Below are 144,179 nucleotides of genomic sequence, written 5' to 3' on the forward strand. Positions count from 1 at the left end.
GATTCTGAATGTTCTAATAATTCTCTTGAGCAGCAAGCGTATTTTAGACATTACTGAAAAATGCAAAGACTGTTTCTAGTCATTAACAAAAGTTATGTTCGATCAGCCAACAGTTGTGCATTAGTACTCCTCAAGAGGAATGCTGAGTGTATGAGTAGTGTGGTGGAGACCTAGTCTTAGTCTAGAGTGCCAGATGTATTCAGCGATGCATTTGATTTGAAATTGTGGAATAAATATGCCCAGGGAAAGCTTTAGACGTTCTGAATGGTATAGTTCAAAGTAGAAGAAAAACAGTAACATCTGAGGAACCCAAGAGAAGAAGGGAACAGTATAGATTTATTCTGTTCATTTGTAGATTTTTCCTTTTTTAAAAAAAAAATTATTTTGAGAGAGAGAGGGAGAGACAGAATCCCAAGCAGACTCCTGCACTGTCAGTACAGAGCCCAACTCAGGGCTTGATCTCAGAAACCTCAACCTGAGTGGAAATCAGGAGTCAGACACTTAACTGATTGGGCCATCCAGGAACCCTCTCCCCTTTTTTTTTCTTTTTTTTTTTTTTAACATCAGTTGTATACAGAGCATGTCAGAATCAGAAATGTTAAGCCAACTGTAGAACTCTCCTCAAATAATAGCTACAAATTCTCAAAGAAACACCTAGCATATTAATCTGTTCTGTATTCTGAAAATATAATCCTATAAAATTACTATTCCTTTTAAGTCAAGCTTAAAAACTATTAGTTTTCTAATTTACTTATTGTCTATCCATAACTAAATGGACAAGGGTTTTAATAAATTATATTAGTTCAATTTTGGACAGTTTCCTAGAAAAATGTAATCCTTGGAAAATTCTGAAGGAATTAGAGAAGTTGTATTAAGAAAATAGAATGAAGTATCCCAGAATTAACCTGTGAGGGAAGTCATGATAGAGATGGGATTCGCCTTTAAAACTTTTGTGCCCAAGAGGAAAATAAGTTTCTAGGACCCTATGTCACTCACAGCAGAGAACCAAAATCAATGTTACTGGTAAATAAGCAGGAAGTTACTTGTCTTTTAACCTAGCACAAAATAGTTCAAATCATTTTGGTTCACTTTATGGTGAAATAAATGGCAATACACTTAATGTAACACACCATTTAATTTATTTCCCTTAATTCAATGCCAAAAGTCAAAACAGGAAGGGAAAATATTTCATACTTCTTACTGAGGGCTGATCTCTAAATGGAATCTTTTTCACAAAATACTTAACACAGAAGCATGCACACTACCAGTCTACACAATGAATGCTAATCGTTAGAGGTTTTTCTACTTAACAAACATTTATTTAATACCCACTTGACCTTATTTACTTGGCTCAACCAACGTTACTATGGGATTACTATGGGATATATAAATTTCATTCAATTGTTCACTCAATACCATGTCTGGAAGCATCTTCAGTCATTTATGAACTGAGACTCCACATCCCTTCATGGATGTTCTTTTCCTTGTTTTGGTATCCCCTTTCCAGAACTCAGACAGCATAGTATACAAGCCTCTATTTTACATCTATTGTAATTATTATATTTATTATTTATGAAAGCTACCAGTTCACTGTTCCTGATAGGCTGTGCACTCACTGATAGCAGGAATGCCGTTTTATATTCATTTTTGACTAAGTAACACCTAATAAAGTAACTGGCTTATACAGGAGGTCAATAATATTTGGTAAATACAGTAAATAATTCACTAAATGCCTCCCGAAAGCTATGAAAGCTATGACTCAACTGTAAAATACAAGATTCTATTACTGAAGATTGACATATTAATTTAACATTAGGATGGGAGCAAAGTTTAGATGTTTTGCCCTTGGACTCAATAATATATGAAATTTAATAGTGAAATAAGATAAAAGACTTGATTGGAGATGGACGGGGAAGCTCTTCATGTACATCTCAGCTGTATAAGTGTCCATGGTCCCACCTTGATGTTGATGTTCTTCCTCACAAGGATTCAACTTTGTTAGGTAGCATGGCACATGGCTAGCACTAAGAATCAATGCTTCTTGAATCATTGTCATAGTCCAGCTTTATTGCTTAGTTAAATACAAAACGTTTACATTTAGAAAGCAAGGAGGGTCTAGGTGAAGTGGTTACAAAGCCCATCCCTGTGGAAATTTTTCTGTAATATGCATGCCTGTGACTCTTATGTATGGAATCAAATTCTCCAGGGACCTTAAACTCTTCCCTAGATGTAAATCAGTCAACTTTAAAATCTTCTATAGGCCAAGAGAGGTGACTGACTGGCTGACTCCCAGTTGAATCAAGTGCAGTCCAACTCATAGTCAAGAGTTGTTTGTTGTGGTTGTTGTTGTTAACCTACTCTGATTCCAAAATGAGTATTATACATTGGGAATTCTTCCTCACACATATACACCCCAGTAAAATAAATTAAATGCAATATACACCGTGGGAAATAAAATCCTTGAGTAGGTGTCAATGACATGATTATTTTCCAGAATGATTGCACCAACATGCCCTCCTAAGGATTGTCTTCTCTTTATCTGAGATGTATCTGTGCTGGGGCTACCTGTGGATCTTCCTCGCATGGCGTCCTCTTCTGAGTGTAGAGAAAAGGAAGTCTGCTCCATTTCAGTCTTGCTGTCATGGTAACAACCGTCGAAGGCCATGGCTTGAAATGTATCAATATTATACATTCCAGAAATCTGACAAAAAGACTTTTTGTTAGTAAGCCATGAATATGGTTCTATATGTAGGAACTACAGTAAAAGTCTAAACAATCAGATTTTTAAAAGAGTTTCAATAAATGCTAAGAATGTTCTGCTTATTTTATTTTATTTTAGTTTATTTTTTGAGAGAGAAAGAGAGAGTGAGCAGGGAGGGGCAGAGAGAAGGGGGGACATAGGATTGGAAGCAGGCTCTGAGCCAACAGCAGAGAGCCCAATGTGGGGCTTGAACTCATTACCTGTGAGATCATGACCTGAGCCAAAGTTGGACATTTAACCAACTGAAATACCCAGATGCCCCTGTTTTGCTTATTTTAAAGAATAGAATTCTGGTTTTGCTTTTGGTATCTGACTAAAAGTCATTTTAATAATAAACGGAAAACATTATCAAAGAGATCTGTTTTTAATAGGGACTTAGCAAGGTTTATTATTATCTCCATAGAGATAGTTGAACATTATACAAATAAATGTTTCACAATTATAATGTCAGTGTTTTCTAATTTAGTTTTGGCCTGATAGACTTTTACACTCAATGCATGTTTCCCCAGAAGGGAACACTGTTTCAGGTTTCCCTCTTTGTTTCTGCATAGTATGAATTGTTTGACATAAGTTTGAGTTGAAATTGAATATGATTTATCAGCAAAACCAATTGGATTTGCTTTTCAACATATTTTTGTCTTTAGAGAAAACACAGTAATACGCCTGGTCAGTGTAATTTTTTGTCCAAAACCAAAACAATATTATCAGGTGATCAACTTATGCTTAAATTTGGAGTAGGGATAAGAAATGATTTTAGCTACTCTCTTTGAATGCAAATTGGTCAACCCTTCTCATTTTTTGCTGAGAAGTACCTATAAATGATACCAACACAGCCCAATTAAACAACTTGAAATTGGCTTATTTTTCGGAAGGAGAGAATGAATTATCAATGCTTTCTGGCTCCAGTGCCTGATTAAATCTAAACTACCACTTTTCTTTAAGGTTTTACTTTGAGGGAGATGGTGGTTCTCACTGATACAGAACTGTGTGTAGGAAGTAGGTGTTACTAATTGCTTTCTGAGAAAACGAAATCACTTCTTGATCTATAGGGAAGTTAAAAAAATGAGCAAATATGAACAGGCTACCACTGGCTGAAATTATTCAGAATTCAAATTGGAAGCTACAGAATAAAGTCTGCCAAAACATGTATTTGGTTCACAGCAATTAAAAAAAACTAATATTTTGGGGTGCCTGGGTGGCGCAGTCGGTTAAGCGTCCGACTTCAGCCAGGTCACGATCTCGCGGTCCGTGAGTTCGAGCCCCATGTCGGGCTCTGGGCTGATGGCTCAGAGCCTGGAGCCTGTTTCCGATTCTGTCTCCCTCTCTCTCTGACCCTCCCCCGTTCATGCTCTGTCTCTCTCTGTCCCAAAAATAAATAAACGTTGAAAAAAAATTAAAAATAAAAAAAAACTAATATTTTACTGAATTCAAGAGACATAGAGAATATTTTGTGTAGTCAGTAAACTAACCAAGGACCCATACTCAAGTTATGTTGTCCTTTTTTGTTTTAGCCATAGGAACTTTTCATAACAAGATGAAAATGGATGATATGAACATAAAATAAGATCAGGACTCAAAAACTAACCTCAGATAGTAAAAAATAACACTAATAATATATTCAACTCTGGATCTGAGAACAGAATAACTAGTATAATCTCTTTTGCGGTTTTACTATACCCACCCAGAACACTGCTGAGTTATCCCACTGGACACTATGATAATTTAGAACCATTCATATAATTGATTAAATCTTGCAGTATACAATTTACCAGTAGGGTGCTAATTTCCACAATTTCATAAGTTGGTTGTTCTAATAGAAACAGTTTTAGAATGGGGCTTTAATTTTTCACTCCAGCCTACAAATAAGCACATACCTAAGGCATATTATATCTAAAGTATAGATTTGACTGTTTTATGTGGAGTTCTAAGTCCTGGAAGTAGGAAAACATTCAGATGAAGGAATCAGAAAGAAAAGAATTTCCTTTCTCCTTTCTGGGCAAAGGTCAACAGTAGGGACAATTTTCCCATGATCCTTGCTGTTCTCCCAGCTCTTGGCACCTGGGGGAGGTTGGGACAAGGTGTGTGATGGCGGTGGTGGCAGGAAATGAGCTTTGCTTCACTTCGTGATTTCATCGGAAGGAACTCCATAGCCTAAGATTCCCGGTCTTTCTCACTATCCCTGCATTATTCCACTAGAGGTTTCGCAGAAGGAATTAGCATGTGTGGCTCAGCAGCTCCTTTTGAGTCCTCACTTTAGGATCCGCATTGGTACCTAAGTTTGTTCTCTGAAGTGAGGTAAAAGGAGATTATCCTTAGAGGGAGAGTCCTGAATTGTCTAGCTTCACCAGTGACCAGAAGGGGTAAGCACATTCAGTACAGGATGAAGTATTAGTGAGATCTCCTGTTCACATATCTAAGCACTTACTCCAAACTGCTTTATCAACAACAAAGGTGACATCCTCTCATCTGCCTGGTTTTCACATCTTTCTCTAAAACTGGTTTCCCCCTTCAGGCGTAGAGAAAAGAAGTATCACCAATTATCCCCCCAAACCTACAGACATATCCTTCTACCCTGCCCCTCACCAGGGCATCCTACCCCTTTAACAATATCTCATCTCAGACAGCCTGTTCCCACTTTCCTTGTTAAAACCACTATTTGTTCAGAGCACATGAGCTGGGCATTAATCACAATAATAACTCAATATTTGTGTAGCATGTTACAGTTTGCAAAAGTTTCAGACCCACTTATTACATTATTTGCAACAGCCCTATGAGGTAAATAGGGAAGAAATTCCACCATTTTGAAAATGAAGAATGAGATCCAGGAACAAAAAGCTAGAAAGTGGCAGAGTTAGGTTTGGCATCACTACTTCTGACTCCAAATCTGTGTTCTTTTATTTTGCCCCACAAATATATGAATGGTAGGACATTGCTTTGAGATAATTGCACCTTTGAAGGAGGATGCTTAGAATGGTGGTTCCTAGAGGCTGGGGAAAGGGGAGAATGGGAGTTGTTGAATGGGCACAGAGTTTCAGTTCTGTAGGATGAAAAAGTTCTGGAGTTTGCTTGTACAACAATGTGAGTATTCTTAACACTACTGAACTACACACTTAAAAACAGGTTAAGATGGTAAGTTCTATGTTATGTGGATTTTACCACAACTTAAAATTTTTTTTAAATGGATGGTACTTACTAACTTAAAAGATTTTCTTCTTATTGGTACACAAGAAGAGTGTGTATAGCCCCAAGTAGTGAAAACTAAAATTCAGGTAGTGTGAACATATGTGTTGTGTGGCAGGTGGGAGTGGATAGATGTAGACAGTTTGGAACCAAAAGACTGGATAGAGATGGGCCCAAATTCCTACAGTGCCTCTTGCTTGGGTTAACCACTTCCACATAAAAATAGAACAGAACGACAACAACATTCTTTTTCTTATCACACGTCTTTTTTCTCTGTCACCTTTAATTCACAGATTATCTAAATTGTTGCTATTCTCAGTGCAGGCAATGGATCAATGGCATCTGGGACTTGTTAGAAATGCAGACTCCAATCCCACCCCACATCTGCTGAATGAATATCTGAACAAATCCCAGGTGATGTGCACACACCCATCACTGCATACTTGTCCAGAAGCTCCCAGTTCTCTCACATCTGCCTAGAAGTCATATGGGCATGTGTGCGGTGGGGACACATACACAGTGTCAACAAAAGAAACGGAGGCATCAGCAATAAAGCAAAATCAGTTCTTATTACAGCTTTGATTCAAAGGGGATATAATAGAAGAAGGAAGTGGTATTACAGGAGATCTGAATTTCAAATGCATCTCTGTTGGCTGTGAATCTCTTGACATATCACTTCACTAAAACTCTGCCGCTTCATCTCAAAAATAGAGATAATAATCTCTGCAAGGCCTACATTATGGAGCTGAGATGAAGGCTCAATTTGAGAAGAGGATATAAAACACTCTGAAAAGTAAGAAACACTCTCACTAGAGGTATAACAAATATTAAATAATGTTTTGGGTGTACATGAGTATGCATATAAGAATTTCTCAAACCAATGTGAATATATTTCATTAAAATCATGTTCATAGATGCTACACACACACGCACACACACACACACACACACACATATGTATATATACAGCCTTAAGTACAGGCTACCAAACAGATTAATTATGTTTCTTAAGTACAATATCTTATGTCAGTTGTCATAATAACAGGGAACTCGTGCCCTGATCCTTTGTGAAACAAAGCAGGTAGAGATCAATCTGTCCATGTTTACTAAACCCTGGCACAAGAAACATGTGATGACATTTAGAACCCAGAAACCACCTTTTATCCCCAGTATCCTAAGGAGAGAAGAACCTCTCTTTATGCTCTGCCACTCTCCCAAGTAACAAGAAGAGAAACATAAATCCTAGCTCTGGTGGAGAGAAGCACATCATTTATGGATTGAGAGCACAGCCATTGGAGTCAGGGAGACCCAGAAACAAATCCTAATTCCTCTTGTGACCTTGGCCAAGTTACTCCCTAGCTGCTCCTATTTCACCTCTGTAAAATGAGGGTTATACAGTACCTACCTCTCGCGGCTACTCTGAGAATTAAATGACATGCTGTGTCATTAGGTGGTTAGTGCAATACCAATATAGAATAAACACACATTAAATGTTAGCTATCATCATCATCATCTTCTTGAAAGGATGTAGTTTACACCTGAACCCTTTCTTTTCAAAGGATAGAGCCGGTGGAGAGGAGCACACTGAGAGAAATTCCTCACATGAGAAAACCCTCCTGGCAAAGGTGAATGAGGATGCTGAGGAAACCAGTCAGCACAGGCAGAATAAAGTTCAATATTAAATCCTGTGAACTTGCATCTTGCCAAGGCATACAGACTTAATACAAGGGCTTACAACACTGTCAGGAGAGGGTTATAGGTAAGGACAGTCTTTTTCACATTCCAAAAGGGATCAGATAGTTAAAGCCAGGCAATACCTTCCCTGTCTTCTTGAATTGTTTCCACTCTTCCACTGTGGTGAGGTAGTTCACAGCTGCATACTCAATGACTGACAGGAACACAAAGAGGGAGCTGACCCACAGGTACACGTCCACGGCCTTGATGTAGGACACCTGGGGCATGGAGGCACTCATGCCGGAGATGATGGTGGACATGGTCAGCACTGTGGTGATTCCTGCCATTGGAGAACAGTGACAAGCTCAGTGACATAACCACTCTGTTCTAGGATCTGGTGCTGGATTACACCAGGGTATGTTTTTCTGGAACACTTTCAGATGATCAAAGCTGGGAGTGGAGGAGGAATCCCTGCATGTTAACCTAGTACACATCTTGAGCCCAAGCAAGAAGCTCTCCTTGGATTTGTCTATCTCTTTGCCTTGCCCTCACCCCAACTGTCCATAATGTTTCCTTCCCCCCATCTAAAGACTTCACAGACTCAAACATATTTTTAAGGACTCATTCACTCATTTGCCTTCAGTTGGGCCTCTTTAAACCATCCCAGAAAGGTTCAAATGTGTTCAATTTTAAAATTCCTTCTGGAAAAGAAATTCTAAAACCATTCCCACTACCCTTTCCTGTCACTTTGCAATTTACTGTTAAGAAATTGTCTTTGAGTCAATCTTTAATCTTTCATTCACCAGAGAGTGATCTTGTCATTTTCCGTATTTTTCTTTCATATAGAATACTTATGAGCCATTAGTATTGCTATCACTTTGTCCCTTGTTACTGAAACTACAGTTCAATTGAGATTTAGGATGGAAGTGTGATCCTGGAGGCTCAGTTCAGTGTAAATACTTGCTATTTGACCGTGAAATGCCATTTACATTCCCCACCCCTCCCCCTCCCTTTCCTTCCCTTCCTTGTCGGCCAGTCTCTCCCCTTCCCTCTTCTTTTCTTCCTTTCCCTTCTTTATCCTCTGGCATAAGCATCAGAGGTAATGAGATCAAGATTCTGGGGCACAATGGAGAAAGAAGTGACTCGAGATTTCCTTAACAAAATGCTGGCCTCGGGGTGGGCTAGTCTGTGTCTGCACTAATTTCTCAGAGGGACGCAGCGAGAGTGCTGCCTGGAGAAAAAGTACAGTATTGTAAATATTTGAAATGTACACTAGCTGGCACAGTTTTATTTCCTAACTTCCCACCAGGGAGGCACAAATGGAGTCCTTAATGATTTTTATAAGTTGTGAGGACATTTTAATGTCAACAGACAGAGTCCCGAACAGCAGGAAGAGCACCATGATTTACTCCTAAATGTACAGACACAGCATGTGGACAGCTTTCATCACACACTTCCACCCTTCTACAATAATTCTTCAAGGTTCTCATCTGAGGGAGCCCATATCCAAGACAATGACAGATCTACAGAGCTATTCAATTTCAAATTAAGTTTTCCATTTGTATGATCAAGACCAATGACTTGGCATTTTGGCAGTCACCATGGGAGGGCCCTGGAGTCTTACCTTGACACTGATTCAAACTCCAGGATAAGAAACCTAAATGCTATTCTAGCTCTTACCATTAAATACAGGCCACTGTCTCACTGAGTCCCAGATCTCCCCAACAACGGTAGTATGGACCATCTGCGTATCAGTGGATACGCAGTGCAATGCTGTTTGCATTCCTTGCTACATAAATGTGGATATGTGATTTTTTTTTATTCCCATTACAAGTGTATGTGTAGCTGAAGGCAAGATTTTTTTTTAAATGTTTTTATTTATTTTTAAGAGAGAGAGAGCACAAGCAGGGGAGGGGCAGAGAAAGGTGGGGAGGGGCAAGATTATTAAATAAAGCTTGCTTGCCTTTATTGAATGTTTACCCACCACAAACCTAGGTAAGTAAATATTATTAGCCACACATTGCAGAAAAGAAATATGAGCTGAGAGGGGCTAAGTAACCAGCCTGAGTTTGAAAAACTCCTGAGTCAGGAGCAGGGCTACAAATTTTCTGAGTGTGGAACCCATGCTTTTTATATGCAAACCTGCTGCTTCTCATTCCAGAGGGATCTCTTTTTGTTTCTAACATTATAAACCAATCTCTATACATGAAGCATCTCTGAGAGGAAGACACTATAAAGCTGAGAGTAGAATTATGTCAGGAGGTATACTTTGTGCTTTTCAAAAAGCTAAAAGTCCTATTCCTTTCAGGACTTCACTGGTAAAACTGAATGAATCCTGCACTAATATTCATATTTAGTAGTTTACCTTATTCGTTAAAAAAATTTAATGTCTTTTTTTTACTGGTTTTCTACAATATAGAAGATAGAACTTGAGTTTTTTTCAATGAACAGTAACATGGGGCTTAATGGACAAAATAAAGGTTTAGAGCCCATATATGAGTTTCCTACATGCCAGATAGATCTTACTGGGCATTTTAAATAGATGACTAGTGAAAGGCCACTAAATCGATGGCCAGTAAAAGGAAACTGCATTATCTATTTTTTGCCAGAGAGCAATAAACTATCATTTTCCTTAAAAGGATACTTAGTACAGCTAATTTACTATAGCTTTATTTAGTTTTAAACAGGCATTTTAGATTTTCCTTGTTTAAAATGAGCAATAAAAAAAATAGTGAGTAGGGAGGAGAGATTGTTTGAGTCTGCAAGTAAAGGATGAGAAAACTGATATACAAATTCCTAAAGCAATAGAACTTGAGTCAGGAGTGTTACATCTACTGATTAAAACACTTATGTCTTGAGCCACTCCTTTAGAAATGCATTAATCTTGACAAAGTGTATTCCTTCCAAACCCTTTAAAGTTAACATCCCAATAAAGGCACTTTAAATATATGAAGTGACCATTTAGTCAAAGAAAGGTTCTGTTTAGATTAGGACTAGAAAATTATCTTCTCACCTACCAATATTGCTCTGCATGGTCAGGAAAGTGTTAGGAGACAATATTTGGCCTGGCCCATGGGACTGAACTCCCCTGAGCCAGTTATGCCATATTATGCATTATGCCAGTTATGCAGTTATGCCATATTAACTCTTAAGGACACATATAGGGTCCTAAGAACCCTTTGGTCTAGTGAGAGATACTGATCTTTGTGTTTCATTGGCCATTTTTCTTCACATGTGATGGAGAGGTTCATTGACTAGTGTGATGGCAATAGGGCACATAGGCATCACTTATAGAACTATTGAGTCAGTCATGTATTCAGTCGTTGTGCTGTGGACAGGTCTTTTGAAGGCATAGGTATCTACATTTATGTTTAAGTGAATAAAAACATTTTCCCTGTAGGCCTAAGCAGAAAGAAAATATCAAGTGATCTGAGAGAAAAGAAGGTAGGTTGGATAGCCTAACACCACGAGTCTACGGCTAGAAACTAACAACCATTGCCGCACAAAGGTGGTGTCAGAGTCCAGTGCCTAGAAGTTCTGGTAACCTCTATGATGGTTAAATGAATTACTCCTAATTATTTACTTTTTTCAGGCATGTGTCATATCCTCTGTTAGAAGACATTTTTCTTTGTAAGTGTCTACATCCCTGAAAACTTCAGTTGTCTTTCTCTGCCATGTCTGTTCCTGGTAAATGACTCTATTACTTAATATGCAGTATGAATGGCATACCTAGAGGAGCCAAATGAGAAAGATGGAGGCAAGGGAAGAGGAGGGAGATGGAAGGAAGAGATGAAAGTACAGTACTACTCATCCTTCCATGAGGGTTAAAACATCCTTGAACAACTTTATAATAGTCTCATTCCCTCTCCACACCAAATCATATGGAAAGATAGATTAGTATTCTTAACCCATCCCACATTCCAAATTATGGTAGCTATTATCTCTTATGAAAATCGCCTAATCACAATTGATACTTCTATGCTGTTCAGCCTCTATTGTTTTTCATTTGAAACATGACAAATGTGAAAGGATCCTAAGAAGCAAATGATTCATCCTTACTTAGCAAATGAATCCAAATGTGGAAAGGTCTTAGCCAACAATGAATCCTTATTGTTTTCAGTTAGTAACTGAAATACGGTTATTAGAAACATGGTGGGTTAAACATTGGCAATTTAACAACTATGTATTGAGAACAAAATATGTGCAGGATACTGTACTAGTCACTACAGGAACAGAAAAGATGGTAATAACGATTCTCGTCCTTAAGGAATTCACATTCTAATACAGGAGACAGGATAAGCTACCAAGGCACCCCATAGCTATTACAAGATAGAGGAAGTAAGGTAGAAGAGATACCTGAGGGGAGATACAAAGTGCCACGTGGCTCAAATATTGGAGAGACCATGTCTGTCTGCCTGGTGCCATCAGTAGAAGTTTGTGGCCATTGAGAAATGGCAAGACTTTGACAGAGGAAGATAGGTAGAGTAAGAACAAGAATAAAGGTATAGAAGTACTATAGATAAGATAAGCAGTTAGTCATGAGCGACTGTTGAGAACACTGAATATTCAAACTGGTTGAAGCTTAGACAACCACTTGGGGCAGGAGTATGGTTAAAGATGCAGCAGATAAAAATACAGGACACTCAGTAATATCTGAATTTCAAATAAGCAACAAATAATGTGTTAGTATAAGTACATCCCATACAATGTTCAGGATATACTTATACTAACACAGTATTTGGTGCTTATCTAAAACTCAAATTCAACCAAGTGTCTTGTATTTCATCTGGCAACCCTCAAGAGGCACCTTGAATTCCAAGCTGAGAATATTTACTTCAGTGGCATTTGAGATGAGAGTGTTGTGATCACAGTTGAGTTTAGAAATATTACTCTGGTAGTAGGGTTGGATTGTGGCAAGAAGAATAGGAAGTGAAATAAGCAAGTACAAGGCCTATACAAGCCCATACTACAGCTTTGTGCAAATCAGCAAATGGTGCCCTTTTTCTGAAGGATATCATCCCATACCATGTCCCATAGAGCTTGGGCTAGATTTCTGCTCCTTACCCCCATCTGGATCAGATGTCACAGCCTTGCAAAATGGCCCTGGGCAGGTAGGGATCTGTTAGGGCAATCCAGGAAAAATTAACAAGGGTCCCAGCACTGGTCAAGGCAGGAGGAATGGAAGAGAAAGGATAAGCATATCTGAGGACTTTTTATAGAGAAGGCAAACTCTGAAGATTTAGGTACCTTATAGCCACAGTTCTCAAAGTGTGGTCAGTGGCTCCTTTGGGCTCTCCAAGACATTTTCAGAGGGTCTGTATAGTGAAGATGAATTTCACAATACTAAGACATTGTTTACCTTTTCCCTATGTTGATATTTGCAATGGTGGGAAGCACTGCTGGGAAAAGTTACTGTTGCCTTATCATGAATTCAGGCAGCAACACCCACCTGGTCTAGCAACTGACAATCACTGTATTCTTTAACTGTCAGTATCACAGTAAAAAGAAATCAGTAAAATTTTTTAATTTTATTAAATTACAGCCTTTGTGTATATACCTTTTTAATATTCTGGTTGATGAAATGAGCAGTATATATAAGGCACTTCTCCATACCAAACAGCAATGGCTGTCTTGAGGGAAAATGCTCAGACAGTTGGGTTATGAGCCGAACAGGAGACACTTTTAAAAATGGGACATCACTGGGGCGCCTGGGTGGCGCAGTCGGTTAAGCGTCCGACTTCAGCCAGGTCACGATCTCGCGGTCCGTGAGTTCGAGCCCCGCGTCAGGCTCTGGGCTGATGGCTCGGAGCCTGGAGCCTGTTTCCGATTCTGTGTCTCCCTCTCTCTCTGTCCCTCCCCCGTTCATGCTCTGTCTCTCTCTGTCCCAAAAATAAATAAACGTTGAAAAAAAATAAAATTTAAAAAAAGAAAAATGGGACATCACTGTCACTTAAAAGAACAACTCACAGAGAAACTCTGGTTGTTCAGATTTGGGTATCTTCAGGCACTTTGTCAAAACTGAGTAAAGTAAGCCTATCACTTGAAGTAAAGCAACTAATGATGTTTGTTGCTAAATGATAAAATTTGAGATTTCAAGTCAAAACTAGAATGATGTTAAACTTGTATGTATCACTATGAGCTTGAGAGTTTTTCCATTACTCAGAAACTTTTTGATGAGATTAATAAATGTGAGGTTTTGAATTTATATAATTAATTACATGAACATTGAGAAGATCTGTATAACTCAGTGCACCAGTATTTTTCAAATGGTTGATGCATGGGTGAAAAGATCTAGGCAAAATGCAAGCTAGATCAATGAATTTTAATCTAATAGAGTACAAAAAAATTCGCTGATAGAATATCAGATTCCACATTGTAATTAACCTTTAAGAAACTGTCACTTTCTAAGTTTTGGTGCAATGTCAAGAAAGACTATACACAACACTATTGAAATATGGCTCTTTAACCACATATCTGAACGAGGCAGATTTCTTCCTATATTTCAACTAAAACCTATTACAACAGATTGAATGAGGAAGCAGAGATGGGAATCCAGCTGCCCTCCAGAAGGCCAGATATTAAAGGTTTGCAAAAATGTACAACAATACCACTCTTCTCACTAATATTTTTTGTTTTAGAAAAAAATTATTTGTTTTAGATAAAAGTTATTTTATGGGGCACCTGGGTGGCTCAGTCGGTTAAGCATCCAACTCTTGGTTTCAGCTGAGGTTATGAGTTCACAGTTTCGTGAGTTTGAGCCCCTCATTGGGCTCTGTGCTGACAGTGCAGAGTCTGCTTGGGATGTTCTCTCTCTCTCTCTCTCTCTCTCTCTCTGTCTCTCCTGACTCATAATGTCTCTGTCTCTCTTAAAATAAATAAAAAAAGAAAACTTTAAAAAATGCCTTTAGAGAAGTTATTTTTCATAGAATATGCTAACTTTTAATGAGTTTATTATTGCTAATTTTAAATGGACTAATGCAGATTTTTAAAAATTCTGTTTCAATAGCCAACATGGCTAAATAATGATAGATATAACCCACAAAACAAAACCTCTCTAGGGTTCCTAATAATTTTTAAGGTGTAAATGGGTCCTAAGAACCTAAGAATGACTGCCCAAGACTAAGGAAATTAAGGGTCCAATAAGTGAAAGACTCAACACATTCGGGGCCCTTAGAAGAACAAGAAAAGTCAAGAGAATAAGTGGGATTTGGGTAGGGGTGGCAGAGTTGGGAAGAGTAGTTTGTTGGGTTTTGAACATGTGGAGTACCTGTAGTATCTGGAAATGAAGTCCAGGCGGGCAGCTGGGAGTAGTATCTAGAACTTGAGAGAAAGATTTGTGATAAAGACAGGGTTGGGATTTGCTTTCATAGAGACAGTAGTCAGAAGCAAAGGCTTGTTCCGTTTGATGAGAGAATCAAAAGCGAGCAAAACCTTGGAAGGTAATTACCCAGATTACCTACTCAGGGAGTAGAAGGAAGACAAAGTAGGAGTACAAATGAAAGAAAAGTCTAAAAAAGGAGAAAACCTAGACTAGTACAGAGTACCGAAAACAAACTTATTGTTTGTTTAGTCTCATCAAACACTATGGGCCAGGCACAGCCTAGGCAGTTGACATAAATGCTCCCATTTATTTCATACAGTGACCTTGGAAGGCTGTATTAATCATCTCATTTTGCAGATGAGGAAGATGAGGCTGGGCTCTTGACCACTACACCTGATTCTGAATTTGGAGAGGATGCTTAATAGTGTCAAATACTTCAGAGCTTCAGATGATGGAGGGGGAACAACCGAGAAAAGGCAAGAGTAAGATAGAAAGATAGAAGGACCTTCTGGAGAATCAGGTAGCCCAGTAGTATTTGTGAACAGCCAGTAAAGCAGAGCCCAAAATACCTTTGAAAAAACTTGAGGGTGTTAGGAAGCAAAAACCTGAGAAGATAGCAGTGGTATAGGAATACTACAGTTCCCTTTATTAAGAGTAGAGGGGAAAGGGACACTTCTGATTTGTATATTATTTTATACAAATCTGCATAGCAATTTTCCAACCCTGCAGGGACCCAATGTAGATGCAAGAAGCATAGAATTTCAGGGGTTACTTAAATGCATTTCAGTGTTTTCCATTCACCCCAACCCACCCTGGAACCAGCTTTGATTACTTGTCATTTTCAAAGCGTAAGAGCTAAGTAGTTGGCTTCAGGAATCTGAAAATCATGTTTATAAACCTTTAGAGACTGAATGTCTTTCTCATTCTGTCTTGAGGGCTGGTAATGTGCCTTTAGCCTCCTGTTCAATTCTACCCTGTCCCACTGCTGCACTGAGGTCAGGGCATGACTGTTCTGATGTGAAGGAACAGCCACAATACTTTAATTACTTATTCAGATGGTATTTTTTCCCATGAAGATATTCAAGCCTCAAATGCTTGTAGATTGAAGCTTTTAATAGGGGAAAGAGGTGAACAAATTATTAATATTAATGACAATTTATGTCTTTTCAAACGGTCTTTTGAAGTATGCATATAATTTGCGAACATTAACTTAGAAATCACCCTTTCTGGAATGAATTGTGTGATAATTACAATGATTGTGAAGCACTTATAACAATCTTCTCTCTAGATAGAGCATTACAGGTGAAAACAAAATCAGCTGAAATGAAGGGAGCTCTGCCCTGAACCAGCCAAGAAGGCAAGTGGAATTGACTCTTGAGTTCTCATTAAGTAACGTGTTACCTAAGTGCTTAGCCAGGCATCCTGCACTTAGTAAGAACATAGTAACTGCTAAGTGGGTCTGAAATGGTTCCCATAAATCAGTATGTGTGACAGTGGCATATAACATGCTAGGTGGAGTAGATAATCACACCTGTGTGGTGACTTCATGAAGCTGGCAATGTCTCTCCACTTGAAATCGCTTGCCAACTAAAGTACCACAATAACTGAAATTTCACTGCAGTTGATTCTGATTTTGGTGTTTAGGTTAAGGCCTGATTTCTAATTGGCATTGCCCCCTATCTCAAGAAGTAATTTATTAGGACACCCAGTAGTATAGTGGATTGAAGGTTCTTTTTTCTATGATGCAAAGGTTTGTCATGCATAGCAAAATGGGTTTGGGCAAGGGATGGGGAGGTTTCCTGAAAGTGAGGAGATAGGTTTGTAAAGTGAGGCTGTTTATGCTTCATAATTTCATAATTTATCCTTATTAGTCAGCATTTGGTCAGCTGGTGCAGGCTTCATACCTAATGTCTCAGTTTCCAAGGAAAGAGTCCAATTACAGTTTGCCGCTGAGGCTGTTGAGATCAATGTTATAACCTGAGTGTAAGTCTCTAACTATCCCTACTAAACCATCACTCCTTTCTCTCTACTTATCATCCCTTTTTATTTACCTTCATTGAACTTTCTCTGATATTAGCATTTCACAAAGATTCAGAAAAACCTTACCCAGGGAAACTCTTGCAGGAACAGCTCTTCGGTCAATCCAAAATGAAACCCATGAAAGCATCACCATCAACATTGCTGGGAAATAGGTTTGTAACACGAAGAAGAAGATATGCCTCCTTAGCACAAAATTGATGAAAAGCCTATTGTACCAACCTATGAGAAAAAGCCAGAGTTTTCCTTAGAACAGGCTTCCACATGAAAACATCACACTTCATGAAATGACCTGCCACTTTAAACTCTAAGCTCTTAGAGAACATGGAACAGAACACACTCACCCTTGTTTACCTAGCACAAGGACAGGGTCTGGGCCTGGCATTCCATCAATGTCTGTTGAACTGAAGTCTGTAAGTGATCTGAAGTCTGTTTAATTATGTGATTCAAAGATTCCCCTTAAATTTCATAGCTGCTATTCAGGAATGAATGGTAATCATATTTTGTGAAATGGCCTTTAAAGACCTTTTTTCCAAAATATATTGTGTTCACATCATTTCTACAAGTGAGCCAGTCTTCAATACATGACTAATAACTGCATGCAATAGCCAATAAACCATTTATTAGCTATAACAAATGAAAGAGAACATCTTATGTGAAGGAAAAGGTTCACAGTAGCTACTGAGTCATTGGATTCCAAGTTGGAACCCAGACAGTGAGGCTTTCATAAAGGGAGTGGGTGAAAGGAATACCTGTAAACTGTATTATTTCAAAGTCTGGTGGGTACCATTAATTTATGTAAGGTAAATCTACAAAAAAGTAACCAAATGATGATGTTTCTTTGCTTCTGACTGGAATTAAATAGATTCATGTTGCTAATATTGATTAATTCATGCTGATCAGAAGTAAGACTTGTGGTCACATCCATATAATTTTGTTCAGGTTTCCCTTTTCACATTGGCTGCAAGGAAGTTTAAAGCCAAAAAACAAGGGACTATTAGGTGAAAAATTATAAAACAAAGTCATAAGTATTGCAAAGTTAGAGAACCCTTCTTCTAGTCTCAGTATTAATTTCTTAGGAAACTCAAGATGGCAAACCTATTACACAGAACAGGTCAATATTTAGGAATTCAGCCTAAAACATATACCTAGCAAACCCACCTTGAATTGGCATACTATTCTCTCAGTATTCTCTTCTCAATTATGTGCTGATGACCCTTCTTGTCCCCACCTGTTCTGAGGTTCTCATCATCAGTTGATATATGTTTCAGGAATATCAAACAATTTCATTACCAAGGTTAACAATAGATACATTACATAGTGCATTCTAAAGTCAGAATATACATTATTTTTTAAGCTACTCATTTTGTCTTGTATTACCCATGCCACAGCCCTGCTTGATTTTTGTGTGCAGTTGAGAGTTCTTATTATAGCTGCATAGTGGAATAGCAGTCTCTCTGATGTTACAGCTTCATACAATTATTTTGAGATTAAAAGAGATGAGTAAAAGCTGTGAAAGAACTTCATAAAGAAACACTTAGGGTATGTGGTTTTAGCTATGACTTAAATTTTGGTAACATGTCCTTTCTTTATTGGTAATTTTCTGAAGAATAAATTTGTTTTTGGCAACCAATCAGGAGAAATGCTACTATGTTGTGTGGCTTTTCAGGGCAGGGGAGACTAGGGGTACTATTGTGGTTGAAGCTGCAGGCCAGAAAGAGCTCCCTCCACCACCAAGAAATGTGGTGCTGCCTTGGAAAGATGGTGGAACCCTCAGCCTGGGTAGTGTAATAAAGAGTCTGACTCCACTTCCGATACTTGACTCCTCATAGCTCCCAAACCCCACTGGTCCTTCTCCTTCTGTCTCACACCTGGGCAAGCTAATAGGAAAGCTGGGTGCTCCCTATTTTGGCACCCATGGGAAATTCAAGTCATGCAAGGGAGTCATTCCCCCCAGTCCCACCCTTTAACCCCCATAAAACTCTAAGCCAGTTGCCCTTCTCTGATTTCTCAGGCCATTTTCAGACCTACTTGGGAGCTTACTCCGCTCTCTCTGGAAAACTTCATTACATGCATAATAAATCTCTTTATAACCTTTTGCTTTGTGTGCGGCATCATCAGTTTTGACAGCTGAACCACATTCTGGGTGGAAGGTCTGTCAGCCTCCATCAGGTTGCCGCACAGTAGAAAGAAGGGGAGTTTATGAAAGAAGGAGAGGGCTGGAGAGTTGGCAGCAGGAAAATGCAAGAGAGGGGAAGTGACTGAGGAGTCAGTCAGGTTCAAGGAGTCAGGTTCAAGAAGAGTTTTACACCTGAGACTGTCACCTTCAACGGGTGGTTGATGCTAAAGGCTTCAATCTGTGTCAAAAGGATCAAGATGATGTTTATGAAAATAGTGATGATGAGAGTTACTAGTTAATATTTACTGGTTACTCACCATATGATAGACAGTATTCTCAGTTATTGATGGCAGACTTTATTCTAAATTATTTAAATGCATTAAATCATGTATCCTCACAACCTTCTGAGGTAGAGAGTGTTACAAAAGATGAAGACATTGAGGCTTAGAGAGATAAGGCAACCTGTCCACATTTCTAATAAGCAGTTGAGCCAGGATTTGAACTCATGCAGCCTGTCTCCAAAACTTATACCTGTAGCCACGACATGATGCTGCAATAAAGAATAATTGTCAATGCATTCTTTAGGGGCAGGAGTCATTTTTTTTTCCTTCATAAATCTACAGTGCATGATTGTGAGGGGCACTGAAAGGCATGAGGGGGCAGAAGCCCTCAACTGCTTGTTACTATTGCCAGGGAGTGGTGAAGACGGAGCCAAGGGAAAAACTTGAGGACATGATGGTGCAGCTATCAAATAGAAACTAAAGTTACATAATTCGAACTCTACTTCTGGCTCTCCAAACCAGAGATGCAAGTACAGATTTTACTGTATAGCTGATTTGGCAGTGCAGGTTACGGTGGTTGTTATAATGACAGGAACGAAGACAAAATAAACATAAAAAAATTATTTTTGATTAAGCTAATATGTTTAAACAGGATACTAATTGGAGAAAAACACTTGAGTTTAGCTCTCAGGAGACCACATTTAATATTCCATGGATTATGTGAGACAGAAGTATCACATGCTTGTAAATTAAAATAAATTTCTAAATGCTGATCTTTCTGAAACCGAAGAATGGTTGAATAAACCCAGATATGATTAATAACTGGATTAATAGCCAATGGAATGGTGTATTGATGAAGTAAGAATTTGGAAATCAAATTTAACCTTTTATTTTTAAGAGGATAGTTGGGTGTATATTCATGGATACTTGGGCTTCAAAATCTGAAGAAATGTCATTGCTATGATTATATATGTAGCATACATTCTGTGCAGGGAACAATACTCTTAGATTTCTATGCTTCGTATATATGAAATTTTTAAAATGCTTATTAATTTTTGAGAGACACAGCATGAGTGGGGGAGAGGCAGAGAGAGAGAAACACACACAGAATCTGAAGCAGGCTCCAGGCTCTGAGCTGTCAACACAGGGCCCGACACAGGGCTGGAATCCATGAACGATGAGATCATGACCTGAGCCAAGGTTGATGCTCAACCTACTGAGCCACCCAGGCACCCCTCTGACATTTTAATTGCTTCAAACATTGCAAAGACCTATTTACAATTTATCATATGCCAAAGTTATTTCATCATAACAACAGCAAAATGAAAACAGTTATAAATTACACTTTGACATGCATCATTGTTTACCACATGCATTCCTTTGTTTAAATATTAATTAAATTTAGGACTATGAACATTAAAATCCTGATAAAAACATACTTATACAGTTGGCCATTGAACAGTGTAGGGGTTTGGGGTACGGGCCCTGGTGCAGTGGAAAATCTGCATATAAATTTCTAGTCCCCCAAACCTAACTACTAACAGCCTAAAGCTGCCTGGAAGCCTCACTATAATGGAACAGTGGATTAAGACACATTTTGCATGTTATCTGTATTATACACTGTATTCTTACAATAAATTAAGGTAGGGAAAAGAAAATGTTAAAAAATCATAAGGGAGAGAAAATGCATGTGTATTACCTTAGTGTATGTATTGAAAAATTCACATGTAAGTGGACTGTGCGGTTCAAAATCGTGTTGTTCAAGGGTTGAGTATTTACTTATGCAGAGTAAGACAGGAAGACAGAGAAAAGAAAAAGAAGGAGAAAAAACTATATAAAAACAATAATATGGTTTATCTTTATGAGGTTGGATTACAAAGGCTTTTTCTTTAAATTTCTCTGAATTTTTTTTCAAGTTATCTGCCATTTATTCACTTGTTCAACAATTACCTATGGAGCATTTAGTATGTGCCAGGGATATACCAATGGTCGAAACAAATAATATGTATTATTTATATAATCAGAAAAGTCCATAAGCGTTATTACAGTTAATAGCATTATCTGCTGAATCCTGAGCAATGTAGACAAATAATGAAGTGAAATAGAGCATTTCTCCTGGATCTAAATAGCTGTGGGTTCTAGAAAGTCCCTCAGCTTCTCTGTGATGTAAATTTTGATTTCTCTCTTATGATTCAGGCTTTTATTTTTTTTAATGCTTATTTATTTATTGTTGAGAAACAGAACAAGCTAGCACATGAGCGGGGGAGGGGCAGAGAGAGAGGTAGACAAAGAATCTGAACAGGCTCCATGCTGTGAGCACAGAGCCCCACATGGGGCTTGAACTCATGAACTGTGAGATCATATCTGAGCCAAAGTCTGAGGCTTAACCAACTGAGCCACCCAGGCCCAATGATTCTGGCTTTTAGATAACAACTTGATAACTCCTCTCTGGAGTCTAAGGGCAAGAGTAGAGAACCCTCTAGGGAGAAAAGTCAGTAGGTAAAAGGATTCCAGGCACTCAGGGCAGCATACATTTTCCAGCCTATGCATGACTTAAAAAATCTAAAATGGCATTTTATATGGATTCTTCCTGAAATGACCTAGAATGCTAATAACCAGGGAAGAGGGAGTTACTTTTAACTTTAATCAACAGGAAGCAAGTATAATTTATTTATTTTTTGTTTATTTTTTTAAATGGGACCACATATAATTTAAAAAGTGCCTTGGAGACATGTTACCAAATGAAAAATATATCTGTCATAGTAAAGAGTATACAATATAGGCCCAATATTGAATAGGTTTTCTCTTCTGAGCAATGATGCCCTTTACTGACTGATTCCTTCAGCGATACTTATTGTGTATATGTGCTGCCGAAGTGAGCACAGTGATATTTATTGAGTATCTATCATGTACCATGCCCATTCCAGATGCTGGGGAAGAAATGGTGAACAAGGCAGACAGATTTCTTGCACTCTTTCTAGTCAGGCACTCTGGCGATAAAGCAGTCACATAGAGATGTATTTCAGGAAGTGTTAAGTGCTATGAAGACGAATAACAGATAGGGAATGGTGAGGAAGGAGGCCTCGTTTAGACGGGATGGTTGAGGAAGCACTCTCTGAGGAGGTGATATTTGAACAACACCTGAATGACAGGAAGGAGCCGGTCATGAGAAAGCTGGGGGAAAGCATTGTAGGCAGAGGGAGGAAAAGGCCAAAACAGAAGCCCTGTAGATAGAATGAGACAGGTGTGTTTGAGGACAGGCAGGAAGGCCAGCGTGGGGGGTGTGGGATGTGGTGGAGGGGGGCGGGTGTAGTGGGTGAGGTCAGAGGTAGCTCGTGTAGGCCTTGGAGGTCATTTGAGAAGCTTGAATTTTGTCATAAGTGTGACAGAAAAACCCTGGAGGGTTTTAAGCAGGAAGGAATTGTGGTCTTTACGTTTTCGAAGAGCACTCTCTCTACTGTATTAAGAGTAGACTGCAGAGGCCAGGGGTAGAAGCAAGGCATTTGTCTGCATGAGGACGAATATGGTCATGGACTGGAGGTGGAGGAGACTGCCTGTGAAGGAGGGAGGATGCTGAGACCACACGGGACAGTTGTGTGAATTCAGGTCTCTTCACATGTTTCGCAACGGTAGGTGTCGGTAAGTGCTGATGAACTGTCCCCATAAAACAGCGCACCTGTGCTGCTGTAGAAAGCGAATCCGCTGGATGCACTGAACTCCTCAACAAAGAACTGAGACAGGGAAATATGTTCATCAGTATTTAAGGACTTGTTCCCATGTTTCCAGTACAGCATTAAATCCTCTTCGGTGTAGGCATCTGAAACAAGAGAATAGTTTCCCATCACTGGCTCTTGTGAGTTCCACAAGGTATTCACCATGTTTTACACAGTTCTATATCTCCAGTGCCTGGTCCAATGACATGTATATATTGGGTACTGAAAAATGTGTTTGCCGATAGACTGATAATACCCATACCTACCAAAGGAAAAATAATCTCCAAAACTTAGACCCTAATTACTGGCATAGTGTGGAGGCTTTTCTGGTGCCCACGTGAGGACTGAAAACTCTCCAAATAGCTGCTCCCATACCTGCGTGCACTGAGTGATGTCATAGCACTGCGTGTCCCCCATCACAGGTCCCACCCTAGGTCTTCTGGCCCCATTAGTTTTGCGGCTCTCTTGCATGAAATTACAAAATGAGCTGTGCTCAGTAAAGAATTTTCTCCTGAAATCAACTAGCATTACAGAGAGTTTCTGATGGATTTGGGGAGGAACAACCACTGAAATTCCCAGCATTTTTGCCACATTGTGAAAAACTGCCGTCAGTTTTAAGATGTATCAAAAACAGCTGATGGATCAAAGTGATTGACAAGGAGTTGGCTCGGATGCTCTCTGACAGGGCTTTGATCAGCGAGTGTATGTCTAGAGCTGCATTTTTCTAGGGAACCCAACCAAGTACATTTAATGGAAGATTGTGATTTACATGGGAACATGAATTCCAGAGCTTTCCTAATTTGGGAAGTGTGTCAGTCTGTATAGTTAATAGCATATAGAATATTCCTTTTGAGGGAGCTTGTTCCTTTACAACCCTTGTGGAAACTGCAGAATATGTAATTATGAAAACATTCTTTCCCTGGATGTTCTCTTTTGGCAGGCAATCTGCCATCATCCTTAGTTTTTTAAAAAAAATGTAACTATTTTGAACAAATATATTTAACTTATATCGAGATTTTTAATGCTTGTTAAGAACACGCTTATTTACATGTAAGTAGGTGATGGTGTGTTCAGATCATGAGTGCCTGCTCCATCAGTAAGTAGGACTTACAGCTTTCCAGTTCAAGGGAACAGTTTTGAGTGTCAAGAGGAAACCTGCTGAAATCCATAAAGCACATGGCTGAAACAGTTATCCTGGAAGAGGAAAGAGAAAACAAAAACTGCAGGTCATTTAACCATATGGCTGAATGAACATGCAATATTGAAGCTTCCTGTTTGCTTGTCTTGTGTGCCTTTCAAGAATAATGCAACACAGGGGTGTCTTGGGTGGCTCAGTCGGTTGAGCATCTGACTTCGGCTCGGGTCATGATCTCATGGTTCATGAGTTGGAGCCCCACATTGGGCGCTCCACTGTCAGCACAGAGCCTGCTTGGGATCCTCTGTCCTGCCCTCTCTCTCTCTCTCTCTCTGTCTCCCCCGCTTATGTTCTCTCTCAAAATTAAATAAACATTAAAAAAAAAAAAAGAAGAATGCAAAACAGGCATTACTATCCTCTAGCAAAATAATGTAGAAGGAAGCAAACTCAGGAAGGTGGGTGATTTGCTAAAGACACAGAGTTAATGGGGCGCCTGGGTGGCGCAGTCGGTTAAGCGTCCGACTTCAGCCAGGTCATGATCTCGCGGTCTGTGAGTTCGAGCCCCGCGTCAGGCTCTGGGCTGATGGCTCGGAGCCTGGAGCCTGTTTCCGATTCTGTGTCTCCCTCTCTCTCTGCCCATCCCCTGTTCATGCTCTGTCTCTCTCTGTCCCAAAAATAAATAAACGTTGAAAAAAAAATTAAAAAAAAAAAAGACAGAGTTAATGAGTGAATTCCTGCTCTAACAATTGCTTCTAATCTCACAATTTCCTAGTCAGCTCCCTCTATATTTTTTGGCTGTGATGTCTTTCAGAAAAACATACTTTGGAGGGAGGAGACTTTTTGTTTGTTTGTTTTTTAATGTTTATTTATTTTTGAGAGAGAGAGAGAATGAGTGAGCCAGAGAGAGAGAGAGAGCATGAATGGGATAGGGGCAGAGAGAGAGAAGACAGAATCCTAAGTAGGCTCCAGGCTCTGAGCTGTCAGCACAGAACCTGATGCGGGGCTAGAATTCATGAACCATGAGGTCATGACCTGAGCCAAAGTCAGGTGCTTAACTGACTGAGCTACCCAGGCACCCCCAGAGGGAGAAGATTTTTAAGTGGATTTAAATATCTTCTGGTTTTTGGAAGATCTAAACTTAGTTTCTAGTCATAAAGGGCTGGGATAGTGGTAATAAAAGCCTATGGGTAAAGGTTTCTCTCACAAAGCAAGTTTGCCTGAGAAAATTCTCTTTCCAGGAGCGAGGAGAAAGCCTGGAGCATTTTTAGTTATAGATTTATGGGCACAATGCATAATTCAGGTGCCATTAAACCTTGCATACTGATGAATATTGTTTTTTCAAATTTTATATCCTTCTAGGTTTTCTGGCTTTAGGCAGATGCTGCTATACTATGATCCTGCCTCAAAGTAGAAACTCTGATACCCACAACAGCAGATCAGAGGTTTATAAAAGGCCCCTGAGCAAGTCTGCAAAAAAACACAAAGTCAACAGCTGCTTCTACCCATGGTGCCCCAAGTTAATCAGGAACGATTTTATCTTCCATGGGTTGAATTCTGTTGTCAACAGTCATGCAGCAAAATGCCAAGCCAGGGAGGTTTCTGGATGACTTTGTGTCACAAAACATACTCATTTTACCATATTCCTGGCGCAGTTGACTTTTGAACAATACAGGGTTAGGGAGGCCAACCTCTGTGTAGTTGAAAATCCTGTGTAACTTTTGACTCCCCAAAAACTTAACTGCTAAAAGCCTACTGTTGACAGGAAGCCTTACCAACAACATAGTTAATGCATATTTTGTATATTTATTTGATACCGTATTCTTACAGTAAAGTTAGCTAGAAAAAAGAAAATGTTACTAAGAAAATCATAAGAGAAAATACATTCACAGTACTGTACTATATTTATTGAAAAAATCCACATATAAGTAGATGTGTGCAGTTCAAATCTGTGTTGTTCAAGTGCACTTTAAAGCTGGGAGGGACCTCTGAAGTCTTTGAGTCTACCTCCTTCACAGTATACACATGGATAAATTAGCAACCAAAGTGCTTAGGTGAGTCGTGGTAAAGAAAATATTATTCATGACACTTGGTGTTTTTAAAAAAAAAATTTAGTGTTTATTTATTTTTGAGAGAGAAAGAGAGATGGAGTGCAAGTGGGGGAGGGACATAGAGAGAGGGAGACACAGAATCCGAAGCAGGCTCCAGGCTCTGAGCAGTCAGCACAGAGCCTGATGCGGGGCTCGAACCCATGGACTGCAAGATCATGACCTGAGATGAAGTCAGACACTCAACAACCGACTGAGCCACCCAGGCGCCCTCATGACACTTGTTAAAGAACAGTAAGGAAGATTTTATTTAGGGGGACTACTATACTTTGGTTTATATAGGGAGAGAGTGGGCTCAGGTCCAAATATAACAAGGCAAAGTGGGAATTTATAGCCAAGGAGTAGGGTGGGGGGCAGTGGATGGGAAATTACTCAGAGGAAACATCAGGGGTGAGGGGTGGGTAATTCTGGTTAAAAGAACCTAACAGGATCCTTGCTGAAGGCAGACCAGGGTGATCAGACATCACTTGTGGGTGGTGCAAGATGAGGAATCTTATCAGATTTGAAGGGAGGCAGATATTATGGATGGAGGATTCTGGCTAAATGGACGTAGCAGAGATAAACATGGAAGTTCAAAAGTCAGAGTCTAGGTGAGAAGTAAGTTCAGAGGAGCCTTAGCAGAGTTTGGTCAAAGAGAGAATCTCTGTCAGTAGATAGTGTCAGAACCAAGCCTGGAACCAGGTAACCTGTCTCTGGGCTTTGACTGGCTCTGCTATCAACTGGAATAGCTGTGTGGACAACAATTTTGAGTCTTCCTTTGTTTGGGGATTCCCCAAGACCATCCTCAGGTTCCATGATTCACTACAAGGACTCACAGGACTCATCAAAGTTGTTCCACTGACAGTTATGGTTTATTGTAATGAAAGGACACAGATTAAAATCAGCAATGGAAAGGCACAGAGGGCAGGGTCCAGGCGAGACCAAGAGCAAGTTTCCATCTGTCCTGTTCGAGTGGAGCTATGTGGGCAGTGCTACTGTCCTAACAATGAGTGTGACAACACACATGGAGGACTTCCAACCAGGGGAGCTACCTGAGTCTTGGGGTCCAAGGTATTAACTGAGAGTTGGTCACACAGGTCTGGCTGACCTCGGTCTCCAGCCCCTCCAGGGGTCAAGCTGCTACTGGGTAGCTCAAAGCCTCCTCCATAGATCACATTGTTAGCATAGACTTCTTGGTGTGGCCCAAGGCTTCAGGGGAAACAAAGATCTTCTTAACAGGCAAGATATTTCAAGGGCTTAGAGGTCATCTCCCAGGAGCCAGAAATCATTCTTTGGAATATGTAGGGTACAGACAATCTACTCAACTAATTCTTTCATCAAAATTAATTATTTTGAAAAGTTAATAGTTTTACAAAGTTGGTACCTTGGCCAGATGCTGCCATTCTGCTACTGATTCCTGGTAAGGCCCGACTCTAGTTCTTATTAGAGTCCCATGTTACACCTGACTTAAAATTTCTATTGAAAGTGGTTCTCCTGGGGGGCTCAGTGGGTTAAGCGTCAGACTCTTGATTTCTGCTCAGGTCATGACCTCACAATTCGGTTCATGAGATCAAGCTCTGTGTCAGGCTCCACGCTGAGAGCACTGAGACTGCTTGGGGTCCTCTCTCCCTCTCTCTCTGCACCCCTTCCTGCTCTTGTATGCTCTCTCTCAAAATAAACATTTTTTTAAAGTTCTATTGAAAGTGGTACTTTCCTTTTCATTGCATTTTTATTTTCATTTTTTAAAATAGTTATTTATTTTGAGAGAGATCATGTGCGAGCATGAGTGGGGGAGAGGCAGAGAGAGAGGAAGAGAGAGAATCCCAAGCAGGCCCCACACCCCGCATGGAACCCAACGCGGGGCTTGATCTCAGGACCGTGAGATCATGACTTGAGCCAAAATTAAGAGTTGGAGGCTTAACTGACTGAGTCACCCAGGCAGCCCTCTTTCATTGCATTTTTAAAAACATTGACATCAATATGGCAATAGCACCTTTGCACTAAAGTGAGCAAGGTGTAGAGCAAAAAGAATCTATTATCACTTGGTGGCTTAAAACAACAGAAGTTTCTTCTTTCACAGTTTTGGAGGACAAGTCTGAAATCAGTATCACTGCACTGAAATCAAGGTGTCAGAAAGGTCCTGTTCCCTCCAAAGGCTTTTAGGGAAAATTCATTCCTTGCCTCTTCCAGCTTCTGGCAGCTGCTGGCATTCCTGTACTAGTGGCTGCATCACACTCCACTCTCTGTCTTAATGGTCACATTGTCTTCTACTCTTCTTTGCATGTCAGATCGTACTCTACCTTTCTCTAACAAGGATGCTTATGATGGATAGCACTTAGATCCCAACCAACTGATCAAAGATACTTTTCCTATCTCAAGATCCTTAACTTAATCATATCTGCAAGGATCCTTTTCTTCTTTTCTTTTCTTCTTTCTTTCTTTCTTTCTTTCTTTCTTTCTTTCTTTCTTTCTGCCTTTTTTCTTTCTTTCACCAAATAAGGTAACTTCTGCATGTTTCAAGGACTAGGACATGGATACCTTTCAGGGAGCCATTTTTTCCCCCCACAGTCTTACTATAGAGTTTTCCTAGGATTTTTAAGATATGAAAAAAATGGAATTACTTGGATTTACTACACATTTTAAGAATTACCAATGATAAGCCATCAGTATGTACAGGATTTATTAGGCTAAAAGAATATATAGTGCATTAAAGATGGAGTGCTGTTATAGCATAGTGTCAGAAAAAATGGTGGCTTTTAAAATTTTTTGTTAGTGTTCAGTGGAGAGAGAGAGAGAGAGAGAGAGAGAGAGAGAGAGAGAGAGAGCAAGCACAAGCAGAGGAAGGACAGAGAGAAGAGTAAGACACAGAATCCTAAGCAGGCTCCAGGCTCTGAGTTGTCAGCACAGAGCCCGATGTGGGCTGACCTGAGCCGAAGTTGGACACTCAACTGACTGAGCCACCCAGGCGCCCCAGAAAAAATGTTTTGAATTAAAAAAAATGAAAAGGAAGTGAACAAATTAGCAGTAATTTGAATGATGACTATGCCTTCTTGTGAAAAATGAAGGAGATAATTAAGAAAACTAGTTAATCCAAGATTCTAAGACTGTTTGGTAGTATGTAGTTGGTGAAGAAGAAAAGCAATTTTATGTACCTATAAAACTGTGGGCCAGGCTTTTAGGGATTTCCATAATTCAGCTCCACTCTGTCCCATCTTCTTTTCTATCATTCTCCAACAATACACTGTATAGGTAGAGTTAGACTAGAAAACTATTCTTTAAAATCTGAAGTTAGTAGAAGGAAAAATCATATTTTCTGCTGTCTCAGTCTTCAGGATGACTAAATAGTAATAGTGTGAGCTTAGCCTGAAGTGAGGTGCACTAACTTTAGTGTAGACGACCCTGGCATAGGGAAGCCAAAGACGGTCCATAGCCCTCCTTACCTGAGACTGAAAAGGACATTTCCATCAGGGTATACACGTAGCATGATGTTCTCCACAGTTGTATCATGGATGAATGATCTTTTAGAATGGACAAAAAATATGTCAGGCACCCAAATCTTTTCGATCAATCTATGATCAAAGGTCATGCTTTTGTTTGTTGTGCTAGGAAAGGAGAGCCTCTCATCTTTCCAGTAATGTCTGAGATAAAAAGTCATTGTAAAGTCCTAGGCAGAGAGAAACAGAGACAAGTCAAAGCCAGTAAGAATATAGTTCAGGATGACCAATCAATACCATTAGTCCCAGATTGATTGGCATGGGTGTTAATGACATATAAAATGAATGGCGTATATTGTATTTTCTGGTAGATTTAGGGTAAATCCAGTGAGCTTGAGTTGCAGAACCTCTCCTTCATCTGGAGTCTGGTGAATGTTGAGTTTCTGGGAACCATAGAGAATTCAATTTGGGTAAGGGAAGCCAGGTTATAACTGGGAAACATTTCTGTGTAAGTACTGGTCAATCACCTAAAGAGATCTCAGAAGAAAAGGACTTGAATCCACATGGCCCAATATTTTATTTTGACTTATTTTTTTTATTGCAAATAAATATTCACTCTTATAATGTATCCATAAATTTATATTGTTTTTGTTAAGGAACAAAACTACAGTCCCATAAAACTACAGCCCCTTCCTCCCCATTTGAATAACCTACAGTCCCACAAAAATAGATACAGTATTTATTAGAGCTATTAGTGGTAAGTGTTCTGTCAGAGATCCTGAGATGGAGACAATGATTTTCTTCAGCTTGGGAGACAGAAAGAATACCAATAAATACTGGTTCTCAAATTCTAGTGTGCAAAAGACTTACCTGTGAATTTGTTAAAATGGCATATTCCCCAGAAGCTAGTACCAGTGTGGCTCAGGGAATTGAATTGTTAGTGTATAACCCAGTTGTAAAGAGATAAATATGAGGGGGGGGATTATATTAATGTTATTTTAGAGAAAAAAAAATTGGTTAGTCACTACTTTGAGCTTTGTTTGGCTCTCAGATGCTATGTTTACTATTTTGTTCGTTCAAACAGAAACTCCCCTAGCTACATTCAAGTCATTGGGTGTGGACAATGATGATGTGTTTCACCTTTCACAATTGTTTATTTCTTACTATCATTTATTTCCCAGCAATACTCAAATTATTGTCTAACTAGTTACATGTGATAGAACTTTGACATTTATTACATAGGCAAAAGACAAACTTCAGTAAAGTACAAATAAGTCACCAATTAATGATGAACTAGTTTTGGTTTTTTTGTTTGTTTGTTTGTTTTTTGTGTTTTGTTTTTTAGGTTAGGAATAGAGGTACATTGTATTATTGCTCTTTGTTAATCAGGGAGCACCAGCCATGTCTAATTTTGGATTAGGGTGAGCGCAAATAAATAGAATGATTCATCCATTCCCCTAACACTACTCTATAGGGAGTTGTGTGGGTTACTGCATGGACTGCTTTAGTAAGCATATATTTAGAATTAGGTGCTCAGTCTGATCTGAAGGTCACTGGGCGAACACAGAGCCTAGGAAGTGGAATAGCAGACATTGGTACATGTCAGTGATACATCAACATCATCACTAGTGGGCACTATCATGAGAAAGCAGGCGGAAGAGCATGTTGAGAAGAGCGTGGGGTAAAACTCCAAGGAATTGAAAGTGAATTCAGGGTAGGGCAAGTGAATGACAGGGTGGGAAGATGATAAATGAGAAGGAAAAGAAGCCAACACTGGGTGTCACTTATAATTAGAAAGCATTTTCTCATTGGGCATGGAGAACCCAGTCCAGTTTTAGCTGATACTGAATACCAGAGAAGACCTTAATCAGGAGAGAAGGATGAGGTCGGGTTTTAGGGGCAGAGGGTGGAGACAATGAGTCATTCAGGGATAATTTAGAGATTATGCTAGGAAAGAGGAAATGAATGTTTGCTCCTAGAGTACAACAGGCTCAAGAAAATGTCAGTAAAAGCAGATTTTGGTCAGATAAGACCCAAAACCTTCTAAACAAGGCATTTTTTAATAGTGAGTACTATCTGTGCTATTGCCTTTGGAGTAGTGTGGTTAAAATGAAGGAAGTTTCAGAGTGAACTGAAATAAATGTTGAATTTTCTAATGATAAGGACTAGAAGAACATTAATTGAAGATTGAAACAAGATATAATATGTCATAAAAAATTTTGTTTAGAATTTGTTGGAATTTTTATATGTCCTATAACTTTTCATTCAGCTAGCATTTTGATGGCAATAACTAGCTGGAGGAATCACTATAAATAAAAATATTAAGTATACATGTAAAAATATTTCTTGATCTTCCAACTTCATTGATTAATGTTTTCTAGATCTGGCTTCCTTAAGAGATTCCCAACCTTGTTCTCTCTCTCTCTCTCTCTCTCCTTTGTTTTTTTATATATCTTCATTTTTTTCTTTTACATTTTATCTTTAATTGTGGTATTTGCATATTATAAAAGTAATACATACAATCTAAATTTCAAGCAGAAAGAAGTGAATAGAGAGAGCCAAGCAACTTCAACTCTATGACGTAAAATAAGAAAAATATATAATAGTAACATACATAACTAAAATGGTTCATTAAGGCACCAGTGATTTTGACACTATTCTCTAACCTTCCAGGGAAAGACCAATGTCTTGTGGAGAAACTTACCATGTTAACCTCCGAAATGCTGTCAAGGCTTTCAATTTGGACATCTATACCTACTGGTACTGGAGACCCTTAAGAAAGAAGAATGAATGATATACTCAGAAATCATTAAAATTATTTTGGGGGGGGCGCCTGGGTGGCTCAGTCGGTTAAACGTCCGACTTCAGCCAGGTCACGATCTCGCGGTCTGTGAGTTCGAGCCCCGCGTCGGGCTCTGGGCTGATGGCTGGGAGCCTGGAGCCTGTTTCCGATTCTGTGTCTCCCTCTCTCTCTGCCCCTCCCCCGTTCATACTCTGTCTCTCTCTGTCCCAAAAATAAGTAAAGGTTAAAACAAATAATAAAAAAAATTATTTTGGAAACATTCAAAGCAGAGAGAGATCAATGTTGCAAATTAACAAATTTCTCCAGTATCCATCAATATATTATCATACAGTCAATGACAATAAAAGGGCACATGTATAAATAAACGTTATTTCAATAATTATTGTATATTTGCTTATGAATAACTCAATATCTTCCTTCTTATAGTATACTTAGAGTATAGAAATAGTGTTTCAATTTTTTTTTTTTGTTTTAGCTAGTAGTGATTTAAAAAGGAACAACGTTTCAAAAATATGTCTGAGAGTACGTAGAATTATGGGTTCTCTATGGTAAGAGTCATCTTTTATAGTCAGGGAGTGTAGTCATGGAATTCATGACTCTGGGAAGTGTGGAAGCCTTTTCTCTCTTGCCAAAAGCTCAGCCTCTTTCACTTGGGCTGTGCATGGCAGACTGGAGGAACACAGATGATAGTATAGTGCTGTGCAGGGACGTCAAACATTCACAGATGTCCCTTTGCAGAACATCAGTAACCACAACCTGCAGTTCGGATGAAGCAAACATCCTTCAAATGTGTTTGAGGGACATCTGGATGGCTCAGTCGGTTAAGCATCTGACTCTTGATTGGGCTCAGGTCATGATCTCACGGTTTGTGAGTTCAAGCCTTGCATCGGGTTCTACACTGACAGTGCAGAGCCTGGTTGGGATTCTCTCTCACCCTTTTCCCCTCTCTCTCTCTCAAAATAAATAAATACATTTGAAAAAAAAAAGAAATACGTTTGATGAAAATGTATTGAAAGTCAGAACTGGAGAAATCTCAGACAGACTAGTGTTGAGATGTGTTGGCAGTTGGGCCTCAGAGAACCAGGTTGTGACCAATTCTCAATTAAATCTTATTGTCTCTGTATAATTCTGAGTTTTAAAAAATGCTTTCAACTATTTTTGAAAAAATAGAAATCTTGCCTAGATGGATCCCAGGTGGCTGTTTTAGTCAAGATTCTGAGAATGAGAAGGGTCAGGCTAGAAAACTTCCTTACTGAGGCTAATTAATGTCTGGATGTGCTATATGCGACATACATGTGCATACAATTCAACAAAGCACCTAATTATTGTGTTTTAAATGTGCAACTTATTTTAAAACAAGATATGCCTCACCAGTCCCTGTCCGCCATCTTTGACTCCCTTCATTAAGGCTGAAGATCCCTTCCTTTTACAAACACAGATTCCCTTTTATGTTCCATAATATACCCTTATATCATTCCTTATTTACAGAGGTTGTAGCTGGACAGGCCCCGGGTCTGTCACTCAAATATATTTCTGCTCCAGGCTTCAGGAACACCTTACTTTCATCTTAACCACTAATGACTTCCTGCCATATTGGATTAATTACTTTCTACAACATTAATTATGACAATTATATTTAAAAACTGTTTAATGATAATTATGATTATGCATTAACTTGGGGACTATTCAGTATTACTCCATTACTTATTGAGTTCAGCTCTAATGCTTTTGTTTTGTTTACTCTTTTTCCTTAATTAGTATAGATATCAAAATAAAACTTCATGGCCTTTCAGGATGGCTTCAGGATGAGTACATCTTTCCATTAACTCCAATACTCCAAGGGACTGAAAGGCTTGCCAAGATCTTAGAGAGAGGTAGCAGGAATGTCCTGGTTAAAATTCCGGTGTTAGAGTCACAGACTAGAGTTTGAACCTAACTCGACCACTTATATGTGATCTAGGGTAAGTAACATTTCTAAGCTTAGTTTCCTCACCTTTAAAATCTCACCTTGGAGACTTATTTGAGGACTAGAAACAATGCGCAGCTAGTATACTTAATTGGTGCTCAATAAACGGCACTAAATAAATGTTATTGCTACTGCAATTCAGCAAAAATGTGAACCTGCTCCGAGGAATGCAAGCTACTATTCCCAATCCGACACTCAAACATTTAGTTAATCCATCCACCTCTGACTAGAAAATGATACAGTGCTTCTCATAGAGTTCTTATTTCATGACAAAACCTGAGAACAATTTGCATTTGGGATCGTGTGACTTGTAACCAGATCCCAGTTGCTAATGACTATTTCTGCAAGGCTGGGGCAGTCTTATAAAGCCACCATCCAAGGATGTAGTTATGCCACCACTGGGTGAGCAACAGATCCTCAGGGTTGTTTGAAGGCTGTTCTGAGAGTGGGGTAGAAATATGGCGAGGAATGGACTCCTAGAAACATTCTACATTTCTTTTTTTTCCTTTTGATTTATTCTATTCTTGTGGGGATGAGCTCTGCCATTTTGAAGAAAAATGTTTGTCCTCAGATGCCATCTGACCTCATTTTTAGCTCCTTTGAACTTCATGCTCAAGTGTACCTTGTCTGGGGTCTGGGAATCTACACATTCATGAAAACCGTGTGGAGAGTGAGGGGCATATAAAGGCAAGATACAAAATCACAGAATTGTGGAGATACATATAAGTGCCAAAAATTCTTTTTACAGATAAGGAGCTGAGTCTCAGAGAAAGGGTAATAATAAAGCAGATACATTAAAAATCACAGAATTTCTAGCCACTAAACCTGAACTGAAGCCAAACTTCCGTAAATCCCTTAATTCCTCTGAGCTTAGTTTGCTTATCTGTAAAATAGTGGGAAAAATTCTGTGGTACTTCCCTAATAGCATCGCTGTGAGACTAAGCAAAACAATGCATGCCAAGACCTTGACCTAACCCCATTCAAATGGCTTAACAACCAACTTGTTCAGCATCTACTGGATCAGTCATACATATAACAACATGAATGATAACAATTTCACAAATACTTTCATTAATGCTATATATAAAGCATCTGGAATACAGTAAAAATAAATAAATATTAACCATTATCATGTGTTGATTTCCCAGGATCATTGTCTAGGTAGTAGTACACACATTTATAGTCTTTTTTTTACATACATAGATTGCCAGTCTATTTTTTACATCGGCTGGGGTAAGAGTTAAATAACAGTTACACATCTTATGTGGATAGTGCATTTAAAATACATTATACAATATTTTATCCCATATTGTCATTATAGCCGTTTGTTAGGTAGGTTGAGCCAATGTTAGATGCAATTGACATATGACCTAACTCATTCAGAGATACTGGAGAGCTTGCCTGAAACCTAAAGCTAGTTAATGCAGGAATACGGCCAGGTCCCTCTGGCTCTCAGTCTAGTCCTTTTGTTTGACAAGCATGGATTATACAAGCGGCTCTCACAACGTTAGCTTTTGACTGGACCCAGTAGCCAGTATCTAGATGCTAAATTGATTTCACTTTAAAGAACCAAAGAAATCATCATCTCTAGGACTGAATCAAAAAAGCCCTTAGTGATGAGAGATGTAAAGGGTGGGGAAAACATAAAGAAAATGAGCTGCAATTTACAACCCAAGTTAAACAAAAAGCTCCCCTAAATTTATATCCTCCTGTTTCCACATAATGAGTCAATTAATCTTCTAATGCTTTATAAAAGTAAAAAACACTGCGGTAGCAGCTGGTTTTAATGTTAAAGCTAATTAGGAAAACACATTAAGGCAAGAGAAGTGCTGAAGTTACATTTAGCTCAAGAGGAAAGAGGTATGTGCGTGTGTTTATGTTGTGGACAAGTATAAAGAAAGAGAAGATAAATTAAAGCTTGTCATTTATATCCTGCAGCCTGATTTCCTCAGGAAGGCAGCCTTGAGAGAACAGAGAAATGGGTCACCAGTAGGAAGAACTGTTCTGACCAAGACAAGAGAAGGTTAAGGACTGTATTTCACAGAGCTACCAGTGTGACACTTTGGACCGAATTTATGGATTTTTCTGCCTGAAATGACTGAACATGTAAGACATTTGGACACCATTTAGCCCCAGTCCACGATTGTCAGAAAAATTTCCTCATCGTGGGATGATTTGCCACCTGCCACTAAGTAGCGTTTCAATTGCATTTTTAATAACCCCACAAAGTAGCCTCAGGAAAAATAAAATTGTTTAAAAAAATCATTCCCACTCAAAATCTCTAACAGATCAAAACAAGTGGAAATGTAAGGTCAATTCTATGTTTTTGTTGGGGATGGGGATGATACACGGAAGGGAGAATGAAGATTTAAGTGTTTTAAGAACAGAGGGTCCTCACCTGGCAATCTACAGTCGTGTTTCTCAAATTGTAAAGTGTGTTCAAATCACCTGGGGATTTTATTAAAATGTGGATTTTGATTCAGAAAGCCTGAGCAAGGAGCCTGAGCTTCTGCATTTCTAACTAACTTCCAGGTGATTCTGCTGCTGGCCCTTGAACCATTTTGAGCGATAAAGCTTTCCAGAGTGCGTGTTTCAAGGTCCAAATAAAGGACATTTTTCTCTTAATCTTTCTGGGTTTCAATGGTTCAAAATAGACTCATAGAAACCCTTTTATCTAAGATAGGAATTCATTTAATTGAGGAACCTAAACTGACATGAATTAGGGCAGCGTTTTGAATTGGTGTTGAAGAGCATACATCATTTTGGGGTTCTAATTGCTGTTCAGGAGACGCCAGTTCCAAGCCATTCCTGTGAGACTGGCGCCCTCTAGTGTCTAAAAAGGCCCGCAGCAGGGCAAATTTCTCTTCATAACATTTTCTCCAACTAAACGGTGATGGAGGAGAATTTAGAAGTTTTGTATAGAATCATGGAGACCAAGGTACAGAATGATTGCATGATAGTTGTAGAGAATATTATCAAAACTTTGGGCAAACTTTGGTTGGGGGAAAGAAACGGTCTGTTGGGAATGGAAATTGAGGGCTCAGGCATCTTTAGGAGAATTGCAGTAAGGAACACATTTAAGGAACAGTGATGTGAAGAAAACAAGATAAAGAAGCGGCCTTGGAAGTGAAACACGGACATACTTTAACTTGATTAATTTAGAGGCATCTAAAACCTTAAATTCAGTTCAGTAAGTGTGAGAAATTCTCTGGAAAAACCAAAAATGAAACTCACCAAGATCTACTCTGATGCTGATAATCAAATTCAGCAATTATCAAGTGTGATTCTCAGACCGGGTTCATCAGCATCACCTAGGAATTTATTAGAAATGCAAATAGTTGGCCCCACCCAGACCTAGGGAATTAAAACCTGGGTGCGGGGGCTCAGTAATTCCTTGTGAAGAATCCCCCAGGTGGCTTTGATTCCTGCTAATGATTTAGTCAAGAATGTAATAAAATCAAAGCTAGACACTCAGAATTGCAATCCAATGGATTCCATGAAATTAAACAACAACAAATATCCTTCAACATAAAAACTACCTGACATACTGTTTTATTTTACCTGCTAACAAGTGAGTTCTCTGAGGTACCAACAAGCTTCCTTTGGTCATAACCACGATATAGCAAGTGTCACGTTTCCCCCACCCCATGCCAAAAATCAAAGTATTCGTTATTTTTGAAAAAGCTGCACCTGTTCTACAGCTGAGGGCTCCTGTCTTCTCAGCCTCACATTCACTTCTGTCACATCCACATCTCTAGTATTCTGAAAAGTTGTCAGCTCGGGAATGGTAGGAATGGGGAATTTAGGTCAATGATAGAAGAATCAGGATGGATTTAGCAGTAAGGCAGAGAGTTCACATTAACCGCTTGATTTTACCACATTCTGTGTGTCTCTGGAAAACTTGGTACCCTCTGTGATGCAACTGTATGCTCATTAAACAATCTGAGGAAAGACAGTGTTCCAAGTATGTCCTTACATGGCTTTCTTCTGTCCTCCTTATTTGCCCTTGCATCTTGGTTCTCCCACATACTGCTTTTTTCATGGCTTTGAGCAAATCTAACCTCTCTACACCCCAGTCTCCACACTGGAAAAACAGGGATCACGATAGTGCCTACTTCTTAGGAGGGTGGAATAAGCTAGTGCATTAACAGCCTCAGCCCAGTGCTTGGCACGCCAACATTCTGATCAACTTCAGTTGCTGGAAGTGATTGAAGGAGAAACCTGAACAGAGTCGTTCCATAGGGAGCCATGGCATTTGGTGTGTTAGTCCTTCCACCAAAGCTGGGCACTCCAGCTTATAAGGTTATTCAACAAGATTTCATGAATATCATTACATAATACCATTTACAGGTTTTAGTTGAAAGAATAAGCTGCTGTATAGGCAGTATATATCCATTCATTATTTATTGAACACATATTATTTACAATTAGTAAACAGTATGAATATTTACTAAAGATATTTATCTTGTGATTAATTTAAAATTTATCAATTGTTCTCATTCAAGAGAGTATCATTGTAAACATTTTTTTTAATAGATGGTCTTTGCTTGTGTTTTGGTCTTAATTGCTTCAAATTTTCAGCTTAATTTTGATAGTGCAATGGATTGTGACATAAGAGTTTCATTTTTTTAATTTTTAATAAAAAAAATTTAAACATTTATTTATTTTTGAGAGACAGAGAGAGATAGAGCACAAGCAGGGGAGGAGCAGAGAGAGAGAGGGAGACACAGAATCCAAAGCAGGCTCCAGGCCCTGGGCTGTCAGCACAGAGCCCTACGCGGGGCCCAAACCCACAGACCGCGAGATCATGACCTGAGCTGAAGTCAGCTGCTTAACCAACTGAGCCACCCAGGCACCCTAGACATAAGAGTTTTAGAAAGATAATACTCACCTCCAAATCCAGGTCTCATTGCAAAATCATGGTCCTCTATATGGAGAAGTTGTTTGTATTTCAGGAGCCATGCTTTGGTGCTGTCATTGTTTCTCATTCTGGTTTCTTGTTTGCTCTCCCTCCAAAGGGGAAAAAATAGTTTTAAGATACATATACTTCTGGGTGTTTTGATTTAGGTTAGCCTTCTGTATTCAACATGGTATCCTCTGAAATATATACATAGAAGCTCATTTTCTTAGCTTGTATTACACTTAGCTAAAGATCTGCCAACATTTACTCTTCATTATATAAAGGTGGGGCAGGTAAGGGAACCCAAAATTTGGAGCAACTTATATAAAAAACTAAGTTTGGATGTAAGGCACTGTTACATAATGCAGGCAGTATTTCTCCAAATATGGTTTTGAGACCAGGAAAACCTTATCGCTACCACCTTACCCCAGATCACCTAAACCAAAGCCTGAGGAAACAAGGCCTAGGAATCTACATTAAACGAGTTACCTAAGTTATTCTTGGGGTCACTGAAGTCAAAGTACTTCTGCACCAAGACAGTAAAACAAAACAAAACCAAACCAAAACAAAATCACTGCAGAATTGTAAACTGATGAAAATAGTTTTACAAAGACAAAAGGAGCAGAAAGTATGGGTACAAGTTGAGATTTGAGTAGAATGTCTGCAGTAGGTTCTAGGACCTGAGGGATGGCAATGGGAATGGAGAAGGATCCAAAGGAAAAATGGATGGATTTGACAATTGATTGGATTTGATGTCTGGTACAGTTGTGAAATAAGCAATTTTCACCTACAGTTATCCAGGATGTAGGCAAAGTGGGGAGTGGCCTCTCAGGTGTTCCCAGAGTCTGATGTGGGGGTTTACTCTGTTACTCCCTGGGTCTGTGAACTCGGGAAAGTTGCTGGATCTCCCTGACTCATTTTCTGTCCTGTGATACACACTTCGAGTGATTTGCTAAGTGTGGAAGCAGAATGTCTGTGGAAGCCCAGCTCCTCTGGAACTAGAGCAGCTCTCTTATTCTGGGTGCTAGAGACTTTGCTCAGCTCCTTCCAGAGAAACATGCCTGCCATCTTCACTGTCATCAGCAGCAACAGCAGCAATAACAACACCAGGCATTGAAGGGGCTACTAAGTGAATTCTAGTTACTCTGAATTCCTGATATGCTTTTGCATTAATAAATGTCTTCTCCAGAAAAGAGATGTGAACTTTAACATAAGACTTGTGGATACGATTTCTTAGCTTAATAAAGTGACTTTGATGGTGAGAATTTCACATCCCGAAGCAGCTGATTCAAGAAATATGTCCAGGCTTAAAGGCACCTATCACCATCCATATGGTTTTTCAATAGGGAAGTTTCTGGTTGAGACCCTCAGAGGTTTATGCATGTATTTTTGCCATTGAGAGAAATGGGGAAGTTGGAAGAAGAAATCTGCCTTGGGTAGAAGACAATGAGTTTGATTTTAAACTTGTTAAGTCATTGTATTCTACAAATAAGTGAACATATAGAACTATTTCTTCCAAGGATCTCAAATTAACTAGAACCTTTCTTTTAAGGAGCTAGAGTGAACTATTTATTGACAAAGTAATAGTAGCTAATGTGTTTATTAGATGCCTATTATGTTCAAGGTCTCATGTCAGGATGTTTTATAAATATTAAGTATTATCTTCTTTGGCATGTGTCTGAATCACCTGGCTTGCTGGGACCTATTCCCAGAACTTCTGATTCAAGAGGCTGGGGATGTGAGAGTTTGCATTTATAACAACAGTTTCTTAGGAGAACCATCGGTCTGGAAAACAGTTGACATTTAATAAAAGCTAGCTAATTGTTATCATTTTAGGAAAACTCAAGTGTAGCTTTGGGTGGAAACTCATGAAAATTTGTGAATTCCTTTGGTAATATAATATAACAAAATGGCCGTTACTTGTCTTTTTGGAAGCATACATTTTCAGAAGCATCATGTGATTGAAAAGGATAAATCTTAATTAAGATTCCCAAGAACACTGAACACAGAGCCTATGTGAAGTGCACTCTTGGCAGGTAGTGAAAGCACACACACTATTTTTATCTTGAGGGCTCTTCTGATGCACAGTGAGATGTCCCATACTTATTTATTTTTTACTTTATTTATACCTCATCTATTTTCACAAAGGATTATGTGGCTTACATACCCTCTAAAAGAATTTGAAAATCTATGTACTCACACATTTAAATAGATGTCAACAATTTTCTCATTATAAACTTTAAAATTACTTAAATATTGAAAATTTAGAAGAAAACCCATATCCTTCCTCTTAATGTATTCAATGAATCTAAATACCCACACTATGCAATTTAAAATATGTGAATAAACTCCCCCTTTAAAAAGAAGAATAAACTCCCCTTTATATCATTCCTTGTTTTCTTTGAACTTGTATTTCCATTTTATTACCTTCATAGAATTTTATCACCTCACCATATTTCTTTGCAAGAATATATGTATACACATTAACTATTGTGTATTATGTATACACATTAGCATCTATGACTATTACAATTGGAGCAAAACATAACTCATATAAATGTTGATAGATACTTATTAAAATTTTATTGGCAATGGATTTCTTAATGAAGTGATTATACATCTTCCCCAATTACATCATGTACATGGATAGTACTCATTGCTAGGATGAAAACAATTCTAGCATCATTCTATTCTAGCATAAATGCTATTCCTGTTCTTTACTTTTATAGATGAAAGTATTAAAAAACTTTCACATACATAAAATTTGAAGAAATTTTGTGTTAGCATTGTTTTAGCAACGTAACTTGATTTTTTTTTTCAAAGTTTATTTATTTTTTTGGGGGGGGACAGAGAGAGACAGAGCATGAACGGGGGAGGGGCAGAGAGAGAGGGAGACACAGAATTGGAAACAGGCTCCGGGCTCTGAGCCATCAGCCCAGAGCCTGACGCGGGGCTCGAACTCACGGACCGCGAGATCGTGACCTGGCTGAAGTCGGACGCTCAACCGACTGCGCCACCCAGGCGCCCCTTTTTTTTAATTTTTTTTTTCAAAGTTTATTTATTTTTTGGGGGAGGACAGAGAGAGACAGAGCATGAATGGGGGAGGGGCAGAGAGAGAGGGAGACACAGAGTAACTTGATTTTTTAAATTCTTTCTTAGTTTCCAAAATTCACATCGTGATCTATCATCAGTAATTATTTCTAATGATTTGTAACCTGACAAATTAATTAGGTTCTTCTTTTAATTTTGTTCAAAGCAAAGAAACAACAACCTAGTTTGGAAAACAATCTGTTATTTACTCTAGAGTCATCCACTACTCAACAACAATATTTATAATGATCTCTTTGTACCTAGGAGGATTTTATACACTGGGGCAATACATAAAGTGATATTCAGGAAGAGGGAGATGTATGCCTTTTTTCTGCCAAATGAGACAGAGCAATAATTTAATTAAAGGGATGCTCTAAAGGAGACTGAAGACATGCTTTCAGGTAGATCAATTCTAAGAAAGAGGTCAAAGGAAGTCAAAGATCCAGAAATTGATTGTTTTAAAACTATCCGTGGCCACATGCCTCTCTGATAGTTTGAATGTACCCTGAGGGGTACATTATACTTCAGGAGTATAGGTTTCCTAGCTTGAAGACCCTGGCTTATGCAACAACAAAAAAAGATATATGTAAAGGTTAATAAAGTGAGGACTGAAATAGAACAAAGGCAAGAGAAGCAAATATGCTTAATAAGGGGACATTCAATATATGATGGAACATCAGACATAGCTCAGAGCTTTCTGGTCTAATTCAATATATATATACCATTTTAAACCACTTTGTGTCTTCTGCCCTCTCCCTTCTTCTAGAAAAAAAAAAAAAAAGCTTCATTTTTAGTAGCTCCTGAAAGAAAGCTTTTGGATAACTTCTGTCTGAGGAGAGGGCCTTCTAAAAGGCTGAGTCCTGATGGGATAAAGCAAAGAAATCTCAATTTGTGAAAGAGGCTTACCTGAGCGTTCTTAATCTTTGTCTTTTCTTTCCCACAAAGAATAACAAACACTGTTTAAGAAATTGTAGGTGTATGTCTTGGTAATAGTTATCAATTTTTGCTTTGAGTTAGAAACTTTTCCTTCCTGGATGAAACAAAGGAAAACTATTTCCATGTTCCCCTTCTCCTCAGTATCAGAAACTCTACTATAGGGGCACCTGGGTGGCTCAGTCAGTTGAGGATCTGGCTTCAGCTCAGGTCATATTCTCACCTTCTGTGAGTTCGAGCCCTGTGTCGGGCTCTGCGCTGACAGCTCAGAGCCTGGACCCTGCTTTGGATTTGTGTCTCCTTCTCTCTGTCCTTCCTCTGTTCCCTCTCTATCTCTGTCTCTCTCTAAAAAATAAATAAACATTAAAAAAAGAAAGAAAGTTGGGCACCTGGGTGGCTCAGTCGGTTGAGCATCCAACTTCGGCCCAGGTAATGATCTCACGGTTCATGAGTTCGAGCCCCTCATCGGGCTCTGTGCTGACATCTCAGAGCCTGGAGCCTGCTTCGGATTCTGTGTCTCCCTCTCTCTCTCTCTCTACCCCTCCTCAACTCGTGCTCTGTCTCTCTCTCTCTCTCTCTCTCAAAAGTAAATAAACATTAAAAAAAAAAAGAAAGAAATTCTATAATTTTGTGACTAAGAAAGTGGGGGAAGAAAAGGCTGGATTTTGAGTGGTTTCAGGGAGATTAAGAGTCTTTGAGGAGGACATATCAGGCAAAGAATGAAAAAGTACTAGAGCCAGATAAGGAAAAGCAAAAAAATATATATATACATATAAGTCATTCTGATGCATTAGAGTTAAATTAATGGAATGACAAAAACTCATTTTAATTGAGTCACTAACACTCAGCAGGTTACTTTACAAAACTGTTTTCTGAAGGGCATATATACTTGATTAGTTTGCTAGGATGAAACTAGTTGAAAACAAGTAGGTTGACATGAATAAACTACTTACCCAAGGAAGGACATAATTAACAAGCATTTTGAAAAACATTTAATCTAAGAGAGTTAACAGTGAAATACCAATGAAGACCATAACTACCATTTTATACCTATTAAATGAGCCCCAAACACAAAATCTTAGTAGCCAACCATGTTAAAAGGATATGATGAAATGGAAACATTTATACTTTGTATATGGCAGCATAAATATTGGCAAAACCTTTTTAGAAATCAATTTCAAGAGCTATGAAGATAATTCCTATGCTTTGATTCATAATTCATTTCCATCCATATTATAGTTTTATTGCTACAGGGAAAATTACATGCATAAAAATATTTACTGCTGTGATTCACAACAGTGCAAATTTGAAAATAAGTGTTCAATAATAAAGTAGGTAATTTTGGTCCTTTAATTCAAAGTAATAATATGGAGTGATTAAAAATACCAACCATTATAATGTCTGTGAAGCAATGTAGAAAATAATTAGTTAATAAAATACAAAATGGTTTCTATACTATAATTTCAAACATGAAAAATCATGGAGCTATATGAATAAGGATTAGAACTTGGAAAAGGGAAAGCATAATTGAGATTCTTTGTATTATTTCCATGTAAAATTCCATTATTGAATTTGTGTAATAAATGCTTCATAAACTATCTAGAACAAGGAGGACTTGCCATCTTGGATCTTTTCCAAATAAAGATCTAGGCATGGCTCTCCACCTTGTTGATGGGGGAGCATAAGGCAAGCTGAGGGCAAAGCACAAGCTAACAACCTACCCCCTTCCAAGGAGGGATTACATTCCCCAGGCACTCCTGGCTGCCCAAGAACAAAGGAAAGGAAAAAAAACCCAAACAAACCAAGGAAAAAAAAAACACAAACCAGTGTTTAACTGATAGAGATCACAGTCATGCAGGACATAAGTCTTTATCAGTTTATAAATGTCTTAGTAAATTACAAGAAAAAGGCAATCTTGTCAATAGCCTACCCTCCTGAAACCCATAGACTCAAGTTTCTTGGAGCCCTAGCATCATCCTCCCCTCCACAGTGATGTTAGGAATAACTGTGAAGAAGATATTGTAAATAACATTAAATTTCTTTATAACCTGTACCCCATTGACAAATACTTGAGGCAATGCAGAGGCTAACCTTTCTCTAGGAACCTCCTACTGTCTTAAGCTTCATGCCTTACTAGATCAAAAACAACCTTAGCTCGACAATAGCAAGGCCCCTGGCATCTTACGAGTCCTCTTCAGCATATGAAAATCCTTCTGGAGGCCTCCCTTTTGCCTTTACCTCCCCCAACTCCACAGTATATAACCAGTCACTTCTCACAACCCCAGTGCAGCTCTTTCTGCCCACAGGTCCTGTCCCCGTGCTTTAATAAAGTCATCTTTTGCACTACAGATGTCTCAAGAATTCTTTTTGCTGGCTCTGGACCCCCCCACCACTCCAAAACTTCATCACTATCATTCCATTCTCCTTGTCATTCTAGAAGCATGTCCTGCTGCTTAACATGGACTTTTTTTTCTCACTGAAGCTCTATTATGAACCAGTACACATAGAGGCCCAGGAGTCTCAAATAATGTATAGGCAACATTTAAAAAACTTTGCATAGGCTTAACTATTTTTCTTTAGAAAAATACAAAATGAAGCAAAAATGATCTGTTAGGCTACATAGATACAAATCCAAGGACGCAATAAAGTAGTAGGAAAATTAGGTGATCCAGGCTTTGATCACTAAGACAACCTTCATACTTCTGGATCCAGTGGTTATATCTAGGTCCCTGACGCTTTTGCTATTTCTTAGGGACAACATGGTGCACTATACAGAGCAAATCTTCTGGCTTTGACTGAACTGCTCCTGAGCTCCTGAATTCTGGACATACATACCTGACTTTAGTCAATAGCCCATCTCTCATAAAGAAAAAAACCTATACAGATGAACATTTCTGTGGAAGAGTCAGCCAGAGAGAAGGCCCCCACTTAAGACACGACAGTTCCTGTGTCTTACTTGGGCCTCTATCTGATCATGAGCTCAGTGGTGAGGTCTCAGTTTCCTTACCTGGGAAATGAGGAAATTGGACCAGATTAGGAGCTAGTCTGCAGATATTTTTTTGACTAGCCCATGTGGTATATGATATTGGAAAATTTCACGTGAAAATCTTAATTTCCTGCTTCTTTTACAACCTCAAAGAATCTAGCAACACTGGGCTCAAGTTTTCTTACAAGAAAAGGCTGGACCTGACCAGCTATTGTGTCCAGAGCAGTGTATCCTCTCTAGTAGTACAACCTCTGCCACTGCCCTCTGTCTTACCTGCAGTAGCACTTGAATTTGCCATCGCTAGGGCCCTCTGGCCTTTCATGTTAGGTTCACAAATGCGCATAAACGTTTAACAAGTTGTTCTCCAGGAGAGAAACAGCCCTATTTGTAGTGTTTGCTGATTTCCATGATGTAAATACTCCCACATGGCTGATTTCAAGGTACTCACCTGATGGAGCTGTAGCCCATGCATGTAGCCATGCATAGCCCATGGTGTAGGGCTGTATAATATAATATAATATAATATAATATAATATAATATAATATAATATGATATAATATAACATAATATGGTGTAGTATGATTTAACATCATTTACTATAATAGGATAGGATAACACAGTATAGCATGGATTTCTACCACATAGATAGATGTAATAACCTAAAGAACAATGGTAACGGTAAAATGTAGTAAAGGAGTTAGAAAGTGGTGAGTCTGAAGTACTTATTACTTCAAAAAAAATTTATTTTGGGGCGCCTGGGTGGCTCAGTCGGTTGAGCGTTCGACTTCGGCTCAGGTCATGATCTCACGGTTCCTGAGTTTGAGTCGCGCGTTGGGCTCTGTGCTGACAGCATAGAGCCTAGAGTCTGCTTCAAATTCTGTGTCTCCCTCTCTCTCTACTCCTCCCCTGCTCATTCTCTCTCTCTCTCTCCTTCAAAAATAAGTAAAAATAACATTTTAAAAAATATTTAATTGTATGTTTATATAATTTAATTTTTAATAATGTTTATTTTTAACAGCTAGCAAATAGATTTCCTGAAAATGTGACAATTATCTCCTGCGAGCCCGTTTAGGCAGAGTCCATACTCTACTCACTCTTCTTAAGACCTGAGACAGCATATTGTTCCCCTGGCATCCATAATCCCTGACCCAGGACTTGGCATATAAAGGGCACCCAAGACAACCATTAGAAGAATGAATAAATATTCAGTGAACCTATATGCCTAATCTTCTTTGTATCACCAGGGAGCCAAACCTCATTCCTAGGCAAAACAGGGACATTTTTCACCTGCCAAAACTTACTTTATTCACCTTTCCCCTTTACCTCCTATTTTGTTTTTAAGAAACAAAGGATATCTTTAGGTAGAAGATTTCAACAATATTTTGATAAAAAAGGGAATCTTTGGGTAAAGAGTATGATTATATTCTGAAAAAAAAAATAATAGCAAAGCATTTAAAGACCCGACTGAATGAAAACTGGCTCAAATTAATGCGCATAAATGCAAAGTAATGTAAATTCCACTTCATAATTTTCAAAGAAAGATCAGGCCTTTCTTCCATGTTCATTCTATTAGTTCTCTTATGTTATGAAAGAATGGATTATTAACTAATTAAATCATTACTTATTTAGTTACTGATAATGAGATTGGGTGTGGGGCAAAGAACCTCACAGTATTTATTCACATACTGAGGTCTGAAGAATCCTGGGCTCCCTACTCTAGAAACTACCATATACAGTAATTTCCGTGTTTTTGTCAAAAATGCCTTCAAATCTGCATGAGAGACTGGCGAGTGACAGCTCAGAAATTGGCTGGCTGGATTACTCTGTTCAGTCAGGGAAAATGACTGGCTTTCATTCTAAGTGGCTACTTTTGAACCAGGGTTGATGGCTTACTCAATCCCTAGTGCCCTAGAGGATTTTTCTTTGAAGAACAAAAGAAAGCAATATAAATTTTAATGAATAATATTCCAGCTTAATGCTGAAAGGGGTACCTCACCTTGGATACAGAGAAGTGAAAACAGACATGCTTGACCCCATGTAGCAGAAACCCTGAGATGCCCTCTTCATTTAAATAGGGTCTAAAAATGAGACCTCTAACATAAGAAATTCCCACCTCACCACAAAGAACTGATGCCCTCCTGCCCCTTAAAGAACACCTGAAAAATACACAAAGAATATTATCCTGCAGCAACTCTATCACTGATAGTGGGCCAGTGTGATGGGTTAGCTCCTATCACAATCCCCCTTTTCCTCAGTCTGGTGTTATAACCCCATGTTTCCCAAATATTGCTTTCTTAATTGCCTTGAATAAGACTCAGAAGGTGGTTAAACTGGATGAAACTTCATATTATCTCAGATCTGAGCATGCAAAAAAAGTGTGGGAGGTGGCCCGTGATTTTTAAGAACAGAGCAGAAATCAGGAAGGAGTCTAGTAAATTTTTCCTCCCAACCTCTCCACACTCCTTTTGTTTCTGATCATTAAATCTGAGGCTTCACAAGGATTTATTAAATTTTTATGTTCTTTTTCCTGATATTATTGTGAGTGCTTCATAAATATTCAAGATGTGAGGGCAATCTGGCTGAAACATCTGTCACCTCATTGATTGCCAAGATTGGCTGAGTGATATTACTCACCTTCATTCCTCAATTTCCCCTACTGGGTATTTTTGAAAATCTTGTGCGTGGTGAAAGGGAACAAGAGGTCACTTTTTGCTTATTAAAGATACTGGAGTATTAGGGTGAGTCGTCATTCCTGTCTGCTTGGGACAGAGGGGATTCATAGGACACTTAGTGCTAAAACCCGGGGAGTTTCTGGCAAAGCAGGATGAGCTAGTCACTCTACTAGATTGCTCCTCCACTGGCATTTGCAAATATGCTCTCAATTATCGATGATAAGATAGTAATAATGATGTATTGACATTCAGGATAATATTTCAAAGGTATGGAAACTCGTCTTGAAAGGTAACAAATGGTCTGATGCTTTTCATTACTGTATTACCAATTTATGGAACTATATACTCTCTAAGTGCTTGACATTAGAAGTTGTTGCTTAGACTAATTTCTACTCAAAAAAACTTGACAAAACTTTAAACATGTGTCATTAATAGTAATAGATACATTATTTATTGAAAAAATACATTCCCTGAAAGAAGATCCCTACCTGAGCCCGTAATTGTATTCTCCAAAAATAAGCATACAATTGCCAGCAGAACCCAAGATTTATTAGCATCTTGCTAACCAGAAGTGCCTAATTTTGATGGGTGATCGCTAGTTCCAGAGACAATCACCACCACAAATACAATGGAGATTGGTTTCCAGGTTTCCCACAGGTGTGAGGCAGCTGGTGAGGGAAAGTGGGCAATGACTTCAGAGACTAGACTCTGACTATCTTACCGGGCTCTCTTCACTGAAGCGGAGCACCGCTGGTAGGACTTCTTGATTTCGGAAGCAGCAAAAACATCTGGCGTCAGTGTGATCCAGATACAGGTGAGGAAGACCAACTGGGAAGCCAGGATCATCTCTTCCAAAAGAAAGGAATGTAGATGGACGCAACCAATATTATTATCAGTATTGTTTCCTCATGTGGCTCTTTAAAAGTAAACAGAGTGCCACGTAGAAGGTTTCAAGGAAAAAAGAGAGGCATTGCCCTCAATATGTTGTGGTTTGTTTAGTAGATTAAATAGGTTCACATCACTTACAGGCAAACATCTGTCTGGCTCATCAGCAGTTTAAGGAAAACAAAGCAGATCTTTTCATTTTCAGTTTCCATCCTTTAGTCCCTCTTTCCTGGGAAGGTGCTTAGTGAGATGCTTGATCCCCTACTCAATAAACTCTCAGCTGCAGTCTGGTCCCCGGCCGACAAAGAAGTGAGGTTAGGCATTAAATCCCCTTAATCCAACACAATATCATTTGAATATATTTAATGATTCAGCAAAATAATATGCTTAAAGAGAACAGAGATGATTAATTTAATTTTAATTATGCATTGGAAGACCTTTTTAACCAGAAATGAATCTTTCTCTTCCTATATACATACAGATTGCCATAGTACATAGAAAAACATTAACTTATTATTTTTGTTGAACAAATACTCGTATTTTAAAATGATGGTGTATTCCATTGAAAGCAAAAGTGGTTCAATTTAAGATTTAATATGGTAAACAGCCTGATAAATAAAAACAAAATTAGCCTTGGGCAGTGGGAAAGAAACACACTGTCACTGATAAATTATGGCCACAAGCATTCCTAAAAGTTCTTTGCACCTATAGAGTAGAAATATCCCCAGGAAACACTCCCTCTAAGTCTGTAAAGTTCCAAAGAATGAGAATGTCAGTGAAATTAAATTTCTCCAGCTGGAATATCACAAGGTGATCAACATAGCAACAGTTGACCTGTTTACCAGGACTTAAGAAAAATACCATTTTCTTCTCAGAAACAGAATGTGAAGGAAATTCTTAAATTTTCCCGGAATTGATTTGTCTCCTTGACACCTTGTATCTTGGGTTATTGCTTTACCACATTAATTTATTTCGACTTAGGTTACATCTTCTCTTAGCCAATGTATTAAAACCTTCTTGTATGCTTCTTAGGCATGCCTTTCCTCTTTAAAATATATGCTTAATATAAAATATTACAAATATACAGAAAGATGTAATAAATTCTTACCTCTCCCCTTATCCTCTAGTGTTTATCATCATATAAAGTTACACTATTACATGTATATATTCATAAATAACATACAACCTTTTTGCATGTTTCAAAAGCTATAAAAATTGTGTCATACTTTAACTTCTGCAATCGGCTTTTTCTCTTAGCTTTATGCTGAGAGATTTATTATGTTGATAGATGTAGCTCTAGTTTTAATTCGTTTTTAACTGCTATGTGGCATTTCAATGCGTGGATGACTAACATTTAATTTATTTATTCTTTTGTTGATGGACATTATGTCTTATTTTTCTGTCATAAACAATCTATTATAAACAATTCTGCAGTGAATGTTTGTAAATATATCCTTGTGCACAACTGTACGGCTAGAAGTAAAACTGCTAGGCTGAACAATTTTCACATCTTCAAATTTACTGGATAATACTATATTGCTCATAAAAGTGAGTATACCAATTTACAACCCCACTGCTAGAAAACGAGAGCCCTCATTTTAAAAAATCTTTTAAAAAATTTGTATTAACAGGTTTCTAAATATTACCTAATCCAATGGCTGTTGTAGTTTTAATTTTAATTTCCCTATTGGCTCGAGAAGTGTCAACTTTAAAACTGTCAGTTATCTTACCAGCAGAAACAGGTTCATTAAAGAATAGTAGAGAATTGCAATCTGCGCCAAGCAAGCTACTGCAAGACAGAGGCAAATCCACAGAACAAAGGAGAGGAAATCTTTAGGGAGGAAGAGGAAAGGTTGGGAGGGGCTGTTATAAACAAAAAGTCCATTGGAATAAACAGAGTTGGAAGTGTAGTGGCTTCTCATTGGCTGAGTTGTGACAGTCTCTCATTGGCTGGGCTGTAAGAAAGTCTTTCTTCCTCCTGCTGGGATATTTAAAAACGAGTATTGTCTGGCATGGTCTGTCTCTTCCTGTTGGGTCCACAATTGACAAGGACTGGTAGGGTGTGAGGGCTCCCCCTGCTGACCTCCGGATTTCATCCTGAACAAGGTTTCCTTTGATTAATTTTCACAGATGTTGGAGCACTTTTTTTTTTTTTTCCATGTATTTCTGGGTCAGTAAGCTTTCCTCTTCTACAAAGAGCCAATCAATAGAAGACATGTAAGCAGAGTTGTTGGTCTTAAACTACTGTCACTTTGGCTGCTGGAGGATTTCCTTGTGATACAGTTTGTTTTCCACCTCAGTGCTCTCATGAGACACAGGGCCTGACCCCTTGATCCGACCATTCCAGGCTACCAAGGTCTATTCTCTTCACTTAGTACCATTATCTACACCAACATTTCCCAAAGTAGTTTGTGGCTACACTGGAGATATTTTGTAAAAAAGTGCTCTGTGCTAAGTGAGTTTGGGACATGGCATTTTACAACCCTGTCAGGGATTTACGGTCCACATTACATGGAACAGTGGAATTACTCTTGTCTTGCAGCAACTTGAAGGATGCTTGCTCAATGGTCTAGTCTCAGTCTTTATCATGCTTGGTCTACTAGAAGTGTTGACACACCTGATCTCCCTCGTATTTGAAACATTTTCTTCACCTGCTTTCTGGGACCCCATACTCTCCTGTTTTCCTCTTACCTCTCTGGTCATTCTTTCTTAGTCCTGTTATCTGATTCTCCCTTCTCTGTCAGATTGCATAATATTGGAGTGGCCCTACCTGTGGTACCTTGGTACTTTAGCACTGGTCTTTCCTTTCAACTCACTTATATGGCACTTACCGTGTTTTATATAATTTACTTATTATGTTTATCACTCATTTTCTGTCCAATCTTGCTAGAATGTAAGCTGTACAAGAGAGCAATCTTTGTCTTATTCCTTGGAGTATTCCAAACATATAACCATTTTTGGCATATAGTTTGTGTTTAATAAATATTTGTTGAATGATTAATACATCAGAAGCCTCAGTAAAAAAAAAAAAAAAAAAAAAAAAGCTTGTTTAGTTCCACTGGATTCTGTTTCCCAAAGTTGATTGACCTCAGATCTCTTATTGATTAATTGATTGATTGATTTTAGAAAGAGAGAGAGAGAGAGAGAGAGAGAGAGAGAGAGAGACGGCAAGCAGGGGAGAAGGGCAGAGGAAGAGAAAGAGAGAATTCCAAGCAGACTCCATGCTCAGTGCAGAGCCCAGTGACTGTGTGATCATGACCTGAGCAGAAATCAAGAGTCGGAGGCTCAACCAATTGAGCCACTCAGGTGCCCCTCAGATCTTCTTTTAAAAAAATCTGCAATATTTGCATTAATGTTCCTCAAAAAAAAGTGCTCCTCCAGAACATCCATTGGGAAATTCTGATTTATAGGTAAATCTGTGCTTTATCCATCCTCCCTATCAAATGCTATGTCTTATCATCTTGAGACTACTTTTGATGACTGCTAATCTTTAAAAAAATTTTTTTTTTTTACTTTTTATTTATTTTTGATAGAGAGAAACAGAGTGTGAACAGGGGAGGGGCAGAGAGAGACGGAGACACAGAATTTGAAGCAGGCTCCAGGCTCTGAGCTGTCAGCACAGAGCCCTACGTGGGGCTCAAACCCACAAACCTGGAGATCATGACCTGAGCCAGATGCTTAACCGACTGAGCCACCCAGGTGCCCAGACTGCTAAACTTTTAAATTCACAATGTAATAGTGATGGCTGATAAAAACCAGACAAGACTTTGGGAGGGGATTTCGAAGCAATATTCTGAGCCGAAGGAATGACACACAAAAACAAAAGTTGTCCACTTTTTAGGCCAGCAGTGGAGCTACTTTGGAGCATGTGTTTTTCAAATGTACCTGGCAGATCATATGCCTTCCTTCACCACTTAAATCACATCAGGGTGCCCCTCTCCACACTGTAGGGATGACTCAATGGTGAAAGTCCTTCTCACTTTACTGAATAATCTTAGCTAGACTAACTACTCATATCAATATTAAGATTAAGGGAGGAATAAAAGTCGTTTATATGTTGTCAATTATGAATTTTAAGTGGAAATGGTTTGCGTAAAAATGAAAATAAGGCAATGACCTAGCCTACAAAGAGCTGGCCCATGGAAGGTCTTAGGGTTTCAGTTCAATTACAATAAGGCATCTGTCTCTGTGATGCTGAATCGGTTCCTTAACCTTATCCCTTTAGTACTTTCTGTGGAAGCCCAGTAAGCTTCTTAAGAGAAAAGCAGAAAACCACATCTGTCAAAATTAGAAAGTGGTAACTACAAGGAAACAAAATAAATCACAGGGTCACTGGAGAATTTTGTAATGACTTAAGTCCCCGTTGAATAAATTGCCTCTTCTTCACTCTTCTTCCACCCTGATGATGTCAGCCAGCTTTGATTCCTTTGATACGGAGCCAAAAAGAAAATTCAGCTAGGCTGGCTGTGTCCTCAATATATTCATCATGGACCATGTAGCTATTACTTTGCCTACAAAGAGAGAAAAGGAAAGTGAAGGTCTTATTTAGACTGGATCAAGAACATCTGACAAAAACGGTAAAATCCAAGCCTCCAGAAATTTCTCAAAGTATCTGCAATGATGTCACATAGACAAAATACTTTGAGATGAAAATTGTGGAGTTGTGGAACTTTGATATGAAAAACTTTGGAGATCGCTTAGACTACCCCCTCGTCTTTTTAATATATGAAGACACTAAGATTGGAGAGATTATATACAATTCATTTGCGTTTGCTTTCTTGTTTATTTTGCTTTACTCTCTTGGAAATAGAATATAACCTGGCCATGCCAAGATCAGCCAGTAGGGGGCATTCACTCCCCTCCACAGAATCTTTGTTCTCATTCAGAGATGGTGTTTTCTCTTCCGTTTCTCGAAATTACCAGAGCTCTAGTAAAGCTTCTTTCCTTTTCACCACTTTTTTTAATTCCCCTCTCAGTTCAGTTCCGAGATACAGAATGCGTTGTGGTAGGAGAGGGGACTGGAGAATCTTGCTCTGCTTTAGAAGAAAGTGGGCGGCACTAAAACCGAGAAATCTTCATCACGGTGCAATAGTACAATACGACCACTAGATGACAGCACAGACTACACATACCCAGCCGGACCACACTAATACGTGTCCTCTTCCTGTCAAAGGAAAATCACAACGATTTGCACTTAACAGTACAGGCACTATTAAAGGAAAAGATTAATGATATAATGCCAAATGACTCAGGGGGAAAAAGTTCCTGCTATCGAGGAAAATGCAATTATTTATGTCGAATGTAGATTGACTAATGATGTTGGTTTCTCTGAATACTGAGCATATTTTTAAGGTTTCATCTCTTACCTACATGTAAAAATTTTATCTCTGGGAATGCTAGGAGGTACAAGTGAACACTATAGAAACAGAAACTTTCTATAGTGCATTTTGCACAATGAAAATACAACAATCACCTCAATTAATGTTAGCTGCCAACCTTACTCCTCTCTATTAATATAGTCTTTGTATTTCCAACATCATGATTTTGATCATGATTCCCACCATTCTTCCAGTCTCCCAGTCTCAAAAATTTGAAGTCATCTTTGATCCTTCCATTTTCAAGATTTGATTTTTTCTTTCTTTCTTTCTTTCTTTCTTCCTTTCTTTCTTTCTTTCTCTCTTTTTTTTCTTACAATTTATGTGTTGAGGGGCATCTAGGTGGCTCAGTCAGTTAGGCGCTGGACTCTTGATCTCAGCTCAGGTCCTGATCTCAGGTGGTGAGTTCAAATTGGGCATGGAGCCCACTTAAAAAAATTGTGTTTTCCTTCAAAACTTCTTTTGCAGTTCCTTTGTATTCCCATTGCCACCTTTTGCCTTAATATAAATATATATCTAAATCAGCCTCCTTGCCTCAAGTCTTCCTAGTTTACTCTCTTCTATATGTAGTTTTGCTAATACACGTTAATCATACTTCTTTTTCTAATATCTTTTCTCTGGCAAAAGTGTTTTCCCATTGCCTATAGGAGAAATTCTATTCTGTTATGATGGTCTTATGTTAAATATCTAAATCAGCCTCCTTGCCTCAAGTCTTCCTAGTTTACTCTCTTCTATATGTAGTTTTGCTAATACACGTTAATCATACTTCTTTTTCTAATATCTTTTCTCTGGCAAAAGTGTTTTCCCATTGCCTATAGGAGAAATTCTATTCTGTTATGATGGTCTTATGTTATTATTCCTTTGCTAATACCACACTGCCTTGATCATTGTAGCTTCATAGTAAATAAATTTTAAAATCCTTCAACTTTATTCTTCTTTTTCAAAGCTGTTTTAATTAGTCTAGTTCTTTTGTCCTTGTGTACAAGTTTTCAAGTCAGCTTTTCTACATCTACAAAACAATTCTGCTACGATTTTGATTGACACTGCATTAAATCTGTAGGTCAAAGTGGTGATAATTAACATCTTATTGTGTTGAACTATCCAATCAATGAGCATGGTATGCCTCTACCTGGGTCTTTTGTGATTTCTTTTATCAGTGTTTATAGTTTTCAGCATACAGATCTAATATGTATTTTGTTAGATTTATACCTAAGTGGTTTATGTTTTTGGAATTCTTATAAATGTCATTGATTTAAAAAGTGTTGGCTTCCAATTGTACGTTGTTAGTATATAGAAATATGATTGATTTTTTATTCAATTTTTAAAATTGTGAAAAACACATAGCATGAAATTTATCATTTTAACTATGCTTTGGTGTACAGCACAGAATTATTAAGTATATTCAAATTATTGTGCAACCATCATCACTATTCATTTCCAGATCTTTTTTTTTTTTTAATTAAGACATTTTTTTTTTTTTTTTTACAGAAGCTTAAGGTTCACAGCAAAATTGAGAGGGGGGTATGGAGACTTTCTACATAGCCACTTTCTCTACTCATGTATATCCTCCCCTATTATCAACATCTTCAAACAGAAGATGTACATTTGTTACAATTGATAGACCTACATAGATACATGATAGTCACCCAACGTCCATAGCTTATATTATACTTCACTCTTAATGTTCTTTCTATGGATTTGGACACATGAATAATGACATGTACCCATCATTATAGTATTATATGCAGTATTTTCACTGACCTAAAAAGCCTCTGTGCCTCACCTATTTATCTCTTTCCCTTCAACCCCTGGCAACCACTGGTCTTTTTACTGTCTCAGTAGTTTTGCTTTTTCCTCAATATTATATATCAGAACCATACAGTATGTAGCATTTTCAGTTGACTTCCTTCACTTAGTAATATGCATTTAAGTTTCCTCCATGTCTTTCCATGGCTTGATAGTTCGTTTCTGTTTAGCACTGAATAATAGTTTATTGTCTGTATGTACCACAGTTGATTTATCCATTCACCAACAATATGGGTTGTTTTCTAGTCTTTGCAATTATGAATAAAGCTTCTGTAAAAATCCACATGCAGGTTTTTGTGCGGGCATACATTTTCAACTTCTTTGGGTAAATGCCAACAAGTGGAACTGCTGGATTATACGGTAAGAGTACATTCAGTTTGTAAGAGACCACCACACTGTCTTTAAGAATGGCTGGACCATTTTGTACACCCACCAGCAATGAACCAAACTTCTTGTTGGTCCACATCCTTGCCAGCATATGGTGTTGTCTCTGTTCCAGGTTTTGACCATTCTAATACATGTGCGGTGGTAGCTCATGGTTTTTTAAATTTATATTTCCCTGGTAACATATGATGTGTAGCATCTTTTTATATTCTTATTTGCCATTTGTATATCTTCTTTAGTGCCATGTCTGTCAAGGTGTTTGGCCCATTTTTAATTGGCTTGTTTATTTTCCTTATTGCTGAGGTTTAAGAACTCTTTGTTCATCTTAGATAACTATCTTTTATCAGATGTGTCTTTTGTAAATAATTTTTCCCAATCTGTGGCTTGTTTACTTGTTCTCTTGACATTACCTTTTGCAGAGCAGAAGTTTTTAATTTTAATAAAGTCCAGCTCATCCATTTTTTTTTTCATGGATCATGTCTTTGGTGTTGTATCTAAAAAGGCATCACCATACCTAAGGTCACCTAGCTTTTCTCTTATGTTATCTTCCAGGAGATTTATAGTTTTGCCTTTAACGTTTGCATCTGTAGTCCATTTTGAGTTAATTTTGTGAAGGGTTCATTTTTTTGCGAGTGGATATACAATTGTTCCAACACCATTTGGTGAAGAGACTATCTGCGCTCCATTGTATTGCCTTTGCTCCTTTATCAAAGATTAGTTGACTTTATTTATATGGGTCTATTTTTGGTTCTTTGTCCTGCTCACTGACCTGTTTGTCTATTCTTTCACCAATACTATACTATCTTGGTTACTGTCATTTAAATATTAAGCAATAAGTACAGTAAGTGGCTTATTAGGTACATCAGTTCTCCAACTTTACTCTCCTTTAATATTGTATTGGCTATAGTGGGTCCTTGTCTCTCCATATAAACTTTAGAATCAGTTTGTAGATATCCGCAAAATAACTTTCTGATATATTGATTGGCATTGCATTAAACCTAAAGATCATATTGGGAAAAACTGACATCTTAATAATTTAAAATTTTTCTTTCCATTAACATGGAATATCTTTCCATTTATTTGGTGCTTTTTTGATTTCATTCATCAGAGTTTTGTAGATTTTCTCATATATACCTTGTACATATTCTGTTAGATTTATATCTGAGTATTTCATTTTTATGTGATAATGTTAAGTGGTACTTTGTTTTTATTTTTAAATTCTACTTGTTCATTCCTGATATATAGGGAAGGACTAACTCTTTTATATTAACCTCATATCCTAAAACCTTACTATAATCCCTTAGTAGTTCTGAGAGTTTTTTGGCCACTTCTTTAAATTTTTTTACATAGATGTCTTCTGTGAATGAAGAAGTTTTATTTCTTTTTTCCCCAATCAGTATATTTTTTTTAAATTTCATTTTCTTATATGATTGCATTACCTAGGACTTCCACTATGATGTTAAAAAATATCAGTGGCTCATTAGGTTGAGCATCTGACTCTTGATTTCAGCTCAGGTCATGATCCCGGGGTTGTGGGATCAAGCCCTATGTCAAGCTCTGTACTGAATGTGAAGCCTACTTAAGATTCTCTCCCACCCCCACCCCCCCCCCCCACCCAACCCTCCCCTGCTCACACTGTCTCTCTAAAATTAAAAAAAAAAATAGTGGTAAAAGGGAACATATTTGACTTGTACCTGGTCTTAGTGGGAAAGCTTCAAGTTTCTCACCATTAAATATGATGTTATCTGTAGGTATTTAGTTGCTCTTCTTTATCAAGTTGGGGGAGTTCCCCTTTATCCCTAGTTTACCAAATTTATATCATGAATAGGTGTTGGATTTGTCAAATGTGTTCTCTGCATTTATTGATATGATCATGTGGTTTTTCTTTTTACCTATTGATGTTATGGATTACAGTAATTGATTTTTTCAGTTTATTTATTTATTTTGAGGGGTGAGGGGTAGAGAGAGAGGGAGAGAATCCCAAGTAGGCTTTGTGCTTAATTTATACAGTTGGAGTGGATAGCCTCTATTTAATATTTACAACTGGCCAGTTAAAAGAAGAGAAACCAATTATACAAAGACTTTCATTTGACATTTTCATTATTTTTTTAATATGAAATTTATTGTCAAATTGGTTTCCATACAACACCCAGTGCTCATCCCAACAGGTGCCCTCCTCAATGCCCATCGCCCACCCTCCCCTCCCTCCCCTCCCTCCCACTCCCCATCAACCCTCGGTTTGTTCTCAGTTTTTAAGAGTCTCTTATGGTTTGGCTCCCTCCCTCCCTAACTCCCCCCCCTTCCCCTCCCCCATGGTCTTCTGTTACGTTTCTCAGGATCCACATAAGAGTGAAAACATTGTCAAGTAGTATTCCATTGTGTATATAAACCACAATTTCTTTATCCATTCATCAGTTGATGGACATTTAGTCTCTTTCCATAATTTGGCTATTGTTGAAAGTGCTGCTATAAACATTGGGGTACAAGTGCCCCTATGCATCAGCACTCCTGTATCCCTTGGGGAAATTCCTAGCAGTGCTACTGCTGGGTCATAGGTTAGATCTATTTTTAATTTTTTGAGGAACCTCCATACTGTTTTCCAGAGCAGCTGCACCAGTTTTATTCCTAGGTATTTTATGATTCTTGGTGCAATTGTGAATGGGATCAGTTTCTTGTCTTTTTGTTACTTCATTATTAGTGTATAGAATGTAACTGATTTCTGTACATTAATTTTGTATCCTGGATTTTACTGAATTCATGTATCAGTTCTAGCAGACTTTTGGGGGAGTCTGTTGGGTTTTCCATGTATAGTATCATGTCATCTGCAAAAAGTGAAAGCTTGACTTCATCTTTGCCAATTTTGATGCCTTTGATTTCCTTTTGTTGTCTGATTGCTGTTGTAGAACTTCCAACACTATGTTAAACAACAGTGGTGAGAGTGGACATCCCTGTCGTGTTCCTGACCTCAGGGGGAAAGCTCTCAGTTTTTCCCCATTGAGGATGATACTAGCTGTGGGCTTTTAATAAATGGCTTTTATGATGTTTCTGTATGATCCTTCTATCTTGACTCTCTCGAGGGTCCTTATTAAGAAAGGATCCTGTATTTTGTCAAATGCTTTTTCTGCATCAATTGACAGGATCATATGGTTCTTATCTTTTCTTTTTTTAACGTGATGCATCACGTTGATTGATTTGCCAATGTTGAACCAGCCCTGCAGCCCAAGAATGAATCCCACTTGCTCATGGTAAATAATTCTTTTTATATGCTGTTGAATTAGATTTGCTAGTCTCTTATTGAGAATTTTTGCATCCACATTCATCAGGGATATTGGCCTGGAGTTGTCTTTTTTTTGCTGGGTCTCTGTCTGGTTTAGGAATCAAAGTAAGGCTGGCTTCATAGAATCAGTCTGAAAGTTTTCCTTCCCTTTCTATTTTTTGGAAAAGCTTGAGAAGGCTAGGTATTATCTCTGCTTTAAATGTCTGGTAGTATTCCCCAGGGAAGCCATCTGGTCCTGGACTCTTATTTGTTGGGAGATTTTTGATAACTGATTCAATTTCTTCACTGGTTATGGGTCTGTTCAAGTTTTCTATTTCTTTCTGTTTCAGTTTTGGAAGTGTGTGGGTGCTTAGGAATTTGTCCATTTCTTCCAGGTTGTCCAGTTTGTTGGTATATAATTTTTTATAGTATTTCCTGATAATTGTTTGTATCTCTGAAGGATTGGTTGTAATAATTCCATTTTCACTCATGATGTTATCTATTTGGGTCCTCTCCCTTTTCTTTTTGAGAAGCCTGGCTAGAGGTTTGTCAATTTTGTTTATTTTTTCAAAAAACCAACTCTTGGTTTCACTGATATGCTCTACAGTTTTTTAGATTCTATATTTATTTCTGCTCTGATATTTATTATTTCTTTTCTTCTGCTGGGTTTGGGGTGTCTTTGCTGCTCTGATTCTAGTTCCTTTAGGTGTGCTGTTAGATTTTGTATTTGGGATTTTTCTTGTTTCTTGAGATAGGCCTGGATTGCAATGTATTTTCCTCTCAGGACTGCCTTCACTGCATCCCAAAGCATTTGGATTGTTATATTTTCATTTTCATTTGTTTCCATATATTTTTTAATTTCTTCTCTAATTGCCTGTTGACCCATTCATTCTTTAGTAGGGTGTTCTTTTTTTTTTAATTTTTTTAACATTTATTTACTTTTTGAGACAGGGAGAGACAAAGCATGAATGGGGGAGGGTCAGAGAGAGGGAGACACAGAATCTGAAATAGGGTCCATTCTCTGAGCTGTCAGCACAGAGCCCGACGTGGGGCTTGAACTCATGGACTGCGAAATAATGACCTGAGCTGAAGTCGGCCGCTTAACCGACTGAGCCACCCAATTGCCCCAGTAGGGTGTTCTTTAACCTCCATGCTTTTGGAGGTTTTCCAGACTTTTCTCTATGGTTGATTTCAAGTTTCATAGCATTGTGGTCTGAAAGTGTGCATGGTATGATCTCAATTCTTGTATACTTATGAAGGGCTGTTTTGTGACCCAGTATGTGATCTATCTTGGAGAATGTTCCATGTGCACTTGAGAAGAAAGTATATTCCATTGCTTTGGGATGCGGAGTTCTAATTATATCTGTCAAGTCCATCTGATCCAATGTATCATTCAGGGCCCTTGTTTCTTTATTGATTCTGTGTCTAGATGATCTGTCCATTGTTGTAAGTGGGGTGTTAAAGTCCCCTGCAATGACCACATTCTTCTTAATAAGGTTGCTTAGGTTTGTGATTAATTGCTTTCTGTATTTGGGGTTTCCGTATTCGGTGCATAAACATTTATAATTGTTAGCTCTTCCTGATGGATAGACCCTATAATTATTATATAATGGCCTTCTTCATCTTCAGCCTTTAATTTAAAGTCTAGCTTGTCTGATATAAGTATGGCTACTCCAGCTTTCTTTTGACTTCCAGTAGCATGATAGATAGTTCTCTATCCCCTGACTTTCAATCTGAAAGTGTCCTCAGGTCTAAAATGAGTCTCTTGTAGACAGAAAATAGACGGATCTTGTTTTTTTATCCATTCTGATACCCTATGTCTTTTGGTTGGAGCATTTAGTCCATTTATATTCAGTGTTATTATAGAAAGATAAGGGTTTAGAGTCATTGTGATGTCTGTAGGTTTTATGCTTGTAGTGATGTCTCTAGTACATTGTGGTCCTTGCAACATTTCACTCACAGAATCCCCCTTAGGATCTCTTGTAGGGCTGGTTTAGGGGTGATAAATTCCTTCAGTTTTGTTTGTTTGGGAAAACCTTTATCTCTCCTTCTATTCTGAATGACAGACTTGCTGGATAAAGGATTCTTCGCTGCATATTTTTTCTGTTCATCACATTGAAGATTTCCTGCCATTCCTTTCTGGCCTGCCAAATTTCAGTAGATAGGTCTGACATTAGTCTTATGGGTCTCCCTTTGTAAGTTAGAGCCTGTTTATCCTTAGCTGCTTTCAGAATTTTCTCTTTATCCTTGTATTTTGCTCGTTTCACTATGATATGTTGTGCAGAAGATCGATTCAAGTTATGTCTGAAGGGAGTTCTCTGTGCCTCTTGGATTTCAATGCCTTTTTCCTTCCCCAGATCAGGGAAGTTCTCAGCTATGATTTAAGTACACCTTCAGCCCCTTTCTCTCTTCTTCTTCTGGAATTCCTATGATATGGATATTGTTCCGTTTGATTGCATCAGTTAGTTCTCTAATTCTCCCCTCATACTCCTGGATTTTTTTATTTCTCTTTTTCTCAGCTTCCTCTTTTTCCATAATTTTATCTTCTAATTCACCTATTCTCTCTTCTGCCTCTTCAATCCTTGCTATGACCACCTCCATTTTATTTTGCACCTCATTTATAGCATTTTTTAGCTCCTCATGACTATTTCCTAGTCCCTTGATCTCTGTAGCAATACATTCTCTGCTGTCCTCTATGCTTTTTTCAAGCCCAGCAATTAATTTTATGACTATTATTCTAAATTCTTGTTCTGTTATATTGCTTAAATCGTTTTTGATCAGTTCGTTAGCTGTCACTACTTCCTGGAGTTTCTTTTGAGGAGAATTCTTCCATTTCGTCATTTTGGATAGTTCCTGGAGTGGTGCGGAACTGCAGGGCTCTTCCCCTGTGGTGTCGGGAGTAACTTGCGTTGGTAGGTGGGGCCGTAGTCAGACTTGATGTCTGCCTCCAGCCCACTGCTGGGGCCACAGTCAGACTGGTGTGTACCTTACCTTCCCCTCTTCCAGGGGCAGGACTCACTGTGGAATGGTGTGGCCCCTGTCTGAGCTACTTGCACACTGCCAGGCTTGTGGTGTTGCTTTGATGGGATCTGGCCAAGGGTGTATTAGCCGGGGTGGATCCACAAGTTGCACAGGGGCAGGAGGGGAAGGCTTAGCTTGCTTTGCAGTTGGTAGTCCCCTGGGGGAGGGGCGCTGCAGCACCAGGAGGGAGGCAGACCCATCGGAGGGATGGATCCACAGAAGCACAGCACTGGGCCTTTGCGCCATGCAAACAAGTTCAGTGACGGGAACTGGTTCCCTTTGGAATTTCATCTGGGGGTGGGAGAGGGGAATGGTGCTTGCCAGGGCCTTTGTTCCCACGCTGAGCTGAGCTCTGTCTTTCAGGGCTCAACAACTCTCCCTCCCAGCGTCCTCTTGCCCTCCCTGCTCTCCGAGAGCAGAGCTGTTGACTTTTAACATTCCAGATGTTAAATCCTGATGGCTATCAGAATTCACGAAGTCCAGCCCCTCCGCTTTTATAAGCCAGACTCAGGGGCTCTGCCTTGCCCAGTGGGCTGCCTCTCCACCACCCCAACTCCCTCCCACCAGTCCGTGTAGTGTGCACTGCCTCTCCGCCCTTCCTACCCTCTTCTGTGGGCCTCTTGTCTATTTTGGCTCTGGAGAATCCATTCTGCTAGCCTTCTGGTGGTTTTCTGGGTTATTTAGGCAGATGTGGGTGGAATCTAAGCAATCAGCAGGACGAGGTGAGCCCAGTTCCTCCTACACTGCCATCTTCCCCTCTGAGTCAACATTTTCATTCTTAAACTTTGTTGTGCACAAGACCACAGGTATTAGATTCAGTAGATCATCGGTGGGCTTGAGGTTCTGCATTATTCAGAGGCATCCCAGCTGATTCTGATGCAGATGTGGTTTGGGTCACATTTTCAATGTTTATTTATTTTTTGGGGGACAGAGAGAGACAGAGCATGAATGGGGGAGGGGCAGAGAGAGAGGGAGACACAGAATCGGAAACAGGCTCCAGGCTCTGAGCCATTAGCCCAGAGCCCGACACGGGGCTCGAACTCACAGACTGCGATATCGTGACCTGGCTGAAGTCGGACGCTTAACCGACTGCACCACCTAGGCGCCCCGGTTTGGGTCACATTTTGAGAGACAAAGCACTAAAAGTGATCAAACATTCATGACCATCACTTTAGATTTTGAATTCTTCTTTTTTCTTAATAGGAAAGCCTACCTTATAAATCAAACAAGAAAAAGAAATAAAAAGCATCCAACTGGGAAAAAGAAGTATAACTATCACTATTTGCAAATGAAATGATACTACATATAGAAAATGCTAAAGATTTTATGAAAAATATTTAGAACTAATAAATGAATTAATTAAGGTTTCAGGATAGAAAATTAATATACAGAAATCTGTTGTATTTCTATGTACTAATAATAAACTATCAGAAAAAGAAATCAAGAGAATACTTCCATTTACATTTATATCAAAGAGAATAAATACCTAGGAATAAATTAACCGAGCAGTTGAAAAACCTGTACTCTGAAAACTAGAAGACATTGATGAAAGAAATTGAAGATGACAAAAATAAATGAAAAGATAAACCATGCTTATGGGTTGAAAGAATTCATGTTGCTAAAATGTCCTTACTAGTCAAAGCAATCTATAGATTCAACGCAATCCCTATCAAAATATGAATGGCATTTTCCACAAAACTAGAACAAATCATCCTAAGATTTGAAATCCTCAGATTTCAAAATATATTATCTACATTCAAACAGTATGGCACTGGCACAAACTACACATATAGATTCATGGAACACAAGGGAGAGCCCAGAAATAAACCCATACTTACACAGTGAACTAATCTACAAAAAGGACCAAGAATATAAAGTGGGGAAAAGACAATCTTTTCAATAAATGGTACTGGGAAAACACGACAGCTACCAGCAAAATAATGGACCTGAACCATTTTCTTATACTATATACAAAAATAAACTCAAAATGGATGAAGGACCTAAATGTAATACCTGAAACCACAAATCTCCTAAGAGAAAACAAGCAGTAAACTGTTGGACATTGGTCTTAGCAATAATTTTTTGGACCTGTTTCCTCAGGCAAATGCAACAAAAGCAAAACATTTGGATCTATGTCAACTTAAAAATCTTTTGCACAGCAAAGGAAACCATCAACAAAACAAAAAGGCAACCTTCTTAGAGGGGGAAGATATTTTCAAATGATATAGCTGATAGGAGTTAAATATTCAAAATATATAAAGAACTCATACAATTCAGCACCAAAAGAAAAAGAAATCAAACAATCTGTTTAAAAAATGGAGAGAGGACCTGAACAGACATATTCCCAAGAAGATATAGAGATGACCAACAGATATATGAAAAAATACTTAACAATGCTAAGCCTTAAGGAAATGCAAATCAAAACCAAAATGAGATATTACCTCACACCTGGCTAATATCAAAAAGACATGAAATAACAAGTGTTGGTGAAGATATGGAGAAAAGGGAACCCTCGTGCTCTGGTGGTGGGAATACTGGTACAGGCACTGTGGAAAACAGTATAGAGTTTCCTCAAAAAATTAAAAATAGGAGTACCATACAATCCAGTAATTCCAATTCTGAATACTTGCTCAAAGAAAATGAAATAATTTCAAAAAGATATATACACCCTTATGTTCAGCATTATTTACAACTGCAAGATATGAAAGCAACTTAAGTGTCCATTAATAGATGAGTGGATAAAGATGTGATATGTGTGTGTGTATTGTGTACACACACACACACACACACACATCAATGGAATATTATTCAACCATAAAATGAATGAAATCTTGCTATTTGCTACAACATGCATGAACCTAGAGGGTATTATGCTAAGTGAAATAAGTAAAAAAGAGAAAGACATATGCTGTATGATTTTACTTTATATGTGAAATCTAAAAAAAAGAAGAAATAAAACAATAACACACTCATAAATACAGAGAGCAAGCTGTTGTTTGCTGGAGGAAAAGGGTTAGGGGGATAGGCGAAATAGGTGGAGATTAAGAGATATAAATTTCCAGCTATAAAATAAGTGAGTTATGGAGATGTAAAGTACAGCATAGGGAATATAGTCAATAATATTGTAGTAACTATACATGATTACAGATGTTAACTAGACCTAACATGGTGATCATTTCATAACTTACATAAATGTCAAATTGGGGCACCTGGGTTGGCTCAGTCAATTAAGCATCCATCTTCAGCTCAGGTCATGATTTCACTGCTCGTGAGTTCGAGCCTTGCATGGGTCTCTGTGCTGACAGCTCAGAGCCTGAAGCCCACTTCAGATTCTGTGACTCCCTCTCTCTCTCTGCCCCTCCCCGCTCACGCTCTGTCTCTCTCCTTCAATAATAAATAAACATTAAAAAAAAGTCGAATCACTTTGTGGTACACCTGAAACTAATATAATATTGTATGCCAACCACACTTAAATAAAAACTGGTTTATGAAAAATTATGTATAGCAGTGCCATAATCTTATTTTTATATGTATATATAAAATGTTTACATTATTATGTAAATATAAATATATGTATTAATTACATATAATAAAGTATACATAAAAATAGCTACATGTATAGATAAATGATGGCAGAAATATATACTAAAAAGTTAACTGTTCTTATCAGTGATTAGCGAATTATAGCAGTTTGTTTTCTTTTTGCTGTTTTACATTTTCAATGTTTTTTCTGCCATTAACCTGTAATGTTTTTGTTTGCAGAAGAAAGAAAGAAGCTATAAAAAGAACAGTCACAAAAGTCTATGTTAGAAGTGATTTGTTGATTATGCCTATAATGCCCAGTAGGTTGACTTCATTCTACAGGGAATCTTTTGGTGCCATTGAGGGAATTTCAATACTATGTTCACAAACAGGTTTGAAGATGGGAAGAAATAAATATCTTCCCTTCCAAACAGTATTTTTCAAAGAAAAATAACATGAAACAAATAGTTGTCTTTGACATTTTTTTCTTGTATCTTAAGAGCTCTTCATGAAAATTTATATTTTATGGCATCTCTGCATCTTCTTATAAGCATTAGGTGAGAATACAGTACTTTATTTTATTGTAAATTATTCTTTCCAAGCAAACTATTAGAAAATTCCATTTCAGTACCAAGAGTTTTTCATGAGCTATCAAAATTCGTGAAAAATATTTTTCAGATGATTTAGTTTCCAAATGGAACATCCTGAATTGAATAGCTAAGTAAACATTATGTGTATTTCCTCCGAAAACTTTTAGACATCAAGCTATGTCTTTGTAGAATGAAGAAGTGAACTCAGGCAATTCAGTTACGGCATTGTGTGCTTTACTATCATGCTTATGCTACCTACTAAAGAGCAGCGGGGGGTCAGTGTCACACAGACTGTAGGTGGAAATGTACCTTAGAAAATCTGGTGCTTTAGATGAGAACCTCAAAACAAGGGTCATAAAGCTCATAATTACTTGCCAATTCAGACGTGGAATAGAGATTCAAAGCCTCCGAAATATTGTTACATTATTGTTAATTGGGGGGGGCAGTATAATGAATTATAAAACACATTTAATATTTTTTGTGTCTTTGAAAATTAAAATTCATTCTGGCATTTCATTTACATGGAAACACAAACAGAACGAGGAAGATTTCTGACTGTTAAGAATCATAGAGTTACGGGTTTTTTTTTAAAGGAGTGTATGATTTCCCCTTCAACTTGGATCTTTTTTAAGATGATACTTTGCTGGAAACATGCACGCACACACAAAAGAGTTCGCCACAACTATTAAGAGCCACAACTTGTTATATTCTGTGAAGAGCGGAAAATAAGGATAATCGGGTGTTTGTAGCGATTTGACAGCAGCGTGCTTATTTGATGATTACTGCTGATACTAACAGGGTCTCTGTTTCTTAATGTCTAATGTAAATCTCAAACATGTTTTCTCTTTTTCTATTTCCAGTGAAGATTGAGAAGAACAGTTTTTCTCCAAATGGTTTCCTTTTCACAGGGGAAAAAATTTCAGGTGACTTTTTATAGAAAATACCTCAAGTCTCATATGTATTTTTATTGTTCAAACATTATTCTCATTAGAACTGAATATTTCACAAACTCTGTCTTCCCTCAATTTTCTGTATTGTTCTCTGTCTTTGAATCACCAAGCTGGCACTTTCGGGAAATGTTTCAGGCCAGTACAGACTTGGGGAATGAAGTCTTCAGCTTCTGTACAGAACTGGTGACTGGGTTATAGGAGTAAACATGGGGCGCCTAGGTGGCTCTGTCGGTTGAGCGACCGACTTCGGCTCAGGTCATGATCTTGCGGTCTGTGAGCCCGAGCCCTGCGTCGGGCTCTGTGCTGACGGCTCGGGGCCTGGAGCCTGCTTCTGATTCTGTGTCTCCCTCTCTCTCTGCCCCTCTCCCACTCATGCTCTGTCTCTCTCTGTCTCAGAAATAAGTAAACATAAAAAAATTAAAAAAAAAAGAAATAAACATGTGATAGAATGATACCCACTTGGGTGGTCTTGGTATGAAAGCCTGGGAGCTGTGAATCTAAGAAGGGGAAATATTCCTTTGAATGGTTATATATTTAGATCAGCTGTTTGTAAATGGGTAGATCCTGTTTTAGATACCAAGGCAGGGATCTGAATACACAAAACATATTTTATGTTCAGACTTATGCATTATTTGTGAAGTGCATTGTGATGGTGAGGACTGAGGTTTTCTTCTCCTGGGTCTCCACAAGATCTAGCCTTCTCACTTGCTTCCTTAGGCTTGTAAAACTCGTGGATACATTTTTAGTCTGGGACTCTTATCAGTCTTGACTGGATTTATGTTAGTCATTACCTATTACTGTGATTCATCTTTTTTCATTTGCTTTGCCTTTTAAACAAAATTTATAATTTCTACTATTTAAATTGAATCCACCTTTTCAAAACACTGGTTATTTTTTCTACTGTGGTGTCATTTGTAATGTTTCATTCCACCTTGACTTTGATAGTCCTACGTGTAATCCCAAAAAGAACAGGAAAAGAAAAATCCTTCCAATCATTTTAGAATTTGTGCCTCTGAAATATTAAAACATATTCTCAGTTAATTGGATGGTAATTGTTTTATTTGGCCTATAAAATGACGGCCTTTGGATCCTTCCCAAACCTGTAAATAAGCTGGTGGTGTCTTTGTTTCTTCACTCCTCTTCAAAGGGGGGGCTTTTATTTTTTTATCTTGGGTGCGACACCAGGTAGAGTTTCTATGTCTGACTGAGCTAAGAATGACAGTGTTCTAACTGAGGAGGTACTACACAGATATTTGGTGACTGAATGAATGATTATATTCACATATGAGAGTTTATTGGGGATAATTAAAAAGCGTTAATTAGAAATTAAGAGTGGTTTTGAGTAATATAAAATCAAAAGACTTGATTAGGTATCTGGGGTGATTTATATGAATATATAATCAAATAACAATGATAATGGACAGTAAAAACAGTAATGCAATATTAATTTACTGTCTTCTTATTTAACCTATTAATGCCTTAAAGGAACTGAATGATGTATATCACTAATATCAAAGACAGAGTCCATTTTTCATTCAATAGAAAAGATACACAAGATTTTCTGAAAAAGGGTAATAATAACACTTTTGAAACTGAACTGCTGCTGTTTTTAGAGACTTTCATATAAAATGTATGTTTTTATTCTCAGTTCTGAAAAACAATTCACTGTTAATATATTCAATTCTAAATATGTATGTACTGAAAAGCCTTTTTAAAAAATCTTTCTCAAAATTATTTATTATATACTTAATGCCCTTATGTGTGTTTGTAAAAAAGAGAAACACTGTCCCTTCACATTTGTTGAGAAAGTGCCATCTGGAATAGGGAACAGACATTACCATTCAATACCAGTTTTCATGACCTTTGATTGTTTTTTTTCCTTTACCTATTCTCTCATGGTAGTAATCAGCCTGAGTGGATATGATGGAGACAAACAAGACACAGGTGACGCAGTTTGTTCTCACAGGACTGACAGATCGTTCAGGAATGCAGGCCCCCCTGTTCCTGGTGTTCTTGGTCATCTACCTCACCACCATGGTGGGCAACCTCGGACTGATTTTCCTCACCTGGAAGGACCCCCATCTTCACACCCCCATGTACTTATTCCTTGCTAGTTTGGCCCTTGCAGATGCCTGTTCCTCATCCTCTGTGACTCCAAAGATGCTAATGAATTTTTTATCTAACAATCACATGATATCCCTGGCAAAATGCATCACCCAATTTTATATTTTTGCTTCCAGTGCCACCACAGAGTGTTTCCTCTTGGTAGTGATGGCCTATGACCGCTACGCAGCCATATGCAACCCCTTGCTTTATCCAGTGGTGATGTCCAACCGACTCTGTACCTGGTTGATAAGTGTGTCATATGCGATTGGTTTTCTGCATCCCGTCATTCATGTGGGATTATTGTTTAGATTAACCTTCTGCAGGTCCAATATAATACCTCATTTCTACTGTGAAATTTTGTCACTATATACAATTTCTTGCACTGACCCATCTCTTAATGCATTGGTGATTTTTATTTTTGCTGCTTGTATACAAGCTTTTACTTTTACGACCATCATGGGGTCTTATACCCGTGTCCTCTTTGCCATCCTGAGAAAGAAGTCTGAAAAGGGCAGGAGCAGAGCCTTCTCCACGTGCAGCGCCCACCTGCTCTCTGTCTCTTTGTTCTATGGCACTCTCTTCTTCATGTATGTGCGTCCTGGGTCTGGGCCAGATCAATATCAGGATAAAATGTATTCATTGTTCTACACGGTTATAATCCCCCTGCTAAACCCCTTTATTTATAGCCTAAGAAACAAGGAAGTTTTAGGTGCACTGAGAAAAGTGATAAAGAAATAAATATTTTTTTTGGGGAAAGCTTTCATTATTCCTTATGTTTTCCTCTGTTTAAATAAAGCATAATGTGGGGTTTGCACATAGTGGGGACTTAATCTATAATCGTTAAATGAATGAATAAAAAATTTAGAGTAGATAGACTTGTCTTCATCATAAGTTGTTGTGATCATCAAAATAATTAATGAACATGGTAAAGACAGGCTCCATTTACTTTGTGTTATTGTTGTTTTTAATTCATCTTCAAAGACAAAAGTGAAACAGAAATCTCCAAATTACTGTATCTTTGTAACGTGAAGAGCTTTGTGTTTCCAGATACTCACACTTCAAAACTCCTTTGAGTTTATAGTTTTTACAGGAAGACTCATCCTGTATAAGCCCTATTTTTAAAAAAGACTAATGCCTTTTTAAATAATTCTTGAATGGGTACTTTTTCAAAACCTTGTCTTTAGTAGTTATTTATAATTACCCAAACAATATGAAAACCAAAGTAATATTGTTAGACTGAATATGACAATATATAACCTATTGAGGCATTTAAAATGAACATCTCTACAAGGTTTAAAAGTAATTTTGCAAATTATATTTGTATTGCAACCATTGAAAAGTTAAAAAATTTAACAATCATATATTTAAGAGAAAGCAATTTTCCTGCAATGTAATGAAAAGTTCTAAATTCTTTAAAATGTCTACCTTTTAATTTATCAAGCACTCTCAAGAAGCATCTTGCATCTGACACACATATGCCAATTGAATTTTTTTCTCCTGTAATTGACAACTACCTGGAATAGCAGATGTGCTTGATGAAGTCATAATTATGCAACTTAAGTGACTTTTTCTTCATAAAAACTATGTATGTGTTCTGTCTGACCGTGCTACCATTTTTGAGTTCCTGAGTTAATTACATATGGCTCTGTGAATATTTTAGTCAAAAATAAAGGAAAAGGTAGGTAGTTTGACCTACATTACGTTATTGATAGAGCCGATTTTCATAACCCTTAGATGTCTCTTACAGGGCATACAAGGGCAAAGGAGCATATAAACCATGAATAGTGACCCTAGTGCATTCTGGGGGGTAAAGAAAAAGAGTAAAGTATTGCTATATACATGGCACATTTCTCAGATCCTAGCCTATTATTTTGATTTGAGGATATAAACAATTTGTTGAGTCATCGAACAACAAAGCAGGTGGTGTGGCCAAGTGGCTCCAGCCCAGTGTGTTTGGGGCTCAGTTTTCCCAGACTCTGCTCCTCTCATTGCATCTGAGCTCTGCCTTCTGCTGTGTGGGCTCATTCGAAGCAGGTTGCTCCCTGTGGCTGCAGAATCTCTGTAGGAGTTCTTGCCTCCACTTCTCCACACTCAAGGCCAGCGGCAAAACTCTCTCTTTTTTTCTATGTGCCACACAGACTATTTTAAGTATTGGCTGTGTACAATTGCTATCTGGCAATATATAGATGTTCTCTGTCTCCTTTATACCTCTATTATTTCAGGCAGCGTGGCGCCTGACTCCACGCTTTTAACCACTACCCTATGCTGCTTCTATATGACTACAACGTCTTACATGAGACCTAACACTGGTGGCCGAAGAGGCACACAGAAGGAGATGGTACTAGCCAAATCACTGACTGCTTCTTCCGCTCCACAGTGTGCCCTGTGGATAAGAGAAAGGAAGTAACCCTTCTGATGTGCTTCCTGGATTCTTCTTTTACTGTAAAGCTCAGGTCACCATGCTAGGTTTTCCCCAGGAGATTGTGAGTTCTTTTGTAGAAACTTTTATGTGTTATGGTTTTATATTTTATGTGAAAGATGGTTTGGAATCCAACTAATACTACATAATCCATAAGAACGACCGCATCTCAGGTGCTTCATAGTTCAGCTTATAGCATATTGTAAAACTGAGTAGTTCTTTGTTACATCACACTCTGTTGATAACAACTAACAGAATTGAAGACTTAATGTCACCAATAAAGTCTTGCCCATCTGCATCCTCACCCAGATGGTATAGGTCAGTGGTCCTCACTTGGTTATCACCTCAAACCAAACAAATTAGAATTTTTAAGACGGGGTTCCAGGCTTCTCATAGTTTCATAAACCTGTCCAAGTGATTCCAATATGCAGTCAGTGTTGACAGTCACTAGAGATAATTATCACGTGAAACTTGGCAAGCTTCCGATGAAGATTAGATGATAATTGAGTATAGAAACTTCTCTGTATGACTATTACAATGACTGTTTGCCAAAGTGGCCACTTTATTAGAGTTTATCCAATTTTTTATCAAGTTTTTATCTTTATTTCTCCCCATTTCTTATGGCACCAAGGGAATAATGATAGATGTCATGTATATTGCATACTATGCTTTTTTATTTAAGGGAGTGGTTCTCAGTCCTTGTTGGAGTCACCTAAGGTCCTTAAAAATTAAGATTCGCTGACTCAGTCTCAAGCCAGTGAAGTCAGCTTCCCTGGAGATGTGACCCAGCTATTAGTATATCTTTATCACTCCAGGGGATGCCAATGTACAGCCCAGGTTGAAAACTACTGGTTTAAGGGAAAAGTAAAATCTTCATATGGTCTTGATTCTTTAGTTGCATTTGGAAGTCTGACACAATTATCCATATTCTAGTGAATATGGACCTGCAGTTTACTGTCTGAAAACAAGTTCATAAATAAACAAGTAGTAGATAACACTAATTTCTTTCAAATTCCTACCAGATAATGAGTTTGGAGAGACAGACTATGCATATCCAGACAGTTCACCAAAAGTTAGCTGCAATTCTTTCCTAACAAATATTTCTCTTGCATTAATAGAGACCCATATTTCAGTAGATATTTTACATATGTTGGACAGTTCTCCATTCTTGTCCATATGGTAATATGGTATGATCAATCCACTGAATGTCAGCTAGGCTCCTACAAAGTGTCTACAAGGTAAATACTTTATAGAATTGGAGTCTATAGCCTCTATATAACATCTAAAACTGGTTTAGTTAAGCAGAAGAGGGGCCAATGTCATGGAGATTTTTCACTTGAGGTTTTCATTCTTAAGCTTTCGTGTGCATGAACCCACAGGTATTGTATTAAGCAGATCATTGGCTGGTTTCAGGTTCTGTACTATTCACAGGTATCCCAGGCAATTCTGAGGCAGGTGGGCCTGGACTACATTCTGAAACACAAAGCTCTAACACTCATCATGATCATGTTAGATTGTGATTTTGATTTCTTCTTAATAGGAAAGTCTACCTGCTATTGTCTGAATGTTTGTGTCCTCCCCAAATCCATACTTTAAAATCTCATTCCCCAAAGATGATGGTGTTAAAAGCTAAGGCCTTTGGAAGTTGCTTAAGTCAGGCGGTGGAGCCTTCATGAATGGGATTAGTGTCTTATAAGACAAGGTTTCAGAGAGATCCCCAACCTTTTCCTCCATGTGAGGACATATTGAAAAGACCCTGGCTATGAATCAGGACGAGGACTTTCATCAGAATGCAACAATACTGGCACCTTGATTTTGGACTTCCAGACTCCAGAACTGTGAGAAATAAATTTCTGTGTTTATAAGCTACCCGGTCTGTGGTATGTTTTTATGGCAGCCTGAATGGACTAAGGTACTACCTCATATTTAAATATTACTTCAAGACTTTTAGAGTATATTCATCTGAATTATCCTAATTGATCCTTTCAGTCACTCTGGAAAAATAGAAGGGAGGTGGTATTTCTTCCATTTACATGTGAGGCAGCCTGGAGTAATGGAAAAGCACAGTGTGTCAAATCAGATCTGGTATTTTATTCCTGAGTCTTAGATGAAGCTAAAAGTGACCACAATAGCCTCCATGAAATCTTGTAGGTCATAGACAGAAGAAAACAATGAGTGTCTGAGGATATTTAAATGGGCAGTGCCTTAATTTCTTCATTTGTATAATAGAGATTATAATATGCATTTATGTCCCTATTCAGCCGATTGGGTGAGACAATATATGTGATGGTTCGTTACACAGCATAAATCACTATACAAATACAGGTTTTGTCTTTATGAGGAAGTTAAGATCCAACTTTTCTAAAGTGATATAATCAATAAAGGGCTATGCTAAGACAAGAACCACTGGCACAAACTGTCACAGGTTGCTGGTGTGGCCACTCCAGAATTCTTTTCATTATATAAGAAGGTAATGTAAGAAATGGCAGGTGCTCCAATATGGTTGAGATAGTTTATATGAATATGTCTTTTTTGAAAGTAACATACAAAAAAATATATTCTTATGATAATGATTATTATATATTTATTAAACACATACATCAAAAAAATTAGTCTTAGGAGACCCTAGGAGACCTACAAAGTGTGAGAAACAGGAACCATTGGACAAGCCAGAATTTGGAGTAATTTACATTTATGTTGAGGCATCTTTTTCCTTTCAAGGAAAACCTCTGACCAGGGTTTACCATAACAGACACTTAAATATATTTTTGGAATGAATGACTAAGCTATTCAAAGTAAGCCTTTTAAAATCACCAACAATTTGCCTTCAAGAAGGAAGATAGAGCCGTGAACTTCTGGCAAGGTCAAATAAGTCTAAACAACGTTTAGATATTTGCTTAAATTTTTCTTTAAGATTTTATTTTTAAGTAATCTCTACACCCAATGTGGGGCTCAATCTCACAACCCCAAGATTAAGAGTCACATGCTCCACCGACTGAGCCAGCCAGGGGCCCCTAAACTTTTTTATAATAAATTTCAGAACATTTCATCTTAATTTCCTCTTTTTTTTGTAGTTGTGTCAAAGTATTCCAGCCAAAAATGTAGAACAAATGACAGAACTAAAAATTATTATTTAAAAATCCCTAATAATATAATTGGTTCTGGCAAGAATCATCAAAGGATGCTAAGACCTTAGCTAAAAAATGAATGGGGACTTGGATAGTTTTACAAGGTGCAAAAGTATCTTATCTTTAGTTATTTGCCAGATGTAAGGGAAAATACATAACTTTACAGTAAGGAGATCTGCCTGTTAACCCCTTAACCCAGGGATTACCCCGAACTCCACCAACAGTGACACAAACAGGCTTACTGTACTTCCTGATGTTATGCAATATGAAATTCATAGCATCATTTATGAAGAATTGTTGTCAAAATGTTTAATCAAGCCTTTAGATATAAATTCCACCGGGAATAGAAAAATATAAAGAGTAGGAGAATAAGTCAAATAAGGCAGCTAGACAAATCCAGAATGAAGAAATTCCAAAGACTATTGAACAATTGGCCCACTCTCTCCACGTCATTTCATAAAGGGTAAAAAACAAATAAGAAAACCATGATGATTAACAACAACAACAAAGAAGTAAATAAAGGGGGAAAGAAATGATACTTTTGGATGAAAAGAGTCTTGATGAATACAACAAATGCAATGTTACAAAAATAATTTGGTAACAACTGGAGAAATTTGAACACAGACTGCTTATTTGATGGTACTGGAAGTATAGTTTCATTTTATCTAATATCAAAATGGAATTGTGGTTAGGGAAAAATGTCCTTTGTTAATGATGCAGTGTGGAATTTTTAGTTATGAAATGTCATGATATCTGTAATTTTCATTAAAATAAATGCTTCCCTTTAAAATGTGTTGTACCTATAGGTTTTTTTTCTTCTAGAAGATGTATCTCATTTGCTCAACATAAATCACTACTTACTGGTCTCTGTGCCAACCTGCAGATGGCTTGAGCTAATTATAAAAGTATTTTATGTACAAAGTTAAACTACCATTGTTACAAATTGGCAACATGACAACATATACCACAGTTTGCTCACCCCCAAACCATTCTCTAACAAAAGAGCTTAGCCGCTTTACTTATGCATAACTAAAATAACTAACATACACAGTTACCTACTATTTAACGAGCCCTTCCTATCTGTCAAATACAGTGCTAAGGGCTTGACATTAACTCTCTCATCTGATTCTTGCAACAACCTTGTAAGTGCACATTTTGACTTCACTTTGCAAATGAGATCTCAAAGCTTAGAGAGTTTAAGTTATTGATGAAAGACATAGAGACAAAGCCAGATCTGAAACCAAAGTCTGTACTTTCAAGCAACTTTGCTACTCTTCCTCCCCATGTCTAGAAGTGGATATTTAAATTTAAGTGAATTTGTATCCATAGTGAACCTTGATGACATCAAGAATAATTTCAGTTATTACAGCTAACTTTATGATATATTGCAAACCCGGTATGGGACATCTCCCTTCTTTATCCTTTTTGAAAAAAAATTTTACAATAATCTATTTGTTCTTCTAGATGAATTAAACATTTCTAGTTAAACTATTTCCTTATTACTTTGTTTAATATTTCATCCAATTTATAAATTAATTTGGAAAAAATTAATGCCTTTACTAGATCAAATCTTTCTGCTTAGATAAAATTAGGACTTTTCACACATTAAACAAATTTTTATGCCCTTCAGTAGTTTTGCATTTATACCAAATACATATAGATCAGGCATATTTCTTGCCAAGTTTAATCACATATGTATGTATACACACACACACACACACACACACACACATATATGCACATCTGTATATCTATATATAGATACATGGATTTTTTTCAAGAAATATATTGGGAATTTTTTTAGATTTTTGACAATTTGAAAAAACTCTCAGATGAACTTCATAGTCTGGAAATACTGAAAAATTAAGAAAAAGATATGTCATGAATGCATAATATATATGATACTAGTCTATTTTATCATACTACCATAAAACATACAAAAATCTATATAAAAAGTTAAAGTTTATCAAAACCAACACACACACACACACACACACACACACACACACACGTAGAGTCTGCACATGGCTACACTGGCAGTTGAGAGAAAGCAGCATTAAGTCACAGCAACATAAAATTAACTGTGGTAATACTGTACCACTGTAATAATTTCATAGTTGCCTTCGGCTGCTGTTGCAATGAGCTCATGTTGAGTACCTGCTTACACAACTTTTGAGGCTAATCACCTCTACGTAAGCAATTGGTTTTTCTAGCAAATTGCATATTGCAGTACAAAGTGATCTTGTAGTTCTCACGTATTTCTCATCATATTTTGTGCAATACCATAAACCTTGAATAAAACTATGGGACACATATGAAGTGCCATTAGTGGTTCTGTTAGTGTTCCCAAAAGTCAGAGAAGAATCATGACATTACAAGAAAAAGTTGAATTGTTTAATATGTGTGGTAGATTGAGGTCTGCAGCTGTGGTTGCCTGCCATGTAAAGATAAATGGATCCAGTATAAAGGACCACTATGAAAAAAAAAAGAAAGGAAATTCTTGAAGCAATCACTGCAACTACGCTAGCAGACTCACAGGTACAAAAACCTTGCATTTTTTGTAAAATACCTTTTAATCTCATATTAAAAATGTAGGTTTTATGTGGGTGCGGAATTGCTATAAGAAAGGCATAGCTATAGGCTCTAACATGATTCGAGAGAAAGTGAAGTCATATGATAACTTAAAGCAAAAGGAAGGTGAAAGATCTAAAGTTGGAGAATTTAATGCCAGCAAAAGATGGTTTGATTATTTTAGAAGGACGTTTGGCTTAAAAAAAACATCAAGATAACAGGAGAAGCAGCTCTGTCAACTAAAAGGCAGCAGATGAGTTCCCCGATGCCATTCAAAAAATCATTGAGGAGAAAAGATGACTACCTGAATAGGTTTTGAATGCAGATGAAAGGGTCCTATTCTGGAAAAAAAAAATGCTCTAAAGGACATTTATTAGTAAGGAAGAAAAGCGAGCACCAGGATTTAAGGCAGGGAGAGATGGGCCAAATCTACTGTTTTGTGCAAATGCCCTTGGGTTTATGATCAGGACAGTCCTTATCTATGAAGCTGATGATCCCTAAGCCTTGAAGGGAAAAGAGCAATGCCAGCTTCCAGCCTTTTGGTTGTACAAGAAAGCCCAGACAATAAGAACAGTTTTTCTGAATTGGTTCCATCCTTGCTTTGTTCCTGAATGCAGGAAGTACCTTGCCAGTAAGGGATTGCCTTTAGAAGTTCTTTTGATGTTGGACATTGCCCCCGGCCAACCAGAACCCCGAGCTCAACACCAAAGACATTATAGTGGTCTACTTGTCCCCAAACACAATGTTTCTAGTTTAGCCTCTAGATCAGGGGTTCATAAGAACCTTTAATGCTCATTATACACAGTAATATATGGAAGGGACTGTCAATAGTTTGGAAGAGAACCGCAATAGAGAGAATATCATAAAAGTGTGGAAGGATTATACCACTGAAGATGCCATCATTGTTACAGAAAAATCATGAAAGCCACCAAGCCCAAAAAAATAAATTCTTGCTGGGAAAACCGTGTTCAGATGTTATACACAATACGATTTATGACAGAGTCAATCAAGGAAATCATTAAAGAGGTTGCAGATGTGGCAAAAAAGGTGGGGCGTGCAGGTTCTCAAGATATGGATCTTGAAGAAATTCATGAACTAATACACACCACACCAGAAGAATTAACAGAGGATGACATGATGGAAATGAATGCTTCTGAGCCAGTGCTAGACGATAAAGAAGAAGACAGCAGAAGCAATGCCAGAAACAAATCAACACTAGACAATCTGGCAGAAGGCTCTGATTGATTATTCAAGACTGTTTTTGAGTTTGATGACATGGACCCTTCTATGATATGAGAACTGAAAATAAAGCAAATGGAGGAAGAAGGATTGGTACTGGGTTAGAAACATTTTGGGAGGAATGAAAAAGCAAAAAAGAGAAAATCACAATGTATTTTGGTAAAGTTACACTGAGTGGGCCTGCTTCTCCCACAACCTTTCCCACCTCCTTCACCTCTTCTGCCTCTGCTACCTTTGGGACAAGACCAACTCCTCCTTTTCTTTCTCCTCCTGAGTCTCCTCAGTGTGAAGACAAGGATGAATACCTATATGATGATTTATATCTACTTCATGAAGCAAATAATCATCATGCCATACAGTTAAAACAAAAACTATTTTATGTGTGTGTCTTCATGTGAGAAATTTAGTAACCACATAGCACGAACTGTATGAGATATTTTTGTATCAACTTCATCATCAGCAACATCGCCTATGTATTCATCCTGTAGATGAATACAAGTGCAAGTCTTGTATGGGAGCAAATAGCCTAACCTTACACAGGTGTAAAGTGAGTGATATGTAATACAAAATTAATAAGGTGTTAGTTGTATAACTTTGCTTTCAAAGAATTACATTATCATACAGTATGCCTCTCTCTCTTTCGTTATTGGTAAAAACTGTTGATAAGCAGTTCCTATTATCACAGGTGTTTTTTTAATGTAACAATGTTTCCAATACTGTATTATGAATATAGCTGTAATACGGTATGCCATAAAAAACTTATAACAATTAATTCATTTAATGTATGGTCTGGGCCACCATAAGGCAATCATATTAATTATAGTAGACTATCATAAAGCAATCATATTGCTGCTTCTTTGTATCAGTGCATGAACTGTATTCCTGTAAATAAATATGAATTTCTTTTTCACAGCTTTTCATTTTTGATATCTAGTGTTAGTAACATATATAACGTCTACAGTGTTTTGTATCCTAAGACAATATTGATGTAGGCACTGACAATTCATCTTTCAGAGGATGTAAACTTACGATACTGATACAGTACAGTACTGTAAATGTATTTTCTCTTATAATTTTATCAATAATATTTTCTTTTCTCCAGCTTACTTTGTTGTAAGAATATAGTACATAATACATTTAATATACAAAATATGTGTTGATTAAGAATTTATTTTATTGGTAAGGCTTATAGTCAACAGCAGGCTATTACAGTAGTTACATTTTTGAGGAGTCAAGTTATACACAGATTTTCACCCACACAGCTGATTGGTGCCCCTAACTCTCATGTTGTTCAAGAGTCAACTGTAATGACATAGAAGACTATATATGGTATACATTAAGTTAAAAATAGCTTATGAAAACTTATGTATAGCAGAGCCATTATTTTGTTTTAAAATGTTCATAAAATTATGCATCTATAAATTATGTATTTATAAGTATACATAAACATTAACTGCATGCATGGGTAAACGATAGGAGAAATATACACCAAAAAGTTAACTGTATTTATCAGTTGTTACTGAGATTACAACAATTTTGTTTCTTTGTGCTTTTCTACGTTTTCAATTTTTTCTGCAATTAACCTGCGTTCATTTTCAGAAGAAACAAGCTATAAAAATAATACAAATAAGCATGTTAAAAGTGATTTGTTGATTAGTCTATAATTCCCAATAGATTGAGTTCATTCCACAGGGAATCTTTTGGTGGCATTGAGGGAGTTTCCACATTCTCTTCACAAACAGGTTTGAAGATGGGAAGAAATAAATATCTTTCCTTCCAAACTGCATTGTTCACAGAAAAATAACATGAGACAAACAGTTGTGTTTGACATTTTTGTTCTTGTATCTTAAGAGTTCTTCATGAAAATTTATATCTTATGACATCTCTGCATCTTCTTATAAGAACTGGGTGAGAATACAGTGCTTTATTTTATTGCCATTATTCTTTCCATGAAAAGTGATAGAACATATCATTTTAGTAACAAGCGTTTCTCATGAGCTGTCAAAATATCTTCAAATTTTTTTGAGATGATTTATCTATCAAATGGAACAGAAAAGAATCCTAACTGAATAGCTAAATAAAAATGTTGTTCAACTCCTTCAACCCCTTGTGGATACAAGGCTATATATCTATAGAATGAAGATTTGAACCCATGCTATAATATAGTCTGTGTGCTTCACCACTATGCTATGCCACCTACTAAATAGCTAAGATGAATTATAGTCTCATAGGCTGTGGGCAGAAATGCACCTCAGAAATTCCAATGCTGTACAAAAGAGAATCTTAAAATGAAGGTCATACAGTGGCTTAGGCTTATCACTTAGTAATTTAGAAGTAGAATTCAGACTCAAGCTTTTAAAATTTTGTTACATTTCTGTTAACATTTATTTTGCCAGGATAATGAATTATAGAATCAATCTGTTTAATAATTTGTGTCTTTGAAAGTAAAATTCATTCTGACCTTTATTTTATTATGGGAACTTCACAGAATCAGTTAAAAGTTAGAAATTATAGTTAAGGGGCTTTTCAAGTCTTTTAAAGACCTTTAAAGGGAGGTTATGCCTTCCCCTTCAGTGTGGTTCTTGTTGAGATATTAGTTTTCTAGAAATATGCAGAAAAGAGTTCACCACATCTGCTGAGAACCACACCTCACTGTTGTGTTCTTGGAGGAGTATAAAATCAGGATAATCTTGTACTTGCAGTGGTTTGACAGCAGTGTGCTTGCTCGACGATTACTGTCAATGTGACCAGCCTCTCTGTTGGTGTTTCTCCATGTCTAAAATAAATCCCAAATTTTCTCTTTTCCTATTTCCAGTGAAAATGAAGAACTGCTTTCCTCAAAACAGCCTCTCTTTTAAAGTGGAAAAACTCCAGGTGTCTTTTTATAGAAAATACCCGAATTCTTCTATATATTTTTATGGTTCAAAGATTATTTTCATTAGAGCTGAATTTTTCGCAAATATTGTTATTCTTCCTTTTGAATTACAGAGTGAAAGCTTTGAGATGTTTCAGCCGAGCACACACTTAGGGAGGGAATCTTCAGCTACGTCTATACAGAATTGATGTCTACGTTACAGAAGTATACATATGTGTTGGACTGACAACCACTTGGGTGGTCTTGTCATACAACCCTGGGGGCTGCAAATCCAAGATTGGTAAATATTGTCTTCAATGGTTATATATTTCATTAGCTGTTTATTAAAGGGTCGACCTTTTAGATGCTAAGAGAGGGTGTTGAATACATAAAACATATTTTATGTTCAGACTTGTGCATAATTTATCATTCATGAAATGCACTGTGATGGTGAGGACTGAAGCTTTTTCTTTGGGGTCTCCACAGGATCCAGCCTTCTCACTTTCTTTCCAGGCTTATGGAACTCGTGGATACATTTTATTTTGGGGCTCTTATCTGCCTTGACTGCTGTCTTTATGTTAGTCATTACCTATTACTGTGGTTCATCTTTTCTCATTTGATTTGCCTTTTAAACAAAATTTATAATTTTTACTATTTAAATTGAATCCACCTTTTCAAAAACACTGGTTATTTTTCCTACTTTGGGGCCATTTGTAATGTTTCATTCCACCCTGACTTTGATAGTCCCGTTTGTAATCCCCAAAAGTACAGGAAAAGAAAAATCCTTCCAATCATTTTATAATTATGAGCCTCTGAAATATTAAAAACATTCTTGGTTAACCACATAATTGTCTACCTTGGCATGTTGAATGGGAGCTCTTGAATCTATTCCAAATGTGCAAATAAGCTGGCTAGTGTTTTTGTTTCTTCTCTAGTCTTGAAAGAGTGATTATTTTAGCATCTTGAGTGCAGCACCAGAATTAGAAGATCTATGTGTGACTGAGCTAAGAATGATAGTGCTGTAATGTAGAAGGCACTAAATACATATTTATTGACTGAACGCATATGTTCACATTGGACAATTTATTGGGGAAATTAAAGATTCCATTAGAAATTTGGAGTGGCTTGGAAGAATGTATAATCAAAAGGATCTGTTATGAATTTGAGGAGATTTTGATGAATATACAATCAAATAACATAATAGTAATGGACATAGAACAGCTGAAATGGGATTGTAACTTACTGTCTTATTAGTCTATACAGTAATATCTTGGAAAGAATGACATATATCACCAATACCAAAGAGAGTTCAGTTTTCATTCAATAAAAAAGACATGAAGGAGTTCCTGAGAAAAGGTGAAACTACATCTGAACCTGAACGAGTGTGTCTATCATCCTTCATGTAATACTACATATATTTTAAAAGCCTTTTTATCAAGTCTTTACTTCTTGAAATTATCTATATTTATTATCATTAGTGTGTTTTAAACAAGAGAAGCTCTAAGCTTTACTATTTGTTGAGTAAGGGCCATCTGAAATAGAGGAATATGACTTTGTCATATAATACCAGTTTTCACGATCTTTGTTCATTTTTTCCTTTATCTATTCTGTTATTGCAGGAAACAGCCTGAGTGGATATGATGGAAGCAAACAAGACGCAGGTGACGGAGTTTGTTCTCACAGGACTGACAGATCGTCCAGGGATGCAGTTTCCCCTGTTCCTGGTGTTCTTGGTCATCTATCTCACCACCATGGTGGGCAACCTCGGACTGATTTTCCTCATCTGGAAGGACCCTCATCTTCACACTCCCATGTACTTATTCCTTGGCAGTTTGGCCTTTGCAGATGCTTGTTCCTCATCCTCTGTGACTCCCAGGATGTTTGTCAGCATCTTAGACAAAAGTCAAGTGATATCCCTCTTTGAGTGCATGGCCCAGTATTATTTTTTTGGTTCCAGTGCCACCACAGAGTGTTTCCTCTTGGTAGTGATGGCCTATGACCGCTATGCAGCCATATGCAACCCCTTGCTTTATCCAGTGGTGATGTCCAACCGACTCTGTACCTGGTTGATAAGTGTGTCATATGCGATTGGTTTTCTGCATCCCGTCATTCATGTGGGATTATTGTTTAGATTAACCTTCTGCAGGTCCAATATAATACCTCATTTCTACTGTGAAATTTTGTCACTATATACAATTTCTTGCACTGACCCATCTCTTAATGCATTGGTGATTTTTATTTTTGCTGCTTGTATACAAGCTTTTACTTTTACGACCATCATGGGGTCTTATACCCGTGTCCTCTTTGCCATCCTGAGAAAGAAGTCTGAAAAGGGCAGGAGCAGAGCCTTCTCCACGTGCAGCGCCCACCTGCTCTCTGTCTCTTTGTTCTATGGCACTCTCTTCTTCATGTATGTGCGTCCTGGGTCTGGGCCAGATCAATATCAGGATAAAATGTATTCATTGTTCTACACGGTTATAATCCCCCTGCTAAACCCCTTTATTTATAGCCTAAGAAACAAGGAAGTTTTAGGTGCATTGAGAAAAGTGATAAAGAAATATTTGGGGAAAGCTTTCATTATTCCTTAAATCTCATTCTGTTTAAATAAAGCATAATGTGTCCCTGGGTTTTGCATGTAGTGGGGACTTAATCTATAATCGTTAAATGGGGGCGCCTGGGTGGCGCAGTCGGTTAAGCGTCCGACTTCAGCCAGGTCAAGATCTCGCGGTCCGTGGGTTCGAGCCCCGCGTCGGGCTCTGGGCTGATGGCTCAGAGCCTGGAGCCTGTTTCCGATTCTGTGTCTCCCTCTCTCTCTGTCCCTCCCCCGTTCATGCTCTGTCTCTCTCTGTCCCAAAAATAAATAAACGTTGAAAAAAAAATATTTATAATCGTTAAATGAATGAATAAAACATTTAGAGTAGACTTTTCTTCATCATAAGTTGTGATAATCAAAATAATTAATGAGCATGGTAAAGACAGGCTCCATTTACTTTGTGTTGTTGTTGTTTTTAATCCATCCTCAAAGATAAAAATAAAACAGGAATCTCCAAATTACTATGTCTTTGTAATTTGAATGAGCTTTTGTGCTCCAGATACACACATTTTAAAACTTTTTGAACTTATATTCTTTTACAGGAAGAATTAGCATATGTAAATCCTCTTTAAACACTGCTCAAGCCCTCCTAGATAATTCTTGACTAAGTAATTTTCAAGATTTTATAGATATATATATCTTTGATAGATGTTTATAACTATGCAAATGCTATGTGCACCAACGTAATACTGTTAGACTAAATATGACACTAATTCTTCTTGAGGCATTTAATGTAATATATCTGGGACATTTACAATGTTGAATATTAACTTGCATTTGCATGGAATTCAATGAAAGATATGAAAATCAAGCAATTAATTACTTAAAATAATCTCTTTTCCTGCAATATAGTGAATAGCTCTGAGTTCTTTAAAATTTTCTTTTTAATTTATTGAGTAATCTCACTGAGAACCTTGTTTCCAGAACAGATATACCAGTTGAATACTTTTTTCCCCTGTAATTGACAACTACCTGAGGTAGCAAGTGTGCTTGATCTTTTCCTTACAAATGTTACCTGTGTTTTCCATCTGGCCCTGCAGCCTCTTTGGTCTCCTGACTTTATTACATATGGCCTTTCGAATACCCTAGTGAAAAACAAGAAAAGATACCCCCATATACATGACACATCCCTCTAACACCTGGTCTATTATTTCGATTTGAGGATAGAAACAATTTGTTGAGTCACTGAACAACAAAATCCGAGGTGGGGCCCACTGGCTTCACTACCGTGTGTTTGGGGTTTGGGGCTCTATTTCCTCAGACATGCTCCTCTCACTGCACCTAAGCTCTGTCTTCTGCTCTATGGGCTCATTGGAACCACATTTCTCTCTATGGGTGCCAAGCATCTGTTAAGTTTCTGTCTCCACCTCTCCACAGTCAAGGCCAGTGGCGAAACTTTTTTTCTTTGTAAGTATTGGCTGTGTATCATGGTTATCTGTCAATGTGTAGATGTTCTCTGTCATCTTTATTTTTTCTAACAGAGCTGTCACTAAGGTGGGGTGTAACCCAGCAGCAGATTGGTACATTCTTCTGTGGTTTTGTCAGCACGGGTTGATACATAGCAGGACTGCTATCTTCACAGGTCCCCTGGAGAAACAGCCATAACGAGTTCCATGGTCCATGGGGATAATTTTTTTTTGCAAATGTTAAGCTATGCAATTTAAATATCCCATTTTATTGTGTTTGTTTTCATGGTGTTTAAAGTTGGAAAAAGCTAGTACTTGACTTTTTAGAGATTCTTTAAGAGGAGACTTTCTAAATTTATTTACTTCCTTTTCACCAGAGATATTCCAGGTTTGGTGAACTCACCTCTTCTTGTTTTTCTTATATTTTTTTTTTGTTTTTTTTTCTATGACTAGAGGGTCTTAAACTTGCTACTTTGTTACAAAGAAGACATGTCATTAAAGGGGACAAGCTCACCTCTTGTGGACCTGGGAGGTTAGGGGAAAGACAGAAGATGGCAATAGTGAAAGAAGAATCAGACTTGCAGGTTTTAATGTCTCCCTCTGGAGAGGACTGGGATTTGGAAGGCAGGGGGCAAATTGATAGTATGGAGTAGTGTATTTTCTTTTGCTGTTTTAACAAATAACCATGAACAGTGGCTTAAAACAATACAGATTTATTACATTAGCTCTGTAACGCAGAAGTCTCACATGAATCTCATTGAATGAAAATCAAGGTGTTGGCAGGGTGAATTCCTTTTTGGAAGCTTTGGGTGAGACTTTACTTCCTCCCCTTTTCCAGCTTCTAGAAGCTGCCTACATCCTTTAACTCATGGGCCCCTTCCTGCACCTTCAAAGCCAGCAGTGTTGCATCTCTCGGTGCCTGTCTTCTGTAGTCACAGTTTAGTCTTTAGACTCTGGCTCTTCTGCCTCCCTCTTCCGCTTTAATGACCTTTGTGATTGCATTGGACCTCTCCAGATAATGCGGAATAATCTCCCTATTTTAAGGTCAGCTTATGGGCAAATGTAACTCTACCTGCAAAATTAATAACCCCTTTCCATGCAACCTAACATATTTACACGTTCATATCTTTGATGGCCATTATTTTTCCTGCCACACAGACAGCCTTAGAAGAGAGGAACTTCTTCCTAGATTGCCAGTTAGGGCACTGGAAAAAAAAATTTCTTGCTCTTCTCCTTCCTTATTTGGCTACATCAAAATGAACTTCATCCTGAAGTGTGTGAAGGCAGGAGAGCCTTGATGTTTAGCTTAGAGGCTGCTTCCCCTCACTGCATTGCATGGCCAGCACCTGGAAATTCCTGCGTATCTGAAACTGGCTGGGAGACGCACTCCTGAAAAGTAATGTTAAAGGATGGACTAGGGCATGTAGATAGAGGGTATAATAGACACCCTAAGAGAGTTAGGAGAGTCAGAAAGCCTTTCAGGATAGTCAAGCCCTGTTCCATTCAAGAGAGACCAGATCACAAGTTCCAACAGGCCTTGACTTCGGCTGCAAAAGCTGAACAAATGAACAGTCTATAAGAGTGTGAGGATATTAGTAGGACCGAAGGTCCTAGGGACTTTCCTTCCACTCCCAACATGTAACATGTCACATGCTACCTCCCCCCCCCCATATTTTTATATGCCATCTCAGAGACAAAGATGAAAAAGATGTAAATTAATTTCTTTTCTTCCATGTAATGGTGGATCTTCTATACCTGTTCCATGGATTGTTCAACAAATCATTGACTAGAATTACAGACCTCAGTCATCTCCAGGCTGAGAACATGACCTCCTGATAGAAAGAATGGGAGATAGCAAGTTAACAGCCAAACAATTAAGTCCCCTTCTTGGACTCTGAATGTTTGAGTGTCACTTTTTCATGAGAACAGCACAATTCCAACAGTGATAACTCAGTTCACAGAGGTAGCCTGGGACATATTTGTGAAGACCAGATGCGGGAGGACATGACCAGAGTCTCTAGCCAAGTCTAAAAAAGAGCCTAAAGCTTGTCAGGCAGAAGCCAAGGCCAATGTGAGAAATCTGACGAAATTAGCAAGTGAAGGCATACTAATCGTCCAACAATCAGCTCATCCAGCAACTGTTTCCACTCAAGCCAGACAGGTGAGGCATAGATGGGGCTACAACTTGGGAGTGGGAGTGAACATGTGGGAGAGAAGAACACTCAAGAGAAATAGGGGTTGGGGTGAAATTCTACACTTTCTGACACCTTATCAGAGACAACTGCTTAATCTCCAGATATTTCTGACCCACCCTATATTTAGACATACACAAGGGTAGCCTTGCTGACCATGTAGCTGAGATCACTGGAATAGAGACAGGTTAAATACAGGGGCGGGAACAGCTTCCTAACAGGAGGAAAGACTTTCATCTAATATGTAGGTTTACTTAGCCAAACTTTGACAGTCTGTAACACAGTCTGTAACACAGAAAATCAGATTAAGGACAGAGGTCTTCTCACAAGTGGGTAGATCCCTCAAAAAGAGTCTTTTGAGTGGAGTATAGTTTACTAAGAAGAGAATGTAATGGGTTGGGAAGACAGAAGGAAAATTATTTGGGGGACATTTTGTAGAACAGCAAGCTGGTTCATTTACATTGACACTATCATGTTGATAAATACTCTGGATACGTTTCCAAAGTTCATGTACTCCATAAAATGGCAGATAAATCCTACAAAAATTGTATATTGGCAGTGTGTAATTATAACACGTGGCAAAATAATATATTTTAAAAATTCTTGGTTCCTAGACAAAGAACAGCTATAGCTAGATTTGATAGAGAAACCAGATTATCAACTGGAGATCCTAGCTTTTTCTTAGAATATAGGTTATACGGGAATTGGGTTTGACTCCCTTGGGAAAATGCTGAAAGTATTGTCTATGTGGGAAGAAGGGTAAAACAGGTAAATGATAATCAGAAACTGTAGTAGAATCAGTGGAAGAAACTGTTAGGTGATCACCAAATCCATTTTCTTTTCATCCTAGACACACAGCCTCTGTCTTCAGTTGACTGTAGTAATGTGATTGAGTTTAGGTTTGCAAGTGATATGTATCACTTACATTTCTGGCTCATAAGCACCTCACATTTGGAATCTCCTGTGCTTTCCCCTTCTAGCTTTATCCAAATGAAAACACAAACCCTGAAAGAAGTCATGTGTGGAAGACGCTTGAGTGACAGTTGGAAAGAGTATGGGACTCTGAATCATCAATTCCTTCAATTAAGACCATGTGCTTCATACTTATCATAAAGGAGAACTAAACTTCTATTATGTCGATCCACTAAAATATTGGCTATTATTTGTAAGTGTAATTAGTGTTACTATAAATTATATATATATATATATATATATATATATATATATATATATATATATACAATGCAAAAAAACAAACACCTCTTCAATTGTATACAGTTAGTTATTGGGTCTACTCTCTCAGTGTAGGGACATGGATATTTAGGGTTAACAATTTTAGTTGTTAGTCAATGTAGAATGAGTTATTTACACATGTCAAGTGGGGAGAGTGTGTGTGTAATGGATGATAGTGAAATGGTGTACATATTATAAAAATCAGTCTGGTGTCAGTGTGGAAAATGGACTGGAAGCCAGTGTTAGCAGATGCAGATAGTGTAGTTATGAGGTCACTTAATAAGCCCAGGCAAGAGATGAATGCATCATGGATTTTAGGATTAACTGTACAAATAGAAATTGTTGGTTTTAAGACATCTCTAGTACATAAAATCTAGAGGCCATCATCAAAAACATGGAATTGAGGGAGAGGCTAGTTTCACGAATATGTTTACGGTGTGCACAAATACTTATTTGGTGACCCTATTCCCCAAGACAGGGATTATTGGAAGAATACCAGGTTTGGGAGTGGACTAGAGAAAGATCTTAATTTTAGATCTGGACATGTTAATTCTAATATACCTTTGGGATTTCCAAGTGGACAAGTAGGGAGTTGGATAGCAGGATCATTAAAAGACATAAGAGGAAGGAAAACAAGCTTATTCAAACTCCATTCAGTGACGTTTTATAAATATACCCCTACAGTGAACCCTTAAGACACAATGTGTGCTTTAATTGTTGTAACTAGTTGTGTATAGATAATTTGATGATTAGCTCACAAGGCCCACTAGAACAACTTTGACTTCATTCTACTGGGAATCCTTTGGAAGCATTAAGGGAATTTCAGATTTTTTTAAAGAACAGATTTGCAGATAGAAGGAAGAAATGCTATCTCCCTCCAGTTTGGAGTTTCCAAGGAAAATCAATGCATAAATAATACTGCTTCATTTCTGTACCTTTTGTGTTACTTCAAGAAAACCGGGACATTTCCAATTTCCCATGATTTACAGGAAGTAGGTGAGAGTGCAGAGATTTTCATAAACTTCCTTAATATAATGTTGTAATATGTCTGTATAATAACAAACATCTAAGTAAGAAATAAAAATCCTAGGCAGGCTTTTTGCCTTTTTAAATCAGCAATGAAAATCTAGACAGAAGCAAATGTCTGTCTGAACATGTATTTTCAGTTAGAATTTTTACTCTGTAGATAACACATTTGGGGAGTTTTTAAATAATAAACTTTGATTAATAGAAAAATAAAAAATAGAGAAACTCAATAATAGTGATAAAAATTCAGGGTTCATTTCATCTTGTGAAGTTTTCTTAATTGAGACATAAGCTATAAGCTCAAATCTAACTTGTTTGTAATTTTTTCAGAATGAGAAATTCTGGCTTAAGTTTTGTGTCTGAGTATAATAAAAATTCTTTAATTTCATAAAATCATGAGTAGTAACCTCAAAAGTCTCATGAAATCACTGGTAATAACCTCAAAAATCTCCTTGTATTACTTATCACATACCTCTTGAGACAAAATTCACAGAGATTACTAATTCTTGGCCAAATTACACACTGTAGGAACTAAAACTAGGAATAACAAACATTTGGTTATTTGAGGTTATAAAGAAAGTTGGGCCAGGTTATGCAGGGCAAAAATCTCTTAAGTTCTTAATTTTCAATTAATATTTTTGCCTGTGTTGTACATATTAGGGTTCCTTGTGAGTATATATTCAAAAGTAAAAATTCTTAAACTCATGTTTTTAGTGAAGATAGAATAACATCTCAAAATCTAAAGGCTCTTTAGTCCTAGTTCTACATTAGACAAACTCAGTTTTTCTAATATATTCTCATGGTAAAAAAATTTTATGTTCCATCAGTATTGAGAAATATGACTATAAAATTATTAAAATGTTTTTTCATACAGGAAAATAATATAATCTGTATACCTGAATGTATTTATTTTTCTTTTTATGGTAATCTAAAGGGATCTATATTCACTGGAAAACTCTTTTTTAGAGTTCTTTCAGAGACTACCAATCATGAAAAAAATCAATGTCATTACTTCATGCAGACAGCAAATGTTATATTCACAACAGTGACTAAACAATAAGTATGCAGAAATAAATTTAATAAAAAAAATTACTAAAAGTGCAAAAAAAAGTCTAAAAAACTCTGTTGTTCTTTTTGAATCCCTATCTTATACAATGACAGATAACTTTGGAATATATAAAAAAAAATCATATCTCCTCTCAATGGCCAATGGTTGGCTCCCACTGACAGTTTCCAAAAGAAAATGCTAATTTCCATGAAGGCTATTTCTGTACAAAAATTTAGAGATGATTAGATCTTAATTTTACAATGTAATTTTCAGTGCCAAAACATCTCCTTGAAAAAGAAAACAATAGGATAATCATCATTCTTGTTTCCTTTCTCCATTAATATGCTGGAGACTATTCTTTCACTCATCTTTTTATGTATGTACACTGGTGTATATAGATACATGCACAAATAAATCAATTACATAATTTCATGTGAAAGAGATCATAATATGTATGTTGCTGTTCTCACAGAACTCTTTTTGTTTGTTTGTTTATTTATTTATTTTGACAAAGAGAGAGAGAGAGAGAGAGAGAGAGAGAGAGAGAGGTGCAGAGAGAGAAAGTCCCAAGCAGGTTCCGCACTGTCAGCTCAGAGCCTGACGTGGGGCTCAAACCCACCAACCATGAGATCATAATCTGAGCTGAAATTATGAGTTGCACCACCTGAGTGAGCTACCCAGGCACCCCAGAACTCTTACTTTGATTTCTCTCTTTCTCTCTCTTGTACTTCCCTCATTTCTACCTCTACTCTTATTCCAGAAAACCCAGTGCTATAAACTTCATTTCTATTATCCATATATAGTTCTTAAAACCTCTGTTAGATTGAAAAGGATTTTCATTAAGTTTACTTGTTACTTTAGGTGAATAATCAATTATCATTTTTATTATGGAAACTTCTGCATGTATATAAAAGTAGACAAAGGTAAAAATAAACAAAATTACTAATTAAATGAGAGGATCTCTTACAAATATATTAGTTACACAAAAACTACACTGCTTTTTATGATTCTTTTGTGACTGTTTCCACACTTAATTCTTTTATTTTACTGACTGTCCAGGTCATTTTCTTCTATGGCAGAAGAAAATAAGACACAGGTGACGGAGTTTGTTCTCATGGGACTTACAGATCTTCCAGGGCTGCAGGTCCCCCTGTTCCTGGTGTTCTTGGTCATCTATCTCACCACCATGGTGGGCAACCTTGGTCTGGTTGTTCTCATCTGGAAGGACACCCACCTTCACAACCCCATGTACTTATTCCTCGGCAGTTTGGCCTTTGCAGATGCCTGTACTTCATCCTCTGTAACTCCCAGGATGCTTGTAAATTTTTTATCCAAGAATCATGCGGTATCTCTTTCTGACTGTCTGGCTCAGTTTTACATTTTTGGTTCCAGTGCCACCACAGAGTGCTTCCTCCTGGTAGTGATGGCCTATGACCGCTATGTAGCCATTTGCAACCCTTTGCTTTATCCAGTCATGATGTCCAATAACCTCTGTACTCAGTTCATTGGCGTTTCATATTTTATTGGTTTTCTACATTCAGCAATTCATGTGGGTTTGTTATTTAGATTAACTTTCTGCAGGTCCAATGAAATACATTGTTTCTACTGTGAAATTATACAACTTTTCAAAATTTCTTGCACTGATCCTACAGTTAATACACTTCTGGTGTTAGTCTTTTCGGCCTTCGTACAAGTCTTCACTTTTACGACCATCATGGTGTCTTATACCCGTATCCTTTTTGCCATCCTGAAAAAGAAGTCTGAAAAGGGCAGGAGCAGAGCCTTCTCCACGTGCAGCGCCCACCTGCTCTCTGTTTCCTTGTTCTATGGCACTCTCTTCTTCATGTATGTGCGTCCTGGGTCTGGCTACACTGAAGATCATGATAAAATTTATTCTTTATTTTACACAATAATAATTCCTCTGCTAAATCCTTTTATTTACAGCTTGAGGAACAAAGAGGTTATAGGTGCCTTGAGAAGAATAATGAAGAAATAAATAGTGGCCAGACAATTTTCAAAATGTTTCTGTTTTACCTTCTGCTGATAAAAGCCCCAAGTCCTATAGATAAGTCACGACTCTGCCATTTCACCAGAAGGCTAATGGTCAGGGCACTCCATAAGCTCTGTGTGAAGCATCCCAGCTTCTGGTTATGCTTTCTTGGATATGGGTCCAGTTTGGGACATTACCTATATAATTAGCTTACTTAGACACATTGCACTTTATTTTTATCTGAACATTTAGCTTTTGCAAATTAGTTGTTTTCTAGGGCCTTCCAAAATTCCAGATAGTTACAGAAAATTGGCATATAGAATTCGTCATTTAGTTCATGAGTGAGCCCAGCCCATTGCTCTGGACCTGCAAATTAATAAGGCTTTGTTGTTTTCTGCCATACCCAGTAACTCTGGTCGACTGATAAAGTAAAATTCTGCTTCTTGGCAAAATGGAAAGTTCTACAGAAATTTGTGGATATCAGGAAGAAAATGGAAGCTGGCATGAGTTAAAGAATGAAGTAACAAAGTTACTCACAGCTCATAGTTATAACTCCATAGCTATAACTCCACATACAGTATCAGGGATACTGCATATAGTATGATATTCAACAATTTATAAGCTTAGGAATATTTGAGTGCAATAAAAAGCAATTTCAGAGATTAGCCTTGTGGTTGCATTACTTTCCTATCAGTTTTAGTAGAAGCTGACTGGGCAGAGGCAAGGAGCCTAGATCAGAGACAAGAACCTCACTTAGGATGTAGATATGGGTGAAAACTGTGTCAGTGAATTCTCTCCTACTGATTTACGTCCAATTCAGGGACATGATCACTTAAAGCATATATATTTTTAAATTTATTTTAGACTTTTATAGACATAAGTGATTCAACTCTTCTTTTGGCAAAACAATTATATTCCTTGAACAATCTGTTTTTTTTTTCTTTTTTGAGCACATTCACTTAGGAAAAGCCATTATTGAAAATAAGAATTAAGTTGAAGTTAAAGAATGAAAATATGCCTGTTGTTCTAGTGGTTTTAAAACACATTAGATCTTGTCAATAGTTCCAACAAATAGACTAAAAGTATTATCTAAAAATGTAGGCATATGATAAATATCTCCTATCACTTAAATTTATTTCTCATACATTATTGGAAAAAGTCAACGTGTTTGTATGGTCTTAAGACTAATTCTGGTTGGTCCCCAGTGACAAAAATTTCTTTTAAAAATATTTCAGATGATTAAGTTTATTGTCTTTAAAAGCCACCTGTATTTATAAGGCAATTTTCAGCAATTCCACAGTATTTGTGACTCATTTTGCAAACACTGTAAACTAAGTCTGTTTAACATTTTTATTTTCTTTTAAAGTAAAACCTCTTTTCTAGAATTTACTATTGGTCTTTTTAAAGTAATCCCTAAGTACTATTTATTATTTATGTAAATGAAATATACTTATTTCTTAATGAACGTACATGGTACATGTTTTGCTTGAAGTATCTGCAAAGGCAACTATGTGTTATGATATTTACACTCTTACTATCTTTATAAGTGCACAAGTAACAGATGATTTTATCAAGATTATTTTCAAGAATATCCCAGGTATTATGTTGTATTATCTTGGAAATAAAGGGTTAAGAACTGAACTGTAACCTTTTACTCCAGTTGGAGGGCCTTCTGAGGAACTGACATTTATACACTCTTGCGATGCAAACTCAATAGATGCATTGACTTGGGATAAATTAGATTCTTGCTGAGGTTGGTATGAACTGATTGCTGATCCAAAATGTTCCTAAGTATGTTGTACATGAGGCATGTCAAGTATATCAAGATTGTTTACTGTATAGACTGTATTTTATGGAATGCAACTGCACTAAAAAATGGACATGAGGCAAACATCCGTCTAGGTGCTAGGTTACAAGCAAGTTACTTAAGCTGAGAGACTGTCAACCTTGCACGGTCCCTGTGCTGAGTGATCTATACTTAGATCAGTTTGCATTCAATGAATGAAGCTTTGGAAACTCTCGGGGTAGCCAAAGCTTCTGTCGTGTTGCTGCTATGCATGCTGCTGCTTTACTTGTTCCATATTCTTGCTTAAAGCTAAGTGAACTTGGGAAATAAACTTGGGTAAATAAACACTGTAAGCCTATTGCATCTTGTGAATTTGACTGTCATTCTACATTTGAAATCTACTACAGTGGTCTTATTCAATGGCCCTTGTAAAGAAGGATGGGTAGAGAAGTTCTTTTGAGATTTGGTGCTAGGATATCCACAAACTAATCCCTGGTTTGAGATAGTGGAAGTTTTTTGAGGCAAATTATGGGGTATAAATCTTATCAATGGAATTTAGGTTATAAAGTTTCAAATATCTAGGATTTAGCAGAATGGGTTAATAAACAAAGGCAAGTAGGGAAAATGGCTAGAAGCATTGCTTGTTGGTTATCAATAGTATTCATAAAATGGAATAGAAGATGAGTCATGAAGTTTTTTACTTGGCAGATATTATATTTACCTAGAAGTCAACATACTCACTGTCCATGAGAGAGAAGAACAAGACCAGGTAACCATGGAAATGACAGGGTACTGTTAAGTCATTGGAACATCTTTCAAACAAATAAACACTAGAAACCTGACGAGTTTTTGTTGGTATAGATACTCAGACCACATGATCAAGGGGGTTGGGATTTCAGTGGTAGAGAATCCATTGAGTTTGAATGGAGAGAATTAAATGGCCTGACTACTATGGACTTTAGTATACATTTTTCATTCCAAATAATGATACTACCACGGTTAAGGTAGAAATCTAATAATCTTACATTGAAAAGGCTACCCACCCAAATTTTTCACCTAATTATAAATAAATGATAGTAAATATGTTCCAAATTCAGGTAACTTAGATTCTATATAGATAAACAATAAAATCATGAAAAATGCCTCTAATGCAAACTTTAGAGAAATTCAATGATAAGGACAGTTCATTATGCTTGGTACCCTTACACAATCTTGTAGGAGAACAAAATGCTATACCGACAGTTATGGCAAACTTGTTAGCAAGCTCCTTTTCCTGGATCTCAGTGACAGAAGAAAGTTTTGTGTTTTTCAAAAGAAAATGAATAATCAATGATGGTATAGCCACATGGAAGTATTTTGGTGCCTCATGAAAGTTGGATGAAAAAGAAAGAAATCGGCAAAGGCGTTATATAAAATTTGACAGTAATTTCTGGTTGGGAGATGGAAAACACCTGGCACTTTGGGCAACCACACTTACCTTGCTAAAAAGAACCATGTAGAGTTGTTGTATTTAGTCCTGTTTGGAATATGTCAAAGGGTACTGGTAAAATAAAGTGAGTGAGTAAGGTGCAGGAATACTCTATTTGTTAAGGCAGTAGAATAAGAGAATTGAATTCTACTTGCAAAATATCGTCAGGGAAATCTAAAGATTAATGATTGGTCTAAGTTGAATGGCTTTGAGATGGTGAACAGTTTTCTGGTATCACCAGACTGGAACGCAATACATGATATCAGCAAGAGACAGAGAGGGCAACATTGGAGGGTCAAAGATAAAACTTTGAGGATAACATGATGCTGTTGTAATAGGTACCAGAGTTATATTAAATTACATATTGAAGTATGTGACTGTAAGAAGAGCCTGTAGAAATGTCACATCTATCTGAATGTTTTATTCGATTTGACATGTTGTGAGACCAGAGAAATCCACCATTTCTTGCTAATATCTAATCAAGTCAAGTCTGCCTCCATCCATTTCTAATTTGCCACACAAACAGAATCTTTAGAATTGTGAAAACTCTCCTCTGTAGTGAATATTAAACAATACCAAATCCTTGGAGGACAATAATGCATTTCTGCTTTAAGAGATGGTAGAAATAGGGACTTTAATCCCTGATTGACCAATTATATAAAGGTCCTATCTGGCATCTGAGAAAAAAGAGTTAATGAAGACTTACTATGACTTACTATGACTACTGAGGTCTAAATAATTTAGTTCTACTGATAATAATACTTCTACTGATAAGAGGTCCAGTGAGCTAAAGGTGATTGGTATGCTACTATAGAGTTGGCCAAGGATTTATGAGTTTTTTAAGGTTTATTTATTCTGAGAGAGAGAAGAGGGGGTGGGAAGAGAGAAAGGGAAAGAATCCCAAGCAGGCTCTGCATGGTCAGTATAGAGTCCAACATGGAGCTCGATCCCACAAACTGCGAGATCATGACCTGAGCCAAAATCAAGAGTCAGACACCCAACCGAGTGAGCCACCTAGGCATCCCAGATTTATGTTTTTATTCTAATTTCAGAAGAACTTTGAAAATCAAAATTTTCTTTCATTTTACAAAGGCTCCAATATATGTTTGAGATAATTAATCACTCCAGTGTAGCCATGTACCTTGATTAGATAAGATATAGATTTAATCCCTATAAAGAGGATACTAGTTCATTACTTTGAAAATACATTCTATCATAATTTATCTCTGAGAAAAGGAAGACACCTAGGAATTAAGAATTGCGGTGACACATATGACTAATCTGAAATGGCTAATCTATCCAGCTCAAATATAAGGCCTTGACTGATCCATAAAATTTGGGAGAATAATTTGAACTAGGACCACAACAGACATTTTACAGATAGTATGGAATAAATTACAGTCTTTTCAGAACCTCTAGATAAGAAGAGGGCTATTTACATGTTGGTGAATGTGTATTCTGTACTTGAACATTTTATTAATCCCTATATTGAGTTACTGAAAGAAATCTGAATTTTAATGGAGTGGGGAGAAAAAACAAGCTTTTAGAGAGTTATAAACTGAGCCCAAACAATCTCTGTGAAATCATATCATCCCAAGTCACAAGTGATTTCAGAGGTGTCTGTTATGTGATTGGAGTCTTGTAAATATCAACAGTATCACACAAATAGCATCCATTCGGGATATTGTAAAGTACTTGATGCGCACTAAGGAACAGCACTTTTGAAATCTAAGTGCAGATCTATTATTAGGCTCTGGTGGAAATAGTTCCCTCCATGGAAAGACATCAGATAATTATAAAACTTGAGATAACCACTGTATAGGAACAATGCCAAAGAAATGTCTCCCAGAATGAGACAGTTCAACAGAGCTTACTCATTAAATGAAAAGAGTATGTATAGGAATATCCACAGGTGGTGGCTTAGTAAAGTGGGGGACACCTTTGTCAGGTTGCTGAGATATAAAGATAGGAATGAGGGATGAAGGTTTTCTATACTTAAATCATTTGAGATATATCTTATTTTTTTATTGAGGTATAATTGACTTAAAGCATTGTGTTAGTTTTATATGTACAGCATGATTATATATATATATGTATGTATATATATATATATATATATATATGAGAAATAATTACCACTATAAGCTTCTTTAACATCCACTACCACATATAGTTACAAACTTTTTCTTGTGGTGGCAATTTGTAAGCTATACTTTCTTAGCAACTTTCAACTATATAATAGAATATTGTTAACCACAGTCACCAGGCTGTACACCACAGCCCAGGACTTCTTTATTATATAACTAGAAGTTTACACCTTTTGCCTCACTTCACTCGTTCTGTCCATCCCTCAGCCCCAGCCTTTGGTATCACCAATCTGTCCTCCATTTCTTTTAGGTTTGTTTATTAGATGCCATATATATGTGAGATCATATATCTCTTTTACTCTCATTTATTTCACTTAGCATAATGCCCTCAAGGTCCATCCATGTTGTCACAAGTGTCAAGATTTCCTGATTTTTTTTTATGGCTGAACATTGTTTTATTATATATATATATATATATATATATATATATATATATATATATAATTGGAACATTGTTTTATTATATATATATATAATTGGAGTCTCTGGAAAATATATATATATGTATATATATACATATATATACACATATACATATGTATATGTGTATATATATATGTCACAATTTATCAATTTATCTGTTGATGAACATCTGTTTTTTTCATGTCTTGGCTATTGTAAATAGCGCTGCAATGGATGTGAGGGTGAAGCTATCTCTTTGAAACAGAGATTTCACTCCCTTCAGACACATACCCACGAGTGAAATTCCTGGATCATATGGTAGTTCTACTTATGATTTTTTTTTTTTTTTAAGGAACCTCCATACTCATGTTTTCCGTAGTGGCTGCACCAATTTACATTTCCACCAAAAGTGCACAAAGCATTCTTTTTCCTCCACATCTTCACCAACACTTGTTTTTTGGATAATAGCGATTCCAATAGGTCTGACATGATATTGCCTGTGGCCTTGATTTGCATTTCTGATGATCAGTGATGCTGAGCATCTTTTCATGTAGGTATTGGCCATTTGTATGTCTTCTTTGGATAAGTGTTTATGTTCTCTGCCCATTTTTAAATTGGATTGTTTGGATTTTTTTTTTTTTTGCTATTGAGTTACATGAGCTTTTAAAATATATTTTGGATATTAATCCCTTACCAGGTATATGATTTGCAAATATCTTTGCTTTTGTTTATCACCTTTGCTATTGTAGTCAACTCCAAAAAATCATTGCTAAGACTGACATCAAGGTGCTGACCCTCTATGTTTTCTTCTAGGAGTTTTATGGTCTCAGGTCTTACATTCAAGTCTTTATTCTATTTTCAGCTAATTTTTGTGTATGGCATAAGATAGTGGTCTTGTTTCATTCTTTTGCACATGGATGTCCAGTTTTCCCAACATGAGGAGACTGTCCTTCTCCTATTAAATATTCTTGGCTCCCTTGTTATAAATTAATTGACTGTAAATTCATGGCTCTTATACTTTTTAATACACCAACTTCTACAATATTGATGGACAATAATAGACATACTAAAAGTGCAACAAACACCAGGACCTATATCATCCTTTTCCCCCACTATTCATTATTACTTAAAATTTTCGTAGAAGGTGAATAGAAGCAATCAACTGTATGTGTAATTTTTACTAAGCTAAAATTACCTTTTCTTCTCGTCAGGCCATTTCCAGATGTATTATACAAATTAGAGAGTTTAAGGACAATTTCCCAAGTATCTCTTCATCCAGAGTATTAAGGTCTAGATAATTTACATTTTAATTTAGGTTTATATGTGAACCCACACATTCTGAATTTCAGCATCAGCGTGGAAATGAGGTTAAAATAATGTTTAACAAACAGTTAATATTATATCAGTTAATATTACGATGCCATAGTTAATATTTAATTCCAGTTAACATTCTTAATGCTATAAAAGTTTCCACTGTTAAAATCCCATATATAGTTTTTTTTTTAATTTTATTTACTTTATTTATTTATTTTTTTGGAGAGAGAGAGTTCAAGTGGGGGAGAGGGGCAGAGGGAGAAAGAAAGACTCTTAAGCAGGCTCCACACTCAGGAGGGAGCTTGACACGGGGCTCGATCCCACAACCCTGGGATCATGACCTAAGCCAATATCAAGAGTCAGATGCTCAACTGACTGAGCCACCCAGGTTCCCCCTATATATCAATTTTTTAAGTGGCCACTGCATATTGTTTTATTGGAGAAATCTTTGCTTTACTCTAAGGCCAGGGAGATTTTGCTCTGTGTTTTTTTTCCTAGAAGTTTTAGTTTTAACATTTAGCTGTAAGAGTTATTCCAATTTACTTTTTGTTTAGGGGGTGAGTTAATGTTGAGGTTTATATCTATCTATCTATCTATCTATCTATCTATCTATCTATCATCTATCTAATCTCCATGTTTAACAGTCCTATTTTTTAGAAAGATTTTCTTTTCTCCCATTGAATTACACTGGTACTCTTGAAAAAAATCAACTGATCATATACATCAGTCAGAGTTCCCCGGGGAAGCAGACCCAACCAAGTAATTTATTTTAAGGAACTGGCTTACATAATTGTGGGGATTGTCAAGCCTGAAATTCATAGGGCAGGCTGGCATGCTGGACACTCAGGCAGTATTTCTATATTATAGTCTTGAAGAAGAATTTCTTTATCTCCAGGAAGCCTGTTTTTGCTCTTAAGGGCTTCAACTGACTGGATAAGGCTCATTCACATTATTGAGAGTAATCTTCTTTACTAAAAGTCAGCTGAGCAAAAGTGAATTACATCTGCAAAATACTTTCATAGCAACATCTAGACTAGCATTTACCTGAACATTACAGGGCTGCATATGCATACTGCATATGTTCTGCGCCACAGTGGTTGTGTGCTGCCTGTTGTCTGCTGTCTGAAACAGTTGCTTTATATATGTGTCCAGGTTTCTATCTGTGTGTAGTGTAAGTAAAAGTCCCACAGCAATCACCTTTTCAGTGAGGAAAAACTGAAATACAAGACACTGTTTTCTATCATGTCTTATCTCTGACTAAAATCTCCTAGTACTTCCTTTCTGCCTACATAATAGAGTCTACAGTCCTTAGCAGAGTGTGGACATACATACAGTAACGAAGCAAATATTCTGCAATCTTGCATTGAATAGATAATTTACTTGTTTCTATGACTTTGCTCCTATAACTCCCTTCTTTCTCAAATGGAAAGCCTTTTTCATCTTTCATTTCTAAAGTATGGCCTTTAGAGTTCTAAGAAGCTTGACCATCCCAATCAGTTGCTTCTTGCAGCTATAATCTTTATTACTTATGCCAATTTATTAGTTCATTCAATCATTCATGTATTTGTTCAAGAAAACTTAATAAATGTCTAATAGATAAATTTAACCACAGCTATTATTTTCAAAGAACTGAGTCTATAGAAGAAATACATTTGTAAAAATGTTGACTGTACTAGAGAATGAAAGTGCCATAAAAGAAGTACAAGGAATAGAGCTGGTGTAAAGGAGATACTGCTCAAGTCTACTTTATGGTAATAATGGAGGAAAATCGGAGAGAACTTCCTAGAGGAGATGGCATTGATATGGGACTAGAAGCATAAGAGTCAGCAGGGGAATCCACAAGGCACTCATGCCAGAATGAGGGAACATAATATATAAAAACAATGCTCCGAGTTTGAATCTTATGTTTAAATCTAGATGGAAAATAAGGTGATGGGCGATGATGGTACCATAGATAGGACTGGAGATGTAAGCAGGGATTAGACAATGGAAAACCACTTGTCATGCTAATGAGTTGGACCTTATAGGTAAAAGGGGTACTAAAGAAAGGTTATGAGAAAAATAAAAAAAATATATTTTGCAAGTTCAATTCTGGTGACAGCATGAAAAACAGATTGAAAACATGGCAAGATTAAACACAAAGAGAAAAATAAGGTTATAATTATAAATCATTAAAAATTTATTTTCCTGAATTTCTAGAAATATTGTTCATCTGCATGTATCTATATCTATATGTTGCCATTGAAAAGTTCTGATGCCAACCTGATTTTCCTTCTTTTATCTGGAAGCCCAGAGGTATTCCCTTTACTTTAAAATTTAATAGTTTAAATTTCAATAATAATATGCTATGTCTCCAATAGATTATTTAATTTTCCAAGGCATATAATAAACGTATTAATAATATATGAATAGATTTTTATTTCTGTGAAGTTTTCTTAGATTATAATTTTCATAATTTTATTTAATTGATTTTTTTGATTCTTCAAGGACTCATTATATATATGTTGAATTTTATTTGAATATCAGCTATATAAATAATTTTTTCTCTGATCATTTTTATTTCTTTTTACTTTTACTTTTCCCTCTTGGTTTTTTCACACGTTTTCTGAATGTTTCTCTATTTATGTGTAAAAAATGACCAAAATTTAGTGACCTACCAACAATCTAATTACTATTTCTCATAATTCTGTGGGTTGGCCAGGCTCAAATGGGTAGTTATTTTGCTCCATATAATCTCAGCTGCTCTGCAGTAATCTGTAGGCATAATTGTTCTGGATTTTCCAACATGGCTCATTCATAAATCTGGTCCATTGGTGAAGATGGCTGAACTCTGGGCTCAGCTAATGTATTAGACTTTGGGCCTCTGTCTCTCCATGTGATCTCTCAGGATCCAAAAGTGAAAGCAACTTCTTAAGCTTGAATTGGTACAGCATTACTTTTGCCATACTTTATTGTTTAAGGAGCCTCATTGGGTCAGCCCAGATTCGGTGTAGGTGGGACTACACGAGAGCATGAAGACCAGGACATGTAGACCATTAGAGGCCATCTTTCGAAACTGGTTTCCACATTCAATGTTCTACAGTATGTTTTCAAAAAAATATATTTTTCTGGGGTGCCTGGGTGGCTAAGTTGGTTAAGCATCCGACTCCTAATTTAGGCTCAGGTCATGATCTCATGGTTGTGAGACTGAGCCCCATGTCAGGCTCGCATTGAGCATGGAGCATGCTTGGAGTTTTCTCTTTTCCTCTCTCTCTCCCCTTCACTTGTTCACACATGCACACAAGCTCACTCGCTCTCTCTCTCTCTCTCAAAATAAATAAATAAATGTAAAAATATACATTAAAAATCTATTTTTCCTTGGTACCTTAATAGGTCAGTCTATATTTTTTTCCTCTTTAATTCTTTCTTTAATCCAATCAACATGCTTCACATTTTAATTTTGATCCATATCTGTTCTTAGTTTTAGAATTTTTGATTGTTTTCTTATGTATCTGCACATTGAAGGATGTTTAATTTGAGTTGGTGTCTTGTGATTCTATGTTACAATCATGTCTTACTCCACCAGTATTTTTAGGGGTAAATATAGGAATGCATTAGTTTTCATCTTATAATAGCTTGCTATGGATATTCTCAAATGCTTTCTGGCCTTTTGAAACGTTATTTTCTAAGAGCATCAAATATAGGTATAGATAGACATGTAGAAGGGATTTGGATAGTTCACTAGATTTTTGTAGTTCCTCATGCCATTCTTCTATTGGTCTACACTAAAATGAAAGTTTCAAATTTCTAGGACCTTCCTTGGAGGAGAGTTTGAAGTATATTCTGATTTTGTGATTCTCTTTTGTTTCTTTGGGACCCTTTTTATTCCATTCTGTCTCTTTACTACAAGACTGACAGGGCTTCCTCCACCTTCCATATCCTGCCTTCCACAGAGGCAATGCTTTCACGGAGACTGCTTATTTTGCTCTTGTATACTTCCAGATACTTTCTTTTTGATACCTCAGAGCCTTTGCTCTGACTTTCCAGGATTCAGGCTGGTTCTTTGTATTTTCATCATTCAGGATGGAACTTTCAGGCCTCAATTTTGCTTTTTTGTTCCCCTGTAGAATCTCCATCTTTTCTGCAGTCAGGTCCAGGCTCGGTGGGTTTCGGTATAATTTACTGCCTACTATAAATTAAAGTTCATAGTTTTTTTTTCTTTTTCCTAGGTATACTAAAGAAGTGTTTTATGGATATTTTTGTTTTCTTTGTTCATCAGTATTTTTTTTTTTAATTTGAGGATGTGTGGAGAGATTTGGATTCTTTTAGTTTCCATTATTTTATGGAAACCATATGGATAAGAAGGATTAAATTATTTTTTAGGAGTAAACATTAATTAACTTTAGATGACACAGGGTACAAATAAATCAACTAAATCTATTGCATGCCTTTTCCAAAAATTGTCTGGATGAGGGGGTACTGTATGAAGGTAAGTCAGATCCACTTTCAGGGCTCAGGATAAAAACCACTATATTTTTCTGAAAGATAATGGTATTTAGGACATTTTGACCTTCACAGATCTCTGTGTCTTAATATATGTCATTTGTAGCAAAAATAAAATCTCCATGAATTCTTTTTTCCCCCCAATAAATCAAGAAGCATTTATTGAGCATCTAATATATGCTAAGTCATGATAAATAAAACTTTTTTCTTAAAACATAATTTATTGTCAAATTGGCTAACATACAGTGTGTGCAGCATGCTCTTGGTTTTGGGGGAAGATTCCTGTAATTCATTGCTTACATACACCTAGTGCTCATCCCAACAAGTGCCCTTCTCAATGCACATCATCCATTTCTCCCCCCGCCCCCCCCCCCAAATTTACCCTCAGTTTGTTCTCTGTATTTAAGAGTCTCTTATGGTTTACCTCCCTCTCTCTCTGTTTGTAACTATTTTTCCCCCTCCTTTCCCCCATGGTCTTCAGTTAAGTTTCTCAAGTTCCACATATAAGTGAAAACATATGATATCTTTCTCTGACTGACATTTCACTTAGCGTAATACCTTCCAGTTCCATCCATGTTGCTGCAGATGGCATGATTTCATTCTTTCTCATTGCCAAGTAGTATTCCATTGTATATATAAACCATATCTTCTTTATCCATTCATTAGTTGATGGACATTTAGACTCTTTCATAATCTGGCTATTGTTAAAATCGCTGCTATAAACATTGGGGTACATGTGCCCCTATGAATCAGCACTCCTGTATCCTTTTGATAAATTCCTAGTAGTGTTATTGCTGGGTCGTAGAGTAGTTCTATTTTTATTTTTTTGAGGAAACTCCACACTGTTTTCCAGAGTGGCTGCACCACTTTGCATTCCCACCAACAGTGCAGGAGGGTTCCCATTTCTCCATATCCTCGTCAGCATCTGTTGTTTCCTGAGTTGTTAATTTTAGCCACTCCGACCAGTGTGAGGTGGTATCTCAGTGTGGTTTTGATTTGTATTTCCCTCATGACGAGTGATGTTAAGCATCTTTTCATGTGTCAGTTGGCTACTTGGATGTCTTCTTTGGAAAAGTGCCGATTCATGTCTTATGGCCATTTCTTCACTGGATTATTTGTTTTTCAGATGTGGAGTTTGGTAAATTCTTTATAGATTTTGGATACTAACCCTTTATCTGATATGCCATTTGCAAATATCTTTTCCCATTCTGTTGGTTCCCTTTTAGTTTTCTTATTATTTCCTTTGCAGTGCAGAAAGCTTCTTATCTTGATGAGGTCCCAATACTTCATGTTTGCTTTTAATTCCCTTGCCTTTGGAGATGTGTTGAGCAAGAAATTGCTGTGGCTGAGGTCAAAGAGGTTGTTGCCAGTTTTCTCCTCTAGGGTTTTGATGGTTTCCTGTCTCACATTCTGGTCTTTCATCCATTTTGAGTTTATTTTTGTGTATAGGGTAAGAAAATGGTCTAGTTTAATTCTTCTTTATGTTGCTGTCAATTTCTCCCAGCACGATTTGCTAAAGATACTGTCTTCTTCCATTGGATACTCTTTCCTGCTTTGGCAAATATTAGTTGGCCATACATTTGTGGGTCCAATTCTGGGCTCTCTATTCTATTCCATTGGTCTATGTGTCTGTTTTTGTGCCAATACCATACTGTCTTGATGATTACAGCTTTGTAGTAGAGGCTATAGTCTGGGATTGTGATGTCTCCCAATTTGGTTTTCTTTTCCAACATTATTTTGGCTGTTTGGGGTCTCTTATGGTTCCATACAAATTTCAGGATTGTTTGTTCTATCTTTGAGAAGCATGCTGGTGCAGTTTTGATTGGGATTGCATTGAATGTGTAGACTCCATTGGGTAGTATTGATATAACAATACTTATTCTTCCAATCCATGAGCATGGAATATTTTTCCATTTATTTTTGTCTTCTTCAATTTCCTTCATAAGTTTTCTATACTTTTCAGCATACAGATCTTTTACATCTTTGGGTAGATTCATTCCTAGGTGTTTTATGGTTCTTGGTGCAATTGTAAATGGGATCGATTTCTTGATTTCTCTTTCTGTTGCTTCATTATTGGTGTATAGAAATGCAACTGATTTCTGAATTCTTTACCGTCTGAACAGAAATGGTGTTAAGTCCTGGGTTTATAATTTCTCACCCTTGTACCAACCATGATGTTCCATTCATAAGGGCATGCCCAGGCTACAGTACCTTATCTTTTCTAGGACTTTTCTCTTCATCAGTGGAAACTGGATTAAGAAGATGCTGAAATACTGTTGCTATCGTGAGAGAATTCTGTACATTTCTTAACTAGTATTTGTGAATCTAGCTTTAAATTCAACAGAAATTAAATTTAGATAGTATAATATTAAATACATCAGGCACTGTTAACAACAACAATAACAACAACAACAACAACAACAACAAACAGAGAACTAACTCACTATGGTGATCCTGCTCTTATTGAAGTGGGTAATGGTAAATAAATAGAACCTGGTGTCTGTATGATATTAAAGTCCAAATGAAGGACAAAGAAGTCAAACATGTAATCTCTAAGATCATAAAAGTTGAACCTTCAAATAATATAATACTTGGATTCCGCAGCAAGATTGTTCCATGTCATCAATAAGTTCCATAACTATTTATTCACACTAAACAACATATAGGCATATCACCAGCCAGACAACTTGTGTTGGTTATCACTTTGTAACCACAGAGGACTGGTCACCATAAAAGACACAGGCAATCTCTGCTCCTATTTAGGGTAACCTGAAAAGGTGTAAACAAAGAAAGGGAGGATACATGGGACACTTGAAAATTTGCAAATGTAAATACTTTAGGACAAATTTCAGATTTCCCAGTTACCTATTTAGTTGTCAGTGTGTATGTCATTTTTGAAAATGAATTCCCAGTTACCTATTTAGTTGTCAATGTGTGTGTCATTTTTAGAAATGAATTCTTGGAGCATCGAAGACTATAAATTGCCATGTATCTAAGAAGGGGAAGCAAGGTAAATTGGGGATAAAACGTAAAACACCTTATGTCTCCTAGTTTGGTAAAATATAAAGCTGAATTGTTAAGCCTGTTTATAAATGGCTCAGAAAATGTTGGAGCAAGTCTTTTGGGATAACTAACCGTGCTTTGAAGAGGTAACCTTAGGTCAATATCCAAGGTGGGTAATTAAGAGAGAAGAGACTAACTCAGGGAAAAGTCACTTGGTCTGGACCTGAGGAGATACTGGCACAAGGGAGCTTCCTTTCAATGTAAATTTACTTAGGACTTTAGAGAGTAAGGATGAAGCCAACTATAATGATTGAAACACAGCCTATGTTCAAACCTTCTGTTATACCAGGCTTGAGAATAATTATCTTTGCTTCTATGGGGAAAAAACACTTAACAGGGTGCCATGAGAATGGTAATTATTTCAAATAATGAGAAACAACCCAAGGGAAATTTGTAAAAGTTTGGTGACAGGAAGTTAGATCACAGTTCCACTAAATAACTTCCCAATTCTTACGTGAGCAATGGCATGATTAGCAGACATTTCCATTAGTCCCTAAATATCTCCTCTAAATGAGTGCTGGGCTGATAATGAGAGACTTAAAGTTGAAATTCAAATTACATAGGGTACTGGTTAATTCAATCCTTATTAATTTCAACCCTTATTAATCCTGATTCAAATCATGTCCTTGTCAGCTACAGATTCTCAACTGTTTCTTCCTTCCTGAGTCCCATCAGTGTCAGGATCCCTGGCCCTTTACAACTCAATTATGGAATAAATTGATAACGGCAGTCAACTGGCTCCTACAATATATTTAGAAATGACCAATTCTCAAGTTTTAATATGCACACATTATCATATTCTTATTGACTTCAGAAACTTTCTCAATCCTTTTGACACACCAGTGTGATTTCCTCTAAATTTTAAAAAATGAACTTCTTCAGAAGATACTTCTGGTAAGCAAAAAAGCAAAACGGTGTTTAAAATGGATATAGTTGGGAGCACCTGGGTGATTCAGTTGGTGGCTCCAACACTTGATTTCAGCTCAGGTCATGATCTCCAGTTCGTGGGATTGAGCCTCGTGTCAGACTCTGTGCTGACAGGATGGAGCCTGCTTGGGATTCTCTCTCTCTCTTTCTCTCTCTGCCCCTCCCCAGCTCTCTCTCTCTCTCTCTCAAAATAAGTAAATAAACATTAAAAACAATCAGTACAATCAAGTAACTTGGTCTGTCAAGCTCAGGGAGGAACTATGTTTTTCTTTATTTTTACAACTTTCAACAGAGAACAGAGAGAAGAAAAATTAATGAAATTTATCACATCACACTTATTCTAGACTTCTGTACATGAACAGAAATCCCTGTGATGTTGCTTTATTTTATCTTGCTTTTTTTCTATACATTACTTGCTCTGTAACATTTTTAGTTCACATATCTTCTCCCAGGTATACCTAAGAAAAAAGCAAACTCTTGTTCCAAACTTTCTCAATTTCTGCTTAGGCAAGTAGCTAAATAAAGCATCCTGCATCCACTCTCCTACCTCTAAAGCTGTTTGCCTAATTTATTCTGCCATGAAATTCTCCTTATTATCTTCCTAGTAGCTTCCTAACATTCCATGTAAATTTTCCTATTTTCATCCTTTAATTATCCAATCTATATTTCTTACTTTCCATAATGTTCTTTCTTTTTCCTTTGTGGAAATTTTTAATATTGAACATTTAAAAATTTTTCCCACTCAAGTGAGCATCATTCTACTCAAGTTACTTTTCATTGTACTTCACATTAATGTTAAATTTCTTAAAAAACATTACAATGGTACAATGGCTTCCTGTACCATTCATCAGTGCAGAATCCTCAGTAAATACTTTTTTAGGTTCTATTGATATCCAGCATTTTTAAGCTCTCTCCCTCTCCCAGAGGGTGTATTTCCCAGGACACCGAAAAGTATACTTAAAGATTCATTCTAAATCACTTATATCTTCCCAATCATTTATGCATGTTGTTACTCTAATTATATTTATTAGTATTATATTGGCTAGATTATTAGCAGAATGAGTAAAAGGACATAAAACTATTCAGTGATGTCTGGAAAATGATTTATAAGTTCTTTTTCTATTTATTTCTCTCCTTCCATAGACTGAATAAAATGTTTCATTGGAAGGAATGTGATCCCAAAATGAGTTTCTAGGGAATTACTTTGTAAGAATTTACTGAGCTATTTCTTCTTTCAGTAGTTGCTAATGAGACTGAGTTGAATATTCTCAAGTGGCACAGTTTAGCATAAGTCCCAGAATACAGAAGACTCATACATATATATTTGGTAAAGAATACCTATGTTCGTATTTGATTTTAAAATGTAAATATAAATTTACATATTTTAAAAACATTTTTTACCATATGGGGTATACTATATAAAGATTTATTTATTTAGCAAACATTTATATGACACCATTTAAGGCAGTGTTCCAAATATAGTGTTACTAATTTAATCTTCATAGAATCTTATAACATAGGAATGATCTTGTCCTCATTTTACATATTAGGAAACTGGAGTAAAAAATGAACAAGTAATTCATCTTAAGGAGTGGCTGAAGATGATTAAACCCAGGAAATCTGGCTCCAAGATTTTTGCCCTTAATCGCCATACTGTGTGTTAATAAGTGCCTAAGAAGTTCATGGTATGGGAAAGAAGAAAAAGGGCAAGGAAAAAGAAGTAGAGTGTGAATAAAAGTCTAAGAGTGTTCAAGAGGGGAAAGTGGGAGGGAATAATAAAGTAAAAAGAAGCTTATAAATGGAGATAGGGTCAGCCACTTCCTTCTATCCCCCTGCTTCTCTGCTTCAATAGGGTTAGAATTGAGGGGGTAAAGGTCAGCCCCTGGCTATACTTTCTGGATTCCTCTTCTTTTTTTCCCCAAAATGTTGGGGAGCATTTGCTGGATTTTCCATAAAATTCTATAAGCTCTTTGCATACATTTTTATTCTTTCCAATTTTATGTTTTGTGGTGGAAGATGGTTTGGATGCCACCTTGTTTCTATATCACCCATGTGAGTAGGGGCATTTCAAGAGCTGTTAGTATACAGGATATTTTAGAGCTAGATAATCCTCTCACTAATCAGACCCTGTAGATAAGCAGTAACCAATTAATGAAAAGTCATTCATTATCTAGATTTTGTCTTGTTTGCTTTATTTTACCACATTTTCCTCTAAAAGATACAGATCAGTGGTTCTCATTCTTGATTGCAAAAAGAATCACCTAGAGCAACTATAAGAAATAGTAACATCAGGACCCACACAGGTCAAATAAAATCAGAATTGCTAAGGGTTAGGCCCAGTATTTTTTCAAAGTTCTCAAGATGGTTCTAATGTCCATCCAGGATTAAGAATTATCCATAATGATTGTTCAAACATAATTCTCCATGGGCCTTTCATTTTTCTGAGTCCCTTACAAGCAGAGGCACTGACCATCTCTGTTCTGGACTACCTTTTCAGAGATGTTTGCAGAGATGTTTCAGGATGTTTGCAGAGCAAACAATTTTGGAAGACTGTGATTGTATGTGGAGACTGTGTCTCCATCCAGGGCAAAGTGCAGGCTGATTTACTGCCTATCATAAAAGATTCAGGTTTCCTAAATGCACAGGTAATGGTGTAACTGTTCCACTTAACATAGGCCATGAGAACTGTGTTTTGAGGAACTGGCACCAAGACTGACAATCTTGATACTACTACTGCTGTGAGTAACAAAGCCCTTTGTCTCTGACCTGTTGCCTCCTATCTTCTGGCAGCATCCATAACAATGTAGCGACTAACCTCAGCTCCTGACAACAGTTACTTCTCTCTCTTTTTTTTTAATGTTTTTATTTATTTTTGAGACAGAGAGAGACCGAGCATGAGCAGGGGAGGGGCAGAGAGAGGGGGAGACACAGAATCTGAAGCAGGCTCCAGGCTCTGAGCTGTCAGCACAGAGCCGGACGCGGGGCTCGAACTCACGAAGTGTGAGATCATGACCTGAGCTGAAGTTGGACGCTCAACCGACTGAGCCACCCAGACGCCCCAACAGTTACTTCTTAAAACTTGACAAACCAGTTGCTGAAGATTAGGTGATTATAATTAAGTCAGAATTTTTCCTGTTTGATGACTATTATAACACTTACCCCAAAATGGAAATTTCATGGAGGATTTATCTAAGGTCCCATGGTACCTTTCTTCATTGTTCTGGATTTTGATGACTAATGAGACATAGAATATTTTTTTCTCTTAAAAACAGAGAATATTGTTTCATCTGAGGGGAGGAGAAAATCTCCAAGTGGCTGTTAATAGTGAAAATCTACACAAAATTCGGTGTTCTGGAAAGAAATACATCTATAAAAATGGCTGGCACTAATTTCTGTTCAACAACCATCAGATAGTCACAGAATATATAAAGCAAGTGTACTTCTTTATGGGTTGATTGTTTCTTAGGCCTTCTCAGAGTTTCACATTGTAGCAGGTGTTTCATTTATGTTAGATACTTTTCCATTTTTGTTTATATTACAGTGCAGTAAATTAATTCATTGAGTATCAGTTAAGCTCTTAAAATGTGTCTATTCTGTGCTCTGGTTATTTACACCTAAGAAACATTTGCAATTATTTTTTAATGTTTATTTTATTTTGAGACAGTCTGTGTAGGAGGGTCAGAGGGAGGGAGACACAGAATCTGAAGCTGGCTCCAGGCTTTGAGCTATCAGCACAGAGTCCAACGTGGGGCTCGAACTCACAAAATGCAAGATCATGACCTGAGCCAAAGTCCCACACTCAACTGACTGAGCCACTGAGGCACCCTGAAATTATATTATATAATATTGGCAACCATCAACTTAAGGGAAAAATTACAAATGATAGTTTACTCACCTGAGAATGTTATCATATTTTAGTATGTACATGTCAGACTCATTTGATTCACCAGATCTTTGATGGGGTCAGAGGTTCTGCATTGTAATAAACATCTAAGTGATTATGATTCTCATGGGCTTTGGACTATGCTTTGAGACATATTCTACTGTAAATTATTTAAGTAACCCTGAGGATAACTTTAATTATAAAATTTTCTTCCTTAAATCACATTTAAATAATATTAAATGACCTCTAAATTGATCCATTAATCAGTCTTCAGAATAAGGGAGGGCAGCTTGTGTTTATTCCATTTTTACTTTATTTATTTATTTATTTATTTATTCACTTTCAGACTTTATTGCTACAAGTTGAAGGTGTCAAATATTATAAGGCAAAAATGTCAACTTTTATAGAAACAAGTAAACTATAAATACTGGCTTTGTCAGCTTCAAAGTTAAAAAAATATTGAATCATTTCTCACACTGCAGCTGCCAAACAGTATTTTATAATTCATTATATTTTGTTTGTAGTAATTAATATCCCTCTATAAGGTAGAAGTTAACCTCCTCCCTGCACTTTTTTAAATTATCATGAAGGATTCAAGAGTATTTTTCATTCTATGTGTTATAATACAGCATGATAAAATTTTTGGCTGCTCAAATTGTTTAAATTTGCACAGTTGGATTCCTTTCATGTCGATTTCTGTGTTTTTTTGAAAAGTCTAATGATTTGTGGGGAACTATCTTTATTTTCTTTATTAAAAAATTTTCCATAATCACTTGGTATTTTTGCTTCCTCAAATGTAAAAGTGGTAATTTTTCCATGGAGCCAGATTCCTTCATGTGAAAAATGGTGTTTAAAAACTGAGATCTCGGGGTGCCTGGGTGGCTCAGTCGGTTGGGCGGCCGACTTCGGCTCAGGTCATGATCTCGCAGTCCGTGGGTTCGAGCCCTGCGTCGGGCTCTGTACTGACAGCTCAGAGCCTGGAGCCTGCTTCGGATTCTGTGTCTCCCTCTCTCTGACCCTCCCCTATTCATGCTCTGTCTCTCTCTCTCTCAAAAATAAATAAACGTTAAAAAAAAATTAAAAAAAAAAAAAAAACAGATCTCATACCGGCACCTGCAGTTTCCACTAAGTGCTTAGAATTTTGTCTATCCTCTGACAATGTGTATTTTCAAACTCATTTTCCCACATTAAAAATACATTTTTTTTTAATTTATGATTTTAAGAATGTTCTGAGTTTGGGATGTATGTTTTTTCTTTAAATTAGTAGCCAATTGGCCAATGAGATTTTTTTTTTTACACATTCCACTTTTCTCTCTGATCTCAAAATGTATCTTCATCACATGAGAAATGCACAAATACAGATTCTTCAACATTGTCTACTTCTCTCATAATATATGTCTCTGTACTTTAAAAAAATTCCAGTATAGTTGAAATTGGATGAGTTAACATGGCAGAGTAGTATGGTGACCTTGAGCTTCTCTCATCCCTGAAGTGCAGACAGATCAACATCAAACCATTTTGAACACCTAGGAAATTGACCTGAGGACTAACACAACAATCTTCATAAGTTGAGTGACAGAGCTTGACAAGTACATGGTGCAGAGAAGTGAATTGGGGGAGAGAAAAGTCATGGTGCTATGGAGGGTAGGGAGCTGTTTTCGTGGAGACAGGACAGAGAGAGAGAGCAAGGAGGAAATAGTGCAGCTTGTTGGAATCATGCAAGGAAAGCACTCCCCCTGAAAGTAGCTGGGAAGAAAGAGTGAAAACACTCACAGGGGACTGGATAAGAAATCTGTTCCCCAAACACTGAAAAAGGAGAGTTTCAACACTGCCAGTTTTCTATAAACAGTGGAGTGCAGAGTCTGAAGTTTTGGAGCTCAGTGCCTGGCAGTGCTTCAGTGAGGAAGCAGAGTGAATCAGGGAAAGGGCAGCATGGTCTGAAGGGACTATGTGCAGCACAGAGAGAAGTGCTTCCCCTGTTTGGAGTGCGTTTGGTAGAGACAATACGGCTTCTCAGCAGACAAAACTCCAGCAAGCCACAGAGAACTGCCACATTTATTGATCTATGAACAAAGATGCCAGCTGAGGGCAGCAAAACCTGGCGCTGGCTGTGTGTTGTCATTTGCCATAAACTCTGAGGCTCTGCTGCTGCACATTGTGCAAATGTTTTCTGAGACAAGTTGCTACCCAGCCATTGATCAGCAGGACCCTCATCTGGAGGATCAGGGTGGGTTGGAGCCACAGGGTTCTTTTAAGTGTGGGGTTTTGAAACACAACCCCATCTGGGATAAAACTCTGGAGGGAGGAGCTGGCTGGTGGCAGACAGCTTGGATACAGACAGGGTAAAGGAGCAGACAAAAACCTATGAAAATGGAGGGGTGAGTGATCACATATTTCTGAAGGTGTGAAATTCCCACTCCTAAGACTAGAGAGCAAGGGTGGGGGAGTAATTTTCACCTTAGCCCACCTGCACTGATCAACTCCAGTGAGCTAAGCAACACCGCCAAGTGGAGAACAGAGCCATTACACCAAACCCTACCCAGCTGTGCCCTCCAGGCACATCCCCCAGAAGACCAGCACAAATCCCTTCCACCCACTTAGTCTATGGATCACAGTGTGCTGCACAGTTTCAGTTCTAGGGGAAACTGGATCTAGCTTTATCCAGGTTTCTTTTTGTTGCTGGTTTTTTTGTTTTCTTTGCTTCTGTATTTGCTTACGGTTTTTTTTTTTTCATTTTTTTCTTAGATACAGAAGGAAGGAATTTTTTAATTCTATTTTTTTCTTTATTTTATTATTAAAATTTTTTACTTTTAATTTCTTTTATTTTTTATATTTTGTTCTTTTCTCTTTTCTATAAAGCTTTTCTTAAGCAGACAGAAACACATCTAGGATCTAGCTTCCTTTGTTTGATTTTGTTTTGCTTTTAGTTTTTTTATTTTTTGTTTTATTTTATTAACCTTTTTTTCTTCCTCCAAAATGACAAGAGAGAGCAATTCACCCCAAAGGAAAGAACAAGAAGAAATGATGGCCTGGGACTTAATCAACACTGATATAGGTAAGATGTCTGAACTATAATTTAACACCACAATTATAAGAATACTAGCTGGGGTTGAAAAAAGCATAGGAGACATCAGAGAATCCCTTTCTGCAGAAATAAAATAGAACTAAAATCTGGTGAGGCTGAAATTAAAAATGCTATAACTGAGATGCAATCTTCAATGGATGCATGACAGTGAGGATGGATGAAGCAGAACAGCAAATAGTTATACAGGAGATAAAATTATGGAAAATAATAAAGATGAAAAAAATAGGGAAACAAAGGCAAAAGACCATGATATGAGACTTAAAGAACTCAGTGACTTATTGAAGAGGAATAAACCTTTGTATCATAGCAGTCCCAGAAGATGAAGAGAGAGAAAAAGGGGCAGTAAGTTTATATGAGCAAATTAGAACTGAAAATTTCTCTAATCTGGGGAAGGACACAAATATCAAAATCCAACAAGCACAGAGAACTCCCATTAAATTCAACAAAAGCCATCACAAAGGTATATCATAGTCAAATTCACAATATACACAGACAGGGAATAATCCCTGAAGGCAGCAAGGGAGAGAAAGTCATTAACCTACAAGAGAAGACATATCAGGTTCACAGCAGATCTGTCCACAGAAACTTGGCAGGCCAGAAAGGAATTGTGCGATGTGTTCAACATGCTGAATGGGAAAAATACGCAGTCAAGAATTGTTTATCAAGCGGGGCGCCTGGGTGGCGCAGTCGGTTAAGCGTCCGACTTCAGCCAGGTCACGATCTCGCGGTCCGGGAGTTCGAGCCCCGCGTCGGGCTCTGGGCTGATGATGGCTCAGAGCCTGGAGCCTGTTTCCAATTCTGTGTCTCCCTCTCTCTCTGCCCCTCCCCCGTTCATGCTCTGTCTCTCTCTGTCCCAAAAATAAATAAACGTTGAAAAAAAATTAAAAAAAAAAAAAGAATTGTTTATCCAGCAAGGTTGTCATTCAGAATAGAAGGAGAGATAGTTTCCCAGACAAACAAAAACTAAACGAATTCGTGACCACTAAACCAGCCTGGCAAGAAATTTTAAGGTGACTCTTTGAGTGGAGAAAAACAACAACAAAATAAATACCAAAAGAAACAAAGAGTAGAAAAGACCAGAGAACAACATCAGAAACATCAACTCTATAGGTAACACAATGGCACTAGCTTCATATCTTTAAGTAATCACTCTGAATGTAATTGGACTAAATGCTCCAATCAAAAGACATAGGGTATCAGAAGGGACAAGACGACAACAACAACAACACAACAACAAGATCCTTCTTTATACTTCCTACAAGAGACTCGTTTTAGACCTAGAGACACCTGCAAACAAAGTGAGGTAATGGAGAACCATCTATCATGCTAACGGACGTCAAAAGAAAACTGGGGTAGCCATACTTATACCAGACAAACTAGATTTTAAGACAAAGACCATACCTAGAGATGAAGAAGGACATTTTATCATAACTAAGGGGTCTATCCATTAAGAAGATCAAACAATTGTAAATATTTATACCTCAATGTGAAAGCACCCAAATATATAAATCAATTAATAACAAATATAAAGATACTCATTAATAATAATACAATAATAATAGGGACTTTAACACCCCATTTACAACAATGGACAGATCTTCTAAGCAGAAAATCAACAAGAAAACAATGACTTTGAATGACACATTGGACCAGATTGACTTAACAGATATATTCAGAACATTTCATCCTATAGCAGCAGAATGCATATTCTTTTTGAGTGCATATGGAACATTCTTGAGAATAGATCATATACTGGGTCACAAATCAGACCTCAACAAGTACAAAGAGATCAAGATCATACCATGCATGTTTTTAGACCACAACGCTATGAAACTTGAAATCAACCACAAGAAAACTTTGGAAAGACCACAAATATTTGGAAATTAAAGAACACCCTACTAAAGAATGAATGAGTTAACCAAGGAATGAAAAAATATATGCGGAAGCCAATAAAAATGAAAACACAGCAGTCCAAAACCTTTGGACTGCAGCAAAAGCAGTCATAAGAAGGAAATATATACCAATCCAGGCCTTCCTAAAGAAATATGAAATGTCTCAAATATACAACCTAACCTTACACGTAAAGGAGGTGGAAAAAGAACAGCAAATTAAGCTCAAAACCAGCAAAAGAAAGGAAATAATAAAGATTAGAGCAGAAAACAATGATACTAAAAAAAAATAAACACACACACACACACACACACACACACACACACACACACAGTAGAAAAGATCAACAAAATTAGGAGCTGGTTCTTTGAAACACTTGAAAATATTGATAAACCCCTCATCAGAATTAACAAAAAGAAAAGGGAAAGGACTCAAATGTATATAAAATAACGAATGAAAGAGGAGAGATCACAACCAACACTGTAGAAATACAAGCAATAGTAAGATAATACTATGAGCAATTATATGCCAACAAATTGGCAATCTCGAAGAAATGGATAAACTCTTAGAAACATATAAAGTACCAAAACTGAAATGAAGAAATAGATAATTTGAATAGACCCATAACCAGTAAGGAAATTGAATCAGCAATAAAAAATTCTCAACAAAGAGTCCAGGGCCATATGGCTTCCCAGGGGAATTCTACCAAACATTTAGAGAAGATTAATACCTATTGTTTTGAAACTGCTCCAAAAAGGGGCGCCTGGGTGGCGCAGTCGGCTAAGCGTCCGACTTCAGCCAGGTCACGATCTCGCGGTCCGTGGGTTCGAGCCCCGCGTCAGGCTCTGGGCTGATGGCTCAGAGCCTGGAGCCTGTTTCTGATGCTGTGTCTCCCTCTCTCTCTCTGCCCCTCCCCCGTTCATGCTCTGTCTCTCTCTGTCCCCAAAATAAATAAACGTTGAAAAAAAAAATTTAAGAAACTGCTCCAAAAAATAGATATGGAAGAACTTCCAAACTCATTTTTTGAAGCTAGCATTACCTTGATTCCAAAGCCAGACAAAGACCACACTAAAAAGGAGAATTACAGGCCAATATCCCTGATGAACATGGATGCAAAAATTCTCAACAAGATACTAGCAAATCAAATTCAGCAGTGCATTAAAAGGATTATCCACCACGATCAAGTGGGATTTATTCCTGGGCTGCAGGAGCGGTTCAATATCTACAAATCAATCAACATGATACACCACATCAATAAATTAAAGGACAAAAACCACATGATCCTCTGAATAGATGCAGAAAAAGCATTTGACAAAATAAACCATCCTTTCTTGATAAAAGCCCTCAAGAAAGTAGGGATAGAAAGAACATACCTCAATATCATAAAGGCCATATATGAAAGACCCACAGCTCATATCATCCTCAATGAGGAAAAACTGAGGGCTTTCATCCTAAGATCAGGAACACAACAGGGATTTCCACTCTCACCACTGTTGTTCAACATAGTACTTGAAATCCTAGCTTCAGCAATCAGACAACAAAAAGAAATAAAATGCATACAAATTGGCAAGGAAGAAGTCAAACTTTCAGTCTTTGCAGACAACATGATACTCTATGTGGGAAACCTGAAAGACTCCACCAAAAAACTGCTAGACCTGATACCTGAATTCCTCAAAGTCAATGGATATACAATCAATGTACATAAATCTGTTTCATTTATTTTTTTAAATTTTTTAACGTTTTATTTTTTTTTGAGAAACATAGAGACAGAAGAATAGCAGAGGAGGAGCAGAGAGGGAGTGGGAAACACAGAATCTGAAGCAGGCTCCAGGCTCTGAGCTGTCAGCACAGAGCCTGATGTGGGGCTCGAATTCATGAATTGTGAGATCATGACCTGAACTGAAGTCGGATGCTTAACTGACTGAGCCACCCAGGCGCCCCAAATCTGTTTCATTTCTATACACCAATAATGAGGCAGTGGAAAGAGAAGTCAAGGAATTGACTCCATTTACAAGTGCACAAAAAACGATAAGATACCTAGGAATAAACCTAATCAAAGAGATAAAAGATATGTATGCTGAAAACTTTAGAATGCTTATGAAAGAAATAGAAGAAGACCCAAGGAAATGGAAAAACATTCATGCTCATGGATAGGAAGAACAAATATTGTTAAAATGCCTGTACTACCCAAAGCAACCTGCACATTCAAAGCAATCCATATCAAAATAATGCCAGCATTCTTCACGGAGATAGAACAATTCTAAAATTTGTATTGAACCAGAAAAGACCCTGAGTAGCCAAAGTAATCTTGAAAAAGAAAACCAAAGCTGGGGGAATCACAATTCCAGATTTCAAGCTCTATTACAGAGCTATAATCATCAAGACAGTATGGTACTGGGTCAAAAACAGACACCTCGATCAATGGAAAAGAATAGAAAACCCAGAAATGGACCCACAAAACATGGCCAACTAATCTTCGACAAAGCAAGAAAGAATATCCTATGAAAAGAAGACAGTCTCTTCAGCAAATGGTGTTGGGAAAACTGGACAGCGACATGCAGAAAAATTAAATTGGACTACTTCCTTACACCATACACAAATATAAATTCAAAATGGATGACAAACCTAAATGTAAAATAGGAAACAATCTGAATCGTAAAGGGAAAAAACAGGTACCAACCTCTTTGACCTTGGTTGTAACTAGGTCAAACTTGGTTTGACCTAACTTCTTACTAGACATGTCCCCAGAGGCAAGGGACACAAAAGTAAAAATGAACTATTGGGACCTCATCAAGACAAAAAGCCTCTTCACAGTGAAGGAAGCAATAAACAAAACTAAAGTCAGCCTACAGAAGGAGAGGAGATTTATCCATCATAGTTAAAATGTTGAAAGCCATAATTTAAGAGAAACTCATTAGAAAGTAGAAAGAGAAAGATACCTCATCATGTATAAGAGAACCACAAAGATTAGCAACTGACTGTCATCAGAAACAAAACAGACTAGAATGCGGTAGGATGATATATTTAAAGTGCCAAGACAAGGGCGCCTGGGTGGTGCAGTCGGTTAAGCGTCCGACTTCAGCCAGGTCACGATCTCGCGGTCCCATGAGTTTGAGCCCCGCGTCGGGCTCTGGGCTGATGGCTCAGAGCCTGGAGCCTGTTTCCGATTCTGTGTCTCCCTCTCTCTCTGCCCCTCCCCCGTTCATGCTCTGTCTCTCTCTGTCCCAAAAATAAATAAACGTTGAAAAAAAAATTAAAAAATAAAATAAAGTGCCAAGACAAAAAACAGAAATAACTCTCAACCAAGTATCTTCTACCCAGTGAAACTATCTTATAAAAATGAGAGAACTCTTGCCTAGTAGACCTGCCTTAATTAAGGAAATTCTCTAGGATGAAAATAAATAACACCAGACAGTAACTTAAATCCACACAAAACAACAAAGAGTGACACTTAAGGTAACTATGTAGGCAATTAAAAAAAAACATTATAATTACATTTTTCTTTTCCTTTATTCTGTGAGCTGATTTAAAAAGCAACTTCATAAAATGATATGAGTAAAATTGAATTACTGGGACATAACATGTAAATGTATTATATTTGACTATCAGAACACAAAGGAATCGTGGGAACAAAGGAGTACTAGAATAAGGAAATTACACCATACAGTAAATTAATATAACCAAAAATGGTAGTTAAGAAGGTTAATATGACAGATTCTATAAATATATATTTTATTTCCTTTTTACATCTCAGTTAATTTAGAGTGAAAACATTATATTAAACAATCATTGTAACAATTGTATGTAACATATAGATATAACAGTATAAGTCTTACTTATCTTACTGGCCTTAAATTAGTATAAGTCTGAAGTAGATTATGATAAAAGAAGATGAATATTATAAGCCCTAAATCAACCACTAAGAAAATAACTCAAAATATACTGAAAAATCATTAAAGGTATTAAAATGATACATTAGAAAATATGCAATTAATACCAACAAAGAAAGAATAGAGAAAAAACACACACATCAAAAACAAAAGCAAATGGCAGAAGTAAATCCAACTATATCAATATAACATTAAATGTGAATAGATTAAACAATCTACAAAAGGCAAAGATTGTTGAACATCATCGTCATTATCATCATCATAAAAACAAGATACAACCACATGCTGTCTACAAGAGATGTACTTTAGATTCAAAGACAAAAATGGCTTCCATTCTTCTAAATAGAGAAAGTAATACCATGCAAATAGCAACAATAAGAAAGCCTGAGTGGCTATACCATTATCAGATAAAAGAGACTTCAACACAAAAGGTAAATTAGAATATATTTTGAGATGAATGGAAATAAGAACACATCAAAACTACAGGATGTAGCCATAAGTAGTAAAGTGGAATTTATACCCATAAAAGTGGAAAAAAGTTTTAAAATAAGCAGCCTAAACTTCCACCTCAAGAAACTAGAAAAGGAAAACAAGATAAATCCAAAACATGCATAAGAAGAGAAATAACAGAAAGACTAGGCATTAATGAAAGAGAGAACAGAAAAGCAATAGAGAAAACTAGCAAAACCAGGAGTGATTCTTTGAAAAGATTTAAAAAAAAAAAAAAAAAAGGACATTTCAGTAGTTGGACTGACCAAGAATAAAAGAGAAGTTTTAAAAAACTAAGATCAGAATATAGTCAATGATATTGTAAGATAGATGTAACAAGACAGATGGTAGCTACATTTGTGGTAAACATTGTATGATATGAGAAGACAGGATTCAGTAGGCAGAGACGGAAAGATTAGGGCCTGAGGTCCCTGGATGGGGAAAAACACCTATTTTGGAACAATGCTCGGAGTGTCTGACCACAGCAAACCCCTCAGGCATAGGGTTCCTCTTAAGAATGTAAGAGACCCCAACTACTCCCCCTCGGTTTCCCCTCAGGAATTTGAGGAAAGACCTAAGTATGGGCATAGACTACCCCTCATACAATGGAAATGAGCCAATCAGTAATGGACAAACCAGCACCTAGAGCTATCAAGCCCATAAGGGTAGAACCTGAGATAGAACAAGGCGGGGCGAGGTGACTAGAACCTTATAAAACAAGGACCCTTGCCTATAGTCCTTGGGCATTCACTTTCAAATGTCCCCTCTCTGTAAAGAGAGGTTTCCTGCTATTCTTCCTTTCTGATCTTATACTCTAATAAACTTTTGCCTGATGCTCATTTTGTGTCCACCTCTTCGTTCTTTGAGGTGAGACAACAAATCCCAGGTATTGTGGTAAAAAACCCTTCAACAGTAGCATAATGTAGAAACTTGACAAATCACTAAGTTGTACACTTGAAACTAATTTAATATTTTCTGTCAACTATGCTCGTTAAAAAAAAGAAAATACACATTGCAAATACATAGTTATATACAAAAAAGAATATGTATTTGAGAGAAAGAATAATAAAAGAAATCAAGATAAATTACAAATATTGATATATCTTTGTGGGAGACAGAATAATGGCCACCAAAGATATTCACAACCCAATCTCAGTAACATATGAATATGTTTCCTTATAAGGCTAATGGTCTTTGCAGATGTGATTAAGGAGACAGACTCTGAAATGGAGAGATTATCCAGAATTACCCAGGGAGCCCAATCTACTTACATAAATTCCTAAAATCAGAGATACTTTCTTGGATCTGGTCAGTGAAAGAGATGTGAAAATTGAAAAGTGGTTGGTCATTGCTATACTGCTGGCTTTGAAGATGGAGGGAAGGGACCATGAGCCAAGGAATGCAGGCAGACTTCAGAAGCTGGAAAAGGCAAGGAAACAGATTCTCCCCTAGCACTTCTAGAAGGCACCAGAGATGACACCTTGATTTTACCCCAGTGATAATGACTTTGTACTTCTGACATCCAGAACCATAAGACAATACATTTTGTATTGTATAAGCCACCAAGGTTGTGATAATACTACAGGAACAACACAAAACGAGTCATTCTCCTCATATAACAATGATTTTGTAATGTCATTTTTTATAGAAAGAATAGAAAGATAATAAAATCTTTCTTCTAGCAAAATAACTACAACAGCAGCAACAACAACAAAACTAAGATCAGTTATCAAGAAGGGGATATTGAAAGAGCAGACCTAGGCTGGCTGACTCTATCTTGTTCTGTATCCTCCATCTTGAGTGACTATGTCCCCGACATGGCCGAAGAAAGAAGTTCCCGCTCAAACCTCAGACCATGCCTCCTCCCCTTGAGTAACCGATCAAACCAATCAAACCATGCCCAGCAACCTGCTTGACAGGACTCTGACCTTTCCCCTGCCAAGCAGCTGAGGCTCCGACCCTTCCCCAGCCAATCAGCTAAGGCCATGATCCCTATAAAACCTTTGTGCTTTTGAAACCCGCTCTCTCTCTCTCCGGTATCTCACCGCTGCATCGGTGCAGGTAGGGGATTGAGCTCGAGCTAGCTCGAATAAAGGCTCTTTGCTTTTGCGTTGGACTCGGCTCCCTGGTGGTCTTTGGGGATCACGAATTCTGGGCATAACAATATCACTATAGACCATCCAGAAATAAAAACAATTATAGAGGAATACTATAACAACTCCATACCTGTGGGTTTGGCTTTCAGCTTTGTCCAGCAAAGCCAAGGTGGGGGAGAAAGGATTACTCAAGACTCCACAAGGGGGCGCCTGGGTGGCTCAGTCGGTTAAGCAGCCGACTTCGGCTCAGGTCATGATCTTGCGGTCTGTGAGTTCAAGCCCCGCGTCGGGCTCTGTGCTGACCGCTCAGAGCCTGGAGCCTGTTTCAGATTCTGTGTCTCCTTCTCTCTCTGACCCTCCCCCGTTCATGCTCTGTCTCTCTCTGTCTCAAAAATAAATAAACGTTAAAAAAAAAAGACTCTACAAGTCAAGAGAGTTGAGAGGGAGCCTAAGGGAAGTCTCCCCAAGCTGCTCTCAAGCTCCTGTATTTATTAGGCATACATTATAGTGAAAACATTGCATAATGTCAGTGGCCACCTGTCAGTACGAAGATATAGAAAGCGCGTGCAAAAAAACAAGACATTCCCAAGACTACAAAAGAGCAACTGCAGAAAGCAGGGTGGAGAACAAGATAAGATATTCCAAAGATAACATGGTCTAAGGAATTCATGAGCACAGGCATAAATAAGCATTAACTAGATAATGGTCAGCTGTTTTCAGCATGGCCAGAAAGCAGTGTAATGTGTTCCCTATAATATCCTTAACTAGGACATAGGTATTTGATTTCCCACACATACCAATAAATTAGATAGTTTAGAGGAAATGGATAAATTCCTAGGAAGTAACAAACTACCAAAACTAACTCCAGAAAAAATAGAAAACCTGAATAAACCTTAGCAAGAGAATTAATTGGTAACTTTAAAACTTTCCACAAAGAAAAGATCAGATGACTTCACTGGTGAATTCTACCATGTAATTAAAGAAAAATTAATACTGATTTCCCACAAATTCTTCCAAATATAGAAGAAGAGGAAACATTTTCCAACTCATTCTACAGGGCCAGTACTATAGACTGAATGTTTGTGTACCCCAATGTGTGTTTTCATATGTTAAAGTCAAATTCTCAAGGTGATGGAATTTGGAGGTGGGGCTTTCTGGAGGTAATTAGGATTTGATGAGGCTATAAGGGTGGAGCCCTTGTGAATGGGATTAGTACCATTCAAAGAGTCACAAGAGAGCTTGCTTCCTCTCTCTGCTTTTCACTTTGTGAGGATACAACTAGAAGTCAGTGGTCTGCAACCAGAAAGGGCTGCTACCAGGACTCAACTATGGGGACTTACCTGTGATCTTGGGCTTCTCAGAAATGTGAGAAATAAATTTCTGTTGTTTGTATACCCCCCAGTCTATGGCTTGCTTATAGTAACCGAAACTGACGATGACAACCAGTACTATCCTGATAACAAAAGCAAAGACATCACAAGAAAGGAAAACTAAAAATACCTATGATCTTAGAATTAGGCAAATCAAAGAAATAAAAGTCACCCAGACTGGAAAGAAAGAAAGAAGGAAAACTGTATTTCTAGATGACATGATCTTTTATTTAGAAAATCCTAAGGCATCTACTAAAGAACAAATAGAACTTATAAATGAATTCAGCATTGTTGCAGGATACAATATAGAAATCCATTGTATCTCTATGCACTAGCAATTAGCAATCAAAAAATAAAATTAAGAAAATCCTTCTGTTTATAATAGCATCAAAAGAAATTGAAACATATGTCCAAACAAAAGCTCTTGTACATGAATGTTTATAGTAGCATTATTCATAAGAGCCAGAAAGTGGTTGAGGTACCTGGGTGGCTCAGTCAGTTAAGTGTCTGACTTCAGCTCAGGTCGTGAGTTTGAGCCCTGCGTGGGTCTCTGTGCCGACAGGTTGGAGTCTGGAGTCTGCTTCAGATTCTGTGTCTCCCTCTCTCTCTGCCCTTTCCCCACCTGCATTCTGTCTCTCTCTCAAAAATAAACAAGTATTAAATAAAATGAAAAAAAAAAAAAGGCCAGAAAGTGGAAACCCATGTCCATCAACTGATGAATAAATAAACAAAATGTTGCATAGCCATACAATGGAGTATTGTTCGTAATGTAGAGGAATAAAGTGCTGTTACATGCTACAATATAAAAACCTTATAAGACACTATGTTAAGTGAAAGAAGTCAGTAAAATCACATATTATATGATACTATTTTTACTAAATGTCAAGAACAGGTAAATCTATAAAGACAGAAGGTAGAGCAGTGGTTGCCTATGACTGAAGGAGGGAGAATTGGGGCTTGACTATTAATAGGTTGAGGTATAACTGGTATAATTCAACTATGACTGGGGGTGAAATAACACAAGATCTTGATTTCAAACTTGGACATGGTAAGGTACTCTAAGGTATCTTTGAGACTTCCAAAGGAACATGTAAAGTAAGTATTTGGATGATGGTATCATTAAGAGAAACAAGAGAAAGGAAAACAGATATTACCTAAAGCCTGTTAATTGATATTCTGTATAGATGTCCCACAGTGGTCCCTGTGGATTACTAAGGCAGGTTTTAATTGTTACAGCTAGTTGTAGGGGTGAAATGATGATTAACTCACAAAACCCAGTAGAATAAATATCATTTCATCCTACAGAGAGAAGCATAGGGGAAATATCTTTCCTTCCTCTTCCTTTGTTTTTTAAATAACAAGTTTGAAAACAGAAGTAATATATATTATCTTCATTCATTTTGGAGTTACTGATGAGAATCAGTGTGCCAGCAATCATAGCCTCATTTCTGCATTTTCTACATTGCTTCTAGAAAACTATCACTGACTTTCCAATGTATGTGGGAACTGGGTGAGAGTACAGTGATTTATACATTTTCTATATTTCAAATTGTCTTTAGATAACCAAATATCTATGTAAGATGTCTACATAACTTAAAATTCTAGTGAGGCATTGAGATTTTTCTCACTCAGTGGTCAAAATTTGATGAATGGGAGAGGATGACTAACTGTACAGGAGACATATTTATCACAAAAATTCATAATTAATTAATAGAAAAATGAAGTGTATGGGAAAAATTAAAATACTCATGAGAAGAATGATTCAACAGTTTTAAGTTACATTTTATAATGCAGAGAGTTTAGATTTGAGACAGACATGTAGTTTGTATCTACATTTATAATTTTGCAGAATCAAGATAATTCTAAACTTGAGTTTAATGGCTGGTCTTTAATACATAGCTCTTAAAATTTCATGGAATCATGAGAAAACAAGGGCTGTAATATAGCCCTTATATTACATAATATACAATATATATACTATATATATATATATATATATATATATATATATATATATATATATATATCTAGCACTATCTCCTTTATTCTAATGTGATGTTTTTTTCACATTCCTCTTAAGGAAAAAAAATTCTCAAAGCTTGTCATGTCTTGCCTTAATTATGCTGAATCAATGAAGTGACATTAGAAATATCTATTATTTGGTGATTTGGGTTGTAAATAAAGCAAGGCCACTTTAGGACAAAGTTTTCACTTTGGAAATAAAATGACATTTCCTTAAAATTCACATAGTTGATTTTTAGAAAATGAACTCCAGTGAATCCTTTTAGGTATATATGTTATAAAAGGGATCCCTGTGGTATGTGTTTAGTAATTTAAACTTATTAATTTTTTTAGCTTAGCAAAGATGGAGAATAACAACTTGTCATTCTCCCCATTGGTTAAACAAGCCCAGTTTTTAAAATGCATTCTCATTTAACATCTTTACATATTATAAATGTCAAGAGGTATGGATATAAAATTGTAAAATTGATTTTTAAATGAGTAAGCTACTATTATTCCAACTGTTATTATTATGATAAATATATTTTTGTTTCTCTTTCAAGGAAGGTTACCCATTCACTCTAAAATATTTGGAAAATTCTATTCTCAATTTCCTTCAGATGTCATTTTAAAGTCATAGAAGAAAATCAAGCTTGTTACTTCATGAAAATATCAGATATTATATTCAGAATAGCAGAAAAACCTATAAAACCCTTAGGAATAAATTAGATAAGAAAAGTACTGAAACTGTATAAACAATAAAAATGACTCCTATACTTAGACACCATCTTTAACAATTTCAATACCTTTGACTATTTCAAAAAAATCATTCTTGCTCTTAATAGTCAAAAGTCTATTACCAATATTAACATGGAAAGCATCCTTAAGAATTAAAGATAACTAATAAATATTTCAAAGAAATATTTACAGATTATTTATTCCTAATTTTACATTGAGTTTTCAGTGCCAAATACTCTTCTTTCAAGGTTACAATAGCATTTTCTTTTTCTTTTTTATTAACATACTTGTGACCATCCTTTTATATATCTTTCTAGGCACACACATGCACACAGACACACAAATGCAAACACACACACACACACAACAAAATTACATAGAAAAGGGCTTATGATATATATCATGTTTTTGTCATGAACTTTGGTGTGTGTGTGTGGGGGGGGGCTGTGATGAAGTAAGTATCTCTCTCTTCTGTTTTCTCTATTCCTAATGCTACATCTCCTGCACAGAAAAATCTATGTTAGAAAGTTGATATATTTTGGGGTGCCTGGGTGTCTCAGTCAGTTAGGTGTCTGACTTCGGCTCAGGTCATGATTTCAAGGTTTGTGGTTGGAGTCCCATGTCAGGCTCTGTGCTGACAGCTCAGAGCCTGAAGCCTGCTTCCAATTCTGTGTCTCCCTCCCTCTCTGGCCTTCCCCTACTCATGCTCTGTCTCACTCTCTCTCTCGAAAATGAATGAACATTAAAAAAATTTTTTTAAGAAACTTGGTATATTTATCCACATGCATATCATATTTATTTATATGCATACATTTTTAAAAATTTTATATGCATAATTTTTTAAATTATATAAATGGGCCCATAAAATTTAAATTTCTTTATATTTTGATTCCCTCACTTAATACATTAATAAAGGCTTCCATTGTTAACTGGTACAGCTCAAACACATTTCTTTTATGTTTGAATAGTGCTCCACAGTAAGACTGCACTATAATTTATTGAACTATTCAATTTGTTTTTTTTTAGTTGGGAGTTGTCTTTGTTTCCAGTCCTTGTCTTCATGTACTAAAACATTAAGTACAATGTTTGTACTTTATTCTTGTATGTGAATGATATTATTTCTAGAATATATACCCATGACAAAGACTGGTGATCAAAATTTATATAAGTTTCTAATTTTGACAGATAATGTCAGATATAAAAGGCTGTTACAATTTACATTTTCACCAGTTATAGTAGGAAATGCTTCCTTTCTCACTTTCCTGTCATCAGATATTATCTCTCATTTTGCTTTGTAGCTTATCTCCTTTCTAACTAGTGAAAATGATGTATCAATTTAAATAATATTTCTAATTTTATGGAGGATGAGCATTGCTTCATATATTTATCGGTCACGTTGACTTACTCTTCTGTAAACAGGTCTGCTCATATTTTCTTCCCATTAGTTCCACTGGGTTATTTAACTTGCATGAACCTAGCTGTAAGAGGTTGTATGTGTGTATGTGTGTGTTTTATATGTATTAAACCCATGTATGCAGAATATGTTCCAAACATTTTCCCAACATATTTTTGTCCTTTCCCTTTGTTTATGGATTTTTCTTTGCAATAAAATTACATGGTTATACCTATGTTAAATTGATAGTCTATTTCTCTCCCTCATGCAATGGTTTTGGCAGTGGTATTTCTTCCACTTGCAAAAGCCCTTCACATGGTTTTAATATTGCCTCAAAATTTGCTTTTATTTTAGGTTTTTCCAATTTTAGGATCAGATACTTAAAGAATTTGTAAACAGATTTACTACAGGCTAAAAGTTAAACTTTAAAAACTATTAATTAAATGGAAAACAACACTAAGGTACAATTTAATGTGCAAATAAAATGCCACTACTTTATGTTACCTTTAGTGATTGTCTTTGATACATATTTTCTCATTACCGTCGTCAAGTGTGGACATGTCAGAAGGAAACAAGACTCTGGTCACTGAGTTTGTTCTCACAGGACTTACAGAGAGATCATGGCTGCAGTTCCTCTTTTTCTTCATGTTCTTGGTCATCTACATCATCACCATGGTGGGGAACGTTGGACTGATGGCTCTTATTTGGAAGGATGCCCATCTTTACATGCCTATGTACTTGTTCCTTGGTGGTTTAGCCTTTGCCGATGCTTGTACTTCAACCTCTGTAACTCCCAAGATGCTAGTCAATTTCTTAGACAAGACTGCAATGATATCCCTAGCAGAGTGCATCACCCAATTTTACTTTTTGCTTCCAGTGCAACTACAGAATGTTTCCTTCTGGTAGTGATGGCCTATGACCGCTATGTAGCCATATGTAACCCCTTGCTTTATCCAGTGATAATGTCCAACAGACTCTGCATTCAGTTGATAATTATTTCATATGCAATCAGTTTTCTGCATCCCCTGATTCACATGAGTTTGTTATTAAGATTAACTTTCTGCAGGTCTAACATTATTATAATGTTAGAATATTATTCTATGTATAGAATGTGTAGAATATACATTATTATAATGTATTAGAATAATACATTATTTCTACTGTGAAATTTTCAACTATTCCAAATTTCATCTATTAATGCATTAATGATATTTATTTTTGCAGCTTTAATACAAATATCCACTTTAATGACCATCATAATCTCTTATCCTCGTGTGCTCTTCGACATTCTGAAAAAGAAGTCTGAAAAAGGCAGAAGCAAAGCCTTCTCTACATGCAGTGCCCACTTGCTCTCTGTCTCATTGTACTGTGGCACTCTCATCTTCACCTATGTGCGTCCTGCATCCAGTCTAGACGAAGATCAGGACAAATTGTATTCCCTATTTTACACTATTATAATTCCCCTGCTAAACCCATTTATTTACAGTTTGAGAAAATAAAGAGGCTATAGGTGCCTTGAGATGAGCTACAAAGAAGTAAATAGTTGTCAAGGGAAATTTCAAATGGTTTCTCTTCTCACCCTTTGCATAAACGAGTTCTTAAATCTTTCAGATTAGCCATGGTTCTGCCCTTTTACTAAAGAGCTAGTGGTCAGGGTGGTCGCTAAGCAATGGGTGAAGGAACCCAGCTTCACACAATGTTTACTTGAATATACGTCCAATTAAAGTTATTACGTCAGTTGAAATGACTCCTACTACTAATTGTTGATTTATTTAAAAATATTGTAATTCCTTTTTATCTGAACATTTAGTCTTTGAAAATTTGATATCTGCAAGGGACTCCTCCCCTAAATTCCACTTAATAATTGACAGTAACTGAGGCTGGTGTGTAAGTCGGAGTCATTTAGTTCATGACTGATCCTAGCTCACTGAGCTCGACCTGCATGTTAATAAGGCTCTGTGATGTTTTACCACATCATGATAAAATGATAAAAACTTAGATTCTTGGAAGAAAAATGTTTCCAAAATAAAGGGGAGGAGAATTAATAAAAATGAAGAGTTTGAAAAAATTGGTGCATTTTAATAACAACAATTAAAAAAAAGTTGGCTTGAATTAAATAATGGAACATCAAGATTTTAATTTCCCATATCTAGAAGCCCACATACTAACTTTCATACAGGAAGGACAATATAATATAATGGTATTTTGGAATTTGCAGATTTGGAAATATCTCAAGACATAGCTTTCTTAGATATTACAGATCTCCTGTACTCTATTTACATGACTATTTTGTTAGCAATAGTAAGTTGGTAAACATTTGCATAGAGATTGCTTTGCTCTCCTACACTAGGTAGATGGCAAAGTGGAGGGCAAGGATGAGAAACTGGTTAAGCATATATGGATGCAGGCAAAAAATTGAGCTAGTGGTCCTTTTTTCTTTAAGTTCATTTATTTATTTATTTTTGAGAGAGAGAGAGAGAGAGAGAGAGAGAGAGAGAGAGAGAGAGATACACAGAGACAGAGACAGAGAGAGACAGAGAAAGAGAGGGCGCACATATGGGGAGGGGCAGAGAGAAGCAGAGATAATCCCAAGTAGGCTCCTCGCTGTCAGAGCAGAGTCCAACACTGGGCTCGAACTCACAAACTGTGTGATCATGACCTGAGCCAAAATCAAGAGTCATATGCTTACCTGACTGAGCCAACCAGGCACCCCTAGACTAATTTATTTTAGTATACTACAATTGACATAGATTCCTTTTTTCTTTTCGTTTCTTTTTCTTTCCTTTCTTTCTTTTCTTTTCTTTCTTTTTTTTTTTTTGGCGAGGACTTAATTATGTTCCTTGAGAAATCTGTTTGTTCAAGCACTGTGTTTAAAAAAAAAAGAATTTAGGGGCGCCTGGGTGGCGCAGTCAGTTAAGCGTCCGACTTGAGCCAGGTCACGATCTCGCGGTCCGTTGAGTTCGAGCCCCGCGTCAGGCTCTGGGCTGATGGCTCAGAGCCTGGAGCCTGTTTCCCATTCTGTGTCTCCCTCTCTCTCTCTGCCCCTCCCCCGTTCATGCTCTGTCTTTCTCTGTCCCCCCAAAAATAAATAAACGTTGAAAAAAATAATAATAAAAAAAAGAATTCATAGGAAATAGAAATTAAATTCAAGTTGTTGAAGCAGGAGTGAAAATGGTCCTCTTGTTGAAGTATTTTAAAAGTTATATTTAGGGTTTTTTTTTTTAATTCCAACAAACATCAAAATACTTATCTAAAATGAAGACAGTATGCATCATAAATTTATCAATCATTTGACTTATGAATATAAATGAAAATATTCAATTCATTTTAATAGGCTTACAATTTTATTGCCATAGGTTCCCATTAGAAATGGCTTTTTAAAATGTTAGACAACTGAATGCATTGTTTTGAAAAGTACTATTGACTGCAGAAAACTGTGGTTAATTTTACTGTTTTGGTGGCTAACAATGGCACAGGATTTTTAAAAAAAATTTTTAATGTTTATTTACTTTTTGAGAGAGACAGAGAGAGAGTGAGTGGGGCAGGGGGAGAGAGAGGGTGACACAGAATCCAGAGGAGGCTCCAGGCTCTGAGCTGTCAACACAGAGCCCGACATGGCGCTTGAACTCACAACCCGTGAGATAATGACCTGAGCTGAAGTCAGATGCTCAACCAACTAAGCCACACAGGCAACCCCCCTGCCCTGCCGCCTTTTTTTTTTTTTTTAAATATCTAGTGTGGATATTTTTAATTTATAGGTTAGGATTGATTTTTGCATTACATTTTCCTTACTTTTGATTAGGGCCCTGTTCCAATAATTTACCATTATGTTCTGTTACAATCTTTTAAATTTTTGTTATCATTTTGACAAAAATAAATGTTTCCATGCATATATGTCTCGACAGTTGTTTTGTTTGTTTGTTTTATTTTTTTGCTTTTTTGTTTTTTACTTTGAGGGTATGGCACTTACATAATGTTTCTAATTTCTGCAATGATATTTCATGACAGAATTATTAAAGGTAGAACCAATAATTAAAAACTTGTTAATCTTTTAGTATATGTAATGCTAACAAATGAAGACTTTGTTTTGTAACCACAGTGAAATTATTATACATAACAGAATTAATTGCTTAACATTATTTAATATCAATCTGTGTTCCTTATTCCCAATTTGTATCAAAAATTTGTTGTTTCTTTGTTTGAATCAGGATTTAAACAAAGTATATCTATTGCATTTTGATGATGGTTCTTAAATTTCTTTTCATCTATAATAGTTTTCTCTTCCTCCTTTTTTCATGTCATTTATCTGTTGAATAAACTGGTTTATTTTCTATAGAATTTTTCACATTTTGGATCTGGCTGATAGTATCTTTGTGATAAAGGTAATGTATACTTAGAGAACTGATGATAGAATTAGATCTACAAGCTTACTTAAATCCAGAACATATTAATTTTATTAGCTGTGGATGGCCTATTGTGTGTTATTAAGAATAAAATTTATGATTTTATTTTTAATAAAACTATTCACTTCATCCATATTTTAAAATGTATTTATCTAGAACTAGACAAAGACTCACATAATGGTTTTTACATTTATGGGTTTGGAAGGTTACTTCCCTTTTATCATTTTTTTCTCACTTAGGAAAATGTAGGTTAGCTAATAATTTTTCTATTTTGTAGGTATTTTAAAAGAATTAGCTTATAATTTTAAAAATTACATCTAACTTTTCTCTTATCTAATTCTTTACTTTCTCCTAGTTTTAAAGTTTTTCCATTGGCTCTCCTTTCTTGTAATATTTTGGTTTCTTCTAGATTTTATATCCATAGTTGAATTTATTGATTTCATTTTAGCTTTTTTTTTGATATGGTCTGTATTCTTTTTTTTTTAATTCTTTTTTTTTAAATATTTATTATTCTTGAGAGACAAAGAGACAGAGCATGAGCAGGAGAGGAGCAGAGAGAGAGGGAGACACAGAATCTGAAGCAGGCTCCAGGCTCTGAGCTGTCAGCACAAAGCCCAATGCGGGGCTCTAACCCACAAACCGTGAGATCATGACCTGAACCAAAGTCAGTTGCTTAACTGACTGAGACACTGAGCCACCCTGAAGTTGTCTGTATTATATAATGGATTTTCTTTCAAATGGAATTTAGTTGCTGAGTGTTTTGCATGTTTCTGGTTTTCTACCTCTTATTGTTCATATGGAGTTTCCATTTATGTTAACTTTCTACAGATCCAACATAAAAACACCAGTTCTATTTTGAATTCTTGTTGCCATATAAAGTTTCCAAACAGATGAATCTATTAATGCATTGATTCTTTTTGGTTTCTCAGTCTTTATTCAAACTTCACTCCTATGAACAATTAAATTAAGTTTCTTATACCCATGTCATCTTTGGCATACTGAAAAAGAATTATGAAAAAGGCTGAAGTAATGCCTTCTCCACAGCGGTGGCCATTTGCTCACTGTTCTCCTGTTCTCTTACAACACTCTTTTTTTTCAGATTTGTGAGTCTTGAATCTGCCCCAGATGAAGAACAGGGCAAAATGCATCCTTTGTTGTATATTATTGCAATTCTCTACTAAATCTCTTCTTACACATACAGCAAAAGAAACAAATTTAAGGTGGACTAATAAAATGATAAAGGAATACACATTTCTCAAATAAAATGTCACCATTTTTTCAATTTTTATTTAAATAAGCACAAAACCTAAATGGACATCTTGCACATTGATAATACTCAATGCATTTTTTAGTTAAAAAAAATAGAAAATGTGTAAACTTTATATTACTATGTTATAAAAATATGGCTGATGACTTTAAGCAATTATTAAGTCTTTTAAACACCCAGTGAATTTGTCAGAATTTAAGATTTGTTCTTCAGCTATAGGCAAGAGTGAAGCAATGTTTCAGTTGCTTTCACTCTTATATCATCATCTTAGTAGATGATTATTGAATGAGTAAATGCATGAGAGCTCTACTTCCAATGATAACCCTTTCTGGAAACAGCTTGAAGCACATGCAAAGTCTTCTAAAAGCCTTCCATAAAACCAAACAATTTCCAGCTGCATTATTCTTGCTTTGTAAGACTTTTACACCCAAGAAATTATTTGGAATTAAATAGTATACAGTTCATGAGTTTTAAAAACAAAAGTGACTATACACATCATCTTAAAGCATTTCAAGGTAATTACAGTCACCTAAAAAAAAAGTACTTCTAAATAAGTATCCTCCTTGCTGACATTAAAATATTTGTCTTGGGGCGCCTGGGTGGCGCAGTCGGTTGAGCGTCCGACTTCAGCCAGGTCACGATCTCGCGGTCCGTGAGTTCGAGCCCCGCGTCAGGCTCTGGGCTGATGGCTCAGAGCCTGGAGCCTGTTTCCGATTCTGTGTCTCCCTCTCTCTCTGCCCCTTCCCCGTTCATGCTCTCTCTCTGTCCCAAAAATAAATAAACGTTGAAAAAAATAAATAAATAAATAAAATATTTGTCTAAACATATAGACAAATACATAGCAATAGTTTTCACAATAAGTAGAGTTAAAAATTTCTGGTAAGTATGAATTACCCTTTTCATTCTGACAGTATCAATGAAAAAATCATTATTAGAAGTACTGTTTATACAAAATTAATTTTTTAGTAATTACAAACCACTTGAAAATTTTCAGTGTTTCTAATCAGTCTTCTAATAATGGTGTTTCATTTTAGAGGGACTGATTAAATTAAAACTTTATTATATCCTCCTATCTCCTTGTAATTTTTTTCCTTCCAGTATGGTATCCACTGTAAGCTTTTTGACCTCCTTATTTATATTCTTGTATTTTGGTGAACAATAAAACGAAAATATTTGTCTAAATAAATGAGCAATGATTTTCTGTTTCTGCTACATCTTTCCTGATGTATGATTCTTAGACAATAATTCCTACGCTATTCTGTGTTGCTTAACATACAATTTTACAGAAAATTCTGTACATAAGCTAGCACTGTACTGAAAAATAGTCTATTAAACTCTAAGTGCCTCCTATACCACTGCTTCTACTGAGCCTAAAGTAGGTCTGTGGGCCTACGTGTACAGGTGGTACAACGTGTGGGTACCACCTTGACAACAGTGGATTAGAGAAGTTACATTATGCTTTTCAGTCTACAGGCCTCTCATAGTTTTTCTACTGTTTCTGTTTTTGCCATCTTCATGTACATCCATTCTATGCCTAATGATGTATGGGGTCAGGCCATATGAATATGGTTTCTGTCACCATGAATGCCATGTTCAGTTAAGAATATCTGAGACTATAATATTAATAAGGCCAGCTACTCAAAACTGTACTAAAATTTCTGTTTGGGCCAGATGAGTAGTCATCTTATGATATAAATCAGTGGAACACATACCAGGGGAAATATTATCCATTTGTAATTAAACTGGTAGGAGAATAGGTAATGGGCATTTGACAGGTACGTAATAGGTTGTTGAGCATTGGAATTGGGGCTTTATTCAAATTGTAAGAACTCAGAGAAGGTTTCTGAGTGGAGTAATTTGATAAGGGCTAAACTATATTTGAATGCATGATCTAATGTATGGGCATGCACATTGAATGCTAGATAACATTATCAATGAACTGAAGAAATACGAGGCCTTAGCCATCCTATAAAATCTGAGAAAAAGGCACATTAGGTGATAAATTAAATGTAAATCTACCACCACACTCCATCACCCAAACCAATGGAACCTTGTTTCTATGAATGGCACCATTAAGAAAAAATACTGTATCAATAGCAGACTGGCCATCTGATTTCACTGCAACAGTTCATTGTACTGAGACAAAATCACAGCAGTTCCATGGAAATATTGTGTGGTAAATTTATACCAATACATTAAATATTAATTAATTCGTGTCCTAGGCTATAGGGAGGAGAATAAAGCTCTTTAAGTTGAGGCTGTGTCACTTTCTCACTGATCAAAGGTCTGAAGAAAAAGCATTACAATCTCTGAACATGGAACATAAATGGGTCACTCAGAAGGATATTTTCTTTCTTTTAGTACTTGGGAATATGGCTGCTTCTTAACATAGGAAAATCTATCCCATAAATTTCCACCTCTCCAATCTCAGTGATAAACTAAAAAAAAAAAAAAGTGGGGGGTGCTGAGTTACAACCAAATCAAGAAAGAAAGTATATTTTCTTCTCCTTCCTACTTTTCTACTTCCATAATCTACATAAATGCTCCTAGAGCCCAATAACCAAAAAATCCTTAGAATTCCAGGCACAATGGAGAATATACTTGTAAAGCAGTTAGGATCCTCTAGTCAAACATCCTCAATTTTTACAAGTGAGGAGTGTTAATGCTATACCACACAGAATTAACAGAGGCAGTTCCTTATAACTTTTATTTCACTTGAACACGCGAGGCTTCCTCTTGTACATTCAATAAGCTACTACCTGAGAGGAAGAGACATCAGCAATTAACTGAGTTCAAGAGTCAGTTGCAGTCATCAGGCCAGGAGTTGTGTTGTGTGAAATGGCAAAACAAATAAACAGCAGCAAAAATTAAAAGTTGGAACAAAGGCTCTGACGCTGGTTGAGTTAGTATTAAGGTGTTCTGAAGGAGAATGAGGGGAATAAAGCTTCCAGCTGAACTGGAAAAGAAAGCCTCTGTGGCCAAGAGTAAAACATAATGCAATGTTTAAAAGTTACTACTCTGACGAGGAACCACAGGGCCTTTGGTATTAAATTTGCACAATCCACAAAGTTACCCACACACAGCATAATTTTCCCTTTCACTGAGTGAATTCACAGTTACTACACAACCAGTATTTCCCAGAGAAAGCCTTTGCAGCTCAAGAGAACTGAGCCACAAATCCTATTATCTGTCAGAAATTTGGGGTTTTACTATCCCCAACCTACATCAGATTTCTGTTGTATGCTTTACTATGTCTAAGTCAGTGAAAGGATAATTTTGCAATTCTTGTTTGTCATTTTCCTATGACCTGTTCCCATTACTACAGAAAGTGTAGTGCTAACCAGTGGGCACTCTCAGGCTTCTACCCTGGTTCCTGAGCCCTTGTCAGCCCCATCACAAAAGTGTGTGTGTGCTGCTCACCCAGAGGCAAGCATGTCACACAGATTCTGATGGGCCTGGAGAGATGCTGGCAGCTTTGCAGCTGTTTAAGGAGAACTCCTTACATTGCTACACTAAGATTAGAAAAACAAAGGGATAAATTCTGGTTTTTTGTTTTTGTTTTTTTTTCCTCATCAACATTGCATATGAAAGCCATGATTTTTAACCTTTTAATTTACTATACATTTTGATTTTTAACTTCAGCTCCTAGATTCTGTTGTCAAATAAATAGACTCATTCACCCTAAAGAATCTATTAGCTACAATGGACCAAAGGTTGGTACAGAGAATGAATGGATAGGTTTTAGGATGAGGAAAGGGATATATAGGCTTAAGAATTTTGATCTTCTAAGAGTGATCATAAATTACGCTTAAGGGTTTAAATGGAATCTCATCCATGGGTGTGCGAACAGTGCTGATCTCAGTGGTTTGGCATTTTATAAAGATGATTTTGGCCCAAATTCAGATTTTGGTGGGAGAATATATTAGAAAATACACATAGATTATTAAAAGGATATGTGAGTATTCTAGGCAGGAGATGGAGTTTTCTTGAATTTTGAGAAAAGTGGGTGGTTTCAACAGATATTAAAGAGATAAAAGCCATGAGTTTGATAATAGTTCTGATGGGTTCAAGGCGGGAATTCAGTGTCAAGGATGACTCTCAGGTTTCTTTCTTTAAAAACAGGGTAATGATGATGCCATTAACTGAGAATGGGAAGGCAGGATGAGGGCCACACTTGGTGATACTGTTTACAAAGACTCTGAATTTGGATCTGGACATTCTGAGTTTCATGAGTTTTTGAGACATTTGAAGAAACTATCCGGTGGTTGGAATGTGGCAACATCAAGAGCAATAAGAGAAAGGAAATTATTATGACCTAAAAATTGCTCAGGGGTAGTTTGTCAAGATGCCCTCACAGTGAACTCTAACGACACAAAGTGTATTTCTAATTGTTACACCTGCTATGCCTGGGTTATTCCCCAATTAGCTCACAATGCCCAGTAGAACAGCTTTGCCCCCATCCTACAGGGAATCAATCCATTGGTAACTTTTACTGAGGGAATTTAAAATATATTTTTTTTTCTTTTTCATGACTAGATTTGGAAAAGAGTACAAATAAATACCTTCTCCCTGCAGTTGAGGTTTCCAAGGAAAATCTTTGCGCAAGTAATCACTGCTTCATTCTGCACCTTCCACTTTTCTTCATTTAAAGATTTTAGGAGGAAGTACAGTTGATGTGGGTGTGAAAGCAGCTAGAAACTTCATCAGTTTGGCGATTCATGAAGATGTCTGTGGCCCCAATGTAAAGTATGGTAGAGGGAAATTTATATTTCTTCCCTTTAGAAACCCACCGTCTTTCCTTCAAGAAACCCATCATTTCTCAGTCTCGAAAAGACTTTAAGAAACTGAGTGAGGACACTAGGATCTGTCTAATTTTCATTATTTGTAGTTTTTCAATTTTTTTATTTGATAATGAGACATCCAGGTGAGAAATGAAAATCCTGGTAACCCTATGAGGTTTTTCGTTTAACTTCAGGGTAGACCATTCTGGATGCTTGTCATAAATACTAAATGTTTGACTGATGAGGAGACACAAATAATAATATTTCTTTTTAATAGCAAACTTGAGATAATAGAAAAAGGGGGCAAATGATAAAATGATGATAATGACTCAAGAATTTCAGAAGTTATTTCATACCATAGAAACTTTTCATTGTCAGGCTAAGGACAACTAAATTACGCTGCTTAAACTTCCTTAATTTGTTCATGGAATCATGAAAAGATGAGCTAAAGTCACCAATAACATTATTAAGCCCCTTGTTTCCAATGGATATATGTGTGTGCATATGTGTGTGTATATACATATATACACACATATATATGTGTATATCTATATGATATAGAGATACATATGGATATTGAAAAGATCTAAGAACTTAATAGCTCTAGACGTAATTATAAAAATAGGGTGTATCAATTATGGATTTAAAGTTGGCAAGAAACCTAGGCAGGCTCACTCAGGACAAAACCCCACCTTACAAATTAAATGACTTGCCCTCAGTGTCTATTAAGGCTAATTTTTAGAAGAGATATTTCAGTCATTCTTGCTGCATGTGCTGTGTTTCTAGGCCTTCTCATGGGTATATGCTTTAAAAGATAAATTTTTAATGTTATTTGTTTTTGAGAGAGAGGGGGAGAAAGAGCAAGGGAGAGGCAGAGAGAGAGAGAAAGAGGGGGACAGAGGATCCAAAGTGGGCTCTGTGCCGACAGCAGAGAGCCTGATGCAAGGCTGGAACCCACGAACTGTGAGATCATGACCTGAGCTGAAGTTAGATGCTTAACTGATGGAGCCACCCTTGCACCCAAAAGATAAATTTTTAAAGCTATTTTTTTTTCTATTCTCAAGGAATATGGGAAATAACTCCTCATTCTCCCTAATGTTGAACCATTATGAAAATATTGTCTATGGAGCTATTTTAAAGTTAAACAATACAATTTGGCTATATAGGTAGATTTTTAAATGTATTTTAATCAGCAAGAAGTGTGTGTATAAAATTGTGTTATTCATTCTATTTTGGGAAACAATGAATTTACACATCAAATTATAGATAGATTTTTCTCCTTCTAGGTGATCTAAGAGTCTGTGCATTCACCTCTAAATACCTTGGGATCTCTTCTTTGGATCTGCTTTTAGACAACATTTATAGGTCATAGAACAAAATCAAGCAAATTATTTCAGGGATGCATCAAATATAAAGAAAGGAACCTGAAAATGAAGAAAACTATTTAAAAAAAACATTGTGTTTATATATCTAACTTTGTTTACAAAAAAACTTTTGTCTGAGAGACAGAGGGAAATTACTCTCGATGGATGAATTCAGATACAACTGAAAATATTCAAAAGCATACGCTACATAATCCAAAACCTTTTCTGTATTTTAAAATACAGAAAACCTATAAAATAAAATTTACTTATCATTAATTCCTAATTTTTCATTAAAATATTTATTGCCACCTACTAAATGCAATAGTATTATTATTCCTGTTGCTCTCTTTTTCTCTTCTTTACTATTAAAATTTAAGACTATCCTTAAATATATGTCATTGACCATATATAAATATCTATAATTCTATAAAATAGGATGACTATATATTGTGTTTTTATCACAAAAGCAGTTTTGGAGGTGCTGTGTATTTTTCTCCTCCTTTATTCTCCCCTCTCACCTCCACCAGACAATAAATATTAACATGCTAGGGTCTATCATTTTATACAATCTTTATGTTCTTATTGTTTTTGCAAATATGTGTGTGTGTGTGTGTGTGTGTGTGTGTGTGTGTGTGTGTGTGTTTTCACAGATCTACAGAATGGGAATTTTAAGACTCTATTATCTATTTGTTTAATGAGATAATGTTAAATACATTTCTCTGCATCTTATTTTTCTCACATTCCTAGCAATTGTGGAAATTTCTTTCAGACAACTCGTAGATCAATAGCTCATTTTATTGATTTTAGCCATAATATTGGTTAGTCTAGTTATGCCAAAATTTGTTCAACCATTGTTTCATCCTGTTGGTTTACATATTATTTCCAGTCTTTTGCCACTGTGAACAATGTTGTTGTAGACTTTTCTACCTATGAAATATGTTATTGCTATAGAATAGATAGAAGGCATGGGTTGCTGAGTTGAAAAGTATGTGTATTTTTATTTATTTTTCATTATTAAAAAAATTTAATGCTTATTTATTTTTGAGAGGGAGAGACAGAGCAAGCTGAGGAGGTGCAGAGAGAGAGAGGAAGACACAGAATCTGAAGCAGGCTCCAGGCTCTGAGGTGTCAGCACAGAGCCTGACATGGGATTCGAACTCACAAACTGTAAGTGAGATAATGATGTGGGCCAAAGTTGGGTGCTTAACTGACTGAGCCACCAAGGTGCCCCTGTGTATTTTTTTTAAATATTACCA

At 37.0% G+C, this 144,179-nt stretch overlaps 6 protein-coding genes across 9 annotated transcripts in view; 5 read left to right on the forward strand and 1 right to left on the reverse strand.

Moving 5' to 3' along the window:
• Window positions 1-1,116: 1,116 nt before the first annotated feature.
• GABRR3 (gamma-aminobutyric acid type A receptor subunit rho3) lies at window positions 1,117-52,865 on the reverse strand. Of its 4 annotated transcripts, XM_019839592.3 has the most exons (11): window positions 51,706-52,865; window positions 50,117-50,361; window positions 49,812-49,938; window positions 39,400-39,518; window positions 32,444-32,511; window positions 29,746-29,969; window positions 24,198-24,280; window positions 23,050-23,190; window positions 17,043-17,195; window positions 7,759-7,955; window positions 1,117-2,701 (listed from the first exon to the last, which is right to left on the reverse strand). In XM_019839592.3, the coding sequence occupies exons 3-11, from the start codon at window positions 49,934-49,936 to the stop codon at window positions 2,399-2,401; spliced, it is 1,413 nt and encodes a 470-aa protein (XP_019695151.2). In that variant the 5' UTR covers window positions 49,937-49,938; window positions 50,117-50,361; window positions 51,706-52,865; the 3' UTR covers window positions 1,117-2,398. The 4 variants fall into 4 exon arrangements, with proteins under 4 accessions (XP_019695151.2, XP_006936040.2, XP_044892723.1 ...); XM_006935978.4 differs by lacking the exon at window positions 50,117-50,361; XM_045036788.1 differs by having other exon boundaries at window positions 49,812-50,262; window positions 51,706-52,864.
• A 17,928-nt stretch (window positions 52,866-70,793) lies between these two features.
• LOC101088100 (olfactory receptor 5AC1-like) lies at window positions 70,794-71,723 on the forward strand. The gene has a single exon (XM_011285985.2). It carries the CDS (start codon window positions 70,800-70,802, stop codon window positions 71,721-71,723), a length of 924 nt encoding a protein of 307 aa, XP_011284287.2. The 5' UTR covers window positions 70,794-70,799.
• A 13,110-nt stretch (window positions 71,724-84,833) lies between these two features.
• On the forward strand, window positions 84,834-85,784 carry LOC101088354 (olfactory receptor 5AC1-like). The gene has a single exon (XM_011286021.3). It carries the CDS (start codon window positions 84,834-84,836, stop codon window positions 85,782-85,784), a length of 951 nt encoding a protein of 316 aa, XP_011284323.3.
• A 7,982-nt stretch (window positions 85,785-93,766) lies between these two features.
• On the forward strand, window positions 93,767-94,690 carry LOC101083026 (olfactory receptor 5AC1-like). Its single transcript, XM_003991557.2, has one exon. The coding sequence runs from the start codon at window positions 93,767-93,769 to the stop codon at window positions 94,688-94,690; it is 924 nt and encodes a 307-aa protein (XP_003991606.2).
• A 36,976-nt stretch (window positions 94,691-131,666) lies between these two features.
• LOC101088606 (olfactory receptor 5AC2-like) lies at window positions 131,667-132,632 on the forward strand. Its single transcript, XM_011286020.3, is given in 5 exon segments — window positions 131,667-131,970; window positions 131,973-132,192; window positions 132,251-132,276; window positions 132,279-132,601; window positions 132,603-132,632. Coding segments are annotated over 5 exon segments (903 nt in total).
• Window positions 132,633-140,817: 8,185 nt separating this feature from the next.
• The window catches only part of LOC101088869 (olfactory receptor 5AC1-like), a 6,369-nt gene continuing 3,007 nt past the window's right edge, over window positions 140,818-144,179 (forward strand). Inside the window, exons 1-2 of the mRNA XM_011286019.3 lie at window positions 140,818-140,901; window positions 141,430-141,529. Of these exons, the coding sequence (XP_011284321.3) occupies window positions 140,818-140,901; window positions 141,430-141,529 (184 nt within the window). The remainder of the gene's footprint in view (window positions 140,902-141,429; window positions 141,530-144,179) is intronic.

Source organism: Felis catus, chromosome C2 (genome assembly GCF_018350175.1).
Source record: "Felis catus isolate Fca126 chromosome C2, F.catus_Fca126_mat1.0, whole genome shotgun sequence".
Taxonomy (NCBI): Eukaryota; Metazoa; Chordata; class Mammalia; order Carnivora; family Felidae; genus Felis; species Felis catus.

Bases quoted from the DNA above. Each gene is read 5' to 3' on its own strand.
- GABRR3 (XM_006935978.4), bottom strand. From the start codon at position 49,936: ATGATCCTGGCTTCCCAGTTGGTCTTCCTCACCTGTATCTGGATCACA. The intron at 32,512-39,399 runs GTGAGTATTATC...TTCTTTCTTAAG, and splicing joins AATGAGACCTGGATTTGGAG to GGTCTCCAGTACCAGTAGGT. The intron at 17,196-23,049 runs GTGCGCTGTTTT...TTTTTCTCATAG, and splicing joins CGCTTTCTACAGCAGCACAG to GTTGGTACAATAGGCTTTTC.
- LOC101083026 (XM_003991557.2), top strand. From the start codon at position 93,767: ATGGCAGAAGAAAATAAGACACAGGTGACGGAGTTTGTTCTCATGGGA.
- LOC101088100 (XM_011285985.2), top strand. From the start codon at position 70,800: ATGATGGAGACAAACAAGACACAGGTGACGCAGTTTGTTCTCACAGGA.
- LOC101088354 (XM_011286021.3), top strand. From the start codon at position 84,834: ATGATGGAAGCAAACAAGACGCAGGTGACGGAGTTTGTTCTCACAGGA.